The 121,902-nt window shown below is 33.0% G+C and overlaps 3 protein-coding genes, 2 long non-coding RNA genes and 1 other non-coding gene across 14 annotated transcripts; 3 read left to right on the top strand and 3 right to left on the bottom strand.

Moving 5' to 3' along the window:
- Positions 1 to 21,340: 21,340 nt before the first annotated feature.
- Positions 21,341 to 33,017, bottom strand: LOC143072032 (large ribosomal subunit protein uL4-like). Of its 2 annotated transcripts, XM_076246801.1 has the most exons (10): positions 32,904 to 33,017; positions 31,195 to 31,369; positions 30,473 to 30,718; positions 29,883 to 30,007; positions 29,027 to 29,156; positions 23,881 to 24,037; positions 23,357 to 23,440; positions 22,813 to 22,975; positions 22,272 to 22,289; positions 21,341 to 21,485 (listed from the first exon to the last, which is right to left on the bottom strand). In XM_076246801.1, exons 1-10 carry the CDS (start codon positions 32,904 to 32,906, stop codon positions 21,408 to 21,410), a joined length of 1,179 nt encoding a protein of 392 aa, XP_076102916.1. In that variant the 5' UTR covers positions 32,907 to 33,017; the 3' UTR covers positions 21,341 to 21,407. The 2 variants fall into 2 exon arrangements, with proteins under 2 accessions (XP_076102916.1, XP_076102917.1); XM_076246802.1 differs by lacking the exon at positions 22,272 to 22,289.
- On the bottom strand, positions 28,741 to 28,810 carry LOC143073938 (small nucleolar RNA SNORD18). The gene has a single exon (XR_012977708.1). It is a non-coding gene; the product is annotated as a small nucleolar RNA SNORD18 (small nucleolar RNA).
- Positions 33,018 to 35,987: 2,970 nt separating the features above from the next.
- On the top strand, positions 35,988 to 56,322 carry LOC143072030 (gamma-tubulin complex component 4-like). The gene is made up of 16 exons (XM_076246800.1): positions 35,988 to 36,128; positions 36,888 to 37,023; positions 37,338 to 37,498; positions 40,462 to 40,518; positions 42,767 to 42,846; positions 44,277 to 44,466; positions 44,941 to 45,115; positions 45,615 to 45,739; positions 46,981 to 47,137; positions 48,141 to 48,242; positions 49,641 to 49,770; positions 50,112 to 50,289; positions 51,860 to 51,994; positions 52,514 to 52,630; positions 53,396 to 53,535; positions 56,097 to 56,322. The coding sequence occupies exons 1-16, from the start codon at positions 36,054 to 36,056 to the stop codon at positions 56,101 to 56,103; spliced, it is 1,965 nt and encodes a 654-aa protein (XP_076102915.1). The 5' UTR covers positions 35,988 to 36,053; the 3' UTR covers positions 56,104 to 56,322.
- Positions 56,323 to 61,639: 5,317 nt separating this feature from the next.
- LOC143072029 (hydroxylysine kinase-like) lies at positions 61,640 to 105,410 on the bottom strand. Of its 8 annotated transcripts, none has more exons than XM_076246795.1 (6): positions 105,312 to 105,410; positions 66,515 to 66,837; positions 64,199 to 64,332; positions 63,841 to 63,939; positions 62,955 to 63,039; positions 61,640 to 62,156 (listed from the first exon to the last, which is right to left on the bottom strand). In XM_076246795.1, exons 2-6 carry the CDS (start codon positions 66,828 to 66,830, stop codon positions 61,663 to 61,665), a joined length of 1,128 nt encoding a protein of 375 aa, XP_076102910.1. In that variant the 5' UTR covers positions 66,831 to 66,837; positions 105,312 to 105,410; the 3' UTR covers positions 61,640 to 61,662. The 8 variants fall into 8 exon arrangements, with proteins under 8 accessions (XP_076102910.1, XP_076102911.1, XP_076102907.1 ...); XM_076246796.1 differs by lacking the exon at positions 105,312 to 105,410 and adding an exon at positions 70,679 to 70,862 and having other exon boundaries at positions 66,515 to 66,702; XM_076246792.1 differs by lacking the exon at positions 105,312 to 105,410 and adding an exon at positions 70,679 to 70,861.
- An 8,039-nt stretch (positions 105,411 to 113,449) lies between these two features.
- Positions 113,450 to 118,084, top strand: LOC143072027 (uncharacterized). The gene is made up of 4 exons (XR_012977020.1): positions 113,450 to 114,137; positions 114,227 to 114,666; positions 115,397 to 117,797; positions 117,887 to 118,084. It is a non-coding gene; the product is annotated as an uncharacterized LOC143072027 (long non-coding RNA).
- A 3-nt stretch (positions 118,085 to 118,087) lies between these two features.
- LOC143072028 (uncharacterized) lies at positions 118,088 to 119,297 on the top strand. Its single transcript, XR_012977021.1, has 2 exons — positions 118,088 to 118,414; positions 119,145 to 119,297. It is a non-coding gene; the product is annotated as an uncharacterized LOC143072028 (long non-coding RNA).
- The last annotated feature ends 2,605 nt before the right edge of the window (positions 119,298 to 121,902 follow it).

The raw sequence follows: 121,902 nt of genomic DNA, 5'->3' as shown, positions 1-121,902 counted from the left end.
ACAAGCGACAACAAGAATTATTTTAGCGACAACAAGCGACAATAAGACTATTTAGCGACAATAAAACATTTTTTTTTTATTAGATATAAAGAAATTTGTATTTAATGTTTTTTTTTAATATATGAGCAGATATGTCTAATTAAAATGTTTTATTATATAGATAGACGAAGAAAGGAAACATTTGTGAGGAAGAAAGAGATTGTGAAGTTTATATTAGTATATTGGTAGATGAAGAAATTAAATATTTGTGAAGAAGAAAGAGATTGAGCTTCTTTTTTTAATTTTTAAATATGAAGAATATGTATAAGATAATGTATGTATCTGTTTTCATCAAAGTCAAAGTATGAATAAACGAATGGAGATATATATGGAGCGGGCATAATGGAATATAATATTTTGATTCATTTGCTTAATACTATGCTCTAGTGTACTCTTGTTATGTCAATTCGATGCTTTATTTGTAGAACTCTCAGCCACGCTTTGCCATCTTTATTATTTAAGCGTGTTTCCAGACCCCATGACAACATTGTGTACATATGAAATCACAGCTTTTAGTCTGACTTAAGATCCGAAACTGATCTTTTGTTAATTTCTGGCATTTCTGGTGAAACCATGTTTCACATTTTTCACAAAACACACACATTCGAGTGCAGTTTTTTGAACAGTTACCACATGGGTGTGCCATTTTTAGAGTGTAAGACTAATATTGTAGGGTATAACTTCCCTTACTATTTCCTTTGCCCAAGAGGAAAACCCTTATCCCAAGGGATTCAGTTTGACACGGCGACGTGACAAAATAAGTGCGTTACAATATTTACCCTTGCCCAAAGGGATATCATGAACCAACGTGTCCACTATAGTATAATTATAATACTTCTAATATGCATTTATCGAAGTTCGAGTCGTAACCTTTTTTCCCTTGCCCAAAAGGAAATTGAAACCCTGTACCAAAGGGTTCATTTGATACCGCGCAGTATCAAAGACGTACAAAGTAACTGATTTATTAATCAAAGGTAAAGCGAGTTGCGTTTTAGATTCTAGCAATTGCACAGAGCACGTACTTTTGCGAGAATAATACTGAAATGCTGACAATTTACTTTATACTAAACATAAAAGTTGAATGGCTTCAGTCAGCTTGGTAGAGCAAAGGAAATGCACACTCTATAAAATTGAAACAAAAACAAAAAAAAGGTCAACTTTCCTTTGAAGGATTTATTGAAACAAAAACATGAAATATAATTTCCTTTCTAACAGTATAATTCATTGTTCTTGATAGGAACAACATTAGATGTGGCTTCACCCTAAGGTAATAACAGTACACACAATGTGGAACATCAAATGAGATTAACGAGGCGTGTGTCTCCTGTTTTATTGCTACAATAACATCCAATTAACACTTTCAACTTTGTACACGCGTCAGACTATACAATTACACGCGCCAGAATATACAATCATTGTAAATGTGAACACCTGTTGAAAACTCAAGATTGTCATTAATTTCCTTTCATCTTTAATCAATATGCATAAACATGATAAATATCGTTTAATGAGGCAATAATTAAGCAAATAAAAAGATGAAAACATTCACATTTCAATTTTCTATTCCTCTTGTTTGATTTCAGTTTTTTGTATTTCACAATTTGTGTCAATATTTTCAGGACAATGATGCACAAATAATTCATTTTGCGATATATATTGCACGAAAAGAGTTTAAAAAAACAAATTATAAGATAAATAATATGTTCTAAAACACAAGGAAAAGTAATCTATTAACACAATAAATAAACGTAATACTGGCTGTTATACATAATAGATGATAAAATATTTTTTTTCTATCAATTTTAGCTTTCTTGTCTCTAAAATTATTTTCTTTTGCACATTCTTTTAATATTTATTGCAATAATTAACTTTAATTAAAAAAAATATGTTTTCTTGTCGCTAAATAGTTTCTTGTCGCTTGTTGTCGCTAAAATAATTCTTGTTGTCGCTTCTTGTCGCTTGTTGTCGCTTGTTGTCGCTAAAATTCTTGTTGTCGCTAATTAGTGAGACCGAATTTATTTCCTTTCGTGATGCCTTTATACTCTACCTTCCGTTAAGCAAACGTGATGTGTACAAGTTGATTTGACGCATTTTGCCAGATTTTAGTTTTGTAATAAGAAAATGCTTCCAGGAAAATTCCAAACGTTTCTGTATTTCATGACACTAGTCGTTATTGTTTGTCATTTTAATGTGGTAAATGGGAAACCAGAAGAACAAAATGGTGTAAATAATACCATTGCAACCAGTCTGAAACCTTCCGAAACAAATTCAACAGGAGAATGCACAGGAACAAATTGTACAAAAGACAAATCAGATGGCAGTTTATTACATATGTTTAACAACAAACCAATGTTGATGAGAGCCTTTTATGTTCTTTTAGCAGTAACATCAATAGTGATAGTCTATTTTGTTGTCAGGGCTTTGAGGTTTGTATAAAATTAAAACGTTTATACATTTTGTACTTGTACATTTGCTATATCAAAAATTATTCTTTAAATGACAGTTCATATGAAAAAAAAAGATTTGGCATGATTGCCAATGAGACAACTCTTCACAAGACTTCAAATGACACAGAAAATGATAGCTATAGGGTCCTTATCTACATATCGACCCATCACTCAAGTATAGTTTAACTCTTGACGTCCTCCAACATGACAATAAACTTTCTATATTTACAACCAATGGTTCCAAAATTGTGCTAAAAATTTAAATACAGGTGCAGGTTAAAAACATTTTCTACCAGTATCGATTGTCTGTGTTGCTAGCCACTACAGAGGAGCTTGGTGAGTTTGGTCTTGAATTCCTCACTGCTCTCGATCTCTAATAGTTCATCTGGTAGTTTATTCCAGTCTCTGATGGTCCTAAGGAAAAAGCTGTATTTGTAGATATCTTTGTTTGGCCTGATTTGTACATATCTTTAAGTGTTCGTTTGATGGAGTCTCGACGTTCTTCTTGGTTTTATAATGTGCGTTGGAATAGGTATAGCAACTCTTTCATGGATGGCTTTATGAAAGAGCGTTATACGTGCTACTTTTCTTCTTATTTCTAGTGGTGTTAGATTTAATTCTTCTAGAAGAGTTGTTACTGTTCCAGGCTCTCTTGAGTAATTGCTTTTGATAAAGCGTGCTGCACGGTGTTGGACCATCTCAATCTGATAAATATGTTTTTGTAGGTGAGGGTCCCATGCGCTGCAAGCGTATTCAAGGTGCGGTCGAACAAGGGCAAGATAGGCTTGTTTTTTTACTTCCTCTGGACATGATCCAACATTTCTTCGTATGAAGCCTAGTGCTTTATTTCCTTTGGTGACAACTTTGTTAACTTGTTTGTCCCATGACATGGTGTTGGTGAGTTCAGCTCCTAGGTATGGGTTTGATACAACTGATTCCAGGATATGACCATTGATGTTGTAGTTGAAGTTGATGGTTTTCCTTTTTTTGGTTATTGTAAGGACATAGCATTTTGAAGGATTGAATATCATTTGCCAAATTTTTGTCCATTTTACCATTTTGTCGAGATCTTCTTGTAGATGTTTGCAGTCATCCTTTGACGAGATTGCTAGGTAGAGTAGGCTATCATCTGCAAACAGGCGAATTTTTGATGTTATGTCATTCCCGATGTTGTTTATGTATAGGAGAAACAGCAATGGTCCTAAAACTGTTCCCTGTGGTACGCCAGATGTTACTTTAGCAGTACTTGATCTTTCTCCTTCCAGTGTGACTTGTTGTTCTCTTTGTGTCAGCCAAGCTTCTAACCATGCAAGTATGTTTCCATCGATACCATATGATGCTAGTTTCTTCAACAATCGCTGGTGTGGTACTGTGTCGAATGCTTTACTAAAGTCTAATATGAGCATATCTACCTGTTGGTTATTGTCCAGATTTCTAGTTATTTCCTCTGCTGTTATGACTAGTTGTGACTCACACGATCTTTTGCTTCTGAAGCCATGCTGGAAGTCCACTTATACACCTTATCGCTATTTGTCCGCCATTACTGAATACAGGGAATTTCTATATTAGTATAGAAAGTCCCTGCTGGATATCACACAGGTTCCCGTAAAATTTTGACGTAAAAAACAAAATATCTGACACCACAATGGAAAAGTGATTGTTGTACAACGTCTAAAGTTCAAGGGAATAGCGATTAGGTGTATACTATACATGTAGGTCACTGTACAGCTTAGCTTCGTGAATAAAAGGCCCTGAAATCAAAAATGTAAAACTTTCAAACAAGCTAACGGCATAATTAATGTATAAAAAAGAAAAAAACACAAAAAATGTTACACAGCAACTATGACAACCATGGAATTACATGACTTGGCTAAAAGATAAAATGTATATAACAGAGTTCCTTAAACGCCAGTCCAGATCATTTAATTGTCACAAACTTTAAATGTTTGACATTAATGTTTTAATATCAAATGAGCTGACTATTTGATTGAGTTTAACAATTGAATTTTATGATTGGACTGAAGAAATTGTAGCATTTAGAGAGTCCTGTAAAAGGATGTGAAATACAAAAACTTGCATCAAACCAAATGACTAGTAAATACTTATACTGTTTGAAGCTGTCTAAACATTTCATCTGTATACATGACAATTTTAAATGATTCATATACATTATACTTCCTAATTTATTTATTTTAGAATAAGAAGGAAAAGAAGTAAATCAAGAAAATATGGATTGATTACAGCAAGAGGAACTGATATGGAGATGGCGCCACTGGACCAGGATGATGATGATGATGAAGATATGACAGTGTATGAAATGAATAGTCGGAAGAAATAATAATCTCGTAAGTATGATATTATGGTTGCCTGTGTAAAATCATGTAGATATAATGTGAAACAAGACATATGTTTACTTTGATCTACAATCACTTAATTATCTACATGTACATTTTTAGGTCTGTTGTTCTGTATTTGAAAGGCATTGCCATTTACAAAGTACCTATAGCTATTTGCTACAATGTTTTGCAATATTGAAATTAAGTTGCATTTTGGAATTCATCATTTGTTCATCCCTGCAAACTTATCAGATGGTGTTTAATTTTTATATAACCGCAAAACTTTAAAAAAATTTGGTTGTATATTGGTCAGGGATGGGGTAATTGAAAATGTAATGGTAATTAAGTGTAATGCATTACAATTTTCCATGTAATTGAATATAATGTGCAATTCAGCATTTTTTTAATTACATGTAATGGTTATTTAATTAATTACATTGAAAAAAGCATGTAATGTTCAATTACTTTTGAATTACATTTCAATTACATGTACTTTTGTGGTGTTAAAGATAAGGATTTGTGTTTAATAATGTAAATTGTAAAATTATATTTATTTTTCAAATATTGATATCACATACCTTTTTAATATATGAAGTCTGTAATTTATTCTGAAGTCTGATTATTGGTATCACATTGTTGTTGTCGTCAGCGTCGTCCGAAGATTGATGGTTTCCAGATAATAACTTAAGTACAAATTAACAAGTAAATAGAAATCTATAAAATGTTAACACAAGGTCTAGAACCACTAAAGGTAGGTTGGGATTGATTTTGGGGGTTATGGTCCCAACTGTTTAGGATTTAGGGGCCAAAAAAGGGGCCCAAATAAGCATTTTTGTAGTTTTCAGACAACAACTTGTGTTAAAGGGTATGAAACTCTCTGAAATTATACCACAAGTTACCATACAACAGAGGGATGGTTACAATTGACCATGGGTGTTATAGCTCTAACCATTTAGGAAATAGAGGCAAAAAAGGGGGAAAACAAGTTTTTTTCTGGTTAAAGGACAATTAAGACAATTTTAAAGCAGTCTAAGGGAGGTAATCCAATCCCAATTTAAAACAACAGTTTGATTACCTCCCTTACACTGCTTGTAAATTATGTATTAAGAAATGATGATTGTCTTGAGGTGGTTAGCTGTTAATTTATTTTTAAAAGAAACTATTCATTAATAATAATTTTAGCCATGACTATGTATGTCATTTTATATTTTAAGACTTGTATCATTTTTTTAAAAGGGTTATTATTGTTTCAAACTTTATTAAAATTAGAATTGAGATTATGACTATAACTTGAGGAAATGATTTTTGTCGAGCCTTTGACTTTAGTCCAAAAATGCGAGACATAGCGATCTTCCATTCCGACGGCACAAATATGCACTCTGTGGTTAAAGTTTATGAAATTTTAATAACTTTCTTAAACTATACTGGATTCCTACCAAATTTGGACAGAAGCTTGTTTATGATCATAAGATAGTATCCAGCAGTAAATTTTGTAAAAATAAAATTCCATTTTTTCTGTATTTTACTTCTAAATGGACTTAGTTTTTTCTGCAGGAAAACATTACATTCACTCTGTGGTTAAAGTTTTTAAAATTTTAATAACTTTCTTAAACTATCCTGGGTTTGTATCAAACTTGGACAGAAGCTTGTTTATGATCATAAGATAGTATCCAGCAGTAGATTTTGTAAAAAAATTAATTTGTTTTTCTGCCAGGAAACAACACATTCACTCTGTGATTCAAGTTTTTTAAATTTTAATAACTTTCTTATACTATTTTTTAATTTGTACCAAACTTGGACAGAAGCTTGTTTATGATCAAAGCTGGTATCTAGAAGGAAATTTTGTTAAAATTTTGTACCTGTGTTTTTGTATTTTACTTATAAATTGACTTAGTTTTTATTCCAGTTAACATTACATACAGGCTGCAGTTAAAGTTTTTAAAACATTTATTAGATTCATAAACTATATCCTGGATTTCTACCAAACTTGGACAGAAGCTTCTTACAATCAAAAGAGCAAAAACACATTTTATTTAGGGGGGGGGGGGGGGGGTCAAATCGCAATAGCATAGTATATTATTGCACAAAAGCAAACAATTGAATATAAAGTCAAATCATATAACCAATTTTTAAGTTCTTTGACTACAGTTATTTTGTGGCAGAAACGTATTATGTGTCAATTAAATATTTATTAAATTACAATCCAAATTCAAACCTGTATCAAGCGTGAATATTGTGTCATATTATAGGCAGTCAATCATTAGGATTGAACGGTAAATAGATGTAATGATTTGGTGTGTTTTGTGTCACATTACCATTACATCTTTTGCCATGCCGTTCCATCTACATTTTATTGTAAAGGCTGGGGTCATATACTAAGCTGTTAAATCAAATGAAGCCAGTCTTCTCAAAATGGCAGTTGCATGAAAATAGGAACTATACCTTTTTGAAGGTTATATGAAACTGTACAACTATGGTTTCTGCTGATCAAGTACCTAGAGCAAGCTGTCACACCTGGTCAAATACCTTTTAAAAGCAAACTTACACCTTGTGCAAATAGGTAAAGCAATATGTTACACTTAAGTATCTTAAGCAATATGTTGCACCTGATCAGCACCTGGTCAAGTACCTAGAGCAAACTATTTCACTTGGTCAATTACATGTACTCAAACTGTCCTGGAGCAATATGTTACACCTGATTAAGTAACATAGATCAAGCTGTTCAGGTGAAACAGTCTACTTCATGTAATGTTATATTACAATGTACATGATATAGTTTACCTGAGGCTAAGTTCCATCTAATCTATTTTTATATTGTTTAAAACAGATCTTCATCAACTAAAATGGAACTGACCAGTTGCAAGAAATTCATTGATATCAGTTTTGGTATAAAACAAATTTTAAATACTGGTTATTGTATTATTATACTAACCTAGTGGATGTGGTGCATTTATTACTTTTATACCAATCATATAACTGCCAGCCATTAGTAGACAAGTTTTATACAATGTATTGGATTTTAAACAATCATGAAAATGAAATGTCAAAGAAATTTTTTAAAAGAGTAGACTCAGTAGAGTAAAATCTTAAGATTCACTTAAAGTTTGTGTCCAGAAATTCAAGGATTCGTGAAAAATGTATCTCCAGTTAGGACATAAACAAAGATTATACAAAGCTTTATTATAATCAAATATATAAGTATTGCTTCCATTAATAAGTTATTTATTTTTCAGATTGAATTCAAAATGCTCACATTCCATAAAGACAAGAAGAAAACATCATGTGAATATGACTGAACATATAAATAAAATGTGTACTATCTAAGAATTTCATGTAAACAAAACAGGTTACTTAAGATATTAATGTAAAATCAGTTGAGAATTTATGGTGCTTTACACTGTGTAATGAGTGTAATTTATCTCTTAATTTTAATGCATATTTATAATCAAAGCTTATGATCAGCATTTAGATTCACTAGATTCATTTCCTTTAATTTCTTATATGCTAAATATTGCATTTTTTCACCAGTCTTCCAATCTCTGCAATATTGTCATGTTTTCTGACAACAAGAACAGTCACAATATAATCTATGTATATTGATTGTTCAAATTCTATTAAATTTGTGATTGATAATTCTAAAGCTTTTTAGTAAATACCTTATTGCATGCCAATAAGATCATGATACCAGAAAAAAATGTTCTCTCAATCATTTGAAACAATGCAAAATTATCCGATAGAGGTTTTTAAAGATAAGTTATTACTTTGTCTGTTTGTCTTGTATAGGGTTTAATGTCTTTTTCATAGTGAGGCAGATTTATATAAAAATGGTTCATTTTTGAGAATTTTTCATTTTATATATTGGAAAAGACATTTTATATGAACTAAGTATACATTTTGTGATTATAGATCTCTACTCTAGCTTGAATACTTTTATATATAAATACTCAAATTCATGTAAATGTAATTTATTTTGAGGAGTGTATAGAAATGATTATCATGTTTCTTGGTTTTTTTATTATTTGTAAGGGCCACATAAAACTAAGAATTTAAACAAGAGTAATTGAAACAATCTGCTTCTAACCTAGTTAAATAGTTTTGTACTAAAAAAAAAAAAATTTACAATTCCTCATTTAAGTAATCATAGACAAAATTGATATTAGTTGTGATCTTAAGAGATTCTGTTTATTTTGGTATAAAGTATATGCTGAGATTTTAAATCCAGAATATTTGATGATGAGCAAAGTGTTAAAAGTGATTTGAACAGTTGATTTGAGTATACTTATTTTTGTATGAAAAAAATGTTATTTTCCATCAATACATGACAAGCAATGGCAGTTGTCCATCATTCTCGATTATTGGTATTTATTTTTCATTGACAGTGCTGTTGTTTATATATAAGATCATGAAATCCATTGTTATATACATGTAATCAGTATGACTATTATGTGGTAGGTGCATGCTCTTTGAAGAATTCCATTTTCGTATGTCATTAATAGAATTATGTGTAGATACATGTACCTCTTTTACATCATAATAGGTGAGGTTTGTAAAAGAAAATATATAAATAATGAATGCAGGGTTGTTTTATAGTGCCTAATACATATGTATAGTAAAAATTGTTCTAGATGAATTGTTACTTATACCATGGAAGTATTATATCAATATAATACTTCCATGCTTATACAATTATGAAAGTCTATATGCCAATTACAGATTTGATTCTGTTATTACAAACTTTTAACACAGGTTCGTTGTACCCTTTCCTAATAATTTGTTTCTAAACATGAAAAACTAAGCGGTTGCCACTGCACATTTTGAAAGTGAAATATAGCTGTTTAAGCAATTTTCATTGAAAAATTACTATTTATATCAAAAGTTTTCAGATTTACAAAAGATTAACTGTTATCAAAAGATTAAGAAAATTTACAGCTTACACACAGATAAATTTACTCTCTCTGTGTTCTCTTCTTTGCCTATGAACATTTGTCTATCCTATTTAAGGGAAATAACTTGTGCAAATGGATCTCTAGTAACAAAGTCAATAATAGAATTGACAGATAGACTTATTTCATACACATGTGTATATGACTACAACTTGAGTACAAGTGTACAGTTTAAAGACATTTGACAAATTAAAATATGTTTATATATTAATGTTGTAGCTTTAAAAAATGAGGTGATTGTGAATCTTTTATTTAAAGGTTTAAAATTGTTATGTTTGTATTTTATTCTTATTTTCAGTTTGAAGAAAAAGCTTCCTTTTTGAAAAAATCCTGTCATTTTTAGAGTAATTGTACTTTAACTTTCAAATTTAAGGCATTCTTTCGATATCCTACACAGACTTTAGTATGCTGGAATGGTTGCCTTTTAATCTTAAAATTGTTGTTCAATATTGGGATTGGTATTAAGAAATATACATGCTTCCTTTTAATTTTGACAATTTTCCAGTTTGTCAGTAGAAAGTCTTTTACTGACTTCTGATGTAATGCCTTTTCACACATACATTAAAGTATGCATATTGAAGGTGTATCTTTCACTCCTGCCAAAGCTGCTTATTAATATCAATTGTCAAGACTACTGAGTCACCCCACCAAAACATTAGTAAATTGTAACCAGAGGCCCATTTAGAGGTTTTTTTAGGGGGCCCAGCCCCCTCTTTTGTGGAAATGATTTGGTTGATTATATACAGAATCACTGAAGCATAACTGGATTGGGGCCCCCTCTTATGAAAATTTCTAGATCCGCCACTGGTAACAAACATTTTAGTCAGTGTTAGTACGATAAGAAGCAGATTGTGTATAATATATATCAAATGGATGATGTAAGTGAAAGAAGAAAACAAAATCAAAAGTTTGTTTTGAAATCATCTATCAAACTAGTAAAAATAAATTTTAAAAAGAGATTATTATAACTTTTCATGCCCAAAAAATGATTGTTGAAAAATAGTAATACCTAGTACAATAAGCTTTTTGGGGACAAACACATTTTTTCATACTTTGTGTGCATTTTAAAAATATGTACAATTTACATGCTTTTGAACCTGCAGTTAAGTTACAGGTGCTTTATTTTTAATCTAAGCATGAGCAGGTGCTGTTTATATTACAAGCTACATGAAGTAGATACTCAGTTGGAAAGTAGATGATATGCTGCATAATTATGAGGAGCCTGATGGGGGGGGTCTCATCACGATTCACGAGTTGATGTTTTGTCAATCACGAATCACAGAAAATAAATTTCCATGATCAAGGATCACGAAAATATAAAAAAAAAATCATCTGTAGAAAAACGGATCATGAAGAATGCAAATAACCCATCAGGCCCCTCAATTATTAGTTTTATGAAGAAGTATAATTGATAATCATAATATTATGTATTGATATACAAATCACATGTGCAATATAGGGAAATACTGTAAATTCAGAAATTATTGCAATCATATATTATTGCAATTTTTGAAAAATAAACAAATATGCAAATTTTTTATTGCGATTTCAATAAAATCTGCATACAGATGAATGTATCCTATATCCAAATGCAAGTTCTTATTATTGCGATACTCATCTGGTTGTATTATTTACAATAATACAGGCCACTCAATAATTTCTGCATTTACAGTAATGTACTGTAACTAAAGAGAATATTTTTGTAAAGTTACAATGGGTTTTATGTAAATACTTTTTTGAATTTTTTTTATGGTTAGTTACTTCATTGTATACAATCTGTGATTTTCTTCTTTTTCTTCTTTTTTTTTTTTTTTTTTTTATCTGTGACTGCTTTATTACAAAAGATATAAATACTGTCTTTGCATTACTGTTGAATAATGAATTTTCATGGGGTGACAATTTAAAGGGTTTGCATAAAAACTTAGCAATGGGGGGATAAATTTTTGTGGCCTACAAGTTTCAGAATATTATTAAAAGGGGTACCTGTTGATAAGATACTTGTTGACTTAACGTATTATTGAAATTAAACCAACAAACCCTTTTCAGACAGTTTTGTGTCTTTTAAATTTTTATTCAAGGACAATGAATGCATAATTTAATAGATTTCATCTTTCAGTATTACAAACCCAGTTGCCTGTTGGGCGAAATTGCTAGACCATTTTCCAATTACCTTTAATCACTTAAAAGTACATCAGTGGATTATCTTTTATCCTTTCTATTTATTCATTAATATATATAGGAATACTTATTCTTTTTATTTGTGTTTATGTGTTTATGTCTTTTGTTATTTTTCAATGAAGATATGACTGACTTTAAAATAATCAGAAATTTGGACTTTATGGTTTAATTTTCGTTTTTAATAGTTTCTATCCAGGATATACAAAACTTCCTTCTTTTATAGTCTACATATTCTGCTAAAATGCAAGATACCTGTATTTTAAAATTAAGAAGATAAACAAATGTTAGATTTAAAGGGGCACTAGCTACGATAGATATAAAAAAATAAAGTATGATTTTTTTTTAGATCAATCATTAATCAAATTGGAATAATGAAATAATAATTTGCTTTTAGCGATCAATTTCCTTTAATTTTGTTGAAATAAGCGATTAAACATAATTTTTGACTGATTCACTTGCAAGTGAAAACGTCATCATCATTCTAACCGGTATTCATGTGAACTTCAAGTTAACCCCTAGCTAGAGATTGACAACGCATGCATTGTACGTGTACTGGTTATTTAAAGAAAAAGAATGTCAACAATGAAAGTGAAACTACGGTAAATCATTTAATTACTAATTCGATGCACATAAAATCATTCTTATATGGTTAAAAACAATGAGAAACATCTATTTTTAATCTATAAAATAAAATCAAACAGACCTATAAAAATGCAATTGCACGTGTTGGTTTAATCTATTCGTATCTTTATTTTTGTTTACATCGCTTATATGGTCATCTGAGGTCAAATCGATAGTTAATTAGATGGCGTCTGGACTAAAATACACACGAAACGAACCTATATATTATCTACCCCATGCTCTGTAAACTGTTTATTTTAGACTTTTGATAGTTTGGATAAATGTTTTACATTGTTATAAACCAAATATGAGAATTTGAGTCAAATCGGTTACAATGAATTTGACAGCTAGTGCCCCTTTAAAGATTAAATAGAATGAAACGATTAAAAAACAAACTTATTCATACAGAGATTTTGGGAAAGATACATATACATACAAAAGTAAGCCTCAGGCCAAGCTGTTGAAGGATTTAAAGTTATCTATTATAAAGAATCAGGTTGAAATGTTTAGAATAGGATTAAAATTATTTTAAATTTTGACTGGTTTATCAATATATTTATAATTACACAATATGTGACAAATAGAAGCTGAATTTTCACTTGTGCTTGGTACACTTTAACTATTTAGAAATAGAGAAGAGTTAAGGATGAGGCTACTTTTAAAGTAACAGTAAAGACGGAGAAAAAATTTATAACTTTTAAAAATTTAAAATGGAGCAGGTTTTTTTTCCCTATGCCTTCTCATCTCAGAAGTCATGTCTGGTACTTTCATTTTACAGAATTACAACAAAATCATTTGTTTATGGATATTAGAAATTAAATACCCTTTTAATAGATTAGTTTATCTTATTTTGTAACATCTGGACAATTTATAATATAAAGTTAATTATAGCTTCAGTTGTTTTGTATAATAAATATTTAAAATATATGTCTATCATTTCTTGCGTTTCTTGTCCATTGTCCAAAACCTCATTTAAATGGTTTTAAACACTGATATAAAGTGTTAACCTGTAGACTTGTCTTTTTTTTCCTTGTTCTGACCATGCATAAAATATTTGCCAAATGATGATCAATGATGTTATTAGAAAACGTCAATTAATCAACCATGAGAATACCTCACTTATACAGGTAATGAGTAATAGGATAACTATATATTTGGTATGTGCGTTCCATATAAGGCCCACATGCCAGCCAGACATGGTTCATCTGACCATGCCCTCATTGCATGGATCGAGGTTAAAGAAACATGATATGGTCATTTCTCAGATAATACAAGCAGACGGTCATATATAACTATATCTGGTGTATATGTAAGGAATGATTTTAAAATTCACATGTCTGTCTGGCAGCTGAAAGGTTCATCTGACCCGACCACTTTTTTTACCACGTCGTATATTGGTATAAAGTCATTGTTGTCCGAAGACACTTGGTTTCCAGATAATATTTTTAGTAAATGTAATAATAGAAATCTATGAAATTTAAACACAAGGTTTAAAACCACAAAAGCAAGGTTGAGATTGATTTTGAGGGTTATGGTCCCAAAAGTTTAAGAATTAGAGGCCAAAAAAGGGTCCAAATAAGCATTTTCTTGTTTCCAGACAACAACTGATGGAATGTTGTATGGATCTCTCTGAAAATATACCACAAGTTTCCATACCACAAAGGGATGGTTAGGTTTGGCTTTGGGGGGTTATGGCTCATACCGTTTAGGAATATGGGGAAAACAAGGGTTTCCTTGTTAATGAACAATTTAAAAAAAAAGTACAAATTATAAATTTGGACTACCTCCTTACAATGCTTTTAAATTATGTATAAAGAAATGTTGTATTGTCTTGAGGTGATTAGCTGCCAATTTATTTTAGAAGTTACTATTTTAAACCAGATGCTCCGCAGGGCACAGCTATATACGACCGCAGAGGTTGAACCCTGAACAGTTGGGGCAAGTATGGACACAACATTTAAGCTGGATTCAGCTCTAAATTTGGATTGTGATTAGTTGACACAGCATAGGTTTCTGACACAGAATGAATGTGGTCTAATGAACTTAAAATTTTTTTTTTTGCCTTTGAGCAATTCACTATGCTGTTGAATATTAATCCTCTCAAAAAAAGTTTGAAGAAATTTTCTTTTTATTTATGAAATCTGAAATGAGAAAAATTAACCCCCCCCCCCCCCATTTTTTTTTCACATCCCCCTTTCCCTTTTTCCAAAACTGATCTCAATTCAAATTCCTAATGGAGTTTGCAACAATAACTACTCATTTAAATACATCATAAAATATTAAAATGTAAAATAAAGTGCTTGTTATCACTGAATGGTAAAGATTGTTTTAATTTATCAGTTGGTAGTAAAAGTGAATATACATTGTATATTGTATAAAACAATGATTTAAGTTGATTCAACTACTATTCTGGACAAAGAAAGATAACTCCAATTAAAAATTTCTTGCTATTGCACAATATTGTGCAATTAGATATTTCTTGCTATTGCACAATACTGTGCAATTGAAAATTGCTTGCTATTGCACAATACTGTGCAATTGAAGATTTCTTGCTATTGCTGAATACTGTGCAATTGAAAATTTCTCGCTATTGCACAATACTTATATAATAATTTTGGATCCTGATTTGAACCAACTTGAAAACTGGGCCCATAATCAAAAATCTAAGTATATTTTTAGATTCAGCATATCAAAAAAGCCCAAGAATTTAATTTTTGTTAAAATCAAACTTAGTTTAATTTTGGACCCTTTGGACTTTAATGTAGACCAATTTGAAAACGGGACCAAAAACTAAGAATCTACATACACATTTAGATTTGGCATATCAAAGAACCCCAATTATTCAATTTTTTATGAAATCAAACAAAGTTTAATTTTGGACCCCGATTTGAACCAACTTGAAAACTGGGCCAATAATCAAAAAATTTAAGTACATTTTTAGATTCAGCATATCAAAGAACCCCAAGGATTCAATTTTTGTTAAAATCAAACTAAGTTTAATTTTGGACCCTTTGGACCTTAATGTAGACCAATTTGAAAACGGGACCAAAAATTAAGAATCTACATACACAGTTCGATTCGGCAAATCAAAGAACCCCAATTTTGGACCCTTTGGGCCCCTTATTCCTAAACTATTGGGACCAAAACTCCCAAAATCAAACCCAACCTTCCTTTTATGGTCATAAACCTTGTATTTAAATTTCATAGATTTCTATTTACTTATACTAAAGTTATGGTGCGAAAACCAAGAATAATGCTTATTTGGGCCCCTTATTCCTAAACTGTTGGGACCAAAACTCCCAAAATCAATCCCAACTTTCCTTTTGTAGTCATAAACCTTGTGTCAAAATTTCATAGATTTCAATTTACTTAAACTAAAGTTATAGTGCGAAAACCAAGAAAATGCTTATTTGGGCCCTTTTTGGCCCCTAATTCCTAAAATGTTGGGACCAAAATCAATCCCAACCTTCCTTTTGTGGTCATAAACCTTGTGTTAAAATTTCATAGATTTCTATTCACTTTTACTAAAGTTAGAGTGCGAAAACTAAAAGTATTCGGACTACGCAAGACGACGACGCCAACGTGATAGCAATATACGACGAAAAATTAAAATTTTTGCGGTCGTATAAAAATGCTGATTAAGAAATATTTATATTCAGCCATGAACATGTATGTCATTTTCTACTTTAAGACTTTTGTGATGTATTTAAATGAGTATTTATGGTTGCAAACTCCATTGGAAATTCGAATTGAGATTATGTTTTTTGCAAAAAAGACGGGGGGGTTAATTTATATTTGGGGGGGGAGGGGGCAATACGCAACAGCATAGTGTATTGCACAAAAACAGACTGATGCGTCTGCAGAGTTTGAACCCTGAACCGTTTGGACACAATATTCAAGCTTAGAACTGTCGGAATTTGGATTGTGATCAAATTTTTGACATAATATATATTTCTGACACAAAAAATGTGGTCAAAGTTCTTACAAATCTTTTGTGCAATTGAAGATTTCTTCTTGAAACTTTTCAAAAAATTTTGAAATTTGAAAAGTTTTGAAAAAAAATATGAATCCCTTAAAAAACTTGGGGAGAAAATCCCTCCACCCCCACTTTTTGAAACCCCCCTTGGAGCAAAACCCAAAACCCAGTTCCCACCTTTCCTTTTTAGTATGGAACCTTGTAGTACAATTTCAGAGAGATCCATACACTTAAACACAAGTTATTGTCTGGAAACTAAAAAATGCTTTTTGGGCCCTTTTTTTTTGGCCCCCAATTCCTACATGTTTAGGGTAATTAACCCAAAACTAAATCCCAGCCTTCCCTTTGTGATATGGAACCTTATGGTACAATGTCAAGAGAGATCCATACACTTACACACAAGTTATTGTCTGGAAACTAGAAAAATGCTTGTTTTTGGCCCTTAATTCCGAAACTGTTGGCCCCATAGGCCTTAAAATGAATCCCAACCTTCTACTTGTGGTTTTAAACATTGTGTCCATTTTTGCCCCAACTGTTCAGGGTTGGACTCTGCAGTAATATCCAGTTGCACTCAGCAAAGCAATTATTCATGTATTATAAGTCAATGTTAAGTTTCTTAAGTTTGCTCCTTTTCTCAAGATACTATAAGCAATAGCTAGACTATTTTGGTCTGGAATTATTGAAAGGTGTACATGTAACTTTATGGCTAGGTTTATCTTACTATGACCTCATTTTCATGGTTCATTGGTCAATGTTCAGTTTCTTGGTTAAGTCTATATTCTTCATCTTGGATACTATAAGCAATATGTGAACTACATGTGTTGCATAGAATGATTGTCAGGTGAACAGGTCTGTCTGTCATTTTGAAGGTTAATTGTTCGCGTCTAGAAATTAAGGCTTGTCATCTTCAGTGGCTGTATTTTTTCACATCTGTAATAAATTTTGTCTTGCTAAAGTTGTGTAGGCAGGACTCGAATGTCCTTTTTTCTGCGATGTTTGTGGTAGATAAATGTCAGTTTAAGTTGAATTTCTAAAGGGAAGTGAATGCTATCAGGTATGTAGATGCAAACTTTTGATGTCCTAAGACACATCTAGATCCATATACATGAAAACAGGACAGCCTACTCCATGAAAATGAGTAATGTCAAAGCCAAGCCAATACAATTCTATTTAAAACATTATTCAACTTTCTACAAGTGGTTCAGCATACCGTATATCAAATCATAACTTCAAACAAATTGGACAACCATTAAACACTTAACAGAAGTCTGGCCTCGATTATAATTTGCTGAGGCAACACAATCAAAGAGCTGAAAGCTCTGAAGAAAAATGACGCCACTGTCTCTAATATTGGGATAGTTTTTATGCAAGTCTTGATTTTCACATACCGTAATTAGTTTAACAATGCAACATGTATCGTGAGCATATAATTGATATTCGTATATGTGTGTGAAGTGAAGGTGACAACTGGCTAGTTTTTTAAGACAAATGAATAGGTCAAGACTAGCTGAATTGTACAAATAAATACCGTAGAAAGGCTTGTATATTTCTCACTGGTACATAGTCTGAATCTGGGTCCGTTCGCTTCCATTCACGTTTGCGCCCACTCATTTTCACCCCTGTCACTTTCACACCCTACATTGTTCGCACCCAATCTTAATTGGTTTTGTGTTTAATAACTCTGTAAGCAAGTGTTTTCTTATAAGTATAATTGTTGTCATTGTCTCAAAATAAAGTGAGACAGCAATTTTTTTTTGTGTTGAATAAATCTTAATCATGTTTTGGATAAGGTATTGCTAAAAATAATAATAATCCTTTCTAAATAAAGTGGTATTTTGTCAACGTTTTATTTTGTGTTGAATAACTCTTAATCATGTTTTGGTTAGTGTATTGCTATAACTTGTTTCATTGACTTGTTTCAAAATGAAGTGAGATTCTGACTATGTTTGTTTCTGCGTGTTGAATAAATTTTATCATGTTTTGGTTATATTAGTGGATTGCTATGTTTTATTGTTTCGTTGTTTCAGATCAATGGGACCAAGCTGTTAAAAACAATTATCTTTTGTGTTTTTTTCCTTTTAAATCTTCAATGTTTTACTCATACCAAGCTATAAATACATTCAGTATTTACACCAAAGCAATTTAAAACAACAACCATGATTTTCCAATTATTCAACTTGAATTTGAATTAAAATTGGGCGCGAATGAGTAGAGTGTGAATGTGCGAACGTGTAGGGTGCGAAAATGTATTGGGCAAAAACAGACCTGATACCACACAGTCTGAACCCCCTTCTCCCACAAAATATTAAGTAAATAATCTTTTTGTTACTGCTATCAAAGGTCTAATGAAACTCAGATAGTTTCAAACATTTGTCAAAGAATTCTAGTCAAACTGGCACCTAGTTAAATTGGCACCTGGACAAATCAGCACCTGGTTAAAATCGACACCTGATATAGTCAATTCGTCACCCATGTTAAATATATATTTTTAACAGTATTTTACGCAATAGGGTAAAAATAAGAAAGGGGTTGCCAGAATTTTTTTCAGTATTTAAGCAAAAAGAGTTAAATACTAACTTTCACATTTTTGGGTGTTCATGTACATTTTGTATATATTTATTTTTCTCAACTAATGACTTTTTTGGTGTATTTTTAATGATATATATATATATATGAATAGTCCAAATAATTATTACGTCTGGCAAGGCTTTTTAATTTTATTCTGGAACACCTTTCTATAACCGCAAGGCTATGTTAATTTTTTTTCTGGGACGCCTTCCTACGAACGTCGTATGAAGGCGTCCCAGAAAAATAATAAAATAGCCTTGCCAGACGTCATAATTATTTGGACTAATACATGAGATATTGTGTATTTTTCTGCATTATTTCAACCAGTTGAGCATTTTACAGGATTGTTGGTTTAATGCTGTTTAAACTTTACTGAAAGACAAACACCTTAAATTTGCTAATTATTTGGCATGAAAGTTTGATTTATTGAAAGGGACTCATAGTTTTCCATTTTATTTTAATAATTGACTTGTTTTTACAATTACACAAATTGTCTAATTGTTAAAACAACAGCTTTTGTAAGGGCTTCGTTGTTTACCTTTATACACTACATACATATGTATTCACTTTCGTTTCGTGGTTTACCAAAATACACAACAACATATTCACTATGTACTTGGTAACAGTAATTAATTAATTGAATAGAAAATATTATAACAAATATTATTGGATGCCGAGTTGACGTCGAATAGGTGCCGATTTGACTAGATGCCAATTTAACCAGGTGCCGACTTGACTTGTACGTTTCAATTCCTCTGCGATCGTTTGCGGTATTTTCTTGAGAAAACCTATTTTCCATCATCAAAGAGAAGAAGAAACTGCTTTAAAATGATTCTGGAACGCTTCATGATTGTTAAAATAAGTTTAATTCACTCAAAAACAATTTTAAAACTTGCGATTTAACAGGAAGTTTCCAAAGCACGTGTAAAAGAAGAAATTAACCGGTGAGAGTGGAAATCCGTATATGACAGATATCCCTATAGTACGACTTTGAAAGTAAAACAGTTCAATCCTTTTGTAAAACAATCTTTAATATACCTATCACATTAATGTTTGAAGGGTCTTAAGCTTATTCAAACCATATAAGTCGGTATGAAACACCAAAACGGAATGAACAATAACCGATTACGTTTTGTAGTTTACAAATTTTAAAACTGGTTCCCGTCAAACTACAACACTTTGTTCGAGTGTAGTGGAATACAAGCAAAAACCAGTGTAAACTGGGTCCTGGCTGAATTAATACTACACAATGATGCATAATGATAACACAAGCAGATTCCAGTTTGTATGGAAAATAGGAAATACGAAACCAAGCGCGGTAGGCAGAGAAATGTAATGAAGTTCAGGTCGGCAGTTATGGAACAATGACTGCGTCATTTTCCAAAAATGAGCCAGGAATTATTGCAGTGCAGTGATTAATTGGCCAGTTATAATAGCTTATGTCTCTCCATAGTTAGGTTTTTTGTTTAAAAGCTTGTTGCAGGTCCTGTAGATTTTTATAATCCTTGTCCTTTCATCTTTGGTAGATACTTGTCACAATGGCAATCATACCAAATCTCCATACATGTATTTTTATTATGATAAAATGGGGTAACAAGTTAAGTCTAATTGAAGTTTACCTTGTATCTCCTTTCATTATTAATGAAAAGAAACAACAGACAAAATACTAAATACTGAACAGACACATATACATGTGCTGATGTTAAGGTACTGGTATATTTGTAGCAATTTATTTCTTTGAGGACACATTTTTTGTGATGTTACTTCATCCAATAAATGAAATACAGGTTTACCATAAAATGAATAGCAGTATCACTGCCCAAGTTCAGTTTTACTACGTAGCCTGATGGCTTCAGAGATGCTTAATCAAGAAATAGCTTTATTGGTATTTTTCAAACAGAATTTCTAAAATCAATCAAGAGGCTTTTAAAATATACATTCCATGAATATGTTTCAAAGGCAAAGCATCAAGTCAACTAGCATAGCCTAGTCTTTTATCCAGGGAATAAAAATTTTATACCAATTCAAATTCAAATTATTGTCAAACAAGAGACTGCCCATAAAAATAATTTATCAAGTAAGACTCCATACCAACATCAAATCATCCATAAAACAGGAGAGTAAAAATGGAACAAAAATTTACAGATGGATATAGAGGCAGAGAAGGAAAATGCAGAACATACTGCCATTTCTGGTAGTGGTGGTACAAGTTTGGCTTATAAGTAAGAAGTATTGTGATCAGAGACTGAATTTATTTTATCAGTAGCACTAGTAAAGCCTGTAAAATGTCACTTTAGGTCTATTTTTTGGCCTTTCCTTTAGCTGCAGGCTTTCCTTTGGCTGCTGGCTTCTTTTTAACCTTGGATGGATCTTTAATCTAAAAGCAACAAAAAACATCATTACAATCCAAGAATACACAATTGTCAATGTAATCCAGCATCATAAAATGCTATAACCTGGTAACTGTGAATGAAGTATTATGCATAAAGGATTGTTGAAAAGTGTACTGAAATTAGCACCAGAAAGGGATCTGTATTTAATAGGCATAAAGCACAAGAAATTACTGAAATGTCTCAACTTTTTTGGGACCTTCATCGTCTTGAAATATTATAAAATTGACAAAAGGATCACTATTACAAATACAATATTTGATAAACTGCAAACTTCCCCAGCAGTTATGGTGTTCAATCTGAAGGACAAATAATCCATATGTTGGATGGTTGTAAAATGATTTACAAAATTAAAATCCAAGAAAATGCTGATTTAGTCATACATATGTCACAAATTATACCCAACTGATAAAACATGTAATAATATAGATCATCCATAACAAATAATACCTTTTCCTGAAATAATTATCAGACGATAAATAAATGTACACAAACTAAAAATACTATGAGTAACAAATAAAAAGAAAGGTTCATTCACTGCTCCTTTAAAATAAAAATATAGCTAAAGGGGAATGGGTGAGAGGGATTTTAAAGAAATGAATAAACTACAAGTTGATCAATATTTCAACTGTAAAATAAGTCAAACTAAAAACAATTTATGTTTAAATAAAAAAAAAAGTTATAAAAGAACCTGACTGCCCTGTAGAATAAGACAAACCAAAAATAACTTAAAAGTTTAAATAAATATTTAAATTATTATAGAACATGACTACCTTCTTTTCTACTTTTATCTGAAAGTCAATATTATAGGTGAGTACTTCCTTTTACCTAAATCATAGTCAAATATAATTTATTGTATTTTTGTGACCAATAAGAAAAGGTTTCAAAGTAACTAATTTGAACAAAGAACACAAACTGATTGTTGTTTAAACAACATTCTCATAAATTAATAATTTTCATCTTAAAATTAAAATTGCTCAGCTATTTGTATAGTGTATAAATCTTGTATAAATGAATTTCAGTTTATAGAATCATATCTATACCCCAACCTTGTTAAAACAAGAACTTGAAAGGGACAATCAATCTCCTATTATAAATACCAATTTGAAACAAAATCTTTCAAAGTCAGACTTCCCAGTTCATACTTTTTCAACCATTGCTTTAGGTATTTATTAAAAACCTAACAAGTATCAACAAGTTGTGGTTAAATTGCAAATAAGAAAACTTTCAATGAAAGCCCAAAGGACATTGTCAATGTACGACTAGTTTTCCTCTTATGTCGTTTTTTTCCCAATTATCAGAATTTATACTTACTCCTCGCTTCTCATTAACTACTCCAAGTCTTTTATCTCTCCTTTTTCTTTCTATATCTTTAGCAGCTTTATTCATAACTTTAGCATATGGATTAAGACGAATCATTACACGTTGGTTCTTCAGTGGATTTTTCTTTAATACTCTTCTTTTATTTTCAGTACGTCTTCAAAAATAAAACACAATTGCAATGATCAATACAAACCACATCAAATAAAACCAAGAATTAAATAAATTTTATATCTTAAGATGTTTAACAATCTAATACCAATAAAGAAGACATTTTTACTGAGTTAAAATAAATCTAGGACCCTGAAAGAAAAATCACTTTATTCACAATTGAAAGCATTTACACATAACATTTAGAAAGATCATGACTTTCATGACCTCCAGCTTTTTGCTGACCATTTGACAAATTATTTATCCTACAATAGAACATATGCATGTAGACATGAATTTAGATTCATGGAATTTAGAAGCTGTGTCATAACTATACACAAGTTTTACTTTTAATTTTTCGTCACTCTTCAATATGATTATAACTTACCTTGGTGCCCTAATAGCTGCCTGTATTTCATCACTCTTCAATAATCTTGATAAATCTGTTGTGGTCATTTTATGCATAGGTAAACTGCAACATAACAACAAATAATACATAAAACAACTCAAATTTCAAATTAAAACAAAGATATAAATATGTCAATAACAAGTATGTCAGTGAAGCCAATATTTGATCACAAGATGTCATAAACACGGACCAATGGCAGCTCATCATTTTCGACAGTACATATTAACTCTATATATATGTATCCTTCTAAAAAATTATATACAAATCAATTTGCATATCAAAGAATTCATTTATCATTCATTAATTAACACATTTCTATTTATCCGAGCATTCCTACACTTTTTGCTTTGTCTTCCAATACAGTACATAGAAACATATATTAATGTCCTACCAAGTCAAATACAAAATAAACAAAAAATATTTTAACAAGACATTCTTTTGTGTGCATCTGTCCAAAAACATTTACAAACTTGAAATCTTTTTTTTTATAATCAAAAACTTACTTGTAACCTGATTTTTCTTGTGAAACTTTTCTCCATGTACCATACAATTTATCTAATCTGGAAAATGCTGATTCGGTCCAAATACAGAATCGACCAACATGACCTCCAGGGGCTATTTTTAAAAGGTTTAATGCTTGAACATTAATCAATGTTATTCCTGAAATGGAAAAAGTACATGTATATGATACCTGTCAACAGATGTATTATTGGGTATATCATGGGCATATCCTCAAAGAATCCTTGGGCTGACAATGAATTATTTGATGAAACAACTGAAACGGCTATGGATATAATACAGTATCTTAAATTATTGCTAGCAAAGACAAATTGGTCAGTCGAGCCTATGTAAAGTCATTGTTTAATCAGAAACACGGACCAAGGCTAATCATCATTCCCAAAATATTCCATTGCTAAGCACTTTGTTATGTATGTAAATAAATCATGTATTCTAAGAATATTCAAAAATTTTAGAACCATCTTTTCAAATAGAAATTTAATTGGTTATGCTGTCTAGTCTGTAGACTTTCCAAGCATGTTTATTTACAACACTTATACGTGTATGACAGGAAATTCTACACAATAGATATCTACTATGAGAGAAATTTATTTAAGTTATTATTTCAGACATTTTAATGTCACAATAAAAGATTCAATGTGGTACAAATATGTATAGACAAAATAGACCTTGAAGCAAAGTGGTCAGTCAAGCCTATGTAAAGTCATAGTTCAATCAGAAACACGGACCAAAGGCTAATCATCATTCCCAAAAAAATCCAATGCTATGCATTTAGTTATCAGAATGATCATTTATTCAAACAAGTTTCTACCATGACCAGGGGTCAAAATTGGCGCTGGTCCGGTGGTCCGAGACCAGTAGAATTTGTGTCGGACCAGTAGATTTTGTCAGCTGGTGGTCTGGCGGACCAGTAGAAATTTTTCGTTAAAATCAATGATTGCATCTGTATCTCGGTTTGTTTACAAAAAAATAAACCTGAGAAATTATTTTTAGGGTGTTGGGGGTGCTATTTTTGGAATAAAGAAGAGGAAAGCAGCTGAGAAAAATAAAACTAAACATCTGTCATATCTTTTAGTGGTTATCAAATGAATGTCATTTTTGCAGGACCAGTAAATTTTTAGCCGGACCAGTAGATCTAAAGTCCACTGGTCTGGCTGGCCAGTACACTAAAAAGCTTAAATTCAACCCCTGACCATGACCCATATATTTTACAAGTTTTAATATCATAATACAAGATTCAATATGGTATAGACAAAACAGAACTTTGAAGAAAAGTGGTCAGTTCAGCCTATGTAAAGTCATTGTTCAATCAGAAACACGGACCAAAGGCTAATCATCATTCCCATAACATTTTATGTCCAAGTATTTGGTTATCAGAATGATATTCTTTTAATGAAATATGCAAAGAGTTACAAAAAATCAACACTTTTATTGGTTATCTTATGGTACAAATATGGTAAATGATACCCATGTTTAGTCAAAGTTCAATCAGAAACATAAAAGAAATGCTCATCAAATATCCAAAAATCTTGTGAGCACTGAAGCCCAGAGATTGCTTACATGGCACAATTATCAAATGATTTAGAAAACAGATGATATAGCAAAGTGGTCAGTCCAGCCTATGTAAAGTCATTGTTCTATCAGAAACACGGACCAAAGGCTAATCATCCTCCCCAAAAAAATCCAAATCTAAGCATTTAGCTATCTGATTAATCTTGTATTGTAAGAACATGAAGAACATACAATAAGTTTAAATTCATCCACTCAACCAGATCTTCTATTGGTTATCAGGACATTTTGGAATTTCAAGTATTTTATTGCTCAAGACAACAGTAGGCTGTTGGGCATGTCTCTACAAGCTAATTTACTAAGTAGATTATATTATGTATAGGTATAATAAGACATTTTACTTAAAAAAGACTTCTATGATGGCACACATTTTTAAGAAACAATTTCCCAGGGTTTAAGGTCAATATACAAGATTCAGTGTGATCAACTAATCAAGCACTGAAGCAAAGTGCCAGGTCAGTCAAGCCTATGTAAAGTCAGTGTTAAATCAGAAACACGGACCAAAGGCTAATCATCATCCCCATAAAATTCCATAGCAAGGCATTTTTCTTTTAGATAAATCTTGTATTCTAAGAACATGAAGAACATACAAAAAGTTTAAATTCATTCACTCAATCAGATCTTTTTTTGGTAATCAGGACATTTTTGCATTTTTGAACTTTTATTGGTCAAGACACCATTATGCTGAGGAGCCTGTCTCAATAAATTAGTTTACAATTATTGTATTCTATATATACATGATATAGGTATATATACATGATATAGGTATAATGTCTGCATAAAAAGGAATCTATGATGACCCAAATGTTAAAACAATAAGTTTCCAAGGGTTTCAAGTCAAGGTACAAGATTCAGTATTATCAACAAACAGGTACTGAAGCTAAGTGCCAGTGGTCAGTCCAGCCTATGAAAAGTCATTGTTCAATCAGAAACACGGACCAAAGGCTAATCATCATACCCATATCAATCCTTTTCTATTCATCAGAGAAGTTTTGATCCCTGGGAATATATGCACAAGTTTCAGGTAAACATTCATTTTTATTGGTTATCAAAATACTAGTATGCTGTCAGGCCAGCCTCTGCATGTTGGATCTTCTAAGGATTGCTTTAAGGACACACGATTTTATCAGGGTGTCTGCATGTAAATTTACCACCATTATTCTACATCAACTGGACCTTATATATATCAAGCATCTATCATGAGATAAATTAAAAGAAATAGTTCCCAAGAGTTTAATGTCACAATACCAGATTTAAATCCAACACGGGCATTGTAGCACAAGTGGTCAGTCAAGCCTATGTAAAGTCATTGTTCAATCAGAAACACGGACCAAAGGCTAATCATCATTCCCAAAAAATCCATTGCTAAGCATCAGAATATACAAGTTGAAGATCCTCATCTCGTTCGTATTCATTTTAGGGTTACAGGACATAAGTATGCTGTCCACCAGTCTCAGTATGAATATAATCATCTCACATAATAGGTATCTTCATGTAACCAGAGACAGGTTTTGAAAAAATACTTCCAAGGGTTTGAGGTCAGTCAAGTCTATGTAAAGTCATTGTTCAATCAGAAACACGGACCAAAGGCTAATCATCATTCCCAAAAAATCCTTTGCTAAGCATCAGAATATACAAGTTTAAGATCATCCACTCATTCATATTCATTTTTTGGTAACAGGACATAAGTATGCTGTCCACCAGTCTCAGTCTTGCATTATAGGTATCTAACTGGAGACAGTTTTTAAAGAAATATTTTTCAAGGGCTTGAGGTCAAAATATAAGATTCAATGCAGTATAGACAAAACAGCATGTTGAAGTAAAGTGGTCAGTCAAGCCTATGTAAAGTCATTGTTCAATCAGAAACACGGACCAAAGGCTAATCATCATTCCCAAAATAATCCAATGCTATTTTAAAGTATCAGAGTAGACAAGCTTAAGATCATCCACTCATTCATATTCAGTTCAGGGCGACAGGACACAAGTATGTTGTCCACCAGTCTCAGTGTGATTACAACCATTTTACAGGTATCTAACCAGAGAAGGTTTTGAAGAAATATTTTACAAAGGCTTGGGGTCACAATATAAGATTCAATGCAGTACAGACAAAACAGCATGTTGAAGTAAAGTGGTCAGTCCAGCCTATGTAAAGTCATTGTTCAATCAGAAACACGGACCAAAGGCTAATCATCATACCCATTAAAAATCACCATAGTATTTCAATAATCAATCACTGATTGAATGCACAGAATTCCATTATTTGATGTTTGCATATAAGGTAAAGATTAATTTTAAGTAATTAACCCAAATGACCAATAATCTTATGAAGTATGAATGATTCAGGGACACCTGTGTAAGATTAATGTGTTTTGGATTAAAGGAGTAGGTCCGGTAAGGACCGATTTTGGCCTCAAATTTCAGTTTTATCTGACGAAAGATTTTGACCACTTTTTAAACACTAAGTGTCTTTTTCATATGATTCTATTAATTTATGTGAAAGATTTTAACTTTATTAGTCATTAAAAACGATCCGATTAAAGCTCAAATATGAAAAATCTACCAAATATGCGAAAAAATGTCACTTTTCAGATGGTTTTTGTCAAAAACGAAAGTGGCCGCATCCGTGTTCATCCTCAATCTTTATATATGTTATGTATTATCATTAAATACAACTTCCATTTCAATATTTTGGATGAACACGAATGCGGCCACTTTCGTTTTACACGGAAACCGTCTAAAATTTAAGTAAAATGCTGGAATTGTTAAGATTTCAGTAATTTAGCATGACTTAATGGTGCTAGTACCCAATATATGTGCATTGTATTGTCAAAAACAGCCCATATTTATGTAGCAGCACCATTCTACTATCCAATAAATAACTAAAAGTTTACATTTTAACAATTTTGTAAAACTGCTATATTTTTGGGCCAAAAAGGGGTCTTACTGGACCTACTCCTTTGATACTGATTGCTGGGAGACAATATAAAAGTTATCACTGGTAAAATTCTTCCAATCTTATCTGACAGTAGAGTAAACTTACAAACAAATATGAAATGCATATCAATATATTTTTAGGACATGAATAGACAAAGAATTGAATACAATTTACTTAGTACTAAAAGACCTATCATCTATGAAAATTGTTATCTTAAGCAATAATATTGTCTTTTAATAGGGATTCACAACTAATTTCGCATATATTAAATTTTAAAATATTGAATAATGCTTTCTTCCATAAAATATTTCACTTATAAATATTCATCTGTACTAATTTTGTGGTCAGTGAAGCCTGTATAACGTCACTAGTTTATCAGAAACACGGACCAAGGCATATCATCATTCCACTAAATAGTAAGGAGAATATATGAAGATATTTAACATTCATCAACAAATAGCTATACATTTAGAGTCCATCAGCTTCAGAAATATGGACTATTTAACCTGTCATCATAGTATTACTAATTTTGTTCAATTCTTCAACCAGTGTATATTGGCAGGTGATCAACTTTGCCATGATACATCTACAAGTTCTTAAATCTATATCACTTTTTCAAAATTTACCTGGTATATTTCTAAAAGCTCTGGAAATTCCATTGTCTTTATTATAAATTATTAAGGGTCCTCTTTTCATTATTCTTCTTCTGTTCCTCATTTTACCTTTGCCTGCTCTGAATCTTTTGGAGTTTAAGACCTATTAATAAATAATTCCCAAGTTTGTCAACAGAAAGAATTATATAATTTATGAAATAAGTAAAGAGGGAATACAAAATGACTTATAATGATAAAGTACAATTTAAGGCCAAATAAAAATATATGTGTGGTTCCAGTAACCCTACCTTCCCTAATTTTTCGCCTCAAAAACAGCCTACCCTATATATTTTATTGTCTTTTCATTAAGCACTGTTAAAGTCAGAATGTTGCACCCATAGACTCAATGTAAAAAAAAAACATAAAATAAAAAGAAATCCTTACCTACCTACCCCAACTTTTTTTCAGATATAACTGGAACCACACATACTTTTTTATTTGGCCAAATGACCAAAATTTGGCACCAAAACATGTTACTTTATAAAAAATATTCTACATATTCTTTAGTGGTTTATTTGAAAACATTTTAATATACATATTTCAATTGTAATTCTTACAAAAGCAAAAAAAAAATCACTTCAGAGCAAACTGCCATAAAGCAACTGTTCAGACACTAAACCTAGATATTGTCGTGAAGATGTAAAATCTTCACGACGGTTGCCTTAAATGGTTTAATTTATGTTATGGTTATAGTTATAATTTAGATTATACATCAATATGACCCAAGAAACATATTTCCTTCTTTATGTAAATTTCTATACTGTTAATAATTATCATGCTAGAAAAAGATATAGACAAACAAAATTAAGATTGTCACTCTAGAAGTTACCTTCTGTATATCATTCCAGGCTTTAACTTTTTTAAGTAGTGCAACAGCCTCTTTTGTTTTCTTGTATTCTTCAACTTTGTCACTGACCACCAATGGGACCTCTGGAATCTCCTCAATTTTGTGTCCTACAGAATAAATACAGTCACAGATTAAATTCTCCCTCCTATGATCACATATTATAAAAGTTTGGCTTCGTACCATGCTGATATAAACTTCTTTTCAAGAATGTTGCTGGATCAATCTTATGTCACTAAGTTTCGTTCTGATAAGTTTTGTAGGTTTTATACTGCAGTGAAAACATTCAAATAGTTCTAGCATTATAGATATAAACTACCATGATTATGTATTGAACACTTACACAGTTGACTGCCACCAACTTTTTCTTATCAAAGCTGTGCCTGTCAAATGGATGGCTTTTTTCGGTTGATACTTTTAGTATGGTAATATTATATTATTTCCATCCACAAATTTCATTGGTATGTGTAAAGTAAAATGAATTTGTAATCTTTAATATATTAAGATTTTTAGGGCAATAATAGCATCTGCATTTAGTGCATAAAAGAAAGGATAAAACTCCAGGATAACATTACCTTTGGACATAACAAGAGCAGGTACTCCAGTGGCAGCAATGGCTGAGCAGATAGCGTATCTTTTTTGGTTAGTGTTTATTTTACGGTGCCATCTTCTCCATGTTTTTGTTGGTGCAAACATACGACCTCCACGACACATGTTTCCAAAAGCTCCCTGTCCAGATCTGTGAGTACCACCTCCTCTGACTCTGGGAATACGAGCTACAGCTCTTCCAGTTCCCCAAGATTCAGCTGAAGTCTGGTGACCTAAATTATACAAGATATTTATATATTAAAAATGTTACATTTTCTCCACTTTTAAAGTCCTATGTATTAATCTCTGTACCAAAGATGTGCAGAAGGTATTTGAGAATAAGGATATATACCTGTTATATATATATCGGAAACAAAACATTTTTCTTGCATGAAAAAATAAATGTTTATAACTTTATATCTTGGTTTATATTAATTATAGAAAGAAGTCATTACAAATCTTTCAGCTTTCTACACATGAAATATTTGAAAATTCATGTTAACAATCAATTCCAAATTTTCAATTTTAAGTAGACATTTCTAAACAGACATCCAAAATAGCTTTGATAATTCTTTTCAACTGGAACCTTCCCAAAGTCTTTTCAAATGGAACGTTTTGCAAAACTGACTTATTTGATTAGTCTTTGAAGTTTTATTTTTTACAATTGAAATTCATTCTTGGAAGATGCATCTAATTAATAAACCCTCACCAGCTTTCTCACTAACAGCATATGGCTGTCTGGAGTTGAATCTCATTTGTGCATGTACAAAGGTGACAATGTCTGGTCTGATTGGTGCTCTGAAGACAGCTGGAAGGGTGACATTTGTTCCCGATGCATCCCCCTTCTCACCGTACACCGATATCAATGGTCTCGCTGCGGCAGCCTAAAATAACAAGCAAGTATTGCATTCATATTGTATACAACATAAATAGATTAAAACAATGCCATACCAGTTAATCCCTTCTACAATATTAAACACAGTAAAGTGAGTAAAGCTAAATTTCAAACACATGTACAATGTATCTTATCATAATATGATAAACCAATAGTCTATTTACCAACTCCCATAATTGACCCTGTAATTAGAGACCTCTTTTTTTGTTGTCTCCCTTGTGAGGGACAAATTTTTATTGACAATGGAGAGCTTCTTAAGTCACAGATCACAATTAATTCCTCATCAGTTCCTTATAACGTTTTGTATCCTTAAAAAAAATTGCACCATGCACTTTTGTCAATTTTTTAGTGTGTGTAATGTATAGTACTAGTCCAAATATATATCCAAAATTCAGAAAGATTGAAGCAATCACTTTTACAAATTTAGCCAATACACATCCATACCCCTATTGACAAGTCAAGAGATGTAATTATTACCTTTTTGCACTTGGCATAATCACTCATTCTATATCAAAATCAGTTTAAATACAACATTCAAAAATTTAATTCACCTCTCTTCTTTCATTTCCACCCCAAAAACTCTAAGAAATGAGTGAGGAAGGGAAATGAAAAAAATTATGGAAAAATACACTCTAATTAAAAGGAACTATATTCGTGGAGAACGAAAAGCAGGGTCATTAATTGTGGTCTTGGGCAAGGGGAAAGAGCAAATTATCCTGTGCGTATAAATGTAATATTTATGTTTTTCTTATCTGCTTATATTAATTTGTTGAATAGTTAAATACATTGTATTTTTGTAACCAAAAGTTATTATTCATGAAAAATTAGATAAACTGCTGATTCATCACTTTTCATCTGATCATGCTTTGCATTGACAAAAGCGAATTTTGTCCGATATAGCATTGACAAAACCAAATTTTGTCCGATAAATGGCGATATAGAACCAGTCTACGATAAACAAAGGGAAGCTTAAAAAGGGTGTTAAAACAAAATCAAAGCAGTAATTGGCAAATGGACTACTCTAAAAAGGCTGAATATAACAATAAATGTATGAATCACTTGAACCCTTATACTTCACTACTTGTAGGGGTCTGGGCAATGTGTTTTATAATCTTAATCAAGTATAAATAATAGTTTTCAATATCAAAACTTTTATAAACATCAAATAACAGGTTAGGGACATAATAACCTAATATTGCAAAAATTGGATATCAAAATAAAAGTAACGGTCAAAATTCCATATGGTTCACCTACAGAACACTGTGCAATATAATATATGGTCAAGATGGATGACTGTGTATCATATACAATAACTCTGAACAGTTGCATGTTTAGTGCAAATGTGGTCAATTGAATGAGGACGATGTGACCCGATACGATGTATATCCCCCCTTTTTCATGCCGGTGTCCTTTATTACAGGAATTTGAAGAGATCGATTAGTATATTGCGTTTAAATGAAGACTATTTTGACATTTTAGACCAACAAGTTAATGTTATCATGTTAAATATAAAGTTTTCGTACCATGCTTAATAATATTTGTGAGAGCAGAAAAACGTGGTCGCTCTGCTCGAGATAACGTGTAAAAGGATGCGGATGGATATCTTCGGGACTATTTTCCCGTGCAACTAATAACCAAAATAATAAGGAATACAGCATTAAACAACTATCTTCGTAAAAGTAAAGATGTTTTTATTCAAAACTGGCTCTGCATATCCCCTCAGTTGCCAATGATGATATTATAGGATAGCGATGCTTTACTAAACATCGTCTACACAATAACTCGCAATATTTATAATGTCTAACCATGCTAACTTTAGCATACTGTTTTGTGGTTCTGCTTTATTGTACTGATTTTGAACAGTGTAAATTGTAACTTTATATTGTCATATATATGCACTATGCCCCTTGAGGGTACCTCTTATGGAAATAAAAGATATTCTATTCTATTCTATTCTATTCATCAATTTGTCAATATAAGCTCATAAATGAACTTGCAAGTCTATAATTCAATTTTATGTGAACCCGTATTAATGTGAACTTCAATTGAACCCCTTAGCTGGATATGGGTTACACATGTACTATACGTCAGTTCAATTATTTTAAGACAAAGAATGTCATCAATGAAAGTTAAACCTGGGAATAGTATATAGTTAAAATATATGTTCCTGGTTAAACAGGTTGGATTGTTTGCGGTTCACTATTTCCGGGGCAATCATAAAAAATCATGTATTTAAACATGTTACAGCGATGATTAACACATATTTTAACCTCTAACATAATATCAACAGACATATAAAAATCCAATTGCACGTGCTCACAATCTATTCCTAGTTTAAATTACGTTTATATCGGCCTCGGCCGCAGTCTTCAGAAGTCATCTCGATGGTTGTTGTCTTTTTGACACATTCCTCATTTTCATTCTCAATCTTTAAATATGTACACGAAATGGGGATACATATATTCTTCCTTACTGATATAAAAGATCTAAATTGTCTAGCCCAAGAACAAATTATATTATAAATTATAAATCCTTGTCTAGCCGAAAAGGAGTAAGATAGAACTTAGAATTGTGGTATCATTGAAACTATACCACATATATGTGTTATAGTCATATCACACACATATAAAAAATAATCAAAGATCAAATCTTGATATTAAATCAAATTATGTATAAGAAACATGACAAGTTCAGTTTTTTAAAGATACTTTATGATGATGAAAACTATGATACAATTTTTGTTTAAACATAGTTAAAAACAATTTCATAAATTTTCTAATATATCTTATCTCTGCATATAAATTTGCATTTGTTTTATAAAGGTGATTTTTGAAGAAGAAATAAAAACTTTTATACATTCAAAAAGTTAACTAAACAATTCGTTTGTAATTTTTCGTCCTGTGCATGACATTTCATCCTATCGGTGTTTTTTCCTTCTTTCATTTTTACCCTCTGATTGTATGCATAGTCGTTTGTATTCATGTCTGGTTTATCTATGTATGGATGTCATGGATGAGGAGCCCGCGGAAGATACCAAAATATCGCTTGTATGGATGTGGAGCCCGCGGAAGATACCATAATATCGCTAGTCTTCTAAAGCTTTACATGTCAGAAAGAATTAAGAAAAGTAATCTGTGATTCATTTCCTTTATGACTCAAATCGCATTGCAGTGAGGAGGATCTTTGGTTACTTTCTTTTAAAAATGTACGAGTGTTGTTGATCAGACGTACGATGTAACCAAAATTTTTACAGTAAGATTATAGAATTCATCAATAAGACGGAGAAGGTGTCATAGAAAAAAACAAAAGCATAAATTGAATAAACACTGTCACACTCCGGCTTAATTGTCAGAAAAGGGAATCGAGGAAAAGTCAAACAATAGTCTACAAAACACTTAGCAGAAATCTGAAGATTGAGCAATACGAAACCCACCATACTATTTAGTATACAGGTACTTTGGAAACCGTCTCAGTCTATTGAACTTTAAATTATATCATGTGGATATAACCTTGGTTCCGCAAGAAAAAGTTTGTGACTGCGGGATATGAGTTTTTCAGTATAGATCATATAAAAAGCAGTTGTGTTATCTCTGCATAATTATATAAAACAAGAGCTGTATATAATATGATATTTTTTTTAATGTCACTGATACTGGAATAGTATTGACAAATTTGACAATGAGAGATTCCTTCATGGTAAATTTGCTCCCATGTCGGTACTTAACAATTAACCAACTTTAACACTGTGTGATCTGAGACTACTATAACACATATGTGTTATAGTAGTCTCAGGTGTGAATTGATACATGATTTTCCCGAATATTTCTGTTTGATATATGATTTTCTGTAAAATAATTTATACACTGACTGTAAGTTAACAGATTATTCGCGAATTGACAGACACAAGATCTAGGATATATAATATGTTAGTTATAATCCATGATGACTTGAGTATACATTTTTTAGTTGTCTAAGAAAAATGTGACGGGTATAGTCAAACGCTTTGTATGTAGCTTTATATGTATGTAGGTATGTATTTCTTATATCTCGATAAATAAAATCAATGAGGATTTAGGGAGCTACCATTTGATTTTTATGGGGGGGGGGCTAGGATGAAATTTGAAAAAAATAGGCAGGACAGGAGTTTTGAGTAAAAAAAAAAGGCAGGATGAGCAACTTGGTAAAAAAAAGGCAGGATGACAATTTGTGTAAAAAAAGTCAGGATAAACTAGTAAAAAAAAAGGCAGGACCAAATAGAGTAAAAAATAAAAAGGCAGATTACAACTAAAAAAAAAAGCAGGACAAAATTTTTCATCCTAGCCCCCCACCCCCCCCCCCTCATAAAAATCAAATGGTAGCTCCCTTATTGGATTTAAGAATGGTGTTTTTTTGTTGCCTTTTATTTTGGCCGTTTTGAAATTATAAGCTTACATCGTTTTGTAAGTTTTTGGTATTTAGCTTTTTTTCTTGAAGTTCAAAACACATTTGAAAAGTGTAAAACTATGATACCACAACTAATAGGTATTTATTCACAAGCAAACATGTACTTTAATATACCATCAATCATATTTCTTCGTAAATTGTAAGAAACTATTTTTTACTAATTTTGAAACGGAACTGTGTGAGCAAAAATTCAAGTGGAGACAACTCGGTTCACTACCGCCAAACACAAAATGTTACATGAAGTTCTGTTCGCTCTTTCTGGTCACTCTGGTGGTGTATTTATTGACAAAGGCGACGGGATACAAGTACTGTATAATTTTCAAAAGCATTATTGATTACTTTCACGACATTTAGCACATGATAATGCCACTTAAGTTATCAACAGACTACACGTTTAAACATTTGTCATTTCTTATTTTATTTATATTTTTGTAAACAAATTGTATATTTTGGTACATTTTTGCACACTCAAATTGATTTGTCCCGAAAATATGGTGTTATATATGCTACTTGAAATAATATATATTAAGTATATAAGTTTAAGCTATGAGCCATGTTTTTCTCATTAAAAGTGCAATATAACTTCAGGAAATTGATATAAAGCACTTCTGTCATAGGAATTGTGATTAAGTACCTACAGAACAAACATTATTTCTAGTTTATCCTGCACTATGACGATCACTAAGATGCTTGATGAACATAAATAAAGCAGGGATATCGGTGATCCCCTCTATCAGAATAATCTGGAAAACAACGTCTTAACGGGGCACAATTGATGATTTGTTTTCTGGTGAAGGACAAACTCGAAAGTGGTCTATTAGATTGGCATTTTAAAATTTCATTTATAAGTTGACAATATTAATGAGCCCAGGATATTATCTTATCTTTATTTGCATGAACTCAAATTATTTCATTGATCAGTTTATTGTCATAATCAGGACATCTATATATGATGGAGGGCTAATTAGAAGATTTAAAGTTAACCAGATATATCCACTCTTCTCTTCATGCTGAGGCAGATGAGACATGTCTTTGTTCTAACTGATGTATTTTCATTATTGTAGGTGTTGAGTGATGTTCCTTTCATATCACCATCAGAGGTGGATCAACTGAACAAACTTTGTAAACTTGGAACATTCTACAGAGATTTTAATAACTTCATTAGACAATATGGAGGACATCTTAGTCTTCAACCAAATGGTAAGTTGCCTTTGCCTGGAGAAATTTAAATCTTATAAAACTATATGTCATTACTGGCACTTATCATGCTTATTATATATTGCAAGGATGGTTTGAAAAATTAAAGGGGTCCAGTAGAACATGACATCTCAAATTTGAAAAAGACAACTTTTTGCAATTTAATAAAAATCTTTATACAGTTATTTGTATCAGATATCAAAATGCGAGCTTGTTATTGCGATACTCATTTCATGGCTTGCAATAATTTATGAATTAACAGTTGTAGCTTTTGAAATGGTATTTAATAATTAAAACAACTTATGATTTCTTTGCAGACAAAAGAAAGTCTGAGATCCATGGTTTGTACCTGAAGTCTTTCTGTCATGGGTTAGATAAAGTTTTAGAGGATTACAGGGCATCCTTACAGAGACTCGAGATGGAAATACTAGCAGATCCAGACCTCACAATATCTCACCTTTACAGATCATTATTTCAAGTGTGTATTTATAGACCATGACGTGCTTATGTTGTTCATGATTGGAATGTTGTCCCTTTGACATAAACACCACATCTCTGTTTGTTTATAATACTTTAAAGCCTCTGGCCTTTGTTAGTCTTGTATTATTTTAAATTTAGTTTCTTGTGTACACTTTGGAAATTAGTATGGGGTTCATTATCACTGAACTAGTATATATTTTTTTAGGGGCCAGCTGAGGGACGCCTCCGGGTGCGGGAATTTCTTGCTACATTGAAGACCTGTTGGAGACCCTTTGCTGTTTTTTTTTCTATGGTCGGGTTGTTGTCTCTTTGACACATTCCCCATTTCCATTCTCAATTTTATTAAGATTACATATAAAACAACCATTCTAGTATATATACTACTTTCCCTTAACCAGAAACAAAATTAATAAAATGTTCTTCTAATTAAAAAAGTATCAAAACTTGAAGAAAAAAAATTGCACACATTATTTTTTGATATATATATATATATATATATATATATATATATATATATATATATATATATATATATATATATATATATATATATATATATATATATATAAAGTCTCTGAATGATTGTATAATAAAAACTATAACACAAATTCCCATACTTTTCGGACATTACGGCCTTCTTCATTGGAATAAATTACAACATTGAAACAACAATTACATTGCTTGAATACATTACGTTATAATAACTTTTATGACGTTCAATTGCCGCGTTTTTCGCTTTTTTAATATAAATATTTTTATTATCGTTCATACATTGTGTTGAGTCCTTCAGGTTCTAAAGTTTTTAATTTCTTTATCCAAAAGGCTTCTTTAGTTTTTCTGTAAGTTTCTGTCCCAAATACTCTTTCTATGGCGGTAACTTTTAAATTTGTCATTGAATGATTCTTCTGAATGAAATGGTCGGCTACTGGAGCTTCTGTTTTCCTTGTTCGTATTTTTGAAAAGTTTAATAGCATTCGTTGATATAGTTTGTCCTACATATATACATTTTTCACATTTTGTACAATTAATTGCATATACCACGCCTACGGTTTTACAATTTATTTGTCCCTGAATGGTATATTCTTTGCCGGTGTTGTCACAAAATACCTTGGTTTCATTTATATGTGAGCATAATGCACAATGTTTACCACATGGTCCACATCCATTAGTTTGTTTATAAAATAGTAAATTATGCTTTTTGTGCACTAAGATGTCTTTTATGTTGTTATCACGTTTAAATGCCACGATAGGCGGATCGGGGAATATTTTCTTTAGTCTTTCGGATTGATGGAGAATTTTAAGATTTTTTCTAAGAATTGAATGTACATTTGGAAGCGCTTTGGAAAAAGTAATTACTAAGGGTACCCTGTTGTTTTCTTTCTTCCGTTTGTACTGTAATAGATCTTCTCAGTTTAAATTGTCGACTTTTTTCAATTGAACTTCAGTGGACAAGTTATTGTATCCACGTTTTCTTAGGTGCGTTTTTATTTCTTCTCTTCTTATTTTGTAATTATGCCCCACCTACGATAGTAGAGGGGCATTATGTTTTCTGGTCTGTGCGTCCGTTCGTCCGTCCGTTCGTTCGTCCGTTCGTCCGTCTGTCCCGCTTCAGGTTAAAGTTTTTGGTCGAGGTAGTTTTTGATGAAGTTGAAGTCCAATCGACTTCAAACTTGGTACACATGTTCCCTATGATATGATCTTTCTAATTTAAATGCCAAATTAGAGTTTTGACCCCAATTTTACGGTTCACTGATAGAAAATGATAGTGCAAATTTCAGGTTAAAGTTTTTGGCTTCAGGTTAAAGTTTTTGGTCAAGGTAGTTTTTGATGAAGTTGAAGTCCAATCAACTTGAAACTTAGTATACATGTGCCCTATGATATGATCTTTCTAATTTAAATGCCAAATTAGAGTTTTGACCCCAATTTTACGGTTCACTGAACATAGAAAATGATAGTGCAAATTTCAGGTTAAAGTTTTTGGTCAAGGTAGTTTTTGATGAAGTTGAAGTCCAATCAACTTGAAACTTAGTATACATGTGCCCTATGATATGATCTTTCTAATTTAAATGCTAAATTAGAGTTTTGACCCCAATTTTACGGTTCACTGAACATAGAAAATGATAGTGCAAATTTCAGGTTAAAGTTTTTGGTCAAGGTAGTTTTTGATGAAGTTGAAGTCCAATCAACTTGAAACTTAGTATACATGTGCCCTATGATATGATCTTTCTAATTTAAATGCCAAATTAGAGTTTTGACCCTAATTTTACGGTTCACTGAACATAGAAAATGATAGTGCAAATTTCAGGTTAAAGTTTTTGGCTTCAGGTTAAAGTTTTTGGTCAAGGTAGTTTTTGATGAAGTTGAAGTCCAATCAACTTGAAACTTAGTATACATGTGCCCTATGATATGATCTTTCTAATTTAAATGCCAAATTAGAGTTTTGACCCCAATTTTACGGTTCACTGAACATAGAAAATGATAGTGCAAATTTCAGGTTAAAGTTTTTGGTCAAGGTAGTTTTTGATAAAGTAGAAGTCCAATCAACTTGAAACTTAGTATACATGTTCCCTTTGATAAGATCATTCTAATTTTAATGCCAAATTAGAGAATTTATTCCAATTTCACAGTCCTTTAAACATAGAAAATGATAGTGTGAGTGGGGCATCCGTGTACTGTGGACACATTCTTGTTTTCTTCTGTTTTTATTATATATATATATATATATATTATATACAAATCTCATTAAAAATTTGTATTTGTAAATGTAGTATGTTTATGACTTGGCAATTGGTTTGACTTTGAAGAATATATTAATATTAAGTATTGAACACTTTGCATTACACTGTAATAAATTGAAATTTATATGTGACATAGTTGGTACATTACCTTTCCTAATTGCTGGAGGACAATTAGACCAGTTTTTATGTGTATATGGTAAAAAAAAAATGTTTCTGTTTTCAGTATTTTTTGCTGTTTCCAGCCTTATCTGCAATGGTAGAACAGATCAAATCACACAAGGTATTTTTATAATGGTTACTTTGTACTGGTATTAAACCCAACACAACATTCAAGATAATTCTGATTAGTAACACACTATTATTATAATTCCTATAAAATCCTTGTAGCAACCAGACCACATCTTCTATTCATATTGTTATAAAGATCAGATGTGGTATGTGATTGCCAACAAGACAACTCTCCACAAGAAACCAAATGACAAAGAAATCAACAACTTGGGAGTAAAAACCTATACCCAAACTGTTTAAGTTCAGATTTGTCAGTTTCAGGAAAAAGCACTTTTTGTCTGCCTTTCTTTAGTCTCCCATAAAGACTGATATTTTATGTTTGTTAAATAATCACCATATTAGGCCAAAAATAAAATATTGTTTGTTTCCCCTCACACGACCGACCCGGTAAAATCACCGCGACCCGAAAAATTTTATTGGCCATTCTTGTTCGTAAATACTTATTAACAGTATTTTAGGAAATACAAAACATGAATATAAAGTGAAGCCGTGTTTCTTCTAGAACTCGAAAAAAAACATACAAATCTTTGTTTAGGAATCAATTGACCAAGCTGCATGATCCAGGTGTAACTGAACATAACTAAATTAATATGTTCACTTCTATTGGATTTTAATTCATTGAATTTTAATTCCCAAGTGATTAACATACATGTATCTTTTTGTCATCTCATAACTGATGATCAAGGAATGAATTGGTGAACAAAGGAATTGTTTTGTTGTGAGTTAGGCATCAAATTGACTTGAAATAAACTTGATTTTTTGGGATACGATTGCTTTCAAGCAATCTGTAGACTTTTACCGCTGACTCAGGGCTGCATTCCCTCACGTCAACCGTTTTATTCTAAACATTCAGCAACATCTCAGATTCTTATGAATGATTGTCTTGCTTTAAAAGGCAAAAACAGGCAAAAGGATTGAACATAAACAACTTTCCTGTAATGTTCTTTTCATAATCTTCATGTTTGATATTTCCCTTGACCTATATGCGTGTTTTTAGCAACACGGAAAATCAGAATTTAGCAGTATTCATATTTAGTGTTTTTATAAATTTAGAAACACGTCAGAGGTAATTCCCCAGTTTTGATAAATGCGAGAGTTTTCTGAATTCCGATAATTCTATTTCTGTCATATAAGAACTGAAGTAGAGTTTTTCCAGATTTTACCGTTATGAAACTGATATTTGATACTGTACATTGCGATAAAGAAATGGAGAACCATTCATCATATCATTTAATAAACGTTCTTGTTCCAAATCGCAAGTCGCGGGTTTGTTTATGTATTAATGCGCATGCGTATAGTTTTCTTGATTTCAATGAGTATCAGATTGAGTGGTTGCTCTGGATTCCCCGCTCCATTGATTAATTTGAAACTCATGGGATTCTTTCTATGTCTGTCTGCGAGATTCACGCATGTTCATGCTTTTTTGCGGCAGTATCCTTGGATCTATTTTTTTCCCTCTTTGATCTTTTCAATTTTGGCCAAATCTCACACATTTGCTTAATGAAAAGTTGGCAGAACTGCTCTACATGTGTCAATGAAAACTATGGCAATCGTATCCCTCAGAGCATTCTGCTCTTTGATTATTTAAAAAAACACTTGCTATCATTAAGCATTGTTATCACAAGTAGAATATGCACTTTTGTAGATTTCATTACATTAAATGAATAGGAAAAAAGGAGGTCCCTGTATACTGTTTTGTTTTAACACCAGACAAACTGAGGTGTACACTGAATTAGAATACAGGGAATACCCCACTTTTCTTGACTTTAACCTTACCTGTTGAATTTTATACAAATTCAATATAGAAAACCATATCAAGGAATAAAATAAAATAACTTGCCTACTTACCTACCTATACCCTAACAACCTCAGTCGGGTGAGGGGAAACAAAGATATTTTTAATGTTGGCCCTATGACAAGCTTTGCATGTGTTATTTCTGTAATATGCATCAATTTCTACAGGGTATATACTGTGACCTCTGTAAACCAAGTTTAAAGTCATGCAGGTTGTTGTGTATAGTATATAGCATTTTGATATAACATAAAAGTGGTCAGTAATTTACAAAAATATTTTGTGTCAGAATTAAATTACTTTAGTCTTGTGTATTTACATTATATTCAAATAGTATTATCATTTTATACGATTGTGAAGTTTCATACATCATGTACATCCTTTTATAGTGCTCTATGATTGGTTTAAATGTAAGAAGGATAATTATGTTTCCTTTGAATATTTTCAGGCACATGGCTGTTATATATTAGATATTGTACACAAACACTCTAACTGTGGACAGCCTAGTGTCAAGGAAGCAATGAATAAGTGAGTATATTTAATCATTCACAAAAAGATCCCGGGGGTGGGGATGGGGTTTCATGCCGATCTGAAATAATAAAGAGTTTGTTAAAGCCATTGTAACCCTGACTAATATATATATATCAGTCTAAAAATTTGCACAACGGTACTGATATATTGTTAAAACTTGTGACACTTGAAGAAGACCATTTGTTGAGCTGAAATATTTGTCAACACGATTTAATAAACATTTTCGTATTATAACATCTTATATCAGTACTGTTGTGCAAATTTTTAGACTGATATAATTTTTTCCTTATCTGCATAGTATCGCCTATTCTAGACGATCCGGTACGTAGTAAATTTGCTGGTTTGTATCACAGTAGGCTGATACAGAACAATCGTCATTCATTATAATGTACATACAATTTACTTTTTTTTATGCCCCACCTACGATACCCCACCTACGATAGTAGAGGGGCATTATGTTTTCTGGTCTGTGCGTCCGTTCGTCCGTCCGTCTGTCTGTTCGTTCGTCCGTTCGTTCGTCCGTCTGTCCCGCTTCAGGTTAAAAATTTGCACAACGGTACTGATATATTGTTAAAACTTGTGACACTTGAAGAAGACCATTTGTTGAGCCGAAATATTTGTCAACACGATTTAATAACAACATTTTCGTATTATAACATCTTATATCAGTACTGTTGTGCAAATTTTTAGACTGATATAATTTTTTCCTTATCTGCATAGTATCGCCTATTCTAGACGATCCGGTACGTAGTAAATTTGCTGGTTTGTATCACAGTAGGCTGATACAGAACAATCGTCATTCATTATAATGTACATACAATTTACTTTTTTTTATGCCCCACCTACGATAGTAGAGGGGCATTATGTTTTCTGGTCTGTGCGTCTGTTCGTCCGTCCGTCTGTCTGTGTTCGTTCGTCCGTTCGTTCGTCCGTCTGTCCCGCTTCAGGTTAAAGTTTTTGGTCAAGGTAGTTTTTGATGAAGTTGAAGTCCAATCAACTTGAAACTTAGTATACATGTGCCCTATGATATGATTTTTCTAATTTAAATGCCAAATTATAGTTTTGACCCCAATTTTATGGTTCACTGAACATAGAAAATGATAGTGCAAATTTCAGGTTAAAGTTTTTGGTCAAGGTAGTTTTTGAGAAAGTAGAAGTCCAATCAACTTGAAACTTAGTATACATGTTCCCTTTGATTAGATCATTCTTATTTTAATGCCGAATTAGAGAATTTATTCCAATTTCACGGTCCACTAAACATAGAAAATGATAGTGCGAGTGGGGCATCCGTGTACTGTGGACACATTCTTGTTTACCATTAAATATATAATAAAGCATGATGCAAGGCACAAAAAAGTCACATTTGGAAAGTCCTACCTCCTAACAGAATTGTTCTTTTATAACAACATTTTCATTGAACTTTGCAGAATTCTACATGTATGCCATGACGTGTTGTACAAACAGTTATGTTCATGGTTGTTACATGGGTCGTTGTTTGATCCTTACAAAGAATTCTTCATACAACATTCTACAGGACAGACAACAGGTGTCACCACCGAGACACAGGAAGAAGAAGATTATCTTGGAATTATGGGTGTGACAGGAAGACAGCTGCAGGTAAGGAATTAAAAATAAAAGGTATCGGGGTGACGGTAGAAAGACACTTACCAAATGCAATGACTAATCAATATATAGTAATAAAACCAAAATGCTATAATTTAGTATATTCAACAATAAAGCATTTTAGTATTTTATACCTACTTAAAATTAGCTGGTTTCCAAAATTTGTGGTAAACAGGAAGTACCTTAGACATAACTTTTAACACACTTTAAACATTCTTTAACCTGAATTGTGTTCTCACCAGTATGTTTAAATAGCACCATTCAATATGTTTACATCATTGTATCACTAAAATTAAAGCACTATTTTTATAAAACAATGTTTTATAAAATCTTAAACAGATAAAACCACACTCTTGAAAGAACAGTGCCAAAACACAACATTTGCTGCAAATTCTTTTGTTTTTGTAGAAAGCATTTTCTATGGCATTGTCAGACACACAAGGCTGCATGTTCTTTTGTATTTTGTAGAAAGCATTGAATATGACATTACCAGATACGGGCGGTGTCAGTCATCAGACATTCTCTATACAAGCAGACTTACTTCCAGTGTATATTCCTATACGTGTGGCTAACAAGATCCTCTTTGTGGGAGAGTCGATACAGATGTTTGAAACAGATAAGAAACCAGCTACACATAAAAAGGGTTAGTTATAATAATATAAATTATCAGATTGTATTTAGGTGCAATTTTTTTAATCAATTGTGTTTTTATCTTTGCTGGAAAGAATTATGTACATATTGTAGATAAAATATAATTGACACAAAGTATTTTGACAATTAAATATATGAATATGATCACATCAACTAAATTTAAACATTTTAAAGCATTTTTATTTATATCTATTCATTAAAAATAAGCAATATTAGATTTCTTTTTGCTAAATTTTTTTACTTGATGTTAGAAAAGTCTTCTTGTTGCTTAATTAGTGAGAACTGATTTAAGAAATGCATGTTGATATTTCGTTTTCGGCAGCTGAATATTTGCATATACTTTTCTAAAGCCTAACTGTATTATTTCAAAGGGAGGAATTAAATATTAATAGTTTCCTAGTCATGGATCATGTTTTAAGCATTTGAACTATTTTAGTAAACTGAAACAGAAAAGAGAAAGTAGCATTAGCTTTGGGTTATTTTTTTTACAGGTAGCATCCTGAAAAATCATGAAACAGAATTTGCCAAAGATCTATATAATTTATCTCTAGAGCCAGATTTTAATAACATGTCATTTGAGGCACTTATTGATAAAATAAGGACGCATGTTGCTGAGGTATATATAAATATACTTTTAGGATCAGATTTTTATTACATTTGTTTCTGTTCATGCATTGATGTGAAACTTTCCATTTATTATTATATTCAGATGATGCTATTTTGATTCCAAATGCTGCATAGCTATATATGGCAAACTGATTTTTAACCGGATTTTTGTGACAAAAATGTCGGTTATTGATTTGGGGATGTACGGCGGGCGGCAATCAAATGTTGTCCGTGCATTAACTCATGAACCGTTCAACCAAAGCTTTTAAAATTTTAATATGTTATTACTGACAACTATACGAAGGTCAAGTTCAATAATGGCGATTTTGACTTTTACCGTTCAGGAGTTATGGTTCTTGAAAGATTGAAAAATGGAGTTTCCCGTCGTGTCCGTGCATTTTCTCATGAACCATTCAACCAAAGCTTCCCAAATTTTAATATGTTGTTACTGATGACAGAATGGAGGTCAAGTTCAATAATGACGATTTTGACTTTTACCGTTCAGGAGTTATGGTTCTTGAAAGATTGAAAAATGGAGTTTCCTGTCATGTCCGTGCATTTATGCATGAACTGTTCTACCAAAGCTTCCAAAATTTTAATATGCTGTTACTGATGACAAAATGGAGGTCAAGTTCAATAATGACGATTTTGACTTTTACCGTTCAGGAGTAATGGTTCTTGAAAGATTGAAAAATGGTGTTTCCCGTCGTGTCCGTGCATTTTCTCATGAACCATTCAACCAAAGCTTTTGAAATTTTAATATGTTGTTACTGATGACAAAATAGAGGTCAAGTTCAATAATGACGATTTTGACTTTTACCATTCAGGAGTTATGGTTCTTGAAAGATCGTAAAATGGCGTTTCCATTCACGTTGTTGCATTTACTCATGAACCATTCAATCTAAGCTTTTCAAATTTTAATATGTTGATACTGATGACAAAATGGAGGACAAATTTGATATTGACGATTTTCACTTTCACCATTCATCAGTAATGGTTCTTGTGATATTGCCAGGACACAAATAAATGTTAATAAATCCGGTTTGTTGTCGTTGTGAAAGCCTCTTGTTTGCATTATAATGTAGTGAAAGATAAAGTTTGAATTACCAGTAATAAAATGAGTAAAGTTTTGACTGCTAACTAATTGATGTATTTATTTTAAAAATATCTTCTTTTTTTTTTTTACTATTTAGGGGTATTATTAGTTTTATTATGCAATGCTTTAACACAGTAATGTTTTCTCTTATCTAGCATTTGTGGATGTTAGTAGTGGAAGATTCAGATCTGGTTCCACATTTAAAGATCATCAAAGATTTTTACCTGTTAGGAAGAGGGGAGCTGTTTCTCACATTTATAGATCATGCACAAAATTTATTAAGGGGACCACCGATAGGCACAACAGAACATGGTAAGTACATAAAACTGTCAAATGTAAAAACAGAAAGATGAGTAAATCTAGCTTGATCTTTTGTTTCATAATTTAAAACTGTTCATATCAAACCTGTCTAATCCAAAGATCTGTATAAACTGGACAAACATTCTGTACTAGACTGGATCAAAAGAATTAAAACAAAATACACGATGAATAAGTTATATAATTTAAAACTGTTCATATCAAACCTGTCTAATCCAAAGATCTGTATAAACTGGACAAACATTCTATACTAGACTGAATCAAAAGAATCAAAACAAAATACACGATGAATAAGTTATATGTAAAATTTGTTTACTGTGTACACACTCCATTATGACCTATGACCTATTGACTATAATAGACCAGCACGGAAGATTGATTTTCAGAAAATATTGAGGATTTTATCAGTTAATTGGCCTAAAAATTATAAAAGTTATGTGAAGCAACTTATGACAAGATTTATAATGACCCATAGATAATAAATTCAATCTCACACATCCTGAACGAGCATGAAATATTTTCCACTAGACGTTAAGCAACCAACATTCAATCAATCAATCAATCAATCAATCATTCATTCAGTCTCTTGTGGAAAAAGAACTCATTGGCAACCATGCCACATTATCTTATTTTAATTTATTTAAGGAATGACTGTAATATTTTTTTTTGTCTATGAAGAAATAACATAAAAAAATTGGTGCACACTGAATAACGCGTGTAGCGGGTTATTTAACAGTGCACCACATTTATTATGTTCTTTCGAATAGACAGAAAAAATGTTACAGTCATTTCTTATAATTTAATTCTAAATTCCATTTTAAATCGTAGAAAACCTTGAAAAAACATTGATGACGTCACGGTCACATGACTAAATTATTTCTATGGGCTAATAACAAAATAACATCAGCCAATCAGAAGACGCATTACATCCAAAATTAAATTATTTTGATATGTTTGAGTATCTGGAGTAATTAATTATAATGATGATCTGTTACAGATATCAATACAGCATTCCAGCAGGCTGCCAGAAATGTTTTGTTTGATAATGAGAATTTGTTACAGAATTTCCATCTCACTGTAGCAGCACCAATCACAAACAGTAAGTTCATTCTGAATTCAATCTTCTAAAAGTGATAACCATGCAGTCTTATTTACTTTTTGATATATTTTTACAATTCCATTGACATCGATCTGATATAATTTAATTACACACAAAAGGTTTGATATGGTATAGAAAATAAAAGAACAACATGATTTCATTTGTTTCACCTTCTGATAAGAAAGAAAATTATATTTTTCATTTGATTTATAAAGATACGTATGCAAAACTGTCTAAAAATAATTGAATTTTGATACTGGATTTTTTGGACAACAATATTTAGGGCAATTAATTTGTTGCTTCATATGAAGACAAATGAATAAATCAGGGTTGGCAAAAACCCGGGTTTTATGAATATTGCCCAGCCCAGTGGGAAATACTGGGAAAACCCGGGTTTTACTGGGTAATACTGGGCAATACTGGGTAATATAAAATACTGGTTTGAATTTCAAAGAGGATTCAGTAATCAAACACAAATGCAATGCATTTAAGATATATATAAACCTATTTTGAATTATAAATAAGTTTGAGAGTCTTATGATACATACATGTACAAAAGTACAAGTGTATACATCTGAGAAAGAATTATTCTAACATTACTCTTATGAAAAAATATTTTTATCAAATATATAACTAGTATAAAGAATTTAAGGATTACATGTACATGTAAGGAAAATTACTTTGAAATAATTTATATATGTACAAATGTACAAAACTAATTAATAAGTAATTATTCAGATTAGAACACAGATATGTTTATATAACAATAATCAGTCTTCATTTCTATAACAGTTAATGACAAGACCCTGTAGGGTGTTTATTTAGCAATCATGATTGCGTATATAGCAATTTAATTTACAATTCACTTAAACACTGTAATAAAGTGTTAAGATTATTGAAACAATGCTTGGAAATTAACGAGGAATCCAAAATTGTGCATATATTGTATTTTTCCTACATAGAATTTATGTGGAAAAGAGAATGAAATTGAATTTTTAATCTTCTAGAAATGACTCTCAATGTTTATCTGTATAAAATGTATATATTTAGCTATAATACTATGAAACTACAACAAGTCTTTACTATTTTGTGTTGAAATAAGCTTAAAAAATCGTATTGCCCAGTATTCCCCATTTCAGGGAGTATTGCCCAGCCTAGGAAAACCCGGGTTTTCCCGCCCAGTAAAACCCGGGCGGGTAATACTTTGCCAACCCTGGAATAAATTGTAAAACTATTTACAGTACATATCTAGCACCATAGAATTTACATGTTTGCATCTTAAACATGAAAGCAGATACTGGCTGTTCTTAACTACATTTTGTTCATAATTAAAATACAGAAAATTGCAAAATGTTGAATCCACAGTGGAAAATCAGCTGAATTCTGTGTTTATTTCAGAATCCACAACAGATTCCACCAGTAGTAGCAGTAGTCAGCAGCCTGTGGAATCAGGGTGGAATTCTTTGAGTCTGACATACACTGTAGATTGGCCATTACATATACTGTTTACCCCATCAGTGTTAGAAAAGTATGTACTGGATATATTATGTTTGTACATACTATATATCTGTTTGCTATCACCAAATGTATATAGAATGTCCAATTAAATTTATGCTATAAAATTTGCAATGTACCAAATAGTGAAGAGCTATTATGGAGGTTTAAATTCAATACTTCAAAACTTATTGTCAATCAATTATTTAAGATTTGAGTAAATTGTGATTAGTATTCTAAATTTATGCATAAATGGTTTTCAAAAAATGTTTCAATCAAATTTAAATGTCAGAATAATGCCCAAAAGTATTGAATAAGAGGAAAGAAACTCCTTTTTTGGTGTCATTATAAATCCAATAATTATGTGTATTACAGATATAACAGAGTGTTTAGATTCCTTCTACTGGTTAAAAGAGCCCAGATAGACATACAGCAGTGCTGGGTATTACAAATGCAGTATAAACAGAAGGCTGTAAGTCGTGAAGAAATGACGAAATGGCAGCTACGAACACACATGGCCTTCCTTGTGGATAATTTACAGTATTACTTACAGGTAAAAATAAAAATTCATTGTCAGTCTGTTGAAAAGAGTCACTAAAAATTGAATGTAGTATGAAAATAAGGAGATGTGGTATGATTGCCAATGAGACAACTATCAACCAAAATTCAAATGAAGTGGATATAAGCAATTAAACATATAATAAATGTCATGGTTGAATCCTACAATTATGGCTTCATTTGTACATTTATAACATTAATTACAATTAAATATTGAATCATTATCTGAAGTGATGATTGTATGGTTGTGAAAATAGTTGGTCCTGAAGACACCATGCTTGTCGTCAATACATGTAGCGCTAAATAAAATAATATCTGTAATTTATGAGTGTTGTTATCATCAATGTCATTTTATTTATGACAAAGTACTGATTTGATATTACCAGATGTTACATTCTAGCTTGTGAATAAATGTTTCAAATTTAAATACCCTCATGGTGAAATTAGATCAATATGGAGTTATTATATACATATTAAAAAAAATATTGGTAAACAATAGGCCTGAAACCAACATTCCTTCAAAACAGTTTGAGATATTGGCTTTTTGTACTTGGAAATTGTAGCTTGGTGCTCAGGTGAAAAAAACTCTCAATGTTTGTTTATTTTTCTTTTGACTGTATTGGGATTTTACAATAAAATATTATTCTTTTGACAGAAAAGGAGATTTTAATGAAATAATTTTCTTTTGACCCTAAAGGAATGTTACAAGTAAATACATTTTTAGCTCACCTGGCCCGAAGGGCCAAGTGAGCTTTTCTCATCACTTTGCGTCCAGCGTCATCGTCCATTGTTGTCCATTGTCGTTAGCTTTTACAAAAATTTTCTCCTCTGAAACTGTTGGCCACAATTATCATTGGGGTATCTAGTTTAAAAAATGTGTGGAGTGACCCGGTCAACCAACCAAGATGGCCGCCATGGCTAAAAATAGAACATAGGGGTGAAATGTAGATTTTGGCTTATAATGAAACCAAAGCATTTAGAGCAAATCTGACATGGTGTTAAATTGTTTATCAGGTCAAGATCTATCTGCCCTGAAATTTTCAGACAAATTGGACAACCTGTTGTTTAGTTGCTGCTCCCGAAATTAGTAATTTTAAGGAAATTTTGCAGATTTTTAAGATAAACTGTAAACAGCAATAATGTTCAGCAAAATAAGATCTACGAATAAGTCAAAATGACCAAAATTGTCAATTGACCCCTTAAGTTAAGAGTTATTGCCCTTTATAGTCAATTGCTAACAATTTTCATAAATTTTTGTTAATTTTTGTAAATTTTTAGGAAATATTTTCCACTGTAATTCCTGAGCCAAGTTCATTATAGATAGAGATAATTGTAGCAACAAGAATGTTCAGTAAAGAAAGATCTACAAACACATTACCATCATCAAAACACCATTTTGTCATGAATTTATCTGTGTTAATTGTTAATATGCACATAGACCAAGGTGAGCGACACAGGCTCTTCAGAGCCTCTAGTTTTTGCTTATTACTGGTAGTCTTTGATATTATCAGGTTGTTATGGTTACTCAATACCTTACGTTATATGAGATATTTTGTGTTTTACAGGTAGATGTAATAGAATCCCAGTATGGTATTCTGGTAGATAAGATACAGTCAACAAGAGATTTTGAGGCAGTACGATTAGCACATGATCAGTTCCTCTCAGCATTGTTAGCACAAAGTTTTGTACATATGAAATCAGTAAGTAAATAAGTTTGATAAGCTTAAGTCCTTATTGGTCAGACATGTATATCTCATCAACTGTCATTTCTTACACATCATTGGCTTTCAAGTGTCCAGATTTGAGCGTTCCTGAGGAGGGACCAGATAAGCCCTTTGAATGCATGAAATTTTTAAAGTCTTGTTTTTAGTTTTTGATATCTCTGAATTTATTTACTTTGAATAGATGAATAGACATTTTATGAGGAAATTAAAATTGAGAAATGTGGAAAAAATAAGAAGGAAAGTAGATGTTCTCCGCTAAAGAGTTTGATACAATCACAAATTGATGTAAAAGAAAACATGTAGCAATTTGTGATAGTACTGCTGTAATGAAGTAGACAAAAAAACTTCTGTTGAGTCAATTTTCTTGCAAATGTTCTTGATATTTCAATTTTTACTTCTATGAAGAATAAATAGGATGGTAAAAGCAACCAAAATGTCATACTTATGAATGTTTTTTTAAAACATTTTGATATAAATTCTGGAATTTTTTTTCAGGTATCTCATTGTTTACATGAAATATTAGACCAATGTGGAGCTTTTAGTAAACTGTTGATGCATTGTGAATCTCCCATGGTACATAGAGAACTTAACCAATTAGAAAGTATAGCTAAAGTAAGTATTTGTATTTTATTTCAGTTTACATCACAAATTGGATATTTTGAACCAAATTGGTGACAACATTGAATTTACAACATGTATTAGGGATGACATCAAAAGATCAATGTAAGATAAAAAACTTAATTCAAATAGTTTGGGGGTGGGGGTTGAACTGCTGCAAGATGTGGTTTTTCGACATTGATTTTTACATATATCTATATGGGTCAATCAATTTTTCCCAAATTAATTTAAGAGGGGGTTGGGGGGAGAAAAAGTTAAGAGGGGGTTGGGTCAGAGAAAAAACTATGTGAATTTAGTTTTTTATCCTTCATTGAACTTTTGATGTCCTCCCTTATGGAAGTTATTATTAGATTTTATATTTTTATCATTTTACATGGAGACGAAATTTAATGGAGAAGATTTTAGACAGATGTTAATTTTTTTTTTCTTTTGGTATGTTTGGAGTGTACTTAATTGTCAAGCAAAATATAAAAACTTCAAGGTTCATATCAAATCATGAAATCGAGTTTTCATGTATTGTTAACCAACTAATTTTAGTGAATACTTAATTTGGCATTCTGTCCTGGAAGACCAATATGTTAAAGATGTATTTTTGCAATTGTATAAGTTAGTTGATGAATTCTTTTCAGAAAAGATTTTGTTCTGACATATTTTGTTTTTTTTCACTTAATTTTTAACTCATGACTTTAAAACCTCAGGAAAATTTGTTGGTTTATAGTTTATGGTACTAATACTGTTTTTTGTCTTTCTTTATTTCAGAATTTTCAAGGCCAGTCAAACTTATTATTTAAGATATTATCAAGTGTAAGAAGTCACAATGCCAGTCCCCATTTAGCACAGTTGTTACTAAGACTTGACTTCAACAGATACTTCAGTATAGCAGGGGGACAGCTTGGAAGGTAAGTTTTAATGTTTTAGGTTGTTGGATTGCTGCAACATTTTTATTTTTTTTTTAAATGAATTGAAGCAGAAACAAAAAGTGTCCACCTGTTCACCCTTGTCATGCTGAATTGTTTTCAGAAATTGTCTAAATTTCAAGTATTTGCAAAAATATGCAAATGATAAGCAAATGAGCTGTACCCTGATGCTGATGCATACTGAATTCATTAAATCTAAGATAGGGGATCACGGGGTCCTCATGTGCAAAAATCGTCAATTTTGACGTTTTTCCGTTCTTTTTTTCGACCTGGAAGTCGTGAGAGATGCTAATAGATGCATTCAAATGTAGTTTACATGTAGAGTGGACCTCAGTGAACACGTTTATCACAACAGTTGTTAGGTTGGAGAGAAACTGATCTGGGTTCATCACAGGGCTTCCAAAAAATATTTGAGCCAGCCGGACATTTCATATCTGATCCCGATCTTAATCCCTTAAGATTTAGTCACAAAAGGCAATTATGGTAATCAGATGGCCATTCCAATGATTGACATTACATTAAAAAAAAACGATCTTAAACTTTACTTTGATATGATATGAATTTGATGTTAGGATGTTACTGTTAAATTGGCAGAACATCATTCAAAGTGTGGACATCAGCGTGCTCATATCTGCCTTAGACTTTTTATTTGTACAAAATGACATTGTCAAAAACTTTACTTTCGTTTTCAACCGGATGTTGACTTGACAATGGTAAAACATGGACCATAAACGGATACGTAAAATCCGTGTACGTTTACAAAGCACGACTGAGAGAAGAAGCTCTTTCCACGTTATTTCTTCAACAAAATACTTGAATTGAATGTTAGATACAGGTATCATTGATAATTTTAGCATTTTTGAAGAAATGTAGGATGCATTATTAAATTTCCCACCTGTGCACATGCGCACACGTGTTCTAGTTCATACGACGTAGTTCTGACGATTTTTTATTTAAAACCTTTTTAAATTTTTCATCAAATCATGTTGATAAACTAATTTCTAATAATTTTAATCTTTTGGACTAAATCAATTAGATACAAACCGCTGAAATGTAAGAAAATAATTGTGAATAAACCGATCAATTTATACGATGTCCGGTACTGAACATAGTTCACCTGTCACCTGAACAGGTAGATTTCAGCTGTCCAACTACTAATTAGCCTTGATTAAAATTAGAAAGTATTGAAGTAGGTTTTGTTTTGATAGTAATTAATCATCATGTCACATTTATGATCGGAAATGTATTGATGTTAAAAAGGCAAAAGGTTGGGTCAAAAAGATCGTGAACTATGTAAAAATGACCGAAAAAGCCTTGAAAACTAAAAAGTATATGACCGTTTCATGCTTTGGCCAGCCGGACTTTTACCGGACATTATACAAATGACCGGAATATATGACCGTTTTGGAAGCCCTGGTTCATCAGTCTAAAGAAGATAATTTGTACCAAAATTAAAAAAAATTCTGATTTTTTCCGTTTTGAACTTAAACTGGACTTACAACCGGAAGTAGTCGTTACTTTGGCGTATTTTGATAATAAACACAATCAGTTGTTATACGCCTTTGTGGTAACAGTATTTTTCAAGGTTTCAGTCCTCATAACTCCGTGTTTCAGACCTTGAAGGTACGCCCACCCCTCCAAAAAACCCAATTTTGGCCAATTTCAATTTTTGAAGTTCTTATTTGAGCTCAAAATGAATATTAAAAGTGAGAAACATGACTAAAAAGATTGTTGCCAATCTTTAATTTAAAAACAATATCTTTGGTTTCTAAATATTAAATAATGACTAAACAACTATTTAAAGTATCAGAGATTATTATTATCAATAATAATAAATACAAGTAAATAAAGTACAATATTTTAAAATGGTTGAATGTGATTTCGTGTATGTGTTATTACCTCTTGGAATATTAGCGTACCTTATCCTTGTGTGTAAGAATATAGTTCGTTACCAGTCAATGTTTATCATGTAAATCACTGGTAGTACATACATAATATTGAATTTTAAATAAAACAAGCTCGATTTAGTACGTCTCGACACCCATTTAACAATATAAAGCATGTAAATACAAGTAACTAAAGAAATGTAAGATTCATAACAAGCTAGAAAACAAAGATGTTATTGGAACGCCACATGTTGGTGGAATTTCACAATGTTATATCGGCAACTGTCAAATTTGCCAGGAATGACGTAATGTTTACAAAAAGGTACTGCCGCAATATTTAATGTTCACAACAATGACAATCAAGTGTCAGATTGAGGAAACATGCACACACTAAGAATTAAATGGCATTACAATGACCTCTAAATGTATGGAGCGCCATTGATGCCAAACAACAGGTGTCTGGGTACAACCCCCACATCACAAGGGTTAAGACTTATTTGCTTTCCCTGTTTAAAGACACTCTTTGTTTCACATTTACTGTTCTAGAGTTATGCCCCCTTTATAATGTTATGTGCAAACAGAGGACCATATGTGTCGTATGGACATATTCTCCTTTTATTTTTATGAATAATAATCATATTTCTTTCTCTTTTTCAGTTATTGAGAGCAAACAGATTGCCAGTAAAGTTATAAACAGTGATGGATATCTCCTTTGATTGATGATGATGCAGTGTTACCAAGCAAAGCTTATCACTGGATTCAGCACTGAATTTCAGATGTAGTATTCAACCTATGATGACCAAATGGATCTTCTTTATACAAAGGCCCACTAAAAAAGTGTTACTAGACATTGGATATAGATTATACACAAAACAATTATGAAGAGTGCTGTTATTTGTTAATTTATAGAATTTTTAATGATTAAATAATATTAATAAATATACTGAGTGCCAATGAAAACGCAGTATATATAAAATGATTTTTAACCGGATTTTTGTGACAAAAATGTCGGTTATTGATTTGGGGATGTACGGCGGGCGGGCGGGCGGCAATCAAATGTTGTCCGTGCATTAACTCATGAACCGTTCAACCAAAGCTTTTAAAATTTTAATATGTTATTACTGACAACTATACGAAGGTCAAGTTCAATAATGGCGATTTTGACTTTTACCGTTCAGGAGTTATGGTTCTTGAAAGATTGAAAAATGGAGTTGTCCGTGCATTTACGCATGAACTGTTCTACCAAAGCTTCCCAAATTTTAATATGTTGTTACTTATGAAAGAATGGAGGTCAAGTTCAATAATGACGAATTTGACTTTTACCGTTCAGGAGTTATGGTTCTTGAAAGATTGAAAAATGGATGGATTTCTGAAACCTTCGGGATTCAACGGGGAATTCGACAAGGATGCTCTTTAAGCGCGTTACTGTTTGTTTTATCTGTTGAAATACTGGCTTGTAGAATAAGAAATAATAATGATCTGAAAGGGATACAAATAAAAATTGATAAAAAAACTCATAGCCTAAAAATCTCACAGCTAGCAGATGATACAACTCTCTTTTTATGCCCCACCTACGATAGTAGAGGGGCATTATGTTTTCTGGTCTGTGCGTCCGTTCGTTCGTTCATCCGTCCGTCTGTTCGTTCGTTCGTTCGTCTGTTCGTTCGTCCGTCTGTCCCGCTTCAGGTTAAAGTTTTTGGTCAAGGTAGTTTTTGATGAAGTTGAAGTCCAATCAACTTGAAACTTAGTACACATGTTCCTTATGATATGATCTTTCTAATTTTAAAGCCAAATTAAACTTTTGACCCCAATTTCACGGTCCACTGAACATAGAAAATGAAAGTGCATGTTTCAGGTTAAAGTTTTTGGTCAAGGTAGTTTTTGATGAAGTTGAAGTCCAATCAACTTGAAACTTAGTACACATGTTCCTTATGATATGATCTTTCTAATTTTAAAGCCAAATTAAACTTTTGACCCCAATTTCACGGTCCACTGAACATAGAAAATGAAAGTGCATGTTTCAGGTTAAAGTTTTTGGTCAAGGTAGTTTTTTGATGAAGTTGAAGTCCAATCAACTTGAAACTTAGTACAAATGTTCCCTTTGATATTATCTTTCTAATTTAAAGCCTAATTATATTTTTTATCCAATTTCACGGTCCATTGAACATGGAAAATGATAGTGGGAGTGGGGCATCCGTGTACTTTGGACACATTCTTGTTAAGATCTAAAAATGAAATAAAACATGCACTTAATTTAATAGAAACTTTTGGATCTTTTTCAGGACTTAAACTCAATAGAAACAAAACAGAAGGTATATGGTTAGGCAAACTAAAACACTGCAAAGACAAATTTGAAAGTATAAATTGGAAAGATAAGGTGAAAAGTCTTGGCATTTATTTTGGCCTTAACAAAAAAGAATGTGAAACACTTAATATAGATAGAAATTTGGAAAAATCAGAAAGGATACTAAATGATTGGAAGAAAAGAAAACTGAGTATGATAGGAAAAATAACTATAATTAAAACACTAGTTATTCCCAATATAACATATGTTGCTTCATTGATAAATCTAAGCAGTGAAATTATAAGTCAATTTAAAAAAATCTTATTTAATTTTTTATGGGAGGGTGGTAGCGAGAAATTAAACGCTTAGTGTTAAGAAAAGATTATATTGAAGGGGGATTAAAAATGACAGATATTGATGCATATATCGAAGCTATTAAAATAAATTGGGTTAAAAGATTAACTGATGAAACTTGCGCTAACTGGAAAATCATACCTACTTTTTATCTTAGAGAGTTTGGGGAAAATAATTTAATATTTAAAATGAATCTTAATTCTCATAAGTCACTAGAAAACCTTAAAAACTTACCTACATTTTACCTTGAAATTTTGAAATGTTGGATTAAAAATGGAGGAGGGAAGACAAAAGTACCTGATAATTATAGGGAAATAAGAAAGCAAGTTATTTGGGGAAACCAATATATAAAAACATGTGGCAAAAGTTTATATTATAGTCATTGGGTAAAGGAAAACATAATTTTTGTTAATGATGTTATTGACGATAAAGGAGAAATTTCTCATAAAATATTAGATAAACTTAAAAAGAAACAAAATTGGATCGCGGAATTAATTTCTCTTCGAAAAGCTTTACCCAAAATTTGGATCCAAAAATTAAAGAGCAATATATCAAAACATACTAAAATCAACATAACACAAGACATTAAAATGTTTTGTAATGGATTGTATTACAATCTAGATAAAATTAAGTTTAAAGAAATTTATAATATTATAATCAGGTCAAATAAAGAGCTTCCAGTAGGTTTTTGCTCATGGAAAAAACAACTTTCAGGCGAAAATGTCATATATTTCATTAAGAAAAATCTATCTTTTACCTTTCTTTTTTTAAAAGATAATAGATTAAAAATGTTTAGATGGAAACTACTGCATAATATTTTAGCTATTAACCATAATCTGTATCGCTGGAAGGTAATTAATAGTGAAAACTGTGAGCTATGTTTCAAATCTGATAGCTATAATCATTTTTTCTTTGAATGCACATGGGTAAAAAATTATTGAAAATTATTACACCAAATATTTATGGTCAACATGTTTTTTGTCTGAAAAATCTTGTAACAGGGTACAAAATTGAAGATGTGGAATATTATGTACTTAATCATATTATAACAATTGTTTGCTTTGTGATTTATAAATGCTTTTATTTATCAGAAAAGAGAACCAAATATGTGAATATGATGTCAGTTCTAAAAAACGAAATTAATACACAAATTTTATATCATCCGGAAAATTCCTTTTTGAGAAAACTTCAAAGAAAAATTTTAGAAATTTGATTTTCGGTCTGTCTTGTTTACATTTGATTGACCTAGATTTTTGAGAATCACAAAAATTTCATTGAAATAAAAAGAAGAAAAATTTCTAAACAAAATTGCTCTTTAATTTTTTGTTTGAATATCAGATATATTATATTATTCAATGTTAAGTGTATTTGAATGCTAAGATACTATCTAAAAAACAATCATAATTCGATTATACTGACCTCTTGATCGATCTGATCGAAACCATGCTCTCTCACTGTCGATTAATCAGAAACTAAAAGCTAAACAAAAAACGGTCAAAGTTCCGTTTTCTTTTTCATTGTTAAGTAAAGTAATGCACACATGTTGTAGACAGCTATTACTCTGTAAATTGTAACTAACACGCAATACTATGTAGAATTATAAAAAGTTTGCCAATAAAATCCCCTGGTTTTATTGGTAATTAACCATACAGGGCAGAACCTTAGTGCCATTGTTGTAACATTAAGGGGATTTGTTAACAACTATTATAGTGAAATAAAGTATCTGAAGTTGAAAAAAAAAAAAAAAAAAAAGAAGAAAAATGGAGTTTCCAGTCGTGTCCGTGCATTTATGCATGAACTGTTCTACCAAAGCTTACGAAATTTTAATATGCTGTTACTGATGACAAAATGGAGGTCAAGTTCAATAATGACGATTTTGACTTTTACCGTTCAGGAGTTATGGTTCTTGAAAGATTGAAAAATGGTTTTTCCCGTCGTGTCCGTGCATTTTCTCATGAACCATTCAACCAAAGCTTTTGAAATTTTAATATGTTGTTACTGATGACAAAATAGAGGTCAAGTTCAATAATGACGATTTTGACTTTTACCGTTCAGGAGTTATGGTTCTTGAAAGATCGTAAAATGGCGTTTCCATTCAGGTTGTTGCATTTACTCATGAACCATTCAATCTAAGCTTTTCAAATTTTAATATGTTGATACTGATGACAAAATGGAGGTCAAATTTGATATTGACGATTTTCACTTTCACCATTCATCAGTAATGGTTCTTGTGATATTGCCAGGACACAAATAAATGTTAATAAATCCGGTTTGCTGTCGTTGTGACAGCCTCTTGTTTTAATTATTACAAATTACCCATTTGAGAAATCATGTTTACCAGGATATATTTGCATGATTATAATCAGCTGTTACAGGCTAGAAACTAAAAAAATGTAGAGAACCACTCCAACAGGAAATTCCAAAGTAAAAAGTGAAAGCATGTCAATGAAAGCAAAATGTAAATTGACCTGTGATTCTCAGAATCAAAAGTAGATGTGAGGTATTTGTCATTGATTGTTGTTAAGAAAAGATGTGAGGTATTTGTCATTGATTGTTGTTAAGAAAAGATGTAAGGTATTTGTCATTGATTGTTGTTAAGAAAAGATGTAAGGTATTTGTCATTGATTGTTGTTAAGAAAAGATGTAAGGTATTTGTCATTGATTGTTGTTAAGAAAAGATGAGGTATTTGTCATTAATTGTTGTTAAGAAAAGATGTGAGGTATTTGTCATTGATTGTTGTTAAGAAAAGATGTAAGGTATTTGTCATTGATTGTTGTTAAGAAAAGATGTAAGGTATTTGTCATTGATTGTTGTTGAGAAAAGATGTAAGGTATTTGTCATTGATTGTTGTTAAGAAAAGATGTGAGGTATTTGTCATTGATTGTTGTTAAGAAAAGATGTGAGGTATTTGTCATTGATTGTTGTTAAGAAAAGATGTAAGGTATTTGTCATTGATTGTTGTTAAGAAAAGATGTGAGGTATTTGTCATTGATTGTTGTTAAGAAAAGATGTGAGGTATTTGTCATTGATTGTTGTTAAGAAAAGATGAGGTATTTGTCATTGATTGTTGTTAAGAAAAGATGTGAAGTATTTGTCATTGATTGTTGTTAAGAAAAGATGTGAGGTATTTGATAATGATTGATTGGTGATTTCTTTACCCTGCAACAGTACAAATATTTTTTCAATTAGACAACAACCCAGAAGCACAGGTTAAACATGTCTACCACATGACAAGCTCTAAACCTACCTGATCACAGATAATACAATTAAATTCAAGAAAGACTTTTCAACAGTAAAACTAGATAATTGATAGACCTTATTGCTATATGTCAGCCATAACTGGACATCACAGTCGTTCTTGTATAAGGTTGACATCACAAGAAAAAATGTCAGACGCCACACAATGATAGTGATTATTGTATGGCATCAAATTTAAGTGTTGCAATTTCCAAAAAATTATGGTCTATATTATTGCTTAATGTCCAATACTCCAGTGGCAACATTTCATACATATTCAGTCTTTTACACACAAAATGTTCTCCAGAAATAAAAAGGTGTAAATGAATCTCATTTAATTTTATTACCTATGTGGAATGTATCAAATCAATATTAAATTCATTTTGTAAGAACTTGGACAAAAATGACATAAAAGTATCACCCATACTATGGAATGCCTTTATTAATTGACATGCTTCTTTTGCACCTTCTTTTGCATATTCATTGTCCGTCTGTCCATGAAATTTATATTCACTTATAACATAATACTGACAAAGTGCTGTCATTATAGAAAAGTACAAAATATTCAGTTCATGTTGATTTAATTTTCTGCATTTCAAATAACCCGACAAAAACGTCACAGCCACACTATAACAATTATCTGGACATGTTGAAACCATTAAATCACGAATTATCTGTCCGACTTCATAAATATAACAGGAAACACACATATCACTGAAGTCTATTATTCCAAATAGATCTTTAACTGTGTAATTCCCAGAAGCTTTACAATGCGGCTGAAGTTGACCATCTTTCCAGTTCACAATTAGATTCATATCATGTAAATCTCCATGAACTATTCCTGTAAAAGTACAAGAAAATATAAATACATGACTACAGCAATATACCTTATGATAGTATACAATCTTTACAAATCTTCCACAAAATAGCAGCATTTTCAATTTTGAAATAAGCATGATTGAAAAGAAGGTAATGCATACGATCATCAAGTGTCATGTATTAACCAATCTTGAAGGTTGGGGGAGGGTTTAGCGCTTCCAAACATTTTTAACCACATCAAATTTGTGTCTGTCTCACGTTGGGAGTGGGTAATTAATTGGTTGTTATTGCTGTTTCTATCCAATGATTTTAATGTGAAAGGATAAGAAACCTGCTTTTAACTAGGCCACATGTTGACCTAGGTTTTCTATGTGATAGTTTACAGGGTAACAATTAGAATGCATTTCATCCTTCTAGGTTACATTACTGTGACTTCAAGCCATGAAGTCTTACCTCTTATTACTTATTTCTGTATGGTTAGCAGTGTTCAGAAACAGAAAATACCAATTCTTTGGTTTTACCCAGTCTGGGTTCAAAACTATGACCTTAATGTTAACTTGATAGCTCCAGACCAAGGTGGTTTAATAATCATAGATCAACCATACCAATAATTACTGTAAATTCAGAAATTATTGCGTGCATTTATTATTGCGATTTTGTAATAGACTAAAATTTATGCCATTTTAATTTTTGCTAAATTGAGAAAAATCCTGTTGAATTCATAAAAGAAAATTTGAAATGAGTGTTTAAATTATTGCAATTATTACTCTGTCACATTTTTCGGATTAATTTCTGAATTTACAGTAGATAACATGATTACCTCTTGTAAAATGTTCATCATTCTGCTCCATCATGTTAACAAACTGTTTAATTATTGACTCTATTATCTCCCTTTCATTTACATCCTAAAATAGAAAATTAAATTAAAAAAAATGTGCAAAAACTTTTTTTTGCAATCTCATTAAAATCGATGTAATAGGGTGGAATGAATTGTAAAGAAAGCTAACAGCAGATTTTAATGAGGTTGTTTTATTTGTAGTACAATTTTACAAACCTTTGTCTAAGGTAGCAAAATGTACTAAGAGAAAACCGTGTTTGCCATCTATGTAAAAATAGACAAATTAGTGACGAATATCCCTATATATTGGAATGTACTTTTTTCGATCAAAAACGTACAGAGTATTTATCCTCCTATATTGTACAACGACATGATACAATTAAATTTTCGGACCTAATGTCGAGTACACGAAAACCAGTCCTGAAGAAACTTTGTTTATTTATAAAAAATATAAATACTTGTGTTTGACCTCCTGGCTAGTGACTTCTGTAACCTCTCTCCTTGTTTTGTATATATTGTAAATAGTTATTGTTGTTATCTCTGTACTGATGTTATGCATTGGCTTTATGAGAATAAAGATATATATCTATAAAACTTCACAAATTCAGAATCAGCATATTCATCAATATGCAGTTCCATTCTAATTAGTCAAGTCAATATGCACAGGTACGTTTTGAAAAAGTCTAGTCAAACAATTAGTTTCCAAAGTAACATAATAAAGTCCCAGCCACTTATTGGGAAATAATATATATCTAGTTGATAAAGACCTTACTAGTAGTATAAATAAATTAAATAATTTAAAATGTGAGATAACTCTCCAGAAGGATGTTATAAGAAAACTTGTTACCTATGGTAGTACAAAATGTACCTTGATTGCAATTAAATATCCTAGCATAACTCTGGCATTTTCTAGGACCCATGCATCTTCTTTGTCTATCTCTACAGCCAACAATGAAGGATCTAAAGTCTAAAATATAAATCACAACTTGTACTGTAAAGAGTTGTTTTATACTAAAAGCATTAAAACACCAAGTAAGATTTTCATAATTAACACTTAATTCCATATTAAACAGAAACTTAAGCTTGTTAATTCAGAAAATAACTAGTTATACAATTCTCTTTCAATTCATTTAATCATAACTTTTTTAACCAAGCAAATATTGGGCAGTCATATTAGAAATTACAAAGGAGCTGTGAATGACTCGAACGTTCCCTGATTAACACACCTGTAATGTGTTGTGTAAATTAGCTACCATTTCTCCCACTTGTTCAATCACTGTAGTCTTATTTAATTTTGACCAATGGTACATCAATGGGCTTCCTGGTATGTAATTCAAAAGCAGTACTAAGAATTTTTTGCCTGAAATTATAAAACTAAATATATGTTTATGCACATACAAGATTTTAATTGATTAGTTTTATCATATCTTGAGTATTCTGAGTTAAAGTATGAGATGAAACTTCAAAAAACCATTTTCATATAAAGGACTTTTGAGTTTTGACTCTGGATTTTAAATCTTCAACAGTTTAATTCCTGCTCCAGCTTGATTTTACTCCTTTAAGTTGCTCCTACTTGACTGAGTACCCATATGTCCTACTGCATAGAAGGTAACTGTTATAAGTTCACCACACTTTATTACCGTCTCATCTGTTAGAGTAATTATAATTGACAGATCAGCAACTCTCACATGTCTGCACGTTTTTAAATAAGCATAATTAAATAGATCAATTGAAGTTCTTAAACACATGCAGGCCTCTACAATAACTTTTTTTCCAACTTGTCCTGTAGGACAAGTACATACCAAAATTTACTTGTCCGAATGAAATTGTTACTTGTCCAAAAAAATTCTATTAAAAATAATCTTTTTATATTTTTAGTTGATTAAAATGAGCAAAACGAATTTAAACAATATAACAGAATTTGATTTATTTCTTTTGAAATACTTTTCAAAAATATAAGTCAAGTACAACTGCGAAACTAGTCATGTCACAGGAATTAGGTTCTGGTTTTCATCAATGCCAGTCTCATCAGACTCTAAACATGAGGCACCATCTAATAGACCAATGTACACTCATTGGGTTTGTATCCTGTGTTTTTTTTAAGTTGAAAAAAGCTTATTCATTGCAATCAATAAAAAAAAGAAGATAAGCCATCATAAGGTCTGATTGCCATTGAGACAACTCTCTGCAAGAGACCAAATGACACAGAAATTAACAACTACAGGTCACCATATTGCAAGTATTGTTTTTTTCTACTTATGATCAAATATGATTTTGTGAATTTTATAATAAAAAAAAAAATTACCGGTATGGTATTTATTATAAGGAACAGAATAAGGTAGCAAAATGGGGTACTGTTTTGTCTTGGTCCCGAAATGTCTCCTGCCTTGACAAACTCTATCAATCATGTCTACTGAATATGTATCCTACGGTGCCAAACTGTCTATTAAACTTGGAGCCGAATCTTTCGAGGTGACGAACTGTCCTGTAAAGTTACCTTATCTACAAAGCGCATCATTGATTCGGATTAGTAAAAGAGGGACGAAAGATACCAAAGGGACAGTCAAACTTATAAATCTAAAACAAACTGACAAATAGTTAAAAAGTACCCGACAAAGAACCAGTTAAAAATTATCGATTGCAAGTAAACATGTTGAAGAAAAAGGCTTTGCATTTGAATAAACAGAATACAGAAACATGTCAAATTAATATTTGTTTTCTTGTTTTTTTTGTTTATAATAACTTTGTTCATCAAAGTTGGATTAAATTTATTTTCTGCAGAATAATAATGTACTTGTCCCGACGGACAAGCTTGATGCAGCTTTTACTTGTCCGACCTTTTTTCCCTCTGGTACCGGACAATCGGACAAGCGTTATTGTCGAGGCCTGACATGTTGTCATTCTGTAGTACATTTGTATGACCATCAAACGATGTACTTGTTAATAAATTAGTTATAAAAACTGGATTGTACTATTACATAGCAAATAAATTACAGTAACCTATTGAAAAATATAAATGCCAGAGTAGAAAGATTGTACATTTTATGAAAATAGTCTATTAAATGACTATTTATATGCATATTCATTGTTGTAGAAAAACTATATGGCTATCATTCAAAACTTAAATGTAAAAGCAAGATAAGAATGTCTTTTTGAAGACAGCATTTTACCCTAGGATGACTCCACTTAAAAAGTATCTCACTGGTGTATACAAATGCACCTTAGGCATCTTCTACGATAAATTTGATACAAGGAAATACCTGGGGCTAAAAGCTGCATACACATAATAAACAATAAAAAAGAGTTATTCCCCTTTTAACCTTTAAAATGAAAATTATTATACACAAAACATTGGGGATAACAAAAAACTTGTGGATAAAAGTATGCAATTTAATTAAAGAATTCAAATACAGAATGAGAAAAAATTGAGAATGGAAATGGGGATGTGTCAAAGAGAACTACCCGACCAAAGAGCAGAAAACAGATGCAAGGTAGCTGCAGTCCTAAGTTAATAATCACTGTACAATATTATATAAACCTACCATTCTTCTCTATCTTATATGAAGTTAATAACTTTGTGCAAGTAAAACCATTATGTAAAAGGCAGTTCAATATTTTCTTAATAGATTTCCACTTTAATTCACTCATTTCTTCACATTTTGTCACTTTAACTACAAACTCTGTTACATTCCCTATGTCATCCCACTGGTTATGTCCCCTTTCTACTATTCTAAAATAAAAATTCTTGTCTTCATATGCTTTTAGTTCTTCAACATGGGACACTGTACAAAAAAAATTTGTCTTCAGAAAAGATATCACATCATCAGCATTTGGTCGAGTATCTTTCAGAACATCCATATTGTCTCTGAAAAATGTTAAAAATAATCATATTTCTTAATGTATTTTGGGTTGCACTAATGACAGGACGATTGCCCGGATAGTGACAGGACGGTTGACCAGACATATAAATAGTCATAACTTTTTTGTTATTCAGTAGATTTGTTTAATACTTGTAGACATTAAAGATATTAAAATATATTTTATGAAAATCAAATAAAATAAGTGAAAAAATATGTTTGAGCAAATAAAGTTGACCGGACGGTATGCACACTCGCCGTTAAACGCTATACATATTTCAACAGTGAGTGAGTGAGTAGTCCGGCGGGCAACAAGTGTTAATATCTCTTTTGTTTTACAATATTTGTCTAAGAAATTCAGGAATCGATGAGATTTTTAAATAAATAATACGAAAAATATAAATTTATAGTAAACAAATATTTTTTTTTCTGCTAAAAAGGTTGACCGGATGGTATTCACATTCGCCGATATATATGCTTTAAATATATTGAAATGATCAACACAAGTGTTAATATCTCTTTTGTTTTACAATATTCGTCCATGAAATTCAGGAATCTATGAGATTAATAAATATATTATACGAAAATATAAACTTCATGATAAACAAAAATGTTTTTCTGCCAAAAAAATTAACTGGACGGTGTTCACATTCGCCGATGTACACGTTGATTATATATGTATGTTAATAAAAAAAAAAAAAGGATATGAAAGTATAAACTTTCTTGAAAAAAAAATGTTTTTCTTCAAAATAAAGTTGACCAGACTGAATTCACATTCGCCGATGTAATTTAACAGAGACATATGATACAAGAGATTCACAAATCTAATAGAGTCTATAGTTGTAATCCATGTGTCTGGTTTTAAATATATTAACAGGATCGACACTAGTGTTAATAACTCTTTTTTTCCATTAAACTTAGAAATCTTGTCAAGTTTTGCTTAATTCTTCGCCGAAGGTGGACTATCACTACTGAGTAAGAAGTATCTGATGATCTTGACTGTCATTAGCAGCATACCTCAATCTTAGTAGAATTTTGGTGTTGATACAGCCTTCTGTGTTGAAGGTGTTTTTTACTTGACTGGTGTTTTTGGAGCCTGAGGTTCCAAGAGCAGGGACACTTAAATAATTGTGCCTCCTAAGAGTCTGCGAAACTCTCAGGATTCACAATTTTGCTTAATATTTTTCATAGCTTCTGGGCCAGGGTCTTGAACGGCCGTCAGATCGCTCACGGAATGGCGAATATATTTTGCCTCACTTTTAAAAGAATCTAGTTAAGCCCCTGGATACAGTCGAAACGAATTCTATAGCAATCAAACTTCGAATGCTTTTGAAGAGAAACTGAATGACTATATATAAGGTGATTTTTTTATGACTGAATTTAAATATAGTGACAGACTATTTAGTGACAGTGCAGTATTATACTAAAGTAACTTTGTGTTCGATGCCCGTGCAAGGTTAATCCATGTTCCTTTATTTTCTATTATAAAGGGTTAGAACACGACTTAATACAAGTTTACTCCTTCAATGTTATAGGTCATATTGCAATACATTTTTGTTATTTTTAAAATAATTTGATACCGGGAGATTGGTGATCTCACTTTAATTTAATCCATGTCAGCTATTTGAGATTTTGTATTGTTTAATAAAAAGTGCATTGAATTTCAATTCACTGTAATCTTTGATTGGATTCTTATTGCCAACTGATTATATAAGTTAATTCAATCAAATGTATTTGATGTCTCAGGTGTGAAAACTTAAATGACATGATTATTGGCTTGATTGGTGATTACGACAGGTGTCAAAATTAGATAGTAATCTTAATTAAATAATAAATATTTTAAATATCAGGTCTTCTAGTGTGCTGGTGAACTTACTCAGGTCAACATTTTGGGCTCACGGTTTTTATTATATATCTATAAAGCTCACAGATTCCTTAGTTTCATGGATAGATATTTAAAGTCATAAGAAACCTAAAATTAAAAAAAATAATGCATATGTTTTTTTATAACTCAATGGAGTTTTCATTATAAAACTTATGTACATATACATTTTTTCTGAAGAAAATTATTTAATTTATTCATATTTAGAAGAAGTTTACTTTATTTGAATTGCTTCCTTCCAGGGAAGCAATTTCCCCGACATATTTTCCGTATGCAATGCAAAGTGACCTCAAGGGAACCGTCATTATTTATCAGCTGAGGGGGTCGGTGCATTTTAGAGGGGGTCAGTGCCAAAAATATACCACTGGGGGGGTTACCATCAAAAAATATTTTTACTAGGGGGGGGGGTCACACAATAAAGGTTTTTATGTCTGACTTGTATATAAATTGTTGACAAAATTGAAGTGAGTGTGCGATCTGTGAAATAATGTCTGTTTATTAAATCTTTGATAGTGTAAACTGTAAAGCACCATGCAGCAGGATATGCCTAATTTCTCAAGGGCAGTGAATCTGATCACTCCTTATCACAGTTTTGTAAATTTACATAAATAAATTAACAAATCTATGAAACGTTTCTCCCTAGTTTTGACCACAGGAAACAGTGAGTTGGAAAGGTTTCTGGACATGCATAATTAACTTTCTATAGTCATGATAGTGTTTGAATCATTTTGATGTGATTCTTGAGATGAAATGGGTGGGTATATATAATCATTTTGATGAAAGCAAGGATGTATGTTAGTAATATATGTCCGTTTCGTGGTAATAGGTATACTTATTTTATGAAATTATTACAAAGATATCGAATAAGAATAAAAGATGATCTCGATATTAAACAGTCGGAAACCCGCTTGAAATAGAACAAAAGAATCGAAGCTCTTTGTTAGAGAAGGCGATAAATGTTTACTATAGTGACAAAATTTTTAAAAGTTAATTGAAACAAACAAAATTACAATTTTCTTCTCAATTGCGAAGTGTTTCATTTTTAAAAACACCATTTGCATAAGTTTTCAATTTATTTAGTACATAGTTAAGCAGAACAATTCGATATCAAGTCGACGATATGGATATCTTTCAAGTTGGATGTAGGAAATGCATTAACCTCCTATTTTTTTTTAATTTACCACGGACGAAAAAAACATATCAATCTTTTTTTTTTAATTTATCATATTTATTGAAATCTGTACATTAGTTAAAAAAAAATGTACCGGTACCTTATCCCGGCCTCTTTAACATTAGTAAATAACATATTTATACAGCTGTTAGTTTTTGTTAGTATTTACATATCAATCTACTAGTTCAGTAATTTTCGTGTCTGCCCTTCCATTATGTGGTAGTACTTCATTTGACACAGCGGCTTAACCCGGGTTAGCCTGGTGGACGCTTCCGTTATAGGCACAGTCGCTTCAATTTGTATTGGTTACGATGATTAAGAACTATTTTCAACACATAATAAAACTCTGTAAGTATCCCAATTCCTTTTGAAACAATGACAAAGAAATATTTATAGCAATACACTAACCAAAACATGATTAAGATTTTATAAACACATAAAAAATGTTTTCATAATCTCCCTTTATTTAGAAACAAAGAAGAAAAATATATAGAGAGTTCATTTTTGTAATACACTAAACCTTTACTAATACCTAAACATGATTAAGATTTATCCAACACATAAAAAGAAATATTTATAGCAATACACTTACCATGCTTATCATTTATTCAAAACGTTGTCAGATTTGCACTTAATTGACTAGAAACATTGGGGAAAAAACATTTATTTCAATGCACTAACCAAAACATGATTAAGAATTTTGTAGCGGAGACGCATTTATTTTTTATAATTATCTCGACGTATTTGCCGGGAATTTCAAACCAAATATTTTTCAAAATAGACCGAGGTTACTTACTCTGTGTCCTGTCAATTTCCCGTTTCACTTTTATGAACATTAATTTATCCGGACATTGCTTGTCACTTTGTTATACTTTTTAAATAACTTATTAGCCATAATTTACTGTATTTTCATGAAATTATTTAGAAATTCTTCTCGTGTGTAAATGGCTGCTATTTAGAGAGGTTCCGAATGTCTCAAAATTTTACATAGGCTAAGCTTGATTCGACTTTTAGGAGTACGCCATTTTACATTTTAATAAAAAATAAGTAAAGGTAAATTTAATTGGTTTGATTTCTAAACTTAAATCCTATTGGATACTATTATGTTACTAAATTTAGGTGCTCTGGCACTATATATACAAACGTTTTACCCATTCAAATTGCTTAATCATTTAGAGAGCCACAGTCTGTTAAAGAGACTAACATTAGATGTAAGGGAGATAATTTTGTCCCATTTACTTAAGTTTTACCTTTTTGGCTTCGCCACACCTCGGAAATAAAACCTGTTTATTTAATATGTAGGATTTAATATACAAATAGGAATAGGATGTAACTTTACAATTAAATAAGGGTTAAGATCATAATTTTGCAAATATAACTTAGGGGAATTTATTTAAGGGAATAATTTATTGTGAATATTGTATGTTGTTTTGTGTAGATATACTTGCGCAAATATGTTTTAGTGTAAATTAAAATATGAAAACTTTATCGTCTCACTGATTTAAGAAACAGAGACTCAGGTCCTAGAACCCGGAAGTAGTTGTTGTTATGTGGTCTTGGTATCTCTTGGTTTGACCTCGAATCTGTACTACTATATTGGTATATTGAATTTATTTCAAATATATGGGCATTACTTAGGCATCGTCGTTCAAAGAATCAGTCGACATTAACGTACCAAACATAAAATCTAGTTCAAATATATCGAAACACAGATTGAAACCAACAAACATGATTGCCTCCGGTTACATTTTTGGTGGCCAATGTGGGGACCTGTTGTGAAACTTCTGTCCTTAAATCAAATAAAGATGTTAGTTTAAGTTTTACTAAGTCTTAAAATTTAATATTTGAAGTTTATAAACAATCAAATGTGAAGTTAATTAGACTTTGAATTATTTTTATACAATTTAATTAAATTTGAAGTTAATTAGACTTTGAATTAGTTTTTTTATACAATTCATTTAAATTTGAAGTTAATTAAGCTTTGAATTATTTTAAAGAATTTTATAGGGAAATAAAAAAAAATAGTATCTAAACAAATATGGCTGAGAAACTTCCTCCTGATGATTTACCTTACTATAAGAGCCAGTTAGATGAAATTTTTGAGCAGTGTAGAACAAAACTTGATACTTTACATGTAAATACGACAGATCAACATGATCAACCTTATATTCCATCCGAGAGATCCCTTGTTGTTTAGCCCTATAGGTAGAACTCATAAAACTGAATCATATGAGTCTAGAGCTTTGTTACAAGCACCTGAAAGTTCAACAATAAGGGGGGACTACTGCTTATATGAAAGAAGCGAAGTAGATCCCTTGAGGGTGTCCAGCAGATATGTTGATGAAAGCAACATTGAAGTTGGCCCTTTACGTGAACTTAAGCCAAATATAATAGAAGACAGATGGTTACGCAGCAAATCTTCTATTCCCAGAGTGTCTGAAGGAACGGCTGATTTAAGCAGTAGTGAATTCAGACCTCAATCACGTACACCTGGTCAATACCAAATATAAATTGACCGCGAAAATGACAATGACCAATCAAATACGTAATTTAAAGTAAGAACCTTTTGAATATTCATGAACTAAATATAAAAAGTAAAGTGTAGATTTTAACTTAAATAATAATATTCCTTTATCAAAATTCAAGATTTAAACGTTTATAATAAATACAACTAATTAAAGAACGTTAAAGATATTTTTACTATAATTAAAAAGGCGTAAAAATGACACTACAGTAACTACACTTACACAAGGCAACACTGGTTCAACCAATAGGAACATTGTGTTACCTCCCAAGGTGTCTGAAAGAATTGCTGAAGAAAGCAGCAAAGAAATCAGATCTCCTTTGTACTTAAATTTGCCAAAAAGAGAGTTTAATAATACAAATAAATCAGAAATTACAAACTTAAGTACAGCTCCTCTTAAGCAAGTTTCTTTTCGTAAACCAAACTCCATTATGCGTAAGGAAAAAGAACCAGCCTAAGTTTGATGGGAGAAATGTAGATTGGCAGGATTATATTGTCCATTTTGAACAAACAGCCCATTGGAATCAGTGGAGTGAATTAAGCCGATATGGCTCAACAACTGTGCATGAGTCTTCGAGGCACAGCTCAAAAGTTGTTAGGTGATGCTAGACCTGAAACTTTGCAAAGTTATTCTTTAATAAAAGAAATGTTAAGTAGGCGTTTTGCCCCAAAAGAGAGAATCACTGCATATAGAGTTGAGTTTAATTCTCGTATACGTAAGAAAAATGAAAGTCTTTCTGATTATGGCTATGCATTAAGAAGGCTATTGAGGTTGGCTTACCCAGACCATGATAAAACTTAAGATTTGGCAATTGATCAATTCATTAAAGGTCTTGAGAATTTCGAGCTTCAAAAGCGAGTACAGTTTTCGCATCCTCTAACATTAGAAAGTGCTATAGCTATAGCAATTGAATATGAGACTTTTGTAGGGTCAACTAGCATGACTAGTGAAATAAAAAAACCTAAAGAACCCCAGATAGATATTGGTGTTAATGCCGTTAAAAAAGTAGAAAATATAGGGTATACAAGGAAGAAAATAAAGATTTGACAGAGTTCACGAAATCAGTTATGAACTGTTTTCAAGAATTGAATAAAAGAATTGATGAATTAAGTAAAACAATCCCTGAAAAATGCACTAGATGCTCCAGATTTGGCCATAACAGCACAGAATGTAAAACTCCTTTCTGTAACAAATGTAAATCCATGGGTCAATTTTACCGCAAATTGTAGGTCAAATAGGGGGAAAACTGAACCAAACAGACAAAATAAAGACATTATCAAAACAGTAATGATTTAAACCCAAAGGGACAGGACTCGGGACCGGGATCCTAGCCCAAGATACTGAAACCAGGCCCACTATAAAGATAAATGAAATTAAACAGTGTGGTCTGTTTGCAAAGGTTCTTTTTGGAAATCAGAAATTTGATTTTTTAGGGAGCTACCATTTGATTTTTATGGGGGGCTAGGATGAAATTTGAAAAAAATAGGCAGGACAGGAGTTTTGAGTAAAAAAAAAAGGCAGGATGAGACACTTTGCAAAAAAAAAGGCAGGATGACAATTTAGGTAAAAAAAGTCAGGATAAACTAATAAAAAAAAAATGCAGGACCGAATAGAGTGAAAAATAAAAAGGCAGGACAGAGATTACAACTACAAAAAATGCAGGACAAAATATTTCATCCTACCCCCCCCCCCCCCCATAAAAATCAAATGGTAGCTCCCTTAGTAGATACAGGGTCAGCTGTCACATGTATTTCTAAATGCTCTTATGATAAACTTAAACTTAAAATAAAGTATGGACCCATATCTACCACTTTAATAGTAGCTAGTGGAGAAACTCTTTAAGTTTATGGCAAAGTTAAATTACCTTTCAAAATAGATGGTGTTTCATTTGAACATGACTTTGTTGTTGTAGAACTAGATAACATGTCAGGAATATTAAAAACATTTCAAAAGCCTTACTCATTATGCCAGATGAAACTGTGATAAAATTAAAGAAAATACAAAGCAATAGTTGCGCTTTGATTAGATTAAAAGAAAGAATGTTAGTACCCGCTAATACGGAAACAGCTTTTAAAATTACAGTTCCAACAAATATGAGGGAAAATATCATGTTAATAGAACCTAACGCACATCTAGCAAAGCAAGGAATTTTAATATCCAATGCATTAGTAAATGCCAAAGATAATAAAGTTGTCATTTCTGCCCTTAATTGTACAGATAGGGATATTACACTGAAAAAACTTAAAGTTGTAGGAAATATTCAGTTTGTTAGTAAAATTTCTGAGTCTTTAAGGTGTGACAAAGCAGATACTGAGGAGTTACCTGAACATTTAAAATGTATGCTTGAAAAAAAAAGGCTAATTTTTAATTTTCAAGATACTTTTCTGGGAACAGAAGGGAAATTAGGTCGCACTGAACTTGTTAAACATACTATTGACACTGGTGATGCCAGGCCCATTAGAATTCCTCCAAGGAGAGTTGCTCTGGCTCAAAAAGACATTATTAGTGAAGAAATTGAAAAAATGTTAAAAAATGACATAATAGAGCCCAGCAATAGTTCCTGGAGTTCCCCAGTCTTGCTCTGTAAGAAAAAGGACCAGACTTGGAGGTTCTGCATAGACTATAGAGGCCTTAACCTTTTGAACCGCAAGGATGCCTACCCTTTGCCCCGTATTGATACTTCTTTAGATTCATTGGGAGGGAATAAATGGTTTAGTACGATCGACCTAGCTTCCGGTTATTGGCAATGTTTAGTGGATGAAAAAGATAGACCAAAAACAGCCTTTTCTTGTCATCGTGGATTATTTCAATTTAAAGTAATGCCTTTTGGCCTGTGCAATGCACCTAGCTGTTTTGAGAGACTTATGGAAATTGTATTACAAGGCTATCAGTGGGAAAGATGTTTATGTTATTTAGACGATGTTATCATTTTTGGACCTACTTTTGAAAAAGCACTTGAAAATGTAGAATTTGTTTTTGAAAGATTTAGGCAAGCGAATTTAAAATTAAAACCCAACAAGTGTTCTTTATTTCAACATCAGAAGTTTTATTTTTGGGACATTTAATTACGGATGAAGGCATTGCTTGTGATCCCTCAAAAATTGAAGCTGTACGTGATTGGCCTACCCCTAGAAATATCAATGAGGTTCGTAGCTTCTTAGGATTAGCAGGATATTACAGACGTTTTATTCCTGAATTTTCTGAAATTGCCTCTACTCTCACCCATTTAACTAAAAAGGGGATACGGTTTGAATGGACCATGCAGTGTCAAGAGTCTTTTGAATGTCTTAAAAACAAATTAATATCTGCTCCTATTTTAAATTATCCCTCAGAAACTGGTCAGTTTATTTTAGATACTGACGCCTGAGTGGACATGCCATTGGTGCAGTTCTTTCACAAATTCAAAATGGTGAAGAAAAAGTTCTTGCATACGCCAGTAAAATGTTAAGTGATACCCAGAGAAATTATTGTACTACTTACAGGGAACTTTTGGCAGTATTAACCTTTGTGAAACATTTTAGACATTATCTGATAGGTCAAAATTTTAGAATAAGGAGTGATCATCATCATCACTCAGCTAATAATCCTCAAGATGGCTTAAGGCAGCAATCATTTCATTTTCTGGGGGGGGGGGGGGGGGGGCTATGGTTTTTTTTGGAAAAAAGTTTGTTTCCAGTTTTTGGAGAAAAAAATAATTTGTTTTTGATTCTGAGAAAAAAAAATTGTTTGTTTCACCCCCAGCTGCCACTATATGTAATGCTAAAATTGAAAGAAAAAAATTGTTTTCGACTTGTTGCGAAAAAAATAGATTGTTTTTCGCCGTAGGCGAAAAAAAAAGTTTGTACAGAAAAAAAAACCATAGCCCCCCCAGAAAATCAAATGGTTGCTGCCTAAGAATTTTAAAAATCCAGAGGGGATGGTGGCCCGTTGGATATCTGTTTTAGAATCCTATAATTTTATTATAGAACACAGAAAAGGCAGTCAACACACAAATGCTGATGCCTTATCTAGGAAACCTTATCGACTTTGTAAAAGGGATGATTGTCCTGCATGGGTGTGATAAAGATAAAGGTTGTGTAAAAGTTAACCCTTTAATGGCTGAAAATGATCAGGATTTAGACAATACAATTCCGTACGAGGACATTCTAGAACAAAATGAAACAATATCCCATACTGAGGACTCTGATGATATAAATGAAAGTCTAGATTTTTCAAATTGGTTAAGAATATGGTTTAATGAAGAAATTAAATCATGGCAAGAAAATGATTCAGATCAGTAATTAAAATAATTCAATTAAAAACTCAGTCTGATGAAAAACCTAGTCGTGAACAAGTGTCTGGTTCTTCATATGAAGTTAGGAAACTATGGAGTGGCTGGGAATTGCTAGAAATAGTAAATGGAATTTTGTATAAACAATATGAAAAATCTAGTATAAATAGTCTGGTTTTAGTAGTCCCCAAAGAATTAAGAGTTAAAATCATGAGTGAACTTCATTATGAACAATAGAATAGCTGGTCATTTAGGTAGAGACAGAACGTTAGAGTCCATTAGGCGAAGGTTCTATTGGCCTGGTATGTCTTCAGATGTAGGCTCATGGGTTAAGGAGTGTTCTATTTGTGCCCGAGCAAAGCGAGGTCCTGGGTTAGGTCGTTATCCGCTTCAGCAATCTCAAGTTGGATTTCCTCTTGATAGAATAGGCATTGATATTGTTGGTCCTTGTCCTATAACAGAAATGGAAATGAATATATAATAGTTGTTTCTGATTATTTTACTAAATGGTGTGAAGCATATGCCGTACCTAATCATCACGCACTTACAGTTGCAGATAAACTAGTCCCTGAATTTTTCACTAGGTTTGGGATGCCAAAACAAATACATTCTGATCAGAGGAGAGAATTTGAATCTCTATTATTTCAAGCTGTTTGTCAACTTTTAGGTATTGAGAAAACCAGAACAACCCCCTATAGACCCCAAAGTGATGGTTTAGTTGAGAGATTTAACAAAACTCTACAAATCATGTTATCCTCCTTTGTTAATAAAAACAGGAATGATTGGGATGACCATTTACCCTATCTTCTCATGGCGTATAGAGCAAGTGAGCATGATAGCACAGGGGTTACCCCTTATAAAATGATGTTCGGACGGGAAATGGCCTACCCTTTAGATATCTTAGCAGGAAATCCAAAGTCTCAAGAAAATTTATGTCCTATTGAGTACGTTATTTGGCTAAAACATAGTTTTGATATAACTTTTAATTTTGCAAAAGATAATTTGTCAAAAGCTGCCACTAGACAGAAAAATACTTATGATAGGGGCATTAAACCTAGAAACTATGAAATAGGAGATTTTGTGTGGAGATGGTATCCTCCTACTGCTCACATTAAATTGGGTTTAGGATGGATTGGGCCTTATAAAGTCCTTCATAAATTTTCTGAAGTTACTTATAAAATTAAAGAGAACCCAAACAGTAGGGAAATAATAGTCCATGTGGATCACCTAAAACCTTATCTAGGGACAGTTCCTTTAGCTTGGTCATTAATAAGGGAATCAGAATCTGAATCTGACGGTTGACTTTATAACATATAAATAAATCACAGTACTAAAAGATGAAATATATGGGTCAAGTGAAATACCTATCTAATGAATAACAAAAACAGAGTAGGTATGTTCGAATAGCTTTTTTTTTACTGAAAGTACTTGACGACAGTCTTTCAAGTTGGATGATGAAAATGCATATCTTCGAAAAATTATAATTTTTTGTATATGAAAACTAGGGTTTATAAGGGGGGGGCGAGGGGTTTAACTGTTATGCTGTTATGGGGCAATTTAATTCTTTGTTATCTGTTATTTTGAAAATATATTTGCTGATAGCTGTTATTGTCTTATTCTTTGTTAGCTGTTATTGGGCTTTTAGTTTTTTTGTTATCTGTTATTGTGATAATGTATTTGCTGTTAACTGTTATTGAAAATTGGAATGTTAGCATTTTTTTTTTTGACAGTCAATATTCGGAATAAATTGAAGATCATTGGGCATTGGGGTCTACCACTACTAATATGTTTGTCCCGTATTCAGAGAAGGATTCCATTAACATATACCCATCACAGAAGTGAGGTCCAGGACAATTCAAGTATATCTTATGATTATCCTTTGTAATAAATTCCATTTTTTTATGAATGTGTATTTAGAATTATCTTAATACTTTGTATGAGAATAATGTTCCTTGTTTTCCGTACGAACATATTAAATTAAAACAATTCTTTATATGACAAAAAGGAAAACATATGACCAGGAATATCTGACAAGGATCTCAATTAAGGACTAGGTCCTAACAACCACTTAACCTTTTATATAATACTAGAACACACCCGTATATCGCGGGTCCGTGACTGAATTAAAGTATATAACTATGCGCATGCCTTATTTTAGTATTAGTATTGTCATCTGATAAAGTCATGCTGATTATAAGATACACAGTTTTCTCTGCTTTCAAATCTTTCTGTTTGAACCCGTCGAACTGGAACTTATCAATTATTGATAATATTAATTATTTGGAAAACAAAAGGTCCTGGAATGGAGTATTTTTTAATCAACAGCATTGTATATTAGTTATAAATATTGAATTCTTTGATTCGCTGTTTTACGTCATGCCCGCTAACAAATTGAAAACTGTACCTATACGTCTTACTTTAGTCCAGATTTTTAGTATTCGTATTGTTATCTTAGAAAGTCTAACTGATTAAAATACTACAATAGGTAACAATTTGACAATTAAGTAGTGTCAACCCTGTGATTATGACCCGTGTAATACTATATAGCATATTAATCCTGAATACACCGTTTGGTGGTGCGCCTGTCAGATGCGGAACGTACAGATAAGGTAATCGGTAACAGGTGAATATACTATTGGTATCGGTATCGGACTTGACCCGGAACTTCTTAATTATTGGCAATATCAAAAGGGCCTTGAGTGGTGTAATTTTTAATCTACACCTTTGTACTATATTAGCTATATATAAAGTTGAATTCTTTGATTCGTCGTTTTTACGTGATGACGGCTGACAAATTGGACCTCGTAATTTTAGTATTATAGATGGTACATAGACTCAGCTCTAAGATTCTTTTCAAAGCAGAACCAAATGCATTGTACAATGAAAGTTCCAACCATGTACTTGGGTCCGAAGCTGCACATAAATCATTACAAACAAAGATTTATTTCGTTTCAAGCAATTGTTTCCAAACTATGTATTCTACTTACTAGTACACTTGGCCTTTGAAAATAGTGGAATAAATTGCTTTTAGAGTGTCAAAATTCGTTCGAAGTACTTGATAAATTGCATGCTTATAATTGGTGCTTTTGATTTTTCTACTCTATATACCACTTTGCCTCATAGTCTTATTAAGAAAAATTCACACACCTCATTAAATGGTCATTTAGAAAAAGTCAGAATATCCGGCAAACTCTTTTAGGTCATTTTTTTTATTAGCAACAAAGGGAGCTTCAGTCAATAAATATAAACAATACACCAACGTTTCATGAGAACTGCTGATAGCATTTTTGAGTTATTTTTGAAAACTAGAAAATATCACCTTTTTCTAATGAACAAATCCCTTAACTCAATAAAAAAATCAAAAATTAATAAAAATCGAAAGGGAGTTTACAACAATAGATATAAACATTTCAACAAAGTTTCATGAGAACTGAAAACATTTTTGTGTAATGTCTGAAAACTGGAAAATCCCCCTTTTTTACTCGGAAACGTAAAATCTAAAATTTATAAAAATTGAAAGTGACCTCATGGTAATAGATATAAACAATTCACCAAAATTCCTTGCTTTGTGAAAGCATGTTTGAGATATTATCAGAAAATAGAAAAAAAACCCACCAATTTTATTGAAAAAAAAGCCATTACCAAGAAACTTGAAATCTAAAATTTATAAAAAAAAAAAAAAAAAAAAACCCCAAAAGGGAGCTCACGTCAATAGATATAAACAATTTCCCAAAGTTTAATGCAAATTGGTTAAAGAGTTTTTGAGTTAATGAACGACATGTTGACAACAGACGGACAACAGTATACCATAATACGTTCCGTAAACGAGCGTATAAAAAATATTATAATATATTGAGCAGTATAATTTACACACATTCTGACGGCGTGCACAAAGCTGAGTCCACAAACGTAACGTCTTCAAATTACAAAAACCTTTTACGACGTTGGCATTTCCCCCAAGAAAACGTAAGCGTAACAAAAACACTGGACACTTAGTTTATGAAATAACTTTAAACATTCACATTCAACGTATTTATTTTTTTTTTCGAACAAAAAAGTGCAACAAATGTACATTCTGAAAATATAAATAAATATATGCTAAGAGCAGTATAATGGAAATAATTAGCGTCTATGTCGTGGACCCTTTTCGGAAAATAGCGTTAAAACGCCATTTTTTAGATTGTAACATAATAGCTGGACATTTAAAAAATTAAGGTGTTCAGTCTGGACTATCGAATCCTTCATATGTTGCAGATTATATTAAACCACTGGTTATGCACATTTGGAATACCAAGTTATTTTGAAAATAAAAAGATTGCAATTACATATTTTTCTTACCGATTCTCCATTTTGATAATTAATTACTTTCAAATTACTACTTCTTACACATAACGAAGATCATTCCAAACGTATCTACCATGGTCGTTTAACTTTTTGATTTTTTTGCGGTGAATTTCATATGATGTCCGAGTCCAAATCTGAACAATTCTGTTATACGAAAATGCGGGAAAATATGTTAAATTGTATAAGTTTTAGGTCAAAAACTTTATTTTATGCTAATTTAATGTTACAAGTTACACCGTATTTTTGCCGTTTTCTTTATGTCTGTTTCGTGCTTTATAGATTAAATTTTAATTTACCTTCCTAGTAATATAGATTCTAATTGCATGCGTTCATCATTTTATCATAAAAAAAATCTTCCTAAAAACATATTATAAACACAGTTGTATAAAACTACTTAAACCTCGCACTTTACAGTTTCCGTCAACTTTGTGCACGCCGTCAATAGATACATAAATTAGTACTTAAAACATAGTCATAGAAGATGGAATGCATTACAAAGGATATCGATTGTAATAAGAAATACTGATTTATCAAAGACCGAATTATTTTAATATTTCATTTACTGTTATCTGTTTTTGTCCATTTTAATTCCTTGTTATCTGTTATGAGCCAAATCAATTTGCTGTTTTGCTGTTATTGGGACCCCCCTTGCCCTCCCTCTTTATAGTCTTCAACCACTAAAAAAAATCTAGTCTGCCCTTCCACGAAATATTTAATTAGAATTTTTTTAAATGTTTATGAATTTTCGAAAATTCCACCTGACAACCGATCAGACAATAGTTTTAAGTTGAATCAATGCAGACTAGATCATTAACTGATGCTCATTAGCTAGTTGATACATTTGTCTTTTAAAATACAACTGACATATAAGGATCGTAATGGTGCAATGTGGATAAATTTATCGGTTTCCGAGAGCAAAATTGGCAGCTAGCGCGTCATCTCTACAATGGCTTCCATTTCTACGATTGTGAAAATGAACTTGCGTAATGGGGAGATAATTTTGACGAAGTAGAATCCTTACTGTATAGGTATATCCCTTCTGTATTCTTTAATGTTTAAGGTAATATTTTTCTATTCCTTAGTATTTTTTGCCCTTTTCTCCTTTCATTCATATTTGAACACCAGTACATGTTCTCTGTCCTTTTTTTTTTTTTAATATTTTTTTTTGGTCCATTTTTCTGTAAATTTTATCCATTCTCCGATATTCTTTCCTATCCAGATTTCAGACCTTAATAAAACAAAAAATACTTGATGGGCACCATGGTATTCACACACACTAAACAATACACTATATGATTTGGAAAAAGAACAAATATATTCAGCTGGGGCCCCTAAATAAAAATGTGTACTTGTTCAGAGAAAATTGATAACACACTCAACTCTTAAAACATTAGTCCGAGATTACTCTGACGTCCAACGGCTGTTTTGCCAGACAAGCTGGGGCCGTGGGACGTGCTTGTCTGGCAAAACAGCCGTTGGACGTCAGAGTAATCTCGGACTATTAAAACATACATCTGTATAAAAACAAAGAAAGGCCAGAGGTTCCTGGCTTGGTTGTATATTTCTTTATCTCAAATAAATCATTTACATATTTTATCAAGAAAGGACAAGAACCATTTAATTGGTGTTATTTTATTTGCACTTCCTAAATCATTGGATTCCAGGAATCCTGAACATCCCCCCCCCCCATTCATAATTAGATATTTTTAAGTTCAAAGGTTAAAAAAAATAAGATACAAAGGCCTGTGATTGGGATTAAAATTACAGTCAGTATTGAAAGTTTATCTACCAGTATACTGATAAAAATTTGTAGAATTATAGGTTGCAGTAAAATAAATTAATAAATTGGAACTGAGGTCAGGGTCAAGTGAAAAAAAATTGACAGGCATGATGACCTTTCTAGGTACACACATACCAAATATAGTTATCCTATATCTCATAATAAAAGACAAACTAGCATTACAAAAAACTTTAACTTTTTTTCAAGCAGTCACTGAACCATGAAAAAGAGCTCAAGGACAATGGACATGTAAAAGAGGGAAAATTCTTAACATAAGACATCTATAGTCTATATACAAAGTATAAAGCATCCAGGTCTTCCACCTTCGAAAATATAAAGCTATTTTAAAATAATTTAACTAACGCTACCCAGATCACTATCACTATGTCGAGCTTTCTGCTACAGAAGTCTACAAAAACCATAAATTTTTTTACCTTAAACTGCATTCGATGATCCACAATAGTGTATACAATTTCAAAGGATTGGGTCAAAAGTCAAATCACAAAAACCACAAGTGGGACTATAACTATCGCCCAGAAATATATGAAATACCATTTTCAAAGGCAAGCCACAACTCTTGAACAATTATTGTAAAAAAATCTGACTTGACCAGTATTTTTAAGCGCCTATTATAGCATTGCTGCATTTGTTTGCACCTGTCCATAGTCAGGAACCTGATGTTCATTGTTTGTTGATGTGGAAGTGTTTCTCATTTCTTGTTTTTTATATAAATTATACAGTTGGTTTTCCTGTTTGAATGGTTTTACAGTAGCCATCTTTGAGGCCCTTTATTGATGCTGTTGAGTGTGAGCCAAGGCTCTATGTTGAAGGCTGTACTTTGAGCTATAATAATGGTTTACTTTTACAAATTGTGACTTGGATGGAGCGTTGTCTCTTAGCATTCATACCACATCTTCTTATATCTAGTTACTATAACTTCTACACCTAAAATATTTAGGCTTAAACAAATCAAACAATATAATAAACAATCTTTATTGCCATATAAACAAATGAAACATGTTTGTGACAAACTAAAACAAAAAAAACTAACATACACTCATGCATATGTATATAGTATATATATATCAATTGTTGCAAGTATAAAATATAGTGACAAGTCAAAATACCAATTACAACATAATAATATAACACAAAACTTTTAACCCTGGTATATTAAGAGTCCCTTGTCCTCAGTTCCATTAACTGTTTTATAAAGGAACCTAAACTTTGTACATGTTGAAAATTTGATGGATTAAGTATATATTGTAGCTTTTTTTATCACAACTCATAAAGTTGAGAAGCATTTTCAGTGAAGTAATTATTTCTTAAACTTTTATTTATTGTGCAATGAAAAAAGAAGTGAAATTTGGCATCAATTATCTTTAATAGGGCAAACATTACATTATCTAAGATTTCATAGTACTTTTTTATGTCTATCTAATTCAAGTTACAGACTAGGATGGTAATAAGTTTACGAAATTCAAAGTTTGAATTTAACAAGTAAAATTCTGTCTCAGTATCTGTTTTGAGATCTTTGTAAAGAAAAAGTTTATTATGTTCACATAAATTTTCAATACTAGTTTTATACAGGCTTTTATATTTATATGAAATTCCTCCTTTGATAACATTTTTTTAGAGATTTGACTTCCTTTATAGTTTTACATGAAGACACAACTTATTGGGATCCTCTATCTCTTTATGTATAATATCTTTGGCATATGTATACCAGGAGTACACATTTTAAGAATCTAACATCTTACAAATTTCAAATGATTCTTTAAAAAGAGGATTAGTATCTTTAGTGTGTAGCCTAGCCAAATAAAGTAGACCCAGCCACATTATTTATGTATGTGCCTGTCCCAAGTCAGGAGCCTGTAATTCAGTGGTTGTTTTTGTTTATGTGTTCCATATTTGTTTTTCGTACATTTTTTTACATAAATAAGGCCGTTAGTTTTCTGGTTTGAATTGTTTTACATTGTCTTATTGGGACCTTTTATAGCTGAATATGCCGTATGGGCTTTGCTCATTGTTGAAGGCCGTACAGTGACCTATAGTTGTTAATGTTTGTGTCATTTTGGTCTTTTGTGGATAGTTGTCTCATTGGCAATCATACCACATCTTCTTTTTTTATATTTAATAAAATTTTCTATTGGTAACCTTTTATTCCAACTTTAAGATGAGTTGCCAAATTTGTTGAGCATTTTCTAACACCCAATATATATTTACAGAATGATAAATGAACCTTTTCAAAAGGTGATCTATCTATAAAACAAAATGGATCAAAAATTTTGTTACTATAGTTTGCACGAGTTTTTGCTCTTATGAATGGTAGGTATGAGTCCATCATACATACTTTAATACAGGTATAACTATTAAATGAATCAAAAAGCTAAATGCTACTTTGATTGGCACATTACAAATAGCTGAAAATCAGGAACATAAAGCAAATATAATCTTCATAGCTTTCTTGGCTAGATCATTAAAGCTATAGTTAAGGTTACCATTTCTTCTAAGAACAGACCCAAGAAATTTATATTCTTAAACATTGTCAATCATTTGAGTTTTATATTTAATAATTGGTTTTTCTAATTTACAGTTTTTGTTTCTGAAATAACATGCATTTTGTCTTCTTTATGTTTACTGTTAAGTGCCATTTATCACAGTATTGGGATAATTTATTCATACTATTTTGAAGTCCATCTTTAGTTTCTAAGAGTAAAATTATGTCATCTGTAAAGAGAAGACTATTTAAATTTGAATCTACTAGTTTAAGTGGTCTGCATTCTTCATTTAAAAATATATAATTTATATCATTAATGAAAATGTTAAACAATGTTAAACAATGTAGGACTGATTGTGTAGCCTTGGCGTTCTCCTCTCTGTTTTTAAACCAGGTGCTCCGCAAGGTGCATGCAGCTTTATACGACCGTAGAGGTCGAAACCTGAACAGTTGGGGTAAGGATGGACACAACATTGAAGCTTGATACAGCTCTGAATTTTGATTCTGATAAAAATTTTGACATAATATGTGTTTCTGACACACACAAAAATGTCAAGATCTTATAAATATATTGTGCAATATTGTGCAATTAAAGGTTTCTTCTTCAAACAATAAAATAAAAAAAATAATAAAAGTGAAAACTACTACCCTTTTTTTCCAATTAGTCCAAATCCTGATATTTCTTTATATATAATTTACAAGAAGTGTAAGGGAGGTGAATCCAATCATACCAAACATTGTATGATAAAAGTTTTTGAATTACCTCTCTTTCACTGCTTTTAAATTGTCTTAAATGTCCATTGACCAGATAAAACCTAGTTTTTCCCCTTTTTTTTGCCCCCAATTCCAAAACATTTCAAGCCATAACTCCCCAAAGTCAATACTAACCATCCCTTCACGGTATGAAAACTTGCGGTATGATTTCAGAGAGATTCATACACTTAAACATAAGTTATTGTTTGAAAACTAAAAAAATGCTTATTTTTGGCCCCTAATTCCTTAACTATTGGGACCATAACCCCCAAAATCAATCCCAACCCTTCCTTTAGTGGTATTGAATCTTCTTGTAAAAATTTATAGAGATCCATTCACTAAAACTAAAGTTATTGTCCTGACACTAAATGCGTCTTTGGACGACGACGCAGACGACATGATTGTATTATACTACGAAAAAAAAATTTGCAGTCGTATTAAAAAATGGAGTTGAGGCATTCTCAAATTTAAGTGAAGATTCTGTGCCTGAAAACTGTTTTTTTATTACTTGGTATCAATTTTTGCCAACCCCTAATTTAGCCAATTTGAACACAAGACAATCTCTCCAAACAGAGTCAAATGCTCCTTTTAAGTCCACAAAACATGCATATATACTTTTATTATTTTTATGCAGATATTCATTGATCAAAATTTTCAATATAAACAAACTGTCGGATATCCTATGGTTTTCCCTGAAATCAAACTGAGAGGCAGAAAATTTATTTATCATAAACATTTTTAGTCTATTATTCAGAACACTACTAAATATTTTATACAGACAGTTGATTAAAGAAATACCTCTGTAGTTGCCAGGATGGCATTTATCTCCAGATTTGAATAAAAGATGAGTTCCAGTGTTTGGGATAATGACCAGTTTTTAAAATAAGATTAAAAAGTTTAACATAAGATTTTAATGTAACTGGACTACTGTATTTAATGACTTCATATACTATTTTATCAGGACCAGAGGCTTTACCTTACTTAAGTTTTGATAAAGACTTCTTTAATTTCAGGGCATGTGATTGGTTTATCAGTTTCTAAAGTTACAGACATGTCTCTTTCTATAAATTTTAATTCTTCCTGTATCTTATTTTTAAAGCTTAATATTCCCTAAACAACACAACGTAATTTAAATGTTTAGCTGATTTTACAGAGTTATCTCCCTGTAGTGTCTTAGTATGGGTTACTTATGTGTTGAATGTATTGAGTTAAAAGAATATGTTAATAAAGTTGCAAAGTTTTCAAAATAATATAATTTAGAAATTAAAATATTATTGTCCATTGTTTTCCACTGGTGAAGATGTTATATATTCCTCATACTGTTACTTGTGTCATTCAATTATTCATCAATTATTACTCGTATTTTTTTATAACTACTGGTAGTCTGGTATGTATGTTATTCTTCCACTAAATAGCAGTAGTGGTTTGTACTGTATTTCTGCGATCCTGCGGTTTCAACACATATTACATCGTCATCTTAATCTTCAGGATTGCTGAGCTGTAAGTATTCTCTGTCAGTACATCTATGGTTATTTTTTCTGGTGTCTTTTGTGTGTTAACCAGAGTTGAGGCTGGGTATTTAGATGGTGCTGCTACGATTCTAAATTTTGGAGTTATTTCCTGTTTAGTGCTAGCTTCTACCGGTGGAATTCATTTGGCTATTGGTTCTGTTGTGGCTTTAGGTCAGAAGTGCCGTTTTCTCCATGAAGTCTGTTGTTGTGCATACACAAAAATTGTCTGAATTACATTGTATTTTTGTTATAGTTATCCAACACAAACCTTTTATGCAGCCACAGTAGAAGTTACCTGAAAAAGAAATATAGATTCTTAAACATATCTTAGTCAAAACTATATAATTGAAACACTATATATTTAATGCAAGAGAATAATTATCTAAAAATAACAATAAGAATTAAAAACCAATTGTTCAGAGAACAATTGAAAGTCTTTCCACACCAAAGAAATTTTGATAAGAAGATAGTTTCTTCATACTGATGAGATAAATAATGGTTTAATTATGTTTTTGAGTGATAAAAGGGAGATAATATGCTACTTCCGGTGAAATAAATGTCACTTCCGGTCTCATATGATAGCTTATTTCACACTGATTCCAAAAATATATAGTTTCTATATACTATTGTATGTAGAAGGGGAAATAATTAGCCACTTCCGGTTTGTTGGAAGTCATGTTTCGTCTCCAGTAATCAGTGTATGTATCTATATGACAAAATATATTGATTCTGGGTACTTTGAGATGAAAAAATTGCAAAAAAGGCTACTTCTGGTTTTCTCAAGGTCACTTCCGGTAGTCATTTTTCAAGGTCATTTGTCACCTAATCTTTTGTACAAGGTCAAATGCCTTTATAATGAACTTAGTTGAAGTCATAATCAAATAACCTCATATCAAGACATTTCAGGGGCAACAACTCCTATAAGATGCCATTAAATTGTATAAGACTAAATGTAGCATATCTTCATTACAATAAGGCTGACATTTTGCACTTGTTCTTTAGTATGTATCTTTCAAAGTGTCAGAGAAAATACAAAAAGAAGCAAAAGTCACAAATGAGAACTTGACCTTGACCTTTGACCTTGACCTCATTTTCTAAGTTAGGACATAGGGGACTCAAATAAAAACATTCCAGGGTTATACGGTTAACTGTTTATGAGTTAAATGAACATACCGACAAATTTATTTTGTAAAGGTAGATAACTCCTATAAAATGTCATCGAATCGATTCGATCCAAATGAGACAAAAATTCCTGAGGATGTAACGAACAATTTGTAAAAAGAATTTTGTCGCTATCTTTTTTTGTTACATAGGAGATGCACACAGAGGTTAAACAGTGAAAAGGGAGATAACTCTTACATAGAAAATGGATCGGCTTAGCAGGGTGAAATTTAAAAGCGCATAAACTATACGATACCATATGAGAAATATCTAAGCGACATAATGCGAAACAAACATTTATCACAAGAACAAAATTTGGCGGAAGAAAAAAAAAAAAAAATAATAATCAGAAGAAAAACAATAAGTCTTTCCACAGAAAAGTGGAAAGACTTAATAATATATATACACATAACTTTTATTTTACTTTTTTTTAAATAGGTTTGGTGGCATTATTAACTGTTAAAACACCAGTCTTTATTAGCAAAATAGGATGAACAACAAGTTATTTGATGTCTGACATTAAATATAATGTTTTTCTTTATAATTGATTTATCATTCATCAGGCCATTACGCTTCTCATTTTTTCATGTTGTGGACTTTTATAGTTAACAATACAGTATAGGTTTTTTCTCATTGTTGAAGGTGGTAAAGTGATATGAGTTGCTAAAATCTTTGTCATATGTGTCAATTGACTCATTGCATTGGCAATCACACTGCATCTCTTAATTTTATCATAGTGGTAAAAATCAACATTGACATTCTATTAGATAAATAGTTCATAAATCTGTCTCCTGATTCTCACCATAAAGGTCACCTCCAGTGGCTATTGCCAGCCTCTATCCTTATGGACAAGCTGTGATGCTAACCTAAAATATAAAATGCTTCATCATCAAAAATTGGTTTATAGTATATAAAGGTAATACATGTTTAGAATATATGGATTAGACAGCTATCCAGCAACACAGCAAATACTTATGCAATTAACAAATATCCTTTAATTTACTCATGTAATGGTACTGATAAATGACAGTAGACTTCTGATCAACTCTTATATTCCCTAGAGCAATAAAGAAATTTTACATAAAAATTGATATTTTTTTTTTTAACAAAATAACAGAATGGTACATACCTTTGTATAAGCTGTATAAGACAACCAAGTTTATTGACAACAACATGAAAACATCTCACTGAAAGAACCTAAAAATAAAATAAAATGGATACATGAAATATTTTACAAATCCATTTCACTTGTCAAGATAACATTTACTAAATATTGTTTTGATTTCTTACTACATAAATCAGATTAGTATTATATCAACACTTAAGTTTGTAAAATTCCTATAAAGATGTAATACAAAAAAGAAGTAAAAGAATAATGACTTGATTTCAACTGCACAAAAATCTCAATAATTTACTGAGTTATCTCTTATTGAATAAACAAATCTTGGTTGAAATTGTCTCCCCTTGGAAGTAATATTATCTGTAGGCTTACTTTTTATAATTTTAATAGTAAATCTTGTTGATTTATATTCTCCCTCACTACGTTCGTCCGAATATAAAGTAATTAATATTCTATGGCCTTAACAAAGAACAAACGACATAAAGTAGGTGTGCTACTCGCTATAACCTTTAATTCTATATAATACAACAATGTATGTACCACATACAAACATAACAACAATAATATCATAATTCCAATTACAAATTCACATTAAATCAACCGTGAATACACGTGTCTACTTTAGGCTATAGCGAGAGTCGATGGTCAGAAAAGTGACCGCACGGGTTTTAAGTGCGGACAAATGGTCACATGTCATGAATATTCATGAACTACTTACGTACGACGAACTAAATTTTATTTATATTCTCCCTCACTACGTTCGTCCGAATATAAAGTAATTAATATTCTATGGCCTTAACAAAGAACAAACGACATAAAGTAGGTGTGCTACTCGCTATAACCTCGAGACAAAGGGAAAAAATAGTAAATTCATAGCATAATTGAGCCGAATAATATCACCAAAATGGTTAAATATCTATAACCTGTTATATACCAAGATTTGACGAAACCGTTAGTTGCTTTTTAACAGAATCTTTGATATAACCATCTTTAGCAAAATCGGTACGCCACCTTCCATGCTCTTTGATTAAACGATCAGGAACGTCATTTCTTGCAGCAGCAGTTGCACCACCACTGCGCAAACTATGAAGACAAAAAAGTTTACAATCAAGACCGATCGCAGTTAATGTGCCCAAAAGTAATTCCCTAGCTCTAGTATAAGATAAAGGACGATTAACCTCTGCTAACTTATAAGAATTTACTGACTTAAAAAATCTAACTGAACGAAACACATATTGATTAGAATCCAAAGCCAATTTAGCTAAATTAATGTATGTCAATAACCAAACTACTGGACAAGTAGGCAAATTTGTTTTAGAAATTATAACATTATTACCCCTTCTATATACATCAGTTTTCCCAGTTTCAATATTCAAAGAAACATAAGTGTCAAAAAATTTTTATGTTACACATTTTTAAATTAGCTATCTCACTGTAGCGTAAAAATCCTGCATAACCAACTAACATCATAGCACAAATTCTAACATTCGGCAAATGAGCACGATCACTACCAATTTTGTCCACTATCTTCTGTAAATGATCTGCTGTAATTGGCTCTTTTTTCAATACTGGTTTACTTAAAATTCTCTTAGCTCCTTCAATCATCATCTGAATAAGCTTGTCTTCACACGGATTGCACACTAAACTGAAATCATGATACCACTTTATGCTATAAAAATGAGCTAATAAAACTGACTCAGATACGGATTGCTGCACAAGGCCACTAATATAAACTGCAACGGATGATACACTTGCAGGTAACGGAATAACTTTATGTGTAATACACCATTCTTTAAATTTTTTGAAATACACATCATACTTTTTATTTGTAGAAATTGCTTTACTGCTTCTCACAATATTGAAAATGCTTTTTTCACATCCGGTAAACTGTTGATTCGAATTCGCAAACTGAGAAATTTCCCTCCATGTTGCACTGTCCTGTAATAATGAAACATAAATAAAACTAAGTACAACTGAGCTTAATGCTAAATATAAATATATCACTTTAACAGAACAATCATGCAAAGTGCATCTTAAACACCTGTACAAGGTGCATATTTCATATTTTAAAGCGCATACGGTGCATTTCTTATCTTAAATCTTTTTGTACTGTAACCGCACAATGTAATTCTCAATTAGTCTGCACAAGGTGCATTTTTGCATTTAAACTGCACAAGGTGCTTTGTTATTTTATACCGCACAAGGTGCCTCTCAATTATAAACTGCACAAGGTGCTTCGCAATTATATATTGCACAAGGTGCTTTGCAATTACAAACTGCACAAGGTGCATCTCAATTATAAATTGCACAAGGTGCATCTCAATTATAAACTGCACAAAGTGCTTCTCAATGATATACTGCACAAGGTGCATCTCAAAAATAAACTGCACAAGGTGCATCTAAATTATATACTGCACAAGGTGCTTCTCAAATTATAACCGCACAAGGTGCATCTTAATTCTTTAAAGCTAATATACTCTGAACTAATAATGTATACATATGTAAGCGTGTGGGTACATTCCGTAGTAATTACCTATTTTGTGTACGTGTATTTTACCGTGTAGTAAAAATTTACACCCGATAGTAAAATTGTGCATTGAACCGTACAAAGGAATGTGACCTCCTACGATGAACAATCAAGTTTAAAAACAAGGACGCTACTGATGAATGGGGATTTAGCAAAAACACTGTCTCTGTCTGAACCAGATAAAAAGAAATGTTTAGGACGATCAAATTCAACAACATCTGTGATAAAATCGTTAAATTTATTTTCTGTGTTGTTCCAAACCATAGGCCAAAATAGAGCAGACTTCCATTTAGGAACTACCAATACACCTTTTGCACGACAAGTTAACATATGATTTAAAACTCGGCAAACTAAGCAGACTGGAGGCACAATCCAGTTGTTTTCTCCTGACCAGTCGAAAGCGAAAGCGTCGACTCCTGTAGTTCCTGGAACCCAAAACTTTGAATTAAACCGTGCAATTTTGTGATTTTTATCGTCTGCGAATCTGTCACACGTAAATTTCCCCCATCTGTTATTAAACATAAGAAAAACGCTGTCGTCCACAGCCCAATCATCAAAATCAAAAATTCTACTTAAGTAATCTGCTTGTACATTTTCGGATCGAGGGATCCACTCAACCTCAATCGTAATACTATTAACTATGCAAGTTGTATAAATATTCATAGCAAGTTCATGTAAATCAGGCTTCATGCTGCCAACTCGACAAATATGCACGACATTTTGATTGTCAGTATAAATTTTTACAAGTTTTCCTGCTAACTGTGCAAACATACTTTCTAATATAAACTCGACAGATTTCAACTCTCTCCATGTGGAGCTCTTAAGTCTTTCTTGTTCGCTAAACATATAATGAGCAATTTGTAAAACATTACCATCGACAAAACCTGCTCCAGCATACATACTGGCGTCGGAAAAAATAATACGTTCTGGAATTTTGTGTATAGGACATACCAATAAATTAGGTATAGATTTACAATTACTTTTCCAAAACTCAAGTTCGGTTTTGACTTGGGTGGAAATTTCAAAATATGAGTCCCAAGTATTTCTCTGACAAACAGACATGCATAAATTACGTGTCATCAATTGGCAAATCTGACCAAAAGCTGGGATCAAAGATATGATTTTCCCAAGAACACATGCCAAGTTTCTAGCAGTTGAACGATTATCTGAAAGAATTTTTTCAATTTTTAACTGTATTTTTTCAATTTTCTTTCTGGGAACTTCAATGACACCAGATACCAGATTCCATGAAAAACCTAACCAGTCTAATTTTTGCACTGGTGAAAAAATTGATTTCTCAAAATTTGGTAAAAACCCAGATTTCAATAAAGTATGTAAAACAGATTTGGACATGCGTACACATCTTTCCCTACTGTCACAAGCCCATCCGTCGTCCAAATACACAATAATCGGGAAACTTTGTGATCTCCAAAAGTTAACTAATGTACGAACAACTTTAGTAAAAATATGTCCAGCTGAAGTTAGCCCAAAAGGTAAAACTGAGAAAATAAAATATTTTTCTTGTCCATCCATTACCCAGGAAAAACCTAGAAATTTCTGATGTTCTGGATGTATATTAATATGATGATAACCATGACGTAAATCGAACTTAAGCATGAAAAAACCCTTTTTTGCGTATTGCTTGGCCTCTTTTACCCCTTCAAATTTTATTTTCTGTTTTTGTACATATTTGTTAACATGTCTCAGATCTAAAACTAATCTCTCTTTCTTCGAATCACTGATGGCTACAGTTAGAGGATTTATTACATAAGGTTTATTTGAAACTTCAGTAATACAACCATTCAGTTTTAATTCTGTAATAGCTTTCAAAACAAATGAGGAATTATTAAATGCTGATCTGTTATTATTCAAATAAACTGATGGAGGTTCTTGCATAAAAGGAATAACGTAACCAAATTTTACAGTGCTTAAAACTAATTCAGAGGGTTTTAAACTATCTTCCCAAAACTGAACGTGATCTTTTAATCGATTTTTTACAGTCTTATTTCCATCAGTATATTCATAACTATCAAATTCTATATCATACTCAACTTTTTCGTTAAGACAGGGATGGAGCACTTGTAATAGTGGCTGGTGCTGACTTGGAACTACTGAAGGCACGTGCTTTGAAGGGACAGAAACGGGCAGTGTGTCCTGGTCTTTTGCAGTAAAAGCACAGTCCGTCGTTGTACTGCTGCTGGGAGTTGTTTTGTTGACTGTAGTTGTCATTTCTGGGTCCAGATTCTTTGCTGAAGCCACGAAAAAATTCTCTAGCATTGAAACCTCCTCTGCCACCACCTCTGCTGTAAGGCTTGTTAGCTGTACGTTTACGGTTAGCTCTGAAAACGGCAGTGCGTAACTTTGAAGCATCTTCAACATTGTCAGCAAGAGGATCGTCCAGATATTCGTGGACGGTATCCCACCCATGGCGATCAGCGATTTTCAGAATTTTGTTTCGCTGGTTCAAAGTGTCAAGCTCAGATTTAACAATAGACTGTAGGTCAAGAGTTTGGTCAAGTGACTCGGAAGTTAGCAAATGTTCAATTCTTCTTAATGAAGAAATACGGTCGGTGTTAAAATTAAACTGTATTTTAATCCCTTCCTGTCTGAATTCAAATGACGGAGACTGGGAAGCAATTGTAGAGGGTTGACCACTGACTAACGTGTGTGTGTTTGTATTGACAGAGCTTACTTGGGTCTTTTTAAACTCCGACAAAATCTCACTTTTCTGTCTCTGAAGTGCCTTATTTAAAGAACTGTTAAATAAGGAAACTGCATCAGCTGTAGTAAGATCACTTTCGTCGTCTTTTAAGAGTTGACTTTCGTCCATTGGCTCCACGGCAGAAATTTCTTCTTCGGACATAATACACGTGTCTACTTTAGGCTATAGCGAGAGTCGATGGTCAGAAAAGTGACCGCACGGGTTTTCAGTGCGGATAAATGGTCACATGTCATGAATATTCATGAACTACTTACGTACGACGAACTAAATTTTATATACCTGGTACACGTATCTTTAAATATTTAACAGGTAAAATAATTCAGTGTTTTGCATGTAGAAAATAAAGTTTTGTTTCTTGTTCCCGGTAAGTTTTACACTCCTAACTAGGAGTCTTCTCCCCATAGGCAGATCCAGTGAGGGCCCTGCCCCCCCCCCCTTTTCGTGGGAAAAATTTGGTTGATTATATAGGGAATCATTGAAGCATGACTGGAGCGGGCCCCCCCCTTAGGTCAGTCAGCAGGCCCCCCCCCTCCCCCCCCCCTTAGGAAAAGTTCTGGATCCGCCACTGCTCCCGTATTCGGAAGAAGAATAAGAAGTTTCTTAATTTTTATCAAATATTACTAGAAAATGTATAGAAATTGTTAGGCTTAAATAAACTTGCCTTTCTTATTTTCTTGGTAAAGCTGCAGAATTTCTGACTTGGTTGAAGATTTCTTTAACCATCTTCCATGGAATAATGCTCTGCTGGCTGCGATATGGAAAAACTATTTGAGAAAAATAATTGAAACAATATTTAATGCAAAAGAATAGTTAACTGAGCATTACAATAATGATGTACAGTAAAAACATTTCTTTACTTTGCTTTAAATTGACATGTTAACATATCTTTTAAACTACCAGTCTTTGTTGGTACAAAACCATGGAAAGAGGGCAGCAGTCCTTTTGCGCCAATTACTGTTTTTCAGGGGTATCATTTGGGCCAAATTTTGTTTTCCAATTGTATCAATTGCGCCAATATTCGGAACTCATTTGAGCCAATTTACCTGTACACATATCTATCATAACTATTAATGATTAATATTTATTCTTATTTTTGGCTTAAAAAGTATCATAATATTTCACCATGAAGATGAGCATATGGAGAGAAATTACTTGAAATGCATTCGGACAGTCAATGTACAGAGAGAGAAGAAAACTTATTGATTTGCTGAATATTTAATACAAGATATGCCAAAAAGAGAATAAAATAGCTGATTATGTTTTAGCCACATATGTTGATGACACAGTGCTAACTCTATCTACCCCAAGACGTACCAGCCATGGAGCAGGAGCATTCCACATGAATTATTATGAACGGTTTTATGCATTTCATCCTTCAGTGTTTTGTCTTTTTGGACAATAAAGTGAAGATACAAGCTACTACATACATTAAATTGGGAAGTACCCATGCAGCAGCAGTAAGAAGAAAGTATGTTTCGTAAAAAGAAACAATTGTAGTGTAATCTGCCGGTTCCAAGTCCCAATAAAGGAGGAAGGAAGTAATTTTTCTTTTAATTGGCACAATCATATGTTTTATTTTTGGCGCAAATGATACCATGTAATTTTAAAACAGTGGTGCAAACGTAGTATTGGAGAAATAAAGTTGTGGCGCAAACAGATCTCTCCTGGAAAAAGTCATTGTTTGCTGTTTATCGTATTGGTTTTCATTTTATTACATCTCAAGCCATTGGAGTTTGGTATGAATTGTTTCATATCTTTGACATTCTGGGGACTTACTCAGCTAATACTATACTGTATAGATTTTGCTCACTGTTGACGACTGTTTTGATCTTTAGTTGCTAACATCCTTGCCATTTGGTCTCTGCTTGATAAATGTCAAATGCAATCATACCATACCTCTTAATTTCTATATATAAGGGAACAAATTAAGATGACAACAACAACAAAAATACCAAGATAATGTATCACTTATTTTTATCTTGATACCTCCTTCCAATTAATATATTGATTCTTACATTGATACCAGCAGATTATTGGATTTATCCAATCGAGATAGTTAAATTATCAATTTTAAAGTCCGAGCCTCGGCGATAAGATAAATCCGATAATGCATGAGTAACTATGTCATGTATGTAAGAATCTGTTTCTCTAATGATTTAAAAATAAGTTTTCTTTTTTTTTTGTTAAACAAAGATCCCCTTCGAGTGCCTTTCACATTGAATTTCCACGAAGTTGTCAATTTCATTAACACCTGTTAGTATATTTTGATTCATCCAGTTAGCTAAACAGATTATAACCCTTAAAATCATCCATAGATCATCGGCAATCACACGTTGATCAAATTTTTTTATACAATGGGTTTCGGAAAGGGATAAATTTCCATAGAATTAGAGAAATACAGTTATAACATGAAAATCTACAGTGGTACTATATGTTGAATCAGGAACATAGATGGGACTTGACACTACCCAATTGTTGCCGATTTTATAGTCAGGTCATAGCTAGTAAAGATACTTAAGGAAAAGGACATGTGTAAAAATGTACTCGCTATTATCCTAATCATTTCTGATGATATTAATTCAAATTGCATTCCCGTTATAAAACACTTCACACAAAATAAATTAAACTTATTTTGGTAATTTTATATGACCAAATATATCTACTTTATATTAAAACTTCCACATTTGTATTAATTTATAATTAGAATCATGTGGTTAATTTATTGAGCAGTTCCAATAGTTTTTCAGTCAGACCTGATCAAAATCCATAAATCTTGCGAAGTCTCAGGAAGTCTAGGGGAGTCCGAGATTTTATCAATTTTTTACTGAAAATTTTAAGCCTATCAGATTCATTTCTCGTTAGATATACTGTTCCCAGGTTGAATAGTTCAAAAATCTGACTGATACTTACCATATAAGTCAGCTCGGATGGCCATTATTCCATGCATCAATCCTAAAGACAAGCTGTGGATCTAATCTAAAATATAAAATGCGTCATCCTTAAAAACTGTTTAAAATGATAATTGTAATATACTAAATGTACAGTTTGTAAAAACCAGGGATTTAAATGTTCAATGAATAGCAAATTTTCTATATGTTTGTATGCAGACTTAGGCAAAACCACATAGGTAATCAAATATCCACGAAAATACATGAGGCCCCTCATGGGGGGTCCTAGTAATCACATAATCACCATTTTTTTGCCAATATAATCACATAATCATTAAATATTTGCTTATCTTTAGTAATCAAATAATCATAAACTAAAAATACAGTCCTAGGTAATCAAATAATCATGAAATATTTGGCTTAATAATCAAATAATCATTAAAAAAACGGCCAAGTAATCACATAATCAAAAACCCCATGAGGGCCCTCATACATGCATTCCACAATCCACAAAAATTGGTACCCACGAAAATAAATGATTCCACAGTATTCTTTTTAAAAATGGAACAAAATACTGGTACCTACCTTTGTAAAAGCTGTATTTGACCCACGGGGGGGTAACTTCGATATTTTCTTGGTAGGGGTGTGCCATTTTTGCCTCAAAAAACGTACCCATTTTAATATAACATTCACTGGAATTTAGTACCTATAGTTATATAAATATTTAAGAAAGAATGACCTATATTTATATACAATATTTAAAATATGACCCATGCTTATATAAGCACTAACTCACCGGGGTTCATTTGGGAACTTATTTGAAAGCACTTTGTTTGAAAGGTGAACTTTCAAATGAATTGATTTAATTTAATATAATAATTGACCATTAATAATGTATGATTGTCAATAGCATATTTATATATGATATGTAGATCATACCCCAAATCAATATATAGTTATCAAACGTAAATGCATTTTAATATAGGATTTCATTAAAAAGGAGGGTCATTTTTATATAAAATCTCGAAAAATTATGACCCATATTTTTGGCACATCCCCGTATACCCAATAATAGGAAGTTGACCCCCTGTGATTTGACCACCAAGTCTTATTCCCAATACCATAAAAACATGTCACAGAAAGAGCCTAAAAATTTTTTTAAATGGATACATTTTATATTTTACAAATCCATTTTCGCTGTCAATATAACATTTACTTAATATTTTTCTGATTTCTTACTGCATGTACACAGAAGTATAACATCAACACCAGTTTGTAGAATTAATTTAAAAGATGGAAAACATAATCCGAGTTTTATGATTTGAATTTCTCCTGCACAAAAATTATCTGCAAATATTACAGAGTATCTCCCCTTGAATGAATAAATATTGGTGTAATTAGTCCCCCTCACCCTTATAGTTTCTAGATTTCAATTTTAACTGCTCATAATTATCTGCATATGTAACAGTCAACTCCCATTGAATGAATAAATCTTGTTGTAATTTGTCCAACCTTGTCATTTCATGATTTCAATTTCAACTGCTCACAAGTTCTCCAATGGTGCTTGAACATGTCTCAATTTGAAATATTTATCAAATATTTCTAGAGAATGTATAGAAATTGTTAGGCTTAAATAAACTTGCCCTTATCATTTTTTTATGTATAGACTCCAGACTTAGTCAGGTTGAAGATTCATTTACCGGTAATCATTTTCCATGGAGCTCAGGTCTCCTGGCTACTTCAAAATGCTTTTCATGACGGGTTTTATGCTAATCTGTTCACTGAATCCATTTTATTTAATTAATGAAATATATCCTCTCCATTGTACATAATGTTTGTAATCAAAATTGAATTGGCAGTCACCAGAATATCCCAAACTATCTCCCAATATCTTTTTTATCCAACCATGGCAACTGGAGTAGTAAAATACAAAATTTAATTCAGACAAAAATACCATATGAGACAATATCTGAAAAAGTCTAATTTCCATGTCCCGCACTTCACCAGCAATTATTTTTTTATTCAACCATCTTTTTTGAAAATTTTAAGTTTCAGTATAAACTAAATTATATAATGCACCATGGCCTGCCAATTAAACACTCATTATTATATTTCTTCCAATAAAATATTGTAATTTAAATGTTCAACCCCCCCTAAAATCATGTTGTCCCCTGTGTTTTTTTGAAAACTAAATCATTCAAATAATATCCAAATTAATTGAACAGGCGTCCGATTTTCACATATATGATATATTATATAATAAACTTGCCCCTAATTTGTCTTTTTATATTATAACTATAGCATGTAATAAAATTTTGCAAATTTTAAGAGAAAAAAAATTTGTCCCCATGGGTGATTTCCCTCCTGTTACCACTGGGTTTTTTTCACCTGTGGAAACGTTTACAAGACCAAGAGTTATTTTCCCATTATGTATTGTGAAGAGCATCATTTCCTGAATGCATTAGTACAAAGAAATAGTTGGAAAGGCGGCCAGGTTTGAAAATTCAAGCCCATCCAAGGTAAGAATTTATAGAAAAATACTTATTGGTGTTCTATCCTGTTACAGCCTTTTCTTACACTTTCTGAGAATATTTTTAAGTGTGCACCACAGCATTAAGTGTGTTTTTATATCATCTTTTTAAAAGTTATATGTCACAGGAAATACACTTACATTTAATGTGATTAAAAGGACAAAAACTATCGCGTAATTCCTTTCTGTTACGTTCTGTCATGTTACCTGATAAAAAGTAACAGCATAACCATCATCAGTAACAGGAAGGATGTTCAAGACAATTTCACTGAAGAATCGAAAAGTTAATCTACTATATGCCAACCATTTTATTTAATATAAGTCATCACCACCATATTAAATAAATTTCTAAATAATATACAGTATATTTAATAAAAAAATAGGTTTTTTGCTTTTGATAACAGCAGAGAACATTGTGCAATTCTAGTTTAGTAGATAGTAACAGAAAGGAATTTATTTTAGAATTTTTCCTTACCTAGGCAGATTTTTCATCTTGCAAATACAGTTTCAAAGGATAAATGACATTGTTTGCTGTTATCTTCCAATTGTGACCAATTTAAAATGGTGTATTTTTCTTAAACTTTAAAATTAAGCAGAAAAATCCTTTCTGTTACCAACTCTGTCCTGTTACCGTTGTGCTGTTACTCAAGATTCTTTCATGTTACCGACATATCTGACTATATTTAAGTATATTTCTAAACCTTTTGTATTGCAAATGCTAAAATAAATAATTGGCATTTGATAAACTATTGCAGGATATACTAGTAAACCACAAATATTGTCTTAAACTTATTCCTTATTCCCATTAGAAACTTTTTAAAATTGATTCACTTTGGTAACAGGAAAGAACTGTATTTGTTTTGTACCATTTTTAAAATAGCCATTGTTTCCTTATTAAACAATTATTTGAATTACAGACAACAGTTCCTAGATCCCAAATGTGTGTTCTTCGATTTGTGCTATTAAAATACTGGGTCTAAAAAAAAATTTTTTGTTTTTTCTTATTTCCAAAAATTAGACTTTTTCAGATATTGTCTCATATATGATTTTAAACTTTCAAAAGAAGTAGGTCCGGTAAGGACCGATTTTGGCCTCAAATTTCAGGTTCATCTGACGAAAGATTTTGACCACTTTTTGAACACTTAAAAGTGTCTATTTTATTTGAATTAATTAGTTTATGACTATGTGAAAGATTTTAACAGATTTAGTCATTAAAAACGATCCGATTCAAGCTCAAATATGAAAAATCTACCTAATATGCCGAAAAATGTCACTTTTCAGATGGTTTTTGGTAAAAATGAAAGTGGCCGCATCCGTGTTCATCCTCAACCTTTATATATGTTATGTATTATCATAAAATACAACTTACATTTCAATATTAAGGATGAACACGAATGCGGCCACTTTCGTTTCACACGAAAACCGTCTACTCTAAAATTAAACTAAAATGCTAGAATTATGAGGATTTCAGTAATTTAGCATGACTTAATGGTGCTAGTACTGGATATAAGTGCATTGTATTGTCAAAAACAGCCCATATTTATGTAACAGAAGCATTCTACAGTCCAATAAATAACTAAAGGTTTACATTTTAACAATTTTGTAAAACTGCTATATTTTGGGGCCAAAAAGGGGTCTTACTGAACCTACTCCTTTACCAAAAGCGTAGCACCCCACAATTTCTACCACCCCTTACACTTTTATTAAGATGTACTAGAACACCCCTGCAATATCATGGGTTTGAGACTGAATTTCAGTATATAACTATGTACATGTATAGCCTTATTTTAGCCTGAACTTTTAGTATTTTTTTGGTATTGTCATCTGATAAAGTCATGCTGATTATAAGATGCAGTTTTCTTAGCTTTTAAAATATTTCGTAAAAACTGTGAATCAAAGAATTCAGCTTTATTTATAACTAACATAGGACAATGCCGTTGATTAAAAAATACTCAATTCTGGACCCTTTTATTTTGAATTAATTAATATTACTTGAGTGTTATGAATTAAGTTCCAAGTTGACGAGTTCAGTCTAGTAATGAGGGTGGTAATGCCTTTTGCCGTTAGACGTCAAATGGTCCTTTTCGGCTATCATAAGGGTAAAATTGGAAAGCATTTAACCATGATTCTTTAAATACTAGGATTATAATTTAGTACGCCAGACGTCTTTAAAATATTCTTAACGTGATCCTTCAGAAGTCTCAAAAGAGGGGCGAAAGATACCAGTGGGACAGTCAAAAACCAGCAGTGATAACGGTGCTCTGAAAGGATAAGCAGCTAGAAGGTCGTGTTGTTCATTAATATTTAAACCTGGTAATAGTTTAATTCGATAGGTCACATATGTAAAAAGGGAAGGGGATTGTAGTAATGACATAAGGAACATTTCCGATATCATCTGTAAAACGGTTATTCCATAAAAAAAGGTGAACCAAATTGTGATGGCATCCAGAAAATTTATGAAGGGATGATCTCAACTTCATTATTTGGAACTCTTATTTGATAGCTTCCTTGTGAGCACCAGCCCTCTATCAAGGCAATCATGATAGGAAATACAAGCCAGGGAATATGGCATCAATTGGAAGATGTACTCTGTATGCAGGCACTGCTGGAATGTTGCTACATAGAAATGGAAAGTTCACAATTGGGAAGCTGAAATCATCTCTTTTCATGCTTTTGTCGTAAAGTTTTGTTTTCAACCAACCCTCTTTGTCAATTTCTAGATGTAAGTCAAGATATGAGGCAGACGTAATTGTATCTGTTGTATCCTTTATCTCTAGTTCAATGGGATAGATGCTTTCAACTTAATCACCACATTTTGAGTTATTTAGTGTAAGATCATCATCAACTAACTCTTGAAATCCCCAGGTTCCTTAAAAGGATAACAGTCAAAACTAAACAAAATTTAAACTTAAATTTAAAACTACTTGGTTTAATAATTCTAATTGTTTGCAATTCTTGAAAACTGTTGGAAGTCTTAAAAGGAATCCCTGTAATCAATGAAAAGTTCAAAACTCAACCTACAGTTTTCAGAATTGCATCCTTGGCTGTCATAACATTACTATCCTACAAATGGATGAAAAAGAAAAGTTGTTACTACAAGAGATCTTGAGAATGAAGCTTAGCGAAGATGCAATTAGTAGTATGAAGCTTTACAACACCACCAACAAGAATGAAGCTGTGCACAGGTCTTTGAGTGTGAATTTACCTAAGAATGTATGTAATCTTCTCAAGAGGCATGGAGGCCAGATTGGCATCTGGAATTCACAGAAACAACAACTTGCCAGGAACCTCAGCAAAGCATGGATAAACAGTTTACCTAACAAGCAAGACTATGGAAAAAAACCGGAAGTTAAACATAGATGTCTTACACATTGTTACACAGAGTGGGGAAAAAATAGTGGAACATAGAGAGGCCAAGCTAAAAAGTAAAGAGCAAGATGTTTACAGAAAAGGACAGTTGGACCCAGTGCCTGCCTTTCTTACCCATAGTACTAACTGCAAGAGAAAACTACCACCAGCACCATAGATGAGACAGCAACCCAGCAACTCAACCAAAGGTCCTTTTAATGACCACCCAAATCCTTCAAAAAGATATGTGAAATTGGTGTTTACACCAATTATCTCAGATGGTGCCATTAAAACAAAATACATATATGGTTTGGCGATATCTGGCCACAGCTTTTATTCATAATATGATAGATTCATATAATATATAATATATATATATATATAGATAGATAGACCATAGATGTATATGTATATGTAGATAGATCTATGGTCGGTTACCCGAAGATAATATGGCAACCAGATAGATAGATAGATAGATATATATGAAAATGTAAAGATGCACCGTGGGATACACTGGTGCTTTAAATTTAGAAAACACCGTGGGATACACAAGTGTAGTCTGTATTATCCAAAAACCTAAAATTTCATAGTTAACATTAAGATTCTATGCAGCGAATTCTGTCATTTACGGGAATATATTTATGATGCTCAAAGTTCAAATAAAAGTCACTTTTCTCAACAGCAAACAAGTTAACATCATCAGTCAAATCTGTATCACCACTAGTACTGTCACCGACACAAACCTGAAAAATAAATACAAAAAAGCAGTATCTTGTACAATAAAAAGGAGTGGGAGGGCGGGTTTTCAAGTTTACCGCTTATGAAATTTAAACAGCTTGCTTGCTGCGATGAAATTCTAAAAAGGACTAAATGACGTCACAGAATATAACGTCACTCATGTTGGGTAAATCTAAAACATGAAACACAATCCGTGAGTGGCCCCGGCGATAACTGAATTTAAGTCTATTAACTTAAATTCCATTAAATAAAGTAAATGTTTAATTTAATATTACTTAGGGGCAGTTTTTTCTTGTAATTTTGCTCAATATTTTGGAATAAGTCCTTTAAATGAAATATTTCTTATCAGAAAGACAGAATGAGTAGGAATTTGCTCAAAACAGAAAAATTATGAGCCCCTGATTTGAGATTTGCCGCAAAAGTTTCAACATATAAACTTAACAAACCCAAAATATGGTAAAATAGGCATCACAAATTATTTCCCAATCATTTACTATAAATTAACAATAAAATATCTTTGCATTTCAAATTTGAAGCAAATGGTGCAAAATTCAGGGGACCATCGACGGCATCGTCCTCTTAGGCCGGAGAACAGTTATTTCCCCTTAATTGTCTATCAAAACATATTAATGACAATTTAAAAAAAAATACAACTGCTCTTTTCCAATAAGATTTGGTGTGCATAAAGTTTGACTTTTATCCCAAAACATACCAAAAATTCAGTAAACTCTAGCTGCTCATTTTCAAACATAAGGACACCGGTTAAACTGGACCCCTGTTGTGTTCACTTATCGCTACACTGACCTTCGGTGCAAAGCTATAGATAGAACGGCGGACCAGTTTAGACACCGGTAAAATCATTAAATAGTTTAAAATAAAATAAATAAATTTATTAAGTTACTATTAATCAAAAGTTTAAGGTTTAATATGACAATTAAATGTTAAGTAAGCCTTGTGTTCTGATATTTTTTTTTGCAATACTTAAATTTAAGTTTGTAAGGAAACTTAAGGGTTGATACAAATGGCTAAGGTGTTCTATTAAGTTAAGAAATTACTTTTCTATTAAGGTATAAGGAAATTATACTAGGATAATAAAAAAAAATTCCCAAATAGGTGATAAAGTAACTATTATGTAAGCAACTTAAATTGTTGTGTGTTTTTTTTCTAGTGAAGTAGGAGATATAAGGCTACTGGTGCAGTGTAAGGAAACTTGAGTGAAGTACCAATAAAGATGGCATATTGGTTTAATTTAGAATGAACAATAAAAAGCTGAGTTATATGCTGAGTAACAAATTGCCACAGTAACATTGATAATTTGGTGGTACATGAAGTAATTTTAGATTTTAGTATATGCCACAGTGCATGAACTTTTAAAGTAATAGACATTGATTAGTGTATATTTGATATAACATATGTGATTTATATGGAGTTCAAATGTATATACCCGGTAGTATGGGGATGGAACAGTTTCCTGCACGTTTACAAAAGTGATTTGACATTAAGTTATTTTAAAGTTTTATGTTTGAATTGAGCTCCTAGCTGGGATCGCAGCCTTAGCTCAATTTGGATAAGACCAACTGCTGTTGCGTTGTAAATTGGTGGTGGGTACGCCAGGCTGTGTTGACATCCATTACACCAGTATCTAGAACAATATATTTAGGCGAAATAATACTGGTTTTATATGCACCGATCATATACACTGTATAATATTCCTGCACATGCACACAGTTGCTTACAGTAAATCAGTTGCTAATCCGTGCTACACTACAAGAGTAGTGGTACTCCAGATAGTGGAGGAAAGAATAGAGAAGAAAAAGTATGGATAAAGTCAGAGAGCTTCCGAGAAGGGGAAATTCCACCTTTATTTCCATTAGGGCAAGGTTCCGGTGCAAAAAGTTGATATGCATTTTGTGTCCGGACTACCTCAATCTGCGTCGCGACCTGCTAGAAAAAAAGAAAAGGCGACATTAGACATACACAAAGGCCTTAACAGAAAACATACCTGCGAATCTCCAATCTGCGTCGCGCCCTGCCAGAAAAAAAGAAAAGACAACATTAGACATACACAAAGGTCTTAACAGAAAACATACCTGGAATACCTCAATCTGCTTCGCGACCTGCTAGAAAAAAAGAAAAGGCGACATTAGACATACACAAAGGCCTTAACAGAAAACATACCTGCGAATGTCCAATCTGCGTCGCGCCCTGCCAGAAAAAAAGAAAAGATAACATTAGACATACACAAAGGTCTTAACAGAAAACATACCTGGAATTCCTCAATCTGCGTCACGCCCTGCCAAAAAAAAAGAAAAGACAACATTAGACATACACAAAGGTCTTAACAGAAAACATACCTGGAATTCCTCAATCTGCGTCACGACCTGCTAGAAAAAAAGAAAAGGCGCCATTAGACATACACAAAGGTCTTAACAGAAAACATACCTGGAATACCTCAATCTGCATTGCGCCCTGCCAGAAAAAAAGAAAAGAAAACATTAGACATACACAAAGGTCTTAACAGAAAACATACCTGAAAATCCTCAATCTGCGTCTCGCCCTGCAAAAAAAAAGAAAGGCCACACGACCTAAAGTAAAAAAAAAGGAACCATTAGACATACACAAAGGTCTTTACAGAAAACATACCTGGAATACCTCAATCTGCGTCGCGACCTGCTAGAAAAAAAGAAAAGGCGACATTAGACATACACAAAGACCTTAACAGAAAACATACCTGCGAATCTCCAATCTGCGTCGCGCCCTGCCAGAAAAAAAGAAAAGACAACATTAGACATACACAAAGGTCTTCACAGAAAACATACCTGGAATACCTCAATCTCCATCGCGTCATGCTAGAAAAAAAGAAAAGGCGACATTAGACATACACAAAGGTCTTAACAGAAAACATACCTGGAATTCCTCAATCTGCATCACGACCTGCTAGAAAAAAAGAAAAGGCGACATTAGACATACACAAAGGTCTTAACAGAAAACATACCTGGAATTCCTCAATCTGCGTCACGACCTGCTAGAAAAAAAGAAAAGGCGACATTAGACATACACAAAGGTCTTAACAGAAAACATACCTGGAATACCTCAATCTGCTTCGCGACCTGCCAGAAAAAAAGAAAAGACAACATTAGACATACACAAAGGTCTTCACAGAAAACATACCTGGAATACCTCAATCTCCATCGCGTCATGCTAGAAAAAAGAAAAGGCGACATTAGACATACACAAAGACCTTAACAGAAAACATACCTGCGAATCTCCAATCTGCGTCGCACCCTGCCAGAAAAAAAGAAAAGACAACATTATACATACACAAAGGTCTTAACAGAAAACATACCTGGAATTCCTCAATCTGCGTCACGACCTGCTAGAAAAAAAGAAAAGGCGACATTAGACATACACAAAGGTCTTAACAGAAAACATACCTGGAATACCTCAATCTGCGTCGCGACATGCTAGAAAAAAAGAAAAGGCGACATTAGACATACACAAACGCCTTAACAGAAAACATACCTGCGAATCTCCAATCTGCGTCGCGCCCTGCCAGAAAAAAAGAAAAGACAACATTAGACATACACAAAGGTCTTAACAGAAAACATACCTGAAAATCCTCAATCTGCGTCGCGCCCTGCAAAAAAAAAAGAAAGGCCACACGACCTAAAGGAAAAAAAAAGGAACCATTAGACATACAGAAAGGTCTTAACAGAAAACATACCTGGAATACCTCAATCTACGTCGCACCCTGCCAGAAAAAAAAGAAAAGACAACATTAGACATACACAAAGGTCTTAACAGAAAACATACCTGGAATTCCTCAATCTGCGTCACGACCTGCTAGAAAAAAAGAAAAGGCGACATTAGACATACACAAAGGTCTTAACAGAAAACATACCTGGAATTCCTCAATCTGCGTCGCGACCTGCTAGAAAAAAAGAAAAGGTGACATTAGACATACACAAAGGCCTTAACAGAAAACATACCTGCGAATCTCCAATCTGCATCGCGCCCTGCCAGAAAAAAAGAAAAGACAACATTAGACATACACAAAGGTCTTCACAGAAAACATACCTGGAATACCTCAATCTGCGTCGCGTCATGCTAGAAAAAAAAGAAAAGGCGACATTAGACATACACAAAGGTCTTAACAGAAAACATACCTGGAATTCCTCAATCTGCGTGACGACCTGCTAGAAAAAAAGAAAAGGCGACATTAGACATACACAAAGGCCTTAACAGAAAACATACCTGGAATTCCTCAATCTGCGTCGCGACCTGCTAGAAAAAAAGAAAAGGCGACATTAGACATACACAAATGTCTTAACAGAAAACATACCTGGAATTCCTCAATCTGCATTGCCACCTGCTAGAAAGAAAAAAAAGGCGACATTAGACATACACAAAGGCCTTAACAGAAAACATACCTGCGAATCTCCAATCTGCGTCGCGCCCTGCCAGAAAAAAAGAAATGACAACATTAGACATACACAAAGGCCTTAACAGAAAATATACCTGCGAATCTTCAATCTGCGTCGCGCCCTGCCAGAAAAAAAGAAAAGACAACATTAGACATACACAAAGGTCTTAACAGAAAACATACCTGGAATTCCTCAATCTGCGTCGCGCCCTGCTAGAAAAAAAGAAAAGGCGACATTAGACATACACAAAGGACTTAACAGAAAACATACCTGCGAATCTCCAATATGCGTCGCGTCCTGCCAGAAAAAAAGAAAAGACAACATTAGATGTACACAAAGGTCTTAACAGAAAACATACCTGGAATTCCTCAATCTGCGTCGCGACCTACTAGAAAAAAAGAAAAGGCGACATTAGGCATACACAAAGGTCTTAACAGAAAACATACCTGGAATACCTCAATCTGCGTCGCGATCTGCTAGAAAAAAAGAAAAGGCGACATTAGACATACACAAAGGTCTTAACAGAAAACATACCTGGAATTCCTCAATCTGCGGCGCGACCTGCTAGAAAAAAAGAAAAGGCGACATTAGACATACACAAAGGTCTTAACAGAAAACATACCTGGAATACCTCAATCTGCGTCGCGACCTGCTAGAAAAAAAGAAAAGGCGAAATTAGACATACACAAAGGCCTTAACAGAAAACATACCTGCGAATCTCCAATCTGCGTCGTGCCCTGCCAGAAAAAAGAAAAGACAACATTAGACATACACAAAGGTCTTAACAGAAAACATACCTGGAATTCCTCAATCTGCGTGACGACCTGCTAGAAAAAAAGAAAAGGCGACATTAGACATACACAAACGCCTTAACAGAAAACATACCTGCGAATCTCCAATCTGCGTCGCGCCCTGCCAGAAAAAAAGAAAAGACAACATTAGACATACACAAAGGTCTTAACAGAAAACATACCTGGAATACCTCAATCTACGTCGCGACCTGCTAGAAAAAAAGAAAAGGCGACATTAGACATACACAAAGGCCTTAACAGAAAACATACCTGCGAATCTCCAATCTGCGTCGCGCCCTGCCAGAAAAAAAGAAAAGACAACATTAGACATACACAAAGGTCTTAACAGAAAACATACCTGGAATACCTCAATCTGCGTCGCGACCTGCTAGAAAAAAAGAAAAGGCGACATTAGACATACACAAAGGCCTTAACAGAAAACATACCTGTGAATCTCCAATCTGCGTCGAGCCCTGCCAGAAAAAAAGAAAAGACAACATTAGACATACACAAAGGTCTTAACAGAAAACATACCTGGAATACTTCAATCTGCTTCGCGACCTGCTAGAAAAAAAGAAAAGGCGACATTAGACATACACAAAGGCCTTAACAGAAAACATACCTGCGAATCTCCAATCTGCGTCGCGCCCTGCCAGAAAAAAAGAAAAGATAACATTAGACATACACAAAGGTCTTAACAGAAAACATACCTGGAATTCCTCAATCTGCGTCGCGCCCTGCCAGAAAAAAAGAAAAGACAACATTAGACATACACAAAGGTCTTAACAGAAAATATACCTGGAATTCCTCAATCTGCGTCACGACCTGCTAGAAAAAAAGAAAAGGCGCCATTAGACATACACAAAGGTCTTAACAGAAAACATACCTGGAATACCTCAATCTGCATTGCGCCCTGCCAGAAAAAAAGAAAAGACAACATTAGACATACACAAAGGTCTTAACAGAAAACATACCTGAAAATCCTCAATCTGCGTCTCGCCCTGCAAAAAAAAAAGAAAGGCCACACGACCTAAAGTAAAAAAAAAGCAACCATTAGACATACACAAAGGTCTTTACAGAAAACATACCTGGAATACCTCAATCTGCGTCGCGACCTGCTAGAAAAAAAGAAAAGGCGACATTAAACATACACAAAGACCTTAACAGAAAACATACCTGCGAATCTCCAATCTGCGTCGCGCCCTGCCAAAAAAAAAGAAAAGACAACATTAGACATACACAAAGGTCTTCACAGAAAACATACCTGGAATACCTCAATCTCCGTCGCGTCATGCTAGAAAAAAAGAAAAGGCGACATTAGACATACACAAAGGTCTTAACAGAAAACATACCTGGAATTCCTCAATCTGCGTCACGACCTGCTAGAAAAAAAGAAAAGGCGATATTAGACATACACAAAGGTCTTAACAGAAAACATACCTGGAATTCCTCAATCTGCGTCACGACCTGCTAGAAAAAAAGAAAAGGCGACATTAGACATACACAAAGGTCTTAACAGAAAACATACCTGGAATACCTCAATCTGCTTCGCGACCTGCCAGAAAAAAAGAAAAGACAACATTAGACATACACAAAGGTCTTCACAGAAAACATACCTGGAATACCTCAATCTCCGTCGCGTCATGCTAGAAAAATAGAAAAGGTGACATTAGACATACACAAAGGCCTTAACAGAAAACATACCTGCGAATCTCCAATCTGCGTCGCGCCCTGCCAGAAAAAAAGAAAAGACAACATTAGACATACACAAAGGTCTTAACAGAAAACATACCTGGAATACCTCAATCTGCGTCACGACCTGCTAGAAAAAAAGAAAAGGCATCATTAGACATACACAAAGGCCTTAACAGAAAACATACCTGCGAATCTCCAATCTGCGTCACGCCCTGCCAGAAAAAAAGAAAAGACAACATTAGACATACACAAAGGTCTTAACAGAAAACATACCTGGAATTCCTCAATCTGTGTCGCGACCTGCTAGAAAAAAAGAAAAGGCGACATTAGACATACACAAAGGCCTTAACAGAAAACATACCTGGAATACCTCAATCTGCGTCGCGACCTGCTAGAAAAAAAGAAAAGGCGACATTAGACATACACAAAGGTCTTAACAGAAAACATACCTGGAATACCTCAATCTGCGTCGCGACCTGCTAGAAAAAAAGAAAAGGCGACATTAGACATACACAAAGGCCTTAACAGAAAACATACCTGCGAATCTCCAATCTGCGTCGTGCCCTGCCAGAAAAAAGAAAAGACAACATTAGACATACACAAAGGTCTTAACAGAAAACATACCTGGAATTCCTCAATCTGCGTCACGACCTGCTAGAAAAAAAGAAAAGGCGACATTAGACATACACAAAGGTCTTAACAGAAAACATACCTGGAATACCTCAATCTGTGTCACGACCTGCTAGAAAAAAAGAAAAGGCATCATTAGACATACACAAAGGCCTTAACAGAAAACATACCTGCGAATCTCCAATCTGCGTCACGCCCTGCCAGAAAAAAAGAAAAGACAACATTAGACATACACAAAGGTCTTAACAGAAAACATACCTGGAATTCCTCAATCTGTGTCGCGACCTGCTAGAAAAAAAGAAAAGGCGACATTAGACATACACAAAGGCCTTAACAGAAAACATACCTGGAATACCTCAATCTGCGTCGCGACCTGCTAGAAAAAAAGAAAAGGCGACATTAGACATACACAAAGGTCTTAACAGAAAACATACCTGGAATACCTCAATCTGCGTCGCGACCTGCTAGAAAAAAAGAAAAGGCGACATTAGACATACACAAAGGCCTTAACAGAAAACATACCTGCGAATCTCCAATCTGCGTCGTGCCCTGCCAGAAAAAAGAAAAGACAACATTAGACATACACAAAGGTCTTAACAGAAAACATACCTGGAATTCCTCAATCTGCGTCACGACCTGCTAGAAAAAAAGAAAAGGCGACATTAGACATACACAAAGGTCTTAACAGAAAACATACCTGGAATTCCTCAATCTGCGTCGCGACCTGCTAGAAAAAAAGAAAAGGCGACATTAGACATACACAAAGGCCTTAACAGAAAACATACCTGGAATTCCTCAATCTGCGTCGCGACCTGCTAGAAAAAAAGAAAAGGCGACATTAGACATACACAAAGGTCTTAACAGAAAACATACCTGGAATTCCTCAATCTGCATTGCCACCTGCTAGAAAGAAAAAAAAGGCGACATTAGACATACACAAAGGCCTTAACAGAAAACATACCTGCGAATCTCCAATCTGCGTCGCGCCCTGCCAGAAAAAAAGAAATGACAACATTAGACATACACAAAGGCCTTAACAGAAAATATACCTGCGAATCTTCAATCTGCGTCGCGCCCTGCCAGAAAAAAAGAAAAGACAACATTAGACATACACAAAGGTCTTAACAGAAAACATACCTGGAATTCCTCAATCTGCGTCGCGCCCTGCTAGAAAAAAAGAAAAGGCGACATTAGACATACACAAAGGACTTAACAGAAAACATACCTGCGAATCTCCAATATGCGTCGCGTCCTGCCAGAAAAAAAGAAAAGACAACATTAGATGTACACAAAGGTCTTAACAAAAAACATACCTGGAATTCCTCAATCTGCGTCGCGACCTACTAGAAAAAAAGAAAAGGCGACATTAGGCATACACAAAGGTCTTAACAGAAAACATACCTGGAATACCTCAATCTGCGTCGCGATCTGCTAGAAAAAAAGAAAAGGCGACATTAGACATACACAAAGGTCTTAACAGAAAACATACCTGGAATTCCTCAATCTGCGGCGCGACCTGCTAGAAAAAAAGAAAAGGCGACATTAGACATACACAAAGGTCTTAACAGAAAACATACCTGGAATACCTCAATCTGCGTCGCGACCTGCTAGAAAAAAAGAAAAGGCGAAATTAGACATACACAAAGGCCTTAACAGAAAACATACCTGCGAATCTCCAATCTGCGTCGTGCCCTGCCAGAAAAAAGAAAAGACAACATTAGACATACACAAAGGTCTTAACAGAAAACATACCTGGAATTCCTCAATCTGCGTCACGACCTGCTAGAAAAAAAGAAAAGGCGACATTAGACATACACAAAGGTCTTAACAGAAAACATACCTGGAATTCCTCAATCTGCGTCGCGACCTGCAAGAAAAAAAAGAAAAGGCGACATTAGACATACACAAAGGCCTTAACAGAAAACATACCTGGAATTCCTCAATCTGCGTCGCGACCTGCTAGAAAAAAAGAAAAGGCGACATTAGACATACACAAAGGTCTTAACAGAAAACATACCTGGAATTCCTCAATCTGCATTGCCACCTGCTAGAAAGAAAAAAAAAGGCGACATTAGACATACACAAAGGCCTTAACAGAAAACATACCTGCGAATCTCCAATCTGCGTCGCGCCCTGCCAGAAAAAAAGAAAAGACAACATTAGACATACACAAAGGACTTAACAGAAAACATACCTGCGAATCTCCAATATGCGTCGCGTCCTGCCAGAAAAAAAGAAAAGACAACATTAGATGTACACAAAGGTCTTAACAGAAAACATACCTGGAATTCCTCAATCTGCGTCGCGACCTACTAGAAAAAAAGAAAAGGCGACATTAGGCATACACAAAGGTCTTAACAGAAAACATACCTGGAATACCTCAATCTGCGTCGCGATCTGCTAGAAAAAAAGAAAAGGCGACATTAGACATACACAAAGGTCTTAACAGAAAACATACCTGGAATTCCTCAATCTGCGTCGCGACCTGCTAGAAAAAAAGAAAAGGCGACATTAGACATACACAAAGGTCTTAACAGAAAACATACCTGGAATACCTCAATCTGCGTCGCGACCTGCTAGAAAAATAGAAAAGGTGACATTAGACATACACGAAGGTCTTAACAGAAAACATACCTGGAATACCTCAATCTGCGTCGCGACATGCTAGAAAAAAAGAAAAGGCGACATTAGACATACACAAACGCCTTAACAGAAAACATACCTGCGAATCTCCAATCTGCGTCGTGCCCTGCCAGAAAAAAAGAAAAGACAACATTAGACATACACAAAGGTCTTAACAGAAAACATACCTGAAAATCCTCAATCTGCGTCGCGCCCTGCAAAAAAAAAAGAAAGGCCACACGACCTAAAGGAAAAAAAAGGAACCATTAGACATACAGAAAGGTCTTAACAGAAAACATACCTGGAATACCTCAATCTGCGTCGCGACATGCTAGAAAAAAAGAAAAGGCGACATTAGACATACACAAAGGTCTTAACAGAAAACATACCTGCGAATCTCCAATCTGCGTCGCGCCCTGCCAGAAAAAAAGAAAAGACAACATTAGACATACACAAAGGTCTTAACAGAAAACATACCTGAAATACCTCAATCTGCGTCACGACCTGCTAGAAAAAAAAGAAAAGGCGTCATTAGACATACACAAAGGCCTTAACAGAAAACATACCTGGAATACCTCAATCTGCGTCACGACCTGCTAGAAAAAAAGAAAAGGCGTCATTAGACATACACAAAGGCCTTAACAGAAAACATACCTGCGAATCTCCAATCTGCGTCGCGCCCTGCCAGAAAAAAAGAAAAGACAACATTAGACATACACAAAGGTCTTAACAGAAAACATACCTGGAATTCCTCAATCTGCGTCGCGACCTGCTAGAAAAAAAGAAAAGGCGACATTAGACATACACAAAGGTCTTAACAGAAAACATACCTGGAATACCTCAATCTGCGTCGCGACCTGCTAGAAAAAAAAGAAAAGGCGACATTAGACATACACAAAGGTCTTAACAGAAAACATACCTGGAATACCTCAATCTGCGTCGCGACCTGCTAGAAAAAAAGAAAAGGCGACATTAGACATACACAAAGGCCTTAACAGAAAACATACCTGCGAATCTCCAATCTGCGTCGTGCCCTGCCAGAAAAAAAGAAAAGACAACATTAGACATACACAAAGGTCTTAACAGAAAACATACCTGGAATTCCTCAATCTGCGTCACGACCTGCTAGAAAAAAAGAAAAGGCGACATTAGACATACACAAAGGTCTTAACAGAAAACATACCTGGAATTCCTCAATCTGCGTCGCGACCTGCTAGAAAAAAAGAAAAGGCGACATTAGACATACACAAAGGCCTTAACAGAAAACATACCTGCGAATCTCCAATCTGCGTCGTGCCCTGCCAGAAAAAAAGAAAAGACAACATTAGACATACACAAAGGTCTTAACAGAAAACATACCTGGAATTCCTCAATCTGCGTCACGACCTGCTAGAAAAAAAGAAAAGGCGACATTAGACATACACAAAGGTCTTAACAGAAAACATACCTGGAATTCCTCAATCTGCGTCGCGACCTGCTAGAAAAAAAGAAAAGGCGACATTAGACATACACAAAGGCCTTAACAGAAAACATACCTGCGAATCTCCAATCTCCGTCGCGCCCTGCCAGAAAAAAAGAAAAGACAACATTAGACATACACAAAGGTCTTAACAGAAAACATACCTGGAATTCCTCAATCTGCGTCGCGACCTGCTAGAAAAAAAGAAAAGGCGACATTAGACATACACAAAGGTCTTAACAGAAAACATACCTGGAATACCTCAATCTGTGTCGCGACCTGCTAGAAAAAAAGAAAAGGCGACATTAGACATACACAAAGGCCTTAACAGAAAACATACCTGCGAATCTCCAATCTGCGTCGCGCCCTGCCAGAAAAAAAGAAAAGACAACATTAGACATACACAAAGGTCTTAACAGAAAACATACCTGGAATTCCTCAATCTGCGTCGTGACCTGCTAGAAAAAAAGAAAAGGCGACATTAGACATACACAAAGGTCTTAACAGAAAACATACCTGGAATACCTCAATCTGCATCGCAACCTGCTAGAAAAAAAGAAAAGGCGACATTAGACATACACAAAGGCCTTAACAGAAAACATACCTGCGAATCTCCAATCTGCGTCGCGCCCTGCCAGAAAAAAAGAAAAGACAATATTAGACATACACAAAGGTCTTAACAGAAAACATACCTGAAAATCCTCAATCTGCGTCGCGCCCTGCAAAAAAAAAAGAAAGGCCACACGACCTAAAGGAAAAAAAAGGAACCATTAGACATACACAAAGGTCTTAACAGAAAACATACCTGGAATACCTCAATCTGCGTCGCGCCCTGCCAGAAAAAAAGAAAAGACAACATTAGATGTACACAAAGGTCTTAACAGAAAACATACCTGGAATTCCTCAATCTGCGTCGCGACCTACTAGAAAAAAAGAAAAGGCGACATTAGGCATACACAAAGGTCTTAACAGAAAACATACCTGGAATACCTCAATCTGCGTCGCGATCTGCTAGAAAAAAAGAAAAGGCGACATTAGACATACACAAAGGTCTTAACAGAAAACATACCTGGAATTCCTCAATCTGCGTCGCGACCTGCTAGAAAAAAAGAAAAGGCGACATTAGACATACACAAAGGTCTTAACAGAAAACATACCTGGAATACCTCAATCTGCGTCGCGACCTGCTAGAAAAAAAGAAAAGGCGAAATTAGACATACACAAAGGCCTTAACAGAAAACATACCTGCGAATCTCCAATCTGCGTCGTGCCCTGCCAGAAAAAAGAAAAGACAACATTAGACATACACAAAGGTCTTAACAGAAAACATACCTGGAATTCCTCAATCTGCGTCACGACCTGCTAGAAAAAAAGAAAAGGCGACATTAGACATACACAAAGGTCTTAACAGAAAACATACCTGGAATTCCTCAATCTGCATCGCGACCTGCTAGAAAAAAAGAAAAGGCGACATTAGACATACACAAAGGCCTTAACAGAAAACATACCTGGAATTCCTCAATCTGCGTCGCGACCTGCTAGAAAAAAAGAAAAGGCGACATTAGACATACACAAAGGTCTTAACAGAAAACATACCTGGAATTCCTCAATCTGCATTGCCACCTGCTAGAAAGAAAAAAAAAGGCGACATTAGACATACACAAAGGCCTTAACAGAAAACATACCTGCGAATCTCCAATCTGCGTCGCGCCCTGCCAGAAAAAAAGAAAAGACAACATTAGACATACACAAAGGTCTTAACAGAAAACATACCTGGAATTCCTCAATCTGCGTCGCGCCCTGCTAGAAAAAAAGAAAAGGCGACATTAGACATACACAAAGGACTTAACAGAAAACATACCTGCGAATCTCCAATATGCATCGCGTCCTGCCAGAAAAAAAGAAAAGACAACATTAGATGTACACAAAGGTCTTAACAGAAAACATACCTGGAATTCCTCAATCTGCGTCGCGACCTACTAGAAAAAAAGAAAAGGCGACATTAGGCATACACAAAGGTCTTAACAGAAAACATACCTGGAATACCTCAATCTGCGTCGCGATCTGCTAGAAAAAAAGAAAAGGCGACATTAGACATACACAAAGGTCTTAACAGAAAACATACCTGGAATTCCTCAATCTGCGTCGCGACCTGCTAGAAAAAAAGAAAAGGCGACATTAGACATACACAAAGGTCTTAACAGAAAACATACCTGGAATACCTCAATCTGCGTCGCGACCTGCTAGAAAAATAGAAAAGGTGACATTAGACATACACGAAGGTCTTAACAGAAAACATACCTGGAATACCTCAATCTGCGTCGCGACATGCTAGAAAAAAAGAAAAGGCGACATTAGACATACACAAACGCCTTAACAGAAAACATACCTGCGAATCTCCAATCTGCGTCGCGCCCTGCCAGAAAAAAAGAAAAGACAACATTAGACATACACAAAGGTCTTAACAGAAAACATACCTGAAAATCCTCAATCTGCGTCGCGCCCTGCAAAAAAAAAAGAAAGGCCACACGACCTAAAGGAAAAAAAAGGAACCATTAGACATACAGAAAGGTCTTAACAGAAAACATACCTGGAATACCTCAATCTGCGTCGCGACATGCTAGAAAAAAAGAAAAGGCGACATTAGACATACACAAAGGTCTTAACAGAAAACATACCTGCGAATCTCCAATCTGCGTCGCGCCCTGCCAGAAAAAAAGAAAAGACAACATTAGACATACACAAAGGTCTTAACAGAAAACATACCTGAAATACCTCAATCTGCGTCACGACCTGCTAGAAAAAAAAGAAAAGGCGTCATTAGACATACACAAAGGCCTTAACAGAAAACATACCTGGAATACCTCAATCTGGGTCACGACCTGCTAGAAAAAAAGAAAAGGCGTCATTAGACATACACAAAGGCCTTAACAGAAAACATACCTGCGAATCTCCAATCTGCGTCGCGCCCTGCCAGAAAAAAAGAAAAGACAACATTAGACATACACAAAGGTCTTAACAGAAAACATACCTGGAATTCCTCAATCTGCGTCGCGACCTGCTAGAAAAAAAGAAAAGGCGACATTAGACATACACAAAGGTCTTAACAGAAAACATACCTGGAATACCTCAATCTGCGTCGCGACCTGCTAGAAAAAAAAGAAAAGGCGACATTAGACATACACAAAGGTCTTAACAGAAAACATACCTGGAATACCTCAATCTGCGTCGCGACCTGCTAGAAAAAAAGAAAAGGCGACATTAGACATACACAAAGGCCTTAACAGAAAACATACCTGCGAATCTCCAACCTGCGTCGTGCCCTGCCAGAAAAAAAGAAAAGACAACATTAGACATACACAAAGGTCTTAACAGAAAACATACCTGGAATTCCTCAATCTGCGTCACGACCTGCTAGAAAAAAAGAAAAGGCGACATTAGACATACACAAAGGTTTTAACAGAAAACATACCTGGAATTCCTCAATCTGCGTCGCGACCTGCTAGAAAAAAAGAAAAGGCGACATTAGACATACACAAAAGCCTTAACAGAAAACATACCTGCGAATCTCCAATCTGCGTCGTGCCCTGCCAGAAAAAAAGAAAAGACAACATTAGACATACACAAAGGTCTTAACAGAAAACATACCTGGAATTCCTCAATCTGTGTCACGACTTGTTAGAAAAAAAGAAAAGGCGACATTAGACATACACAAAGGTCTTAACAGAAAACATACCTGGAATTCCTCAATCTGCGTCGCGACCTGCTAGAAAAAAAGAAAAGGCGACATTAGACATACACAAAGGCCTTAACAGAAAACATACCTGCGAATCTCCAATCTCCGTCGCGCCCTGCCAGAAAAAAAGAAAAGACAACATTAGACATACACAAAGGTCTTAACAGAAAACATACCTGGAATTCCTCAATCTGCGTCGCGACCTGCTAGAAAAAAAGAAAAGGCGACATTAGACATACACAAAGGTCTTAACAGAAAACATACCTGGAATACCTCAATCTGTGTCGCGACCTGCTAGAAAAAAAGAAAAGGCGACATTAGACATACACAAAGGCCTTAACAGAAAACATACCTGCGAATCTCCAATCTGCGTCGCGCCCTGCCAGAAAAAAAGAAAAGACAACATTAGACATACACAAAGGTCTTAACAGAAAACATACCTGGAATTCCTCAATCTGCGTCGTGACCTGCTAGAAAAAAAGAAAAGGCGACATTAGACATACACAAAGGTCTTAACAGAAAACATACCTGGAATACCTCAATCTGCATCGCAACCTGCTAGAAAAAAAGAAAAGGCGACATTAGACATACACAAAGGCCTTAACAGAAAACATACCTGCGAATCTCCAATCTGCGTCGCGCCCTGCCAGAAAAAAAGAAAAGACAACATTAGACATACACAAAGGTCTTAACAGAAAACATACCTGAAAATCCTCAATCTGCGTCGCGCCCTGCAAAAAAAAAAGAAAGGCCACACGACCTAAAGGAAAAAAAAGGAACCATTAGACATACACAAAGGTCTTAACAGAAAACATACCTGGAATACCTCAATCTGCGTCGCGCCCTGCCAGAAAAAAAGAAAAGACAACATTAGACATACACAAAGGTCTTAACAGAAAACATACCTGGAATTCCTCAATCTGCGTCGCGACCTGCTTAAAAAAAAAAGGCGACATTACACATACACAAAGGTCTTAACAGAAAACATACCTGGAATACCTCAATCTGCGTCGCGACCTGCTAGAAAAAAAGAAAAGGCGACATTAGACATACACAAAGGTCTTAACAGAAAACATACCTGGAATTCCTCAACCTGCGTCGCGACCTGCTAGAAAAAAAGAAAAGGCGACATTAGACATACACAAAGGTCTTAACAGAAAACATACCTGGAATTCCTCAATCTGCGTCCCGACCTGCTAGAAAAAAAGAAAAGGCTACATTAGACATACACAAAGGTCTTAACAGAAAACATACCTGGAATACCTCAATCTGCGTCGCGACCTGCTAGAAAAAAAGAAAAGGCGACATTAGACATACACAAAGGCCTTAACAGAAAACATACCTGCGAATCTCCAATCTGTGTCGCGCCCTGCCAGAAAAAAAGAAAAGACAACATTAGACATACACAAAGGTCTTAACAGAAAACATACCTGGAATTCCTCAATCTGTGTCGCGCCCTGCTAGAAAAAAGGAAAAGGCAACATTAGACATACACAAAGGCCTTAACAGAAAACATACCTGCGAATCTTCAATCTGCGTCGCGCCCTGCCAGAAAAAAAGAAAAGGCGACATTAGACATACACAAAGGCCTTAACAGAAAACATACCTGCGAATCTTCAATCTGCGTCGCGCCCTGTCAGAAAAAAAGAAAAGGCGACATTAGACATACACAAAGGCCTTAACAGAAAACATACCTGCGAATCTTCAATCTGCATCGCGCCCTGCCAGAAAAAAAGAAAAGGCCACATTTGACATACACAAAGGCCTTAACAGAAAACATACCGGCAAATGTCCCTTAGGCAACACGACCTAAAGGGAAAAAAAGGAACCATTAGACATACACAAAGGCCTTAACAGAAAACATACCTGCAAATCTTCAATCTGTGTGTCATGAGCCAATCATTCCGCCGAGGAATATTTCTCTTCACATTTCCACTCACTTTAGT

This window comes from Mytilus galloprovincialis, chromosome 4 (assembly GCF_965363235.1).
Source record: "Mytilus galloprovincialis chromosome 4, xbMytGall1.hap1.1, whole genome shotgun sequence".
NCBI classification, from domain to species: Eukaryota; Metazoa; Mollusca; class Bivalvia; order Mytilida; family Mytilidae; genus Mytilus; species Mytilus galloprovincialis.
The sequence above is the reverse complement of the archived record's forward strand: the minus strand, read 5'-3'. Positions and strand labels throughout refer to the sequence as shown.

Bases quoted from the DNA above. Each gene is read 5' to 3' on its own strand.
- LOC143072032 (XM_076246801.1), bottom strand. The intron at 30,008-30,472 runs GTAATGTTATCC...TTTATTCTGTAG, and splicing joins TGCTCTTGTTATGTCCAAAG to GACACAAAATTGAGGAGATT. The intron at 22,976-23,356 runs GTAAGTTATAAT...TTATTTTTGAAG, and splicing joins GCAGCTATTAGGGCACCAAG to ACGTACTGAAAATAAAAGAA.
- LOC143072029 (XM_076246795.1), bottom strand. From the start codon at position 66,830: ATGGATGTTCTGAAAGATACTCGACCAAATGCTGATGATGTGATATCT. The intron at 63,940-64,198 runs GTGTGTTAATCA...TTTATATTTTAG, and splicing joins ATTTACACAACACATTACAG to ACTTTAGATCCTTCATTGTT. The intron at 63,040-63,840 runs GTACATTTTGTA...TTTCTATTTTAG, and splicing joins GATATTTAATTGCAATCAAG to GATGTAAATGAAAGGGAGAT.
- LOC143072030 (XM_076246800.1), top strand. From the start codon at position 36,054: ATGTTACATGAAGTTCTGTTCGCTCTTTCTGGTCACTCTGGTGGTGTA. The intron at 45,116-45,614 runs GTTAGTTATAAT...TTTTTTTTACAG, and splicing joins ACCAGCTACACATAAAAAGG to GTAGCATCCTGAAAAATCAT. The intron at 52,631-53,395 runs GTAAGTATTTGT...TCTTTATTTCAG, and splicing joins AATTAGAAAGTATAGCTAAA to AATTTTCAAGGCCAGTCAAA.